This window comes from Micrasema longulum, unplaced genomic scaffold (genome assembly GCF_059751315.1).
Source record: "Micrasema longulum isolate JH-2025_06_02 unplaced genomic scaffold, ASM5975131v1 h1tg000571l, whole genome shotgun sequence".
Classification (NCBI taxonomy): domain Eukaryota; kingdom Metazoa; phylum Arthropoda; class Insecta; order Trichoptera; family Brachycentridae; genus Micrasema; species Micrasema longulum.
In genome coordinates, this window is record NW_028277767.1 from 396,929 (window position 1) to 509,304 (window position 112,376).

General features: G+C 34.1%; 1 protein-coding gene across 10 annotated transcripts; it reads right to left on the minus strand.

Moving 5' to 3' along the window:
• Window positions 1-5,744: 5,744 nt before the first annotated feature.
• Window positions 5,745-107,889, minus strand: Patronin (calmodulin-regulated spectrin-associated protein patronin). 10 transcript variants are annotated; one of them, XM_088228241.1, is made up of 23 exons: window positions 107,459-107,889; window positions 76,488-76,583; window positions 56,233-56,448; window positions 52,999-53,196; window positions 51,476-51,726; window positions 50,407-50,513; window positions 35,739-35,951; window positions 34,544-34,783; window positions 33,881-34,291; window positions 33,635-33,802; window positions 33,305-33,501; window positions 28,574-28,702; window positions 27,514-27,644; window positions 27,310-27,436; window positions 25,732-27,090; window positions 25,104-25,340; window positions 23,980-24,238; window positions 21,221-21,319; window positions 18,144-18,230; window positions 16,820-16,933; window positions 11,999-12,175; window positions 9,487-9,769; window positions 5,745-9,223 (listed from the first exon to the last, which is right to left on the minus strand). In XM_088228241.1, exons 1-23 carry the CDS (start codon window positions 107,519-107,521, stop codon window positions 9,079-9,081), a joined length of 5,307 nt encoding a protein of 1,768 aa, XP_088084367.1. In that variant the 5' UTR covers window positions 107,522-107,889; the 3' UTR covers window positions 5,745-9,078. The 10 variants fall into 10 exon arrangements, with proteins under 10 accessions (XP_088084367.1, XP_088084366.1, XP_088084372.1 ...); XM_088228240.1 differs by lacking the exon at window positions 107,459-107,889 and adding an exon at window positions 93,478-93,981; XM_088228246.1 differs by lacking the exon at window positions 28,574-28,702.
• Between the last annotated feature and the right edge of the window lie 4,487 nt (window positions 107,890-112,376).

A 112,376-nucleotide genomic window follows, 5' to 3' on the forward strand; every position in this document is an offset into this window, starting at 1 on the left:
AAAAGGTACTACATACGTAAACGAAAGTAAAATAATTTCCAAACATGTACGGTAAAGCGAGCAAAGAATACGCACTATCAAAGAGTAAGGGAACAGGGGGCACAGTGGTTAGTTTTGTTTTTGACATCTACATTTCGCTCCTACATTATTTGAGTTAGGATTAATATTTTTCAACATAGGACAAGTATAGCTACTTGGCTGTGTAAATTACCATAAAACACGATTCCACAAGCTACATTTTTGGACTTGTGAGTGCTTTAAAAAAAAAGGCAAAATTAACCACTGTGCCCCATATATGGGGCACTATGGATATTGGCTTGGGGCACTGTGGATGGATGTGGGGTACTCTGAACAATATGATCTAAAAATGTAATCACAATCCCATAAATTATGTAGTGTTTTTATTATTTTTAATGTAAGAAGGAACCTTTTGTTTAAAAAAAATAAATTTATGACTTAAATATTTAAATGCATATGCATTATCATAGCTATCAGTCTAAGATATCAGTATTTGACCTCATCACTCTTAACGTAAATATTTTTTTTGGAAATCAACATTAAATTTGTACAACCCCTGTTGCCTTTTTGTCCCCCCAGCAAAAACAGGCTTCGGTAAAATCATTTTAACATCTTCCATACCCACAGTCGCTATATCGGGTACGTTTGGTAGCTGGAAACAATTTTTTACTTTTGAGTATTTTCTGAGATAACTCACGTTCACATCTTCTGAATTACTTTACCTATATAAAATATCTTCTGATTACCCGTTACAAATTCAACCAGAATGAAATCACCTTCATTCGGCTGTCTCTCAAGAGGATGAAACTTTTCTTTCGTAACAACATATATTTCTTCTTCGCAATCATCTTCGTCACCATCTCCTTCATCTTCAGAATAAACGCTTATGTGCTCACTTTCCTCTTCGCTAGATTCCAACTGCAACATTTTTATTTTCTTCACACGGGCGTTTTTCTTTCTTTGCTTTCGTTTCTTTTCTTCATTTCGGTTCTTTATTTCTTGTTTGTTCGGTGTGTCAGTAGCAATTATAGATTTACCTTTACGCCTTGCTGCTCGTCCAGGTTTTCTAGGTCCAGATTTTGGAAGTCCACGAAACTCGAGGGGACTGACAAACTTTTTCGATGTTGAATGCCTTTCCAGGATTCGCGAGTTGACCGTGGAACTAAAAACAATGGGCGAAGCAGTTCTTGAGTTAGGATTTATAAAGATGGAAGGAGAGGGGCACTCCGATTGCCGTAATGGAAAATCTTCTAAAGGAAGAACCGTGGAGTCTCTTGCAAAAGAATCGCTGCGCTGCTGCTCTTGATTATCAGAGGTTGAGCTGCTTGCTGTTAGGTTGATATTAAGTGGTCCAATGTCCCTATCTGTTACTGCACTAGGTGCAAAATCAAGGTCTGTAAATATGTCTCGATTATGAGGAAATATTCCTGTGCTTTGGAAACCACTGCATATATTTATAGGCGTCATGGACTTCAAGTGGGCTTCTTGGACAGCTTGAGCTACTTCATAAATTGAGAATATTTTACCAGGATTTCTCGTGAGCCAACTGTCAACTGCCGAATTGTAAGCAACTTTAAAGGGTTTGAATAGAGCTACATCTAAGGGCTGAAGTTTACCTGTAGAGTGAGGTGGGACGGTCAAAATTGTGACTCCGTTTTCTTTTGCCAGGTTAAGTGCTTCGATGCAAATGTGGGCTTCATAGTTGTCCATAGTGAAAAGTAATGGGTTTTCTTTGTTACTTTGTGAACTTTTGATAAAATGTTCCATCGTTTTCACAAACAGTGCACTATTCATCCATCCAGATGGATTGGTAAGTCTCAAGGTCCCAATTGGAGCCCCAGCTGACATATGTTCTTTAAAATGTACTCGGGAGAATATCATTACCGGTGTAAGAGCGTGTCTCAAAGCACTGATGATGTAGCAGGTCGTCACGAGCGTTCCCTTTTCTGCACTGGTGACTTTGTTAACCTGCTTTTGCTCACGGACCGCCAACACTTTTGCGGATTTTTGTACAGTCATCGTGTTGGTTTCGTTCGGATTAAAAATTCTAGTGCCATTACCGAAAGTTGGTTCTCTTTGCATAACATTCCAGAGGTTATCATAAAAAATATTGACATTATGCCTGTTGAATGAAGTAGCTCTACTCAAGCTGCATCCTTCTGGGACCTTTATACCCGTATGCAGAGACAAAACTTAAGGTGAGGAAAGTACATTCTAATTTCAAATGCAGAGAATAACCTGAAAGTGAAGACAGTAGAATGTACTCTCCTCAGCTTAAGGTTTGTCTCTGCATACGGGTATTAAACTCAAAGTTTGATGGTGCTTTTTAAAATGAAACAACCAGTCGATTCCCGCAAGTTTTGTTACGTGCCACTTTTGGGGATTGATATATTATTCTGCACTCCCATTTCGTATGCGAGCCGACGAACTTCGATAGTTGTCAGTCCATAAAACATTTGGGAACATGATATAATATAATCTACCAAAGTTTTTTCTTGACTCTCTGTAAAAATCTTTCTGCTAGCATAATTCGGTGTGAACCTTTGGCTCTCTTCGTTTTGGGTTTTGTGATAATATCTATAGTGTGGTGTAGAGTATGTTTCGACCTTTTTCAACTTCGTATATTTTATCGCCTTGTCGTACCAACTCAATGGCCTCTTTAATTTTGTCTTCTCCATGTTGTCCGATATTTGTCTTCCGTTCTCGGTTGCGTATCATGTTCTGAGACAGGAATCTGAACAAAAGTGAGTGAGAAAAGTACCTGTGGGCACTATGGATAAATTAACCACTGTGCCCCCAATTCATTTTAACCACTCTACCCCACAGAGTCCTTTTGTAAATAAATATTTTAAAAGCAGAAATTTCATTCACAACATAAATAGCAGTTACTCAATTATCACAGCTTAACCAAACACCATTTAAGATAAAACAAGAGATCATTGAGTAAATTAGGTAAAAACCATTCAGAATCAAGTGTTAAAAAAAAAAGTCAACATACAATTCATCAAGTAGAGCACAACACGTCTTTTACTCGCGACAGCTTGCCGCTTAGAAGTTGGGGAATGACTAGAACTTTCGTCCGTACAAACGGAGTATGTGTGTGTGACCAATAGTTTGTGTGTTATTATTCATTATTCACTGTACCCCACTAACCACTGTGCCCTCTGTTCCCCTACGCATCGCGATTTATTTGAAACATATTTTCAAAGTGGACAAAACTGTGATATTAACTTAGAGTATATATGTATATACTCTAAGGATATTAATAGGTTCTATAAGGCCTAAAATGTCAATTTGTATGTCATTTACATTACCTACGTGTTTGATTAAATTTATTATAAAAACCGTTAAATGTTTTTTGTGGTTTTGATATTAAAATCGATAAAAACGTATCACATTCGGGGTGCTATTCTGAACCACTCTCGTGGGACGAGAAAACGGTTTTTCTCGTGTATTTTGCATGTAAATATTCGAGATAATACGGCCACGAGAGCGTTTGGAATATCAGCACTGGGCTTTGGTATTTTAAACGCTCTCGTGGCCGTTGGCCTCGTGGTATAATGGTCAGCGCGTTTGTCTACCATGCAAGAGTTCGATTCCCGGCATATTTGATATGAAATATTTATTTAAAAGGGTGTTTTCACACCAGAATATTTTATTCAGATATAGTCCCTGGGCTGGTACCTAAAGCGTAAGGCCGAGCATTTTACCTTCATGTAACCAAAATGATAAAGATACGCTACGATTGGTGTACCAATACAGTTCCCTATGCACCATTTGGTGCAGAAAGAGAATGATGATGATAAATATGTACCTACCTCAATTATTTTTAATTTTAAGTGTTTTATTTTTAAAACATTCATAAATAATGTAGGTCTAAAAATAAATAATCTGTAGGTAGTGTTATTTATTGTGAAAGTTAATATTTTTGCTAATTTTAAGATCTTTTATATTCATACAAAACTACAAACAAACAAATAAACCATCACACCGTTTCTCCGCAAGGTTAGGCAGAGAGAATAGAACGCCATAAAACTCTGTGTCTTTGCATACAGACCTCTACATTTATACGTCTTCTCATGCACGCGTGCCGATTATTCCAACTTTTTACATGTCTGTCTTCAAGTAGTTGTTGGATTTGGTCAAGCCATGTCTTTCTCAGTCTTCTTCGATGTCTGCATCTATCAACATTTGAATCGTAAATCGTTCTTTCGCTGTCCATTTGTACTACATGTCCAAACCATCGCAGAACTCCCTTCTAGATTTTGTCGAGAATGCTTATCTCAGCCTTACATAATGTACAGATCTCGACATTTGTGCACCTATCGTGCATAGTTTTACCACACATTCGCCTAAGAGATCACATTTTGACAGCATTCAGCCTACTTTCATCCTTATTTTTCAAATTTCATACTTTGCTACTGTACGTAAGGACCAGCACCGGGACTCAATTATGAACTGCCAATTTTACCTCCTGCGACAAACATTTATTTGTCAAGATTGATTTAAGTGCACCGTTCACACTGTTCTCGTCACTCACCCTCCTTTCAATATCTTTCTCAGTCATTCCATTCCTAGTAAACATACTTCCCAGAAACACAAATTCCTCTGCCTGTTTTAGTATAACCTCATTCACAGTGATCTCGAATTTGGTCAAATGTACTTTAATTTCTTTAAAAAACCATCACATCTGATTTATCGACATTCATCGGCAAACCGCTCCCCAGAATTCCTTTTGATACCAAGAATTGCAGGTTCTCTTTGTTGCTAGCAAGAAGCACGACATCATCAGCATACAAAAGACAATTGACAGTTAAATCACCCATTTTTGCTCCCATTCTTAAAAACCTTTCACTTCTTTCATACAGTTATCTAAATACACGTTTAACAGCATGGTGACACACTGACATCACATATCCCTGTCTGACTTCTTTAGGAATGTCAAACCATGATGCGTATGATCCATTTACCCTAACACATGCCGTGCTGTCCTTGTATAGAGAATCAGTAGCCTGTGTCGGATTGCCGTTCACTCCATACTTCGATAACACCTTCCATAATTTATCTCTGCCGACCCTATAAAATGCTTTTTGCAGATAGGCATATACGCAGAAAATCTTTTGGCTTTTACCAAGAGAGTTTTCGAAAGATAAAAAAAACATTAAGTATCTTTTGGGACCTTGTAAACCAATGTGAAAAATCATTTACCAATTTTTTATTATTTCATAGCATACTTAATTTTGACGCCTGTATTAAAAATCGTGTTTCAATAGACAATTTTACTCTGCGGTACCACATCTTCAACTCATCAATAAAAAAGAAAAACATTTTTGTATTGCAAAATGCATTAAGGTTTTTGTTACATTGCTTTTAATACAGACTGAACATCCACCAATCGCCTGGAGAGTAAAAATATTATATATAGTTATCTATATACCTACTATTTATTACCTTTTCGAAGAACTTTGACATTCTCGTGTTGGCATTTTATTTGTGTAATGGTGTTACAGCAGCCGGCATTGAATAAAGGACGTTGGACTTAAGAACGAGACTGCCGGCCTTATCGGCTTTGTAGAGCCTCGTCTTTGTCATTCATAAAGATACCGGACTCGTACGACAGAGACGACGCTCTACAAAGTAGGCAGTCTCTTAAGCCCGATGTACTTTATTTACTGTCGGGTTATGTATTTTGAGTTCCAGTATAAAGGAAAATAAAACACTGTCAATTAATTTATGAAATTTAATATTATTCTTGTTATATTTTTTAATAAATTCGATTAAAACAATACAATATGACCAATAATTCGAGTACTTTCAGACTGAAATTATTATTTTTAATAAATATTTGCATGTAGAAAAACACAATATTTACAAAGGTTATAAAACTGCCCTCGTTGAAAATAAATTATAAAACATTGTTGTATCTATTCACATACAGTGCAACCAGTAGTGGTATTCTGAATCTTCTCTACCCCCTAGAGAGTGGTTAATTTGAGGATTTTTATTTTTTGATATAACAACACTTTGCTTCATATAATGCTAACACAGATGATTAAACATCAAATGTTGTATAAAATTGTTTAAAAATGGAATAAAACAAATGCGGTTTGGTCAATTCAACCTCAGTACTCGTAAGTGTTTGATTTCACGTGTTAATATTTATTTGACGTTTAACCATCAGTGTGGCCAGATATGAATCAAAGTGTAAACGAATGTAAAAAAAAAATCCGTAAACTAATCACTCTCTAGGAGGTTCAGAAGAGAGAAGATTCAGAATACCACCCCAGGGCTCATCTTAATGTGACTAATTCCCAACTAATACCAACTTTCATTATGTGACCATTACAATAAATACCAACACTCCGGTTCATTGTGCAAATTTCATTTGGTATCATTTCCATAAATTAATAGTTCACATCACACAAGTCTTTGAAATTACACAGAAATAAATTGTTTAGATAGGAAAGTCATTGCTAATGCCACAGATGTTTGGATTCCATTCCTAGCAGCTGTATGATTGAAATATTTTTCTATTTACTTACATCACTTGAATTATATTTAGCTTAACTGATGGCATGTTTATCAAGTTGTGTAGATTTTAAGAATTACATACATATCTGGCTAAGGGAGAATATAATATTGTTTTCATGTGTTGTTATAAACAATCAGTTTGTAGTGTAGTGAATTATTATTAGTCGTTATGAAAACTCGGAAAATTTTCATAGATTTTACATATTTTTTATTACCAAGATACACTGTTACATACTTTAAGTAGTGGATTAACAAATTCAGAGTCATTTGCAATATAATTAGTACAAGTACAAATAACACATATTAATGATGGATTTATTTAATGCGTATTACGAATCAATTAGAAAATTATAATTTACTAAGTGTAACAATACATATTGTTTTATTAATCTGAGAATAAACATTACACACTAGAAGCGAGTGTTGCGTATAAACAGAGGAGTCTGCGATGTTCCATTCTCATCTGTATGAGACTCGGATAAACATCGCAACCTGTGTATGTAATGTTTGAACGGACTTCTACAGCCTTTCTACTCACTGCGGTGTAGCAATGGCGAAGCCGAATAGAAAATATAAAGGGCCATTATTCGCCATACAAATTTATAACAATATTATAGTAATTTAGTGGATATTAAACAATCAACTGCGGTATATATGTATTACTTAACTGAGTTATAAGCTGTTTTCTCTAGGAGAAGAATAAGCCATCACACATAATGCGCTCGTACACTCGCAAATCTTATAATCTCCATTAGATACTATTTTTCCTAAACATCATTTTCACCGCTGACTTATTCTAGAGAGGGATAAATCATTCGTGACATAAAATAAATATTCATACAATTAAAAAATCATACTCACAATAATCATAAGAAAAAGGTACAAGATTATTAACACACACATTCGCTATATCTGCATTAATAATATTTAGAACTGAGAAGCAAACAATTCACAACCAAAATATTAATCATTTTGTATCCAAACAAAACTTCAATATTGGTATTGATATACTACATATATTTAAAGAAACTTTTACACTAACTGTCATGGGTATTATAGAACTTAGAATTGGGCAGTAAAGTAATTCAGAATGTGTCTAGTTGCGTATAAACTGTTGTATATAATGTATTATACACTGTCGATTGAAATCCATCACCCGTAAGTCTTCATTGATTACATTTCAGAGGAAACTTTCGTAACTTTAGATATATACATACTACGAAGACTTTTTCATGTACGCCGGAAAACACTGGTTTTATTTTTGATGATTGAAAATACTTCATATCATGTAGGTCTTGCATATCGAGAAATGGAGTGATTTAAAAAACATTATAATTTTCATATTATAAAAAAATCTAGTGATGGATTCACAGCGACATCTAGATTCCTACATTTTTCAATTAAGTTATTCATGAATGATATGAATTTTATAACACATTTAGCCGATAACAATTTTTTCAACAAATGTTAACATGCAAAAGTGCTGATGGCAATATTTAAATATTATGTTGTATATCAAAATATTTTAACAAACAAAAACGTAAAATAATCCAAAAATGGCAATATTGAATTGACTAAACCAAAATAAAAAAAAGTAGACATTACAAATATATTAATAATTTACTGATTCTCAAAATATGTATCACATCTTGAATAATATATTATTTGTTATAGAAATAATGGTCCATACGAAATTGAAAATAAAATTTGGTAAATGTTTTAAGGTTGAATTATATATTTAAGTATGTATATTCAAATAAGAAGTTATATTCACATTATTATTTCTCGACTAACCATAAAACAGCCAAATCCTTTAGATAGAACATCTCCTTTTTATAATCCAAACATTATCTATACAAAAAATAACAATAGGTACATTATTACTAAAACATATGTAATGACAACAGTTAATAATAATACATACGATTATACATATAATATTATAAAAATTATCAAGGAGCATTGTATCATTCATGAAGATTTCAGGAGATGTCAAACATATTACTATAGGAAATAATACATGTATGACAAGGCATTTTTATATTTAATATAAAAAATACAAAACCAGTATTCTCGTTACAAAATCGTAATATATAATATGTATAGAGCTCTCTCAAAAATCTGTTAATCAAATTAAATAATGTTGATTTTAATATTTAACAAGGTCCTCTTAAGGAACCACACACAATATAATCAATTGTTGAAGTACATTTACATTTGGTTTTTAAGAGAAAAATATTTTAATAATTAGAGAAAAATTATCAAAGTAATAAAAACATTAGTGTTTTATTTTATCAAAGTCATATAAAAGTTGTCTGAAACCGGTACCAGTTATTTTTAGATACATGAAAAATTACAACACAAACATACTATCCAAGTTGTTAGTGAATTTCAGTTGTTAAACTATGAAACTGAAAAATCTTAAAAGAATGTCATTTGCATCTTATAAAAAATATAGACAAGATCATCTTGATCTGTCTATGTGAATATTAATGTGATGTTTTGACTCGTGGGTGGCGACTAGGTAACTTAAATAACTAGTGCCATATCCTTCTTACTGGGCAGCTGGACCTTCTTTCCCTGCCACAGGGAATTGTGGATTGTAAATGCGTCTATAGTAACCGTCAGGTGTTTGGTGTGTATTTGTGAGAAGCATTTACTTCCAGAATTGTACCTGAAAGCAATTGTATCATTTTATTTATTAGAATATTACACATCCAACTATGAAATAAAAATAATCAATTTAAGGACCGTCATTGTTGTCACTTAGGTACAGAATTGCAGCTACAGAGCGCACAGGCACAGCAGGAAATTAATATAGAACATTGCTTAAAATTACATTTCATTCAAAAAATATTTACATTTAGACGAGAAATATAACAGTCAAAACTGAAAGAAATCGGGTTATGAATCTACTATAGCTTTAAAAATACTCACTTGAAAAACTTATCAAACATTCTATCGTTAACTTGTCGGGGCCCTGTACCGTAGAGTTTATAAACCTCTTCACGATCGGGGCAGAAGGAGTAGAGAGCGCGGAACTGACAACCAGCATCACGGAACAGCACGAGAAAGTGTTTACTCTCCGAGCTGTTAATTTCTTCCAATACTCTTCGCTTAGCTTCTCTGTTGACAGCTCCAGGGAACACGCAGTATTCCACAGCATTCAGCATTATGCCGCGGTTGGACTTTGTTGCAGGCTGCTTGTACAAGCGAGGACCTGAATAAAAATAATAAAGGGATTTTACAAATTTACTACCATTTTACTACCTTTTTAGTTTGTCTACAATTACGTATAAGTATCGGCAGCTACAATAAATGTTCTTAGATTTTAACAGGCTTTTGGATACTGCCGTGTGTGGTTCGTCCTTCTTGATCTCATGTATCAGACTGCATCCAGCTGATGGACTCGGCGATGCTGTCGTAAGCATCGGCAAAAATAATAAATTACACAAGGCATAATAACCCAAAAAAACATTATCAGCTATTACTACTATTCCCTTCTGTCCAACTGCATAATTCAATTGCATTATTATTAATTTTATTCAAAAATTTATATATAAGACATCTATATTATTATAATACATTATAACTAAATTATATGTATGAGGTGTGTTCAGAAAATAACAGGAATTTTTTAATTTCGCGGGTTTGAAAAGTCCGATTATATTTATTTTTCTTATGTTGGTATACATGCTCCTGAAGTATGCTAAAATTTTCAGCTGTATTCATTGTTTACTTTGTCTGTGGCAGCCGCTGAGGTTAGACATGTTTTTATAAATATGTTTCTTTTTTGGGTGATACCTTGTGTTGGATTTGTTCCGACATTTCGGCTACCATTGCAGGAGCCATCTCGTCCGATTATGTTGGCATATATACCAACATAATCGGACTCTCCAAACCCGCGAAATTGAAAAATTCCCGTCATTTTCTGAAAACACCTCCTATGTTATAATTTGGTTATAATGTATTCTAAAATTATTCAAATTGTACAATGAAATACTCAATAAACAATAATTAATGTTTAATAAAAAAACTACACAGGTCGCGGTGACGTTAGGGGCTCATTTAGCACCGACCCCTGTCATTGAGAGTCGGTTAATTTTAATATTTATAAAAATCTAGAGTTAATTTCTTTAACCATTAAAAAAGAAACATGTACACTTCAAAAGTTTGCACCATAATGTCAATGATCTTTTCTGTTTATAATAATAATGAATTATCGAGATGTCTGCTGTAAAAAATTAGCCAAATTATGATGCAACAATGTTTGATTATGTCCAAATGCTTGCAGACTGGCTGGATTTCTGGCTGAATTACTACCTGGTAAAAGAAGAAGTATAAAAATTGGAAAATTGTTTCCAGGCGTTGCCTAGTAGGTGATTTGGTTCAGCCGGATGAATCTCACCCACGTGATAAAGGTTTCAGCTCTTTCACTTCACAAAAGTCAACAGATGGAAGAGTTGAGGAAATGTGGATGTTCAAACATGGGCAGAATGGTGAATGTTACACAGTGTGTAAAGTGGCCACTTAAACCAGCCAATGACAGGTCATAAGCCCTGTAAATGCCTAGACTTCTAAATTTCTTCTCGAAAACTTTTTCCCTCTCTGTTGAAATAAATTTAAATTATGATGCTATTATTTATTATAAATTGGTAGTTAATTAATGCAGTTTTGTTAAAGCAAGCCATTATTAGAACAGCCTTCGTTACATGAAACAAAAAATTCAAAGTCTAAAATCAATCCAAACTGAAATGAATTAGAAATGTAAGTTAGTAAGTGATAATTTAACATGCTGATACCAGATAGTACACAAGTATGTATTTAATTTTGCTCACTATTTCACGAAGACAGGATAAAACCATAGCTCGGGGCCCTAAATTCATAATATTTTTTTTCATATAAACAAAAATTTAGTGAAAATCATATTTTTTCCACAGATAATGCATACGCACAGAGCCTTCAACGTATAATACATTATACAGAAAACGGTCATTAAAGATGCATAGACATGTATGTAGACAAAAACTGCATATTCCTATTACAAATTTAAAAATACAATAGTTTGATATACACTTTTAATAACATTAAATATTTCAAAGAAAACAGAAACACTGTTTCAGAGGTCTTTTATTTTGACGCATATTAATTATTTATTTATTTACAGACCACGTGAAAATAACAGATCAAAAAATATTTACGCACTCCCGTTGATTAGATAAGCCTATTACTAGTCAAATAAACGGAGTCTTAATTTCGATATTACTATATAACATTAACAAATTATTTAAAATCACTTAACAATTTTGATTGTTATGAATAAAAACATATTCGTGCTTTCATAAAAAAAGAGGGAAAAAAACTTCACTACTTCAGTATTTTTCTATTGAATTAAGTATTGCACGTGTAAATTGGGAGCAAATAGTATTTCAAGATTGGCCATACGAACCAGAGTAGTCCATGATGGAGCTGGGAGTAGAGCTGATGTCGCTGGATCCGTCGTCAAATGTCCTCCGCTTCGTGACCAGCCCCGGAGGCAGGGAGCCGGGGCCCGAGGGGGAGGGAAGGGCACGCAGGCCGGGGGAAGGGGCGCGCCGGGGGGGCGTGGCCCGACCCAAACCAGAATCTGTACCACAATACGCTTACAGAGGGAGCTATACATACCCATAATCACAACTAACAACAGTGACAACAACTAACACTTAATAGATAGGTAACTCCAGAAACAAGCATCTTTTTATTTACACTCAAAGTTCTTTTTGTGCGATTTCAAAGTAATGTGTTTTTTTAGCAATTTAAAAAAAAAATGTAATTATGTAATTGACAATGCATTGTTCACATATTTTTTGTCCGAAATCCAGTGTTTCGCTGTTTATTGCAAGGTGACATTGGCACATGTGGCAGTGTTTTGAAGAAACAAGAAAATCCGAACAATCGATCATAATAATGTTAATAAAGATTTTAAAAGTAATTTTTAATGCGACATTATTTTCTTTTTTTTATGTGATTCTAGATATATTTTAACTTGCTGTTTCAAAGTTAAGCAGTTTTTAAAATTCATGGAATGTATCTTCACTTTTTCTATGTAAATCATTGCTTTTTGGTGTGATTTTCTACAGAACGCATCTACCGAACAAAAAAAGGTTTGAGTGTAATAGGATTCTGAAATCTAGATAGTTACAGGACCTATTTATTTATAAACGCCCAGAGGGCTCTTACAATATTTGGATAAGAAGTACATAAAGTGTTATAGTAATTGACACAAAATATAACCACAATTATTCCACTAATTTAAGTAATTTAAGTGGTTTAAATGATCACTTTACACATTAGATAAAATTCGCCACTCTGCATATCTTTCAATTTCTTGCAACAATGCAATAGTTTTTGAAATACCGTGAAATTTATGTTTGTATCATTAAGCAAGTAAAATTTCATATCTACTTAACAAAATCAATTTTATTGAATACTCTTTAAAATGTCATGCATATTAAGTCATGTATTGACTGTGTAGTGGATCATCTTGAATTTAACATTATTTCATCCATCTCTATAAATTAAAAATATTACAGTAATGAATTACTATGAAGTAAACCAATTTGCTTACTCTATAAACGTTACAAAATTTCATATTTAGCATGCAAGACATGAATTAAAAAAATAATCAACACCTAATAGAAAGTAATCTAATAATTCAATACCTGAATATACAATTCTATGAAAACTATATTTACTGTCAGAAACCCAATAGTATTATGTTTATATACAAATGTATGACTATTTGTTGACCGGGGACTAGACCACAGAACAACCAGAAAACAAAATGTTTCAAATCTTTACTTTAGCAATAATAATTTTTAATTAAAATTCTGTTGATTTAACAGATATAAACCATTAGACCAAATGGTTGAGAAATGTAAAATCTGGTATCGATTTTATCAAACCTCAAAAGGACAGCATGAATGCCTTTTTCCACCAGTCAAATATTTCCATTAAAAAGAGTTATATTTTCCCAATTTTTTTTTTATAGTCATGAATATATTGGCGGCCCCCGTGTGTAATAGCTAAGACGCTTGTCTTACACACGGAGGGTTCTGGGTTTGATTCCCAGTGAGATCACAAAAATTAAATGTGATTTTTTCCAAGCTTGAGTATTTTGTACTGTCAGTCACCACTGTAAATGGGCCTCCTGGCCTGTTGTGATGAAAAAAAAAACACTTTTTATTTACGAGTTTCAAAATCGGTCTTGTGTGATATCCGTTTATTCAATATGTCACAAATATTTACATATTGCATTGAAAAATAAGTTATAAGAGAGAAAAAGCAACACGAATTTCAAAAGCAATCTCAGGTAAACTACCTTTGACTGTATGGTACCTACCACAAAACATTTCAAATAAAAAAGCAAATATTTTTTTTTTGTTTTTAGCAGATTAACAGAATTGCTTTTTGTCATCAGGATTTATCTACAGAAGCAACAAAAAAACAAAAAATAATAGAGATCAACTTCTTGTAAAAAAAGTTGTTTTAATTTTAATTGGACTGGATATAGAAATGTATACATAAGAAATATAATGTAGAGGAAAAAACATAATTTTGCATTTTTTTGCAATTGGTCCGCAAGGAATTTCCCTAAACAGTTAAAATATTTTGTAAATAGTGAGTACACGAAGATGCCCCATATTATTTATAGTTAATTTTGATTTTACACTGCATATTTGATTGGGCCCTTTCCGCATCTAATATTTAATTCAGATTTTAATTCAAAGAAAACTCATAATATATTGTTGTGATTTCTGGTAATCTTGAAAATTGTGGTAAATTTTATGATTTTTTAATACAATCAATAAAATTTTACTTTAATATGTTCAGTTTGCATTTTTTTTCGCATTAATTGACAAACAAAGATTTAAAAAGGTAAAATAGTAGTGGACAGTGGAATCATTTTCCAGCATGAGACCATTTTTAGGTCGACATCACTTTAAGGGCTACAACACAAATATAATAAGAGTGTGCATGAAAATCGAGATAGAATTTTTAAAAATGTATTTACCAATGATTCAAATAAAACTGTCTTAGCCATATAATTTTTGTAAATTTAATAGATTAGACAAAAATTATTCTGATTTCATTGTTAACGATAGTAAAACCATAAATTTAAAATTCATGGTTAGTGATAGAATTTTGCTGTTAAGCATATATGTATTTTTATTTTTGACCTTATTAATATTACCTATCTCACAAATTTATATATTATTTTAAAGCATCTGTATAACCCATCACCTTAGAAATATAATATATGTAATATACTCAACTTAATAATATATATGTTTATCCTTAATGATTATAGATACATATTATATTTTAAAAATGACAATTCTGTTCAATTCAACAGAACAAATTCAATAACTAAAGATACATTATATGACAAAAGGGTAAATACTTTATTTAAAAAAAAGTATATTTGCATTCTTATAATTCACCCAAATAACTTACTATTAGAAAATGAGAATCAAGTTGGGGTAGAGTGAAGTGCGAACCTCGGACCTCTAATCCGTAAGTACATGACACTAGCCACGGTACCACAACCCGATTCAAATATGTATCCTTTATATTTATTCAAATGCACATATAAAGGTTTTGTTTAGCAGAAATAAATACATAATCCATAAAGACTGATTTACAACATGAAACACATGAAAATTGAAAATAAATGTGCAAATCAGAACAATTAAAAGGAATGAAGCCATGCAGAATAAGAAGAATTGATTTTTTAATATTAGACACATAATTCAATACAAAACATCTGGAATAAAGAATTTGGAGAGTATGCAGAACTTGAGGGTAAGAATAACTTAAGAGACAGTTAGTTCTTAGAAATAATATTACATCAAAATATATATAAATATGTAAAAAATATATATATATTACAAAACGCAAATATGTTTTCAATTAACACATTATGTAATTAAAATACATCACTATTAACAACAAACTTTACAGAAGACTGTTTTCGGTTGTTACAAATGATTCAAAGATGAGTAGTTATTCTAAAAGCAGTCAGTCAGCCACAGAAAACGTGTTTATTATAATATAAATATGTATGTATACTATAATATACTTAATTTAAAAAAAGAAGAGTGTTTTAAAAACCCGTTAGGGTTATATATTTTAAAAAATTATGAACAATGCACATATTACCTATAGATTAAAATACCTATTATTTCACGTAGCTAAGAAGTCAATTTTACGGATATGGTATAATTAGATTTCGATTTATACATTTTGTGAGTGTTATATGAAATATGCATTATTGCAAAAGGTGTTTCTGACTGAAAAGATGAAAGAATGAATGATGATTATTTTTATTGTTTATATTATTATTATATTATAATCACAAACTATTTTTTTATAAAAGCAGTCTGAATGTTTTTGGCTGATCTTAGAATTGACCTAAATATACGACCTTTTGTGAACTAGCTCCTTTCTGCATAACTACACTCATTGATAGTAAATATCTCTTGTTTATTATTTATAAAAACTCATAAAATAATTATATTTTACAGATAAAATAGAAACCAAATTATCTATGCTTCAGAAAAATATTTTCGTATTCAATTTCATTCAGAGTGGATTTTTACAAACTTTTTGGTTTATACAATTTAAATAAGTAATAAAAAACAAAAATAAATAAATAATAAGAATGCTACATACTGTACATGTGCAAAATGCACATATCCTGAATATTCTCAAATATTTTGTAAACATATAAACAATCAATTAATTTATAATATAAAATAGTATAATAAATATGTGTTTCTTCAAATAAATACAAAATAAAGTACACAGAACGAAACATTTATTTAATACAATATATCCTAACATAACAGTTCCATAGAAGTTAATTAGCCAAAATTTATGAATATTTACACATCTTATAAATAATATTAAATTAACATATATAAAAAGAAATGATAAATTAGATAAATATAGTACAAAAACGACCATCACCTAAGTACAGTTCCCACATTAACATGCCACTAATAAGTATAATAAAGAAATGTGTTTACGTAACATATAACTAGAGAAATAAAAATATGCATAATACAATGTACCCATAACCAACTGGAGAACCACAAAACCATCCACCAAAATAAAGTGAAACAATACAAAGTAAATACATCCACACCACGCACCACAATGCAGGAGCAAAACATGAAATGGTGATAGCGAGGGAAAGCTTTGGTTGACAATGGTGGAGTCATCTTACCGCACAGATTCATGAGAGAGCTAGACTTCCGTCCAGTCTTAAAGTTATTCTGGTAAGTGGAATACTTTGACCTTCCTCTGGTCTGACTTTGTGGCTCCAGCGCATTTACGTTTTCTGAAAGATTCACACATTCATACACATTTCCCTCATACATTTAGGAATACATTGTCATGTGTTTGTTCAGTAAAGGGCGGCCAAACAATGTATCGCTAATTCACCAGACCTGGCTGGGATGTTTACGCTAAATATCACTGGACATTATTAACAGTATGCAAACTTTTACATATTTTTTTAATTACAAAGAATCATCAAACTGTATCTTCTTACACAAAACCTACAAGAATTATTATTTTATTAAATTACATGTTTGTAGAAATCATATTTTTTTACAAAAGCAGTTGTGACAGAAAGTAAAAAATTTTATGCATTTCTAAATATTTTTTTATTGAATTTACTTAAGAAATTGATTTGAAAAATTATTTAAAATCAAGCAGCATTAAAACCTTCGATAATAAAGACGGAAACGTGCTTATTTTATCATTGAAACATACAATAAACTCCTTCAAATGAGATATTAAGCGAATTATTGAAATAATTATACATTTTTTGATGATACGTAATCATTCGAGTTTATGAATGAAGTATAAGGATTGGCATTGTGGAATTTATGTGTATTAAATTACTCCCCATAATGGGAAATGTGTGTGCAATAATAATATTTAAATTTAGGCTCAACTGATAACTCTAGGTCCAATATTTCCCAGCGCCGGAATTCTGTGGACTTCTAAAACCAATATAAAGCTTGTTGTGCACTTTGCAATTCAACAAAATATTTTAAAGTTATATTCTACATTACATATTTTCTAGTTCATGTTCTGTCATCTTGAGTCGTTTTTTATACAAATATTATTGAACAGTAACAATACCCAAAAAAATGTTTAAAAAGTGTTGACATCAATTATAACACTTAAGATGACATCACAAGAAAATAATGCAATCTTACACCAGTGTGCAGTAAAAAACTAAATTAAAATGTACCTATTCATGCCTGATATTCAATCAATCTACTATATTAGAACTGAAATAAATATTTTCATAAGTAAAACAATATTAATATAATGTTTTAAAATCAATTATAAATATGCAATGCTTAAAGCACACACCATGCCTTAAGATATCGGAAAAAAAAAAATCTATTCAAGCACACACCATGCAGTCATAATCTCCTGTAATGGATGAGATTCTTTAATAAAAAACAAAATAATTTCCTATGTTATAAGCGATTATAACAAATATAAGCAATATGGTATAGAATTAAAAGTACCTCGGGATGTTTTGTAAGAACCTCTTCTTCCTAATATACTGGGACCACTGCCTGGAGACATACCCCGGCTCTCATCTATGGGAGAATCTGAAACATATTGTATTTATAAAGAAAACAATGCGCAAGTGTACTTTTAAAATAAAACCCAAAATGCACATTCTATTATAATTCAAAGTTAGCATTTTACCCATCCTTAGATTAAGTACTCGTAACAAGTAAAATGACATGTAATATATATTATTTTTAACACAGCTTCTACATTGTTAATAAGTACACAATATTTTTATAATCTTTTGAAGAAAAATAAATATGTGCGTTCTTATGATTCATCAAAATATTTCCATTTTGAGGGCCATTTTCAACGAGTTGTACATGACTCGCTATTAAAAGATGGGAATCAAGTTGCGGTTGAGCAGGGTTCGAAATTCGGACCTCTGATTTGTGAGTCTGCGACACTAGCCGCGGGACCCCAACTCATTAGTTTCGATTATGTTATAGCTTGCCATCGAGTACCTGGCTAATGATGGTCTAAGTTGAGTTAATTTTTGCTAACAGTCTGTGACAGAATCAAACTATTTGATCATTTTAAAACTGTTGTTAGATTGAAAAATTATTTTATAAATCCACATATCATTTTTGTTGCACTATTGTCAAGGAGAGTGTTACATAAGTATATATAAATATCATATTAATTCACAGAAATAGTAAAAACACACTGGACTCCCTTTTTACACTGTTTTTTTTTATGAGGTTTTAAATAACACGGTCCTAAAATCATTTTTTCAATGTTTTTGAACATTAATTTAACAGTCTGTAATAAAAATATAATTATCATCGCACTTTTACTTACTTTCAGTGTAATATACATATATGATAGTAATAGGGAATAATCTTTGTTACGATATTTTAAAAGTATTATTTAAGTATACACATTTAAGAAAAAAATTATGGCACAATAAAAAGTAAACAATTTTTTTTTAAATCTCAAATTGATTTTTATACAGGAAACTTATCCAGCATTTTTATTTTTTTGGTATACTTTTTTTACATGGCACTGTGTGGAACGTATCCACAGTGTTGAAAAAAGAGTCCATTGTAATATTTATGTACATGTTAAATGAATAAATAATGAAATGTTATTGAGCATCAATCAAAAAAATGACTACAGGTTAATTATAATACTAAAGCTACCACATAAGAATAAGAAAATGTTACAGTTAGGCTATTTAAGGTATAATGTGATGAATATTACATAAAATGTGAAAAACAATTCAAAGAAGCAACTAGTGTGATATAAAAATGAATAGATATACGAGGGTTGCTACTTATGTTTTGAGATAGACAAGTAAAAACAAGTATTTATAAACAAAAATGGTTTTATTGTTTTTCAAAATATTCTCCTTTGAAGATCAATACACTTTTGCATGCGTTTGAACCAATTTTCAAGCACTTTTTCCGGTCCGATTGAGGTACCTCCGAAACATGTGATTTGAACGTATCAACCGCTTCTTCAGGCGTCAAAAAACGTTGACCTCGCAATTTATTTTTGATATGCGGGAATAAGAAAAAATCATCGGGTGCCAAATCAGGACTGTACGGCGGATGGATGGACGGTCGGATCAATTCGATGTTTTGAATGCTCAAAAAATCACTTGTTTGAGCTGATGTGTGACAGCTTGCATTGTCGTGGTGGAGAATGATTAGTCTTCTGCAATTGGTTTCCCTTATTTTTCCGAACACTTCTGGCAAACAAATGGTGGTGTACTATTCAGAATTGACCGTTCTACGTTGCTCTAATGCAACGGTGGCGACATGTCCAGTTGTTCCGAAAAAACAGGCGATTTGCTTCGAAGTGCTTGATGCGCGAACATTTTTTGTTGGATTTGGCTCATCTTGAAAGACCCATACAGTCGATTGTTGTTTAGTTTCGGGTTCATATGCATAGATCCATGATTCGTCGCCTGTCACGATCTTATAAACGTCTTTTGAAGCATCGCAATTGAATTTTTTAAACATTTGTTTGCACCAATCGACACAAGCTTTTTTTGATTGATTGTCAAATTATGCGGTATCCAACGCGAACAAATCTCTTTGACGACCAAATGTTCATGCAATATTGAATGTATGCGAGTGGAACGAATGCCCAAGCATGCCTCAATCTCACAGTATGTCACATGACGATCTTGCAATATCATTTCACGCAAAGCATCGATTTTTTCTGGCACAACGGCCGATTTTGGAAGACCTTTACAAAATTCGTCCTGTAACGAAGGGCAACCACGATTGAATTCGCAAAACCAGCTAAACACGGTGGCTCCAGATGGTGCTTCATCACCAAAAATCGCCGTGAGTCGATCGGCACACTGTTGTTGGTTTAATCCATGTCGAAAGTCATAGAAAATCATCGCACGAAAATGTTCACGATTTAGTGCCATTTTTTTAACAAGATTAATTTTTCAAGTATCTGTAAACAACACAAATATCACTCATACGACAAAACGTTCTGAGTACGTTTATCATTAAAAATGGCAAACTTTACGATGACAATGTCAGATTTGATATATTCACACTGGTGTTGCCATATCTCAAAACTTAAGTAGCAACCCTCGTATTATTTATATACATTAAGTGTGCTTGTTTGTCATTTTAATGTTTCAGATGTGCTTAAAAATGACATTTTTCTGGCGTTTTCAAACAGTATAATAAAAGAAAATCATGAAAATATAAACCGAAACATCTACAAACTGTAAAAAAAAATACAAAAAAAACATTCTGACCTGCGAAAACCACAAACAGTATATTATTACATTAAGAAACTGACGCCGTATTCTGAACAAAAGTACATAATATGCCAATGAAAAAAAAAACATGACTTTTAACATCATCACAACGTGGTAGTGAATTGCATACATTTGAGTGAAAATTGAATAGTGATGTGTTTTTATATTACTGTTTCAGGTATTATTAAAATTGTACATTTTAGAAATTAGAATTTCACGCTATATCTTGAGTAGATAGTGCAGTGGTAACAATATATTGTTAGACAAAGGCGAGCAGAGTACGGCATGATGTGTTACCTCTGTAGAGACCCGCCCTGTCGGCCAAACTGTCCTGTGACCCGCGATAATAGTCTCGTCTCATGGTGGACTGAGAAGATGCAGGTTGGCTGTACCCAGCTGTTACCAGAGCAAAGCCAATACAACACTCAATAAAATACATTTCATGCGATACAAACAACATTTAATGTAAATAGCTAATCACAATTAATCTAAGCGGCTCACATTAATAAAAAGATAAAAAAGCTAAGTATTTATCAACTAAACGGTAAAAATATCAATACATGCATATACCGATGACCCGATTTAATAAAATATTTTTTATTGATTCTTAATGTAGCGGATATTAAAAAATCTTTTAACTATGCATTATCATACCTTATATTTTTATTATTTGCACCACAAAGAGAAACCCCGTATCTACCATCCACATTTTGCTAACTTAATTTAATGATCTAAAATTAAATTTTTGTTTGATAAATGACATCAATTGGAAATAAATATTTCAATGTATCTGAGGGATTTTTTCTCATTTTTCCCTTAATTTGCTTGACCCCAATAAATGAAGACAACTATATACATAATGTGTATCTAATAAAATAATAAACATTCCATACATTGTTCAAAAGAAACAGGGCCAGTTGAAAAATAAATATTGAATATGTAATATTTTCAATTGCATATGACATTATTGGCTAAAAATAAAAACTAAAATGAAACAAACCATACTTAGAATGAATAATACTGAAACTGTGCATGTTTTTTTATACAATCCAATGACTAAATTACTAATTGGATTTCTACACATCTGGTGCAATCAACTTGTTACTACAACAGATTTATTAGGTTACAAAAAGCGTTTTTTTTTTAATAAGCTTGCTAATTTAAATAATAAATTATTAATATTCAGAAGAATTATTGTTACTTTCTTCTATTAGCAATGAGAATAATTGATCGATTTAAATAAACAACTATAAATTATTCAATGGTCGTCATTTTTATTTTCACGTGTCAAATGTGAGACTCGCAAACGAGTAGAGGCATATTATAAATAAAAAATGTTATGTGACAGCCCCTTTTTTGATGATATATAAAAAATATTTTTTGATAAATCAATCAGTTTTTACGCTTCAATTTAATATGTTTAAGAATGTTAAGTTGGTTCAGCATCAATTTAAGAATGCTGGCAAGAATAAAGCATGATTGTTATCATGTAGGTACCAATGTAGGGTGGTTAAAAAAAATATAAGTGAAGACGTGAAAACACTTTTTGTAAAAAAATTGTATATGAAATTTCTAACCAAACATAACCAACAAAATTTCAAAAGAGAATTCAAAATCTGACTGAAGAAAAATAGGATAAAAGAAATAAAATATAAATAAAAAAATTTGAACACTGTACAGTCCTACTCAAAACAGGTTTCCCTACTGAGGGGGACTCTTAAATTACCTTTGTATAAAAAACATTTTATAAAGTCAATAAACAACAACAAAAAAAGACAATTATAATAATGATCCATGTTTTTCCAAATAGCCCTGACGAAAAAAATGACAAACAAAAAATAAACAAAAACAATCAAAAAGCATTTTTATTTTACTCAAATATTTATAATAATTAGCTTTTGAAATGAAGTGCTTAGAAAAATTCAAGGCGCTGTTTCACAAGCCTCATTTTACTCGTACAAAGCATTGTAAAAATATAATTAAAGTTTTTTAATGGGGAAATTAAAAATGTTCCCATTTAGTTAGCGATTATGTTTATCAACATTTACTACAGAGCATTTCATATCAAGTTAAAAAAAAGCAAATTGATTGGGCATAAAAGATTCAACAACAACAATGCTAAAAAAACAAGAACAGAATTTTACGGCTGTCAAATTTCAAAACCTAGTAAGGGATAAGATTTTGAAAATTCATATTTTTGCTATTCCGTAGGAAAATCCATATATTGTTGTGAAAAATTTGTACAGAATCAGTTGGTATAATGGTAAATTTAACGGTACAAAATCTATCAAGGTACATTCCATTCCTCAATAACAACTTTAAAAGCTAGTATGTATGTCACAACAAAAAAATTAAAACCTAGTAACTAACATTCACTTACGGGGTTATGAAATTGCTACAGGCACAAACTAGGTTGTTTTTGTTTTCCCATTGCTTTCATCAATAATTCCTGTGAATTCTTGTAAATAATAATTATTCCTGACCTATCAAATCATAAACTGAACTTGAACGCTTGAACATGTTTTTTGGCTTTCCTGAACATTTCCCCTTATTGTGATAAATTACTATTATTTCTCTAACTACTGAGTGTAAAAAAAAAAAAAATGGAAAACGCTTTTCCGGGTGGTATTAGTTTTTATAAACCACCATGCCAGTAAGGGAGTAAACAACTCTTTAAATCAGTCAGAAACTAGTGACATATGTTAGCGAAAATGTAATGTCTATTTGTTTTGTTATTTATATATGATAAATCTATTGGTTATTCGAAAAAAAAAAAAAAATATATATTGTATTCTCAATGTGATAATTAATATATACCAAGGTTCTAGTATCAAAAAAATATATTGAATATATGGTACGTGTTTTTTACCATCATGTTCAAAGAGTTGAAACACTTAGTAGATTTTGATACTTGACAGTCGTTTTGTGTAAGACAAGTCATTGATAAATAACTAAAAAAAGTAGTGTGATGTAACTAATAATAAATTTAATAATAATAATAATAATAATAATAATAATAATAATGATAAATTTATGAAAAATGAAACCAATTTTACCCGTAAGATTAGATGATGAGCCCTGCTTCCCCCTGCTGGCTAGGAGCATCCCCTCAGCCATCTGCACAGCACCACTGTCCACGTGGATAGTCTTGGGTCGAGCCCTGGCACCTCCCCCGCCCCCTGGCCCACCGGCCCCGACCCCCTTGGCCCGCAGCCGGGGCCCCCCGCCCCCTGAGGGCCCGCCACCTCCCTTGGACCCCTGGGAACCTGTTGGCTTCATCAGCGACATCAATTCTGCTTTGTCAAATACCTTGCCCTAAAAACATAAAATATTAACTTGAGATTTTCATTTGGTAATTCAATTTCTTTCGAAACAAATCCTATGATAATATTTGTTATCTTTTGTTGACCACCTGTCGAATAGAATACAAACATTTATCTTTTAAGGATGCTTGGTTATAAAAATACAATAATAATAATAATCACTAGCAGGAAACAGCCAGCCATTGCCGACTCATACATGCTGGAAAATTCGCCCCTTCTGGCATCATTTAATCAGCCTCCCGGGCATCGTTTCATCAGGCATATGGGTCTCGGTTGATTAGGATCTCGGGCACCTAGAAATATTGCCTCTGGGCCTCACATTTTTTTTTTCTGTTCGGAGAAACCTAAATATAATAAAGAAATTTCTCACAAAAACAAAATCTCGCTAAATTGATAGGAATTAGACTTAAAACATTGGTTTATTGTAGAGAATATTAAATATTTCGTGTCTAGGGCGGATGAAGAATGCAGTGCCCTGGACGAGCGTTTTCGACTCGACGGCTACTCTCCGATTGAAAGACCTCTCAATTCCTGAAAAAGAAATTCGATTTGGAATAAGTCCACCTCGTAGTGTTGTGGTTGGCACATTCGCATACCATTCTTGAGGTTTGATTTCTGGCTGAGTCGCCGTGAAATACTTTTTTTAATGATGGTTTAATGTTGCCATATTTCACTGGTACCCGAAGCGTAAGACTGATTACATTACCTTGCACATAACAAAAATGATCAAGATACGCTGCAATCGGAGTGCCGATGCAGTTCCTTATGGGCCACTGTGAGCGGATAAGGAAATGATGATGGTGATGATGAACACAAAATTTTGTTAAAGTCGGTTAATAAGAATAATGAATTGGCACCTCTCTCTCCGCTTCCTCGATGGCCTTCTTAAGCTTGTACTGCTGCAGGATCTGGTCGCGCCGCTGCACCTGCTGCTCTTTACGTGCCGCCCGCTCCTCTGCAACTCCCGCCTCACGCTGGCGTCGCGCCTCCGCGGCAGCTTCGCTGCGCGCTCGCGCCTCTTCAGCCGCTTGGCGACGTTGCAGAGACAACATCATGATGCGCTCCTTCTTGCGTTCCATTTCTTCCGCAGTTTCCTTTAAAACGTCACCAGTTTTATACAAGTTACTTGAATAAATAAAAATTTTAAATCTGCTATTACGAGGGTGGATCACTAAGTTCGTGACTTTTTTAATTTCTTGCATTGTAATTTGAAACCAACGATAAGTTTAATAAATACTATTGGGACTCTTGAATTTCATTGCCGTCACACAAATACGAGTGACACAAAATACAAAAATTCAATAGTTTCTGCTTTGAATGATCACTTGGATATTGACCACAAACGTAAACTTATGACATAAAGTGCATAATGTAAATGAAGTTTAAACAAAATACTAATTGAAAGAATTTCTTCCGCAAAATTTAAGTAAATAACATTATGCGTGTTGACCAAAAACAGCAAGCAGTACAAAAATTTAAGCTTACGGGAGTAGGGTTGTTCCCAATGATAATAGCCGCGGGTCCATCTTTATCTTCCACATGAGCTCGAGGACTTTGGTTCTGAATATCTCTGTGGATGATCGGGGTCATGTTATTTACTTGATGGTGCCTTTGTACAATAGGAGCTTCGAATGACTGTTGCGGCGGAGGTTGCCTGACTCTTTCCTGCCATTGCTCGTCTCCAGAGTGATCTTGATCTCGTTCTGGACTGTGATTATTTGAGGGAGTTCTGTCTTTTTTCGGCGAGCCTCTTTTCATTCTTAAAGGAGGTTTCGGCCTCTTCGGTTGTTCACTATCGAAAGAAATGTAAAAACCTTTTTCGTTAGTTTGATCCGCTTGGTCTGAACTACTAGAAGCCGGTCCGACATTATTTGTTTCGTGTAAAGGTTGTTGGAACGAGTTTCTAGTTAGGGAAGGTCTTGTAGGGGATGGCAATCTATAGGTCCTGTTTCCGGATGTTATATTTAATCTTCCGATTCCCTGTTGTAGAGCTTCGTCCTCCGCATTTCCTATGAAAGAAATATTTTGAGGCTCCATATCGTCGACAGATGGAGCCTTCATAGGCACATGGTGCGTAGCGCTGGGCGCAGAGAGCTGCTGTAAACTGACAGCCCCCTGCTGGTGGGAGAGGTCTCCCAGAGACTGCTGTCTCTGCGGGGTTTTGGATCTGTGCTGAGGACTAACTGACGGAGGTGTATTTTGGGTGAATAATGACTGTACCGCTAAATGTGACGGTTGAGCTTGAGGACTAGATACTGTATAACTTAGATGATTATTTGTATTTTGATTATGTTCAGTGCCATTCTGATACCTAGGCTGAGTATTGGTATGTACCGGATAAGGCTGATTACTATTCTCATGAAGGAGAAACCCTTGCATATTGCTCCACGTTCTGGGATCTTGGGGGTGCGAGGGCGCTGGAGGTTGCGGCGCCCATCCTCTCTGAGGATTGGCGTCTTGGTACTGAGGCTGCTGTTGGAACTGCATACTCTGTGGAGACGGCCAAACTCTCTGCTCTCCACTATCCACATTATTTACTTGCGCTTGCTGCGCCCATGTTCTTCGTGGCGGTGGAGTCGGATGTTGCTGAGCAGGTTGATGCGGCGGTACCGGTTGATGCTGCAGTACCGGTTGATGTTGTTGCACTGGTTGCTGATGCTGCTGATGGATATTCTGATGTGGCCTATCATGCAAGTAGAACTGAGAAGGTTCCATTTGATGACTTCTCGGGCTAGAGGACATCTGTTGGTGATCATGGGGAATGTGCGGTGAAGAACCAAAATGACTATGTTGCAATCCGTATGTTGCGGAACTAACATTGTGCTGTGAACCATATTGGTTGTGCTGCAAGAGAAGTGTGAAAACATTAACAAAATTATTTACCACAAGTATATTCCATTGATGTTTGTAGTACTGAAACTTATTAACACAAAATATACAAACACACAAAAAGCACTATGACAGATGATATCACACCAAAATGTGGAAACACGCATCGAGTATTCTATTAAATTTGAACAAGTATTGAACAAATCATGAAAACAGATCGTGCGAAATACATACCATAGACTGCGGAATGTGGGGAGGTTGATAAACTTGTTGTTGTATTACATGATTGGCTTGAATCTGGTTTTGTTGGCTGGCTAATCGTGCAATGTCAGTTTGTATATCTTGCAAACTTGAATTCATCCTAGGAAAACAATATAATTTAGTACTTCGTACGTAGTTTTCTAGTTTTCTAGAAAACAAAGCTTTATGAATACATACTTGGCAATAGACTGATGGTAGTCTTCTATTCCCATACCGTCTAAATCCGGCGTACGCCGCGTCTCCACAAATGGTAATCCATCTTGATCCATCCATTTGTTCTCAACAGACTGAGCTTCGGATGAGATATCCTGCCACACAAATCAAGATTGCATTTTTAACAGATACTCTGACTAGCTTTATGACAAGAATGCTCAATATTTTCATGTTTACCGTACGGAGGTCTTTAAACATGGACTGTAGAAATCCACCACAAAAACACATTTTTGCTAATGTAGATAAATATATGGCACAAATACACATGTAGATTGAATTACTGCAGAATTATAGAAATTCAATAAAATTATAATGAAGACACACTGCAACTGAACAGTGAAGATATTTGAGTGTCTTACACTCACTTTACAGTCCGGTGTTTACTGTTAGGAGGTAATATTGTGCAAATTGAATTCCATAAATTACAACTGTTCATAACGCGGTTATGTAAGCACCGGTTCTACCTTTTAATTGGAGACTGCCTAATTACCCTGTTGATGAATAACAATATGGATTTTCTCTTCAGAATATATCCAGAAAACTTTGTGTAATTTTATTATACCTCTATAAATATATTATAGACACATACAATATCTAATATGTATACATATTACATATTTTACTTTCAGAGCAAATAAAACTACTGCGATATTTATGGGATTCTTTTTAAAACATTTTATTTGAAATGCCAACACATGTATGTGGGTATTTATTGTTAATTTATGTTAGGAGATTTAAAATTCTCGATGATAGACTGTATTTAAGCCTGGCATGTTCCGATTCAGTGAATGATCATGAAGCATAACCACAGAGAGTAAAGAAATTACTGCAAGTTTATTAGTTTAGTAACACACAGTGGGAAATTTATGTAAAATTATTGTAACATGAAATGGTATAGCTATACTTAATCCACATATACACATAATTGACAATGAACTGAAACTTTGATACATCACACAAGGAACAAGGTGCTTTTGTTAAAAAATGGGGAGGTTTTTCGACAATTACGTATTATATTTCAAACCTGTAAGGATACTGGTCTCTCCGGCTTGTGAGGGAGAGCTGGTGTGGAGCCATCTCCACCTGCACCATCCTCTCTAGCACCCCCTCCACCACCATCCCCGGCGGGGGACTTAACTACACTACCCTTATTCTGAAACCACAAACCCATGACATTCCAACCCATCACCGTGTATCGTAATAATGTCTTACAAAACTTATATCAAATGTTAAAGCAAGTGAACATGTACCAAACGAAAATAAACAGTGAAATTAGCACATAAAACTAAATAATAACAAGATGTTTAGAAAATAAAAACAAATCATTAATACGCGTGTCGAAAAAAATTCAATGATGGACCGAGTGATGTCAAAATTTCTAGGCATGTTCAGAAAGTAAGTGTACTTAATTTTAAACTTCATATTCCAACTGCTTTATTTAATTATAATCAATTTTTATCTTCAGAAAATCTTTTAAGACTGTGCTGTGATCCGCTTTCTACTCAGGGAAGGAATAACACCTACCGACTTTTTTTGCTAATCAAACGGTTTACGGCAAAGGTTTAATGAACAGAACTAATGTGTTCAAGTGGTATGGGGAGTTTAGTAGAGGCAGAACAAATGTTTATGACGAATAGAGGAGAGGAAGACCTTCCATTTTGACTGATGAGTTGGTCACAACTTATATGAGACACTAACAGAAAGTGCGTCAGATGGGTCCAAAAACCGCTGACAGAGCAGCGACAACGCCCATCCTCACACAACCTTAGCTACCAAGGCGTTCTTGGACTCATTTGGTTGGGATGTTTTGAACAACCCCCTGTACACCCTGACTTAGCGCCTTCAGATTATCATAATTTAACCTTCCTGAAGGCACACATGGGTGGAATTAAATTTTCAACCAACGAGCAGGTGCAGAAAGATGTTCTGCAGTGGGGAAAGGAGCTGGCGGGACAGTTCTTCGAGGAGGGCATAAAGAAGCTTGTACCATGGCTCACCACATGCTTTGAAAGGGATGGCGATCATGTGGAAAAATAATCAACAATATACTGAATTTTATTTTCAAATATACTTTTTCTAAAATAATATAAAAATCTAGTACACTTACATTCTAAACATGCCTCGTAATCTAACCATTTTTGAAAACACATTTTTTACTTCACCGAACAATTTACGAAGGAAATATGCCAATACAGAAAATAAGTTAATCATTTTCAGATGTTGATAAATTTTCTCAAAGTGACCGTGAAACCATACGGTATATAAACAATAAAGACACTAAACTTGGTAAGTAAGTGGCAAAATAATTCATTGAGAAAACGAAAAATAATTCCTTTCTCTGAATAATTATAACGGAAAGTAAAAATAAATGTTCTCGTCACTTCCACAAAATTCTTGACAATAAATCTTTACTTCGCATGCATAATTCACAAAAATATAAATAATAATAAGCTGAATAAATAAAATAATACGCTTATTTTTATTGAATAGAACCATTGTAATATGATTATGATATTTTCTTTATGTAAACTTATGGAGAAAATGAAAGAATCTGTGAACTTGTCCATATTAATAAATTGATTTAGAATGCAGGATCTGCTTAGTAAAAAACATGTTTAATTGGAATAAAAAATATATATCTTAAAACAAATATGTAAATGGCAATGAAAAAAACACATGGCTACCAGGAGAAAATATGGATAAAGTTTAAAGAAATCTGGCTAAATAAAATTGTATTTTAGTAGTCCATTATTTAATACACACAAACATGATTATATCGATGTATACATATTATTTACATTTAAAAAAAAAACATATATCATTCGATCTATTTCTTTGAAAATTAATTAAAGGAAACCAGAAAAAAATTATTTCTAAATAAAAAAAATTGAGGTTCTAAGAACATTTTGTTAATTACAAACAGCATCCAACCGCTTTTCCCTTTAAATACATATGCCGCTTGTATAAAATTTATAGTGAAAAAAATACTTTAAATTTTACCATTAAGAATTTCTTTGGGTAATAATATAGTTTTACAGTAAAATATTGTCTGAAATCTAAATTCTCTGACATTTTGTGAAAAATTAATTGATACCATTTTACACATATTATGTACGTAGATAGTATGTATGTATTGTAACGTTGTAAAAAACAAGTCCAATGTACCCCGTTTTGAAAGCATTTTAGTACTGGATTATAATTCTAAGTTGCCTGATTTAGCGCCATCTGACGGCCGCGGTAGTAACTCATCCATACGATATCCGTGCATTAGAAATAACTTCTTTTCCATTTGAAAACTCGGGACGAACAGTCCAACTGTCGCGCAAGGACTCAAAGAGAGGCGACCGCACATTTCAAAAATGTAGTCCTTCAAGAAAGGGAACGTTCAACGTAACGTAAGCCTATTTGTTTTTAATTTATCACCGAAATTCTTGTAGAGAGAGATATCATATTCTAATGAGATTGTATTTTATACAGGTTCCCTTTTTTCTACCTTTTCTCTACTTCTTTTACCTTTTTTTTACCTTTTTCTATTTTTATTTATTCCACCTTTTATCTACTTTGTCCGATGATAAAGATTTTACGATGTAGTATATTTACTCCATGATTTGAATGGATCACTAATTATTACGAAGTTTATTCGTAAATACCTGGAAAAGTCGGTGTCAGACTTTAAAGTTTTCTTCAAGATCATGAGACACAAATTTACAAATGCAAGGAAGCAGACGATCATTTACTGAATTAAAATGTCGACAAATAATCTTCTGGGAAATCATCAACGGAGCCAACCATGAGTAAAAATATATCAACCGAAGATGTCGCATATCGATTTCCATCTGCGGATTATATTTTGTAAAATCAACATTATTTCATATCATCTCGAGAAGAAAACAATCAAGAATCTATTTCACTTGTCATTATTATTGTTACGAATATTTATTTCTTAGATAAATTTATTGTCAACCACTTACTCATATTAGCTAGGCAGAATTCTGAATTTTTATATTAACTAATCTTGGTACATTTGTAGAGATTTGCTTCTTTTATTAAAATTTTGTATTTCACTAACGAGTTGTTTATTTCATAAAATCCAGATCTTTAAGTCATATTTGTTCCATTTTACAGTAAGGTATTTTATATTTAACGTTTTTGATTCCGTTCATAAAATTAAATTTATACAACATAATCTTTTGGAGAATTCTCATGTTTTTGCCGATTGAGCGAAACTGGTGAATGGTAAGTGTTTGTAGGTACTTTATTTGGTTATCTGCATTATTCTTCTTAATCTTAAAAATTTGCTTATTGATTTTTGATAACCTACCTCTATAATGTCGCCCAACTGGGACCAAATAATTTATTTCAACCTACACTGACCGTTACAGTATGTATTAAAATTTTTAATCATTCGATTAAAATTTTATGGATTTGAATTATCGATAAATAATATTAAATTTATACTGTTTATCAATATTAATTATTAATCTTAAAATTACTCCCATAATCATATTTACCAAATGTCAAATTGAGAAAATTCTAAGAAAACTCGAAGGGCTAATTCAGGGTAAGGATAAGATGCTGTTATTTTGTGCTCACGTATTTAAACTTAATTATAATTTTAAAAAATTAACAATGAAAAAAAAAATAAAAAAACAAACAGTCCCATGCAAGTTTAATGATGAATTAATAAAAAATTGAAAACATGCATTGGATTACACCTTATTTGTTACATAATCATGTCTTGAGAAAAAATGGTACTGTGATGGATTTTTATAGACTTACCAAACTAGCAATCTATGTAAAAGGAAATATTTATTTACATGAGCCTATAAGTTCATTTTAAAAATCAAACTAACCATTAATCTGACATATTTCAATATCTAAACGCTGCCTTATAATACAATAGTTTGAACTTTAAATAGTTTTATTTCCTTACTTTAACTGAATTTTTATGTTTAAAAGCATACAACCCTATATTTATGCCTGGTTGAGATTTTTTCTTATGAAAACAAAGTAAAATCTCACCTGGTGTAATTGCGGATTAAGATTGAAACAAACTTATGACAGTCATTTACTAGATAGGATAGTAATTGTGTTGTTTGCAAAAGTTACTTCTTTCACATGCACTGTTCATCTTGAGAACACTACTTATTACAAATAGGAAAAAAAATTGCTTTCTTATGATTTGATTTAACATTTCAATTTAAGAACCATTTTCAATTAATCGTAAAATAACTGTAGTAAAAATTTCTAATCAAGTTGAGGCAGAGTAGAGAGCAAATTTCGAAACTCTGAGCCAGAGTCCACGACGGAACCCGATTCTGATTTAATAATTTCTTTGTTTCTAAACTTCAAAATACTTCAAATGACTATGTAATTGTGACTTGGAATGGTTTTAAAGAATATTTTCTAACAGCGGGTGTAGATATGTAAATCATTACATCATAAATAAATCGAAGGATATATTTTAAAACCATTACAAAGCACAACACAGTTTTACAATGCTCACCAAATTATTTATATGACATCAATCCGGGCAAAATATTGGAGACTTGCAGCGTCATATACATTAATTTATATGTGAGAAACACAAACGCGGTAAAGGTTTATATAAAAACAACCAACTTAATCTACCCAACAAACATTCATAGCGCATTTTATTTAGAGACAACTGACAACAAATACGGTGAGATTACACTAGACAACATCGATGCACATACTAATCTTATGCAGAAGATAGAAATAGTAGTTTAATTACCTTGGAGACTGCTTGAAGAAACGCTTGCTGTCCTAATTGCTGTCTCTGTCTATTGTAAGCCATTTCCATTCTTTTCTTTTCGTGTTCAATTCGTCGCCTCTTTTCTTCTAATTTTAAACGGATATTATTTATTTGTGCAGTCATGGCGTTTCCATTATTCATCGGCAACATTTCTTGTGGAGGTTGACCATCGCCATCTAAAATTAAATTTTGTTAATATGACACGGTAAAAATGTACTTGGAATGTTCGAACAGACGCAGTATGTAAATATACAAGCAACCAATCTTAGATATTTGTATAACGGGTTACCCTTTTAATAATTTACTCACTGGATTGATGCTGCTCATTTTGCATGCATTGCTGCTGCCAGGTGGTTGTATTTGGCATCATACCGAAGGTCATTTTACCATCGCCACCAGCGGTTCCAAACCTATTCATTTTATTTCCCGGTGCTTGATTTTCCTCTCTTCCATGTTGCATATAAACCAATTGTATACCTATAAATAAAGTCACATTTTTATATCTAGAATATATTTTCTGATTTAGTGGAAACGCAGTGAATATTTTATACACACCGGAATGTTCTCCATTACTTCTGAACTTTGTCAAATCTGCAAAACTAGACATTTTCGATGCGGAAATATCGCCATCCACAGAATCCTTAGTATTATTATTATTTAAATAAAAACCCGTAACATCACCAGATCCTTTAGTTATTATATTTTGGTTGTGACTAATCGCATCATTGCTGAGTTGTCGTTTCATCTGATGCTGATTTTCTATGACTCTCTCGGCATCTTCTGGTTTAGAGTATTGCCTCTCTATGAATCTCTCACGAGGCTCTTCTGTTCTCTTATTAGGAAAATGTAAATTTTCTCCTTTAGTTGGGAAATGCATTACATTATCACCGTCATTGTAAAACATTTCTATTGAACCTCTCGCATCTTTTAATGTGGACCTCACCGCTACATTTTGTTCGATAGGCCCTAAAAACAAAAAACACAATATGTAATGGATAGCTCCCCAAAAGTAAGAGAGAGAAGTCTCACACAAATTAAATATGATATATTTATACTTCAAAGTTCTCTACTTGGCACGCATCAAGTCCTCCATATTCAAAGATAAAGTGCAAAATTAAAAACCGCAATAAGCTATTTAAATTGTGTAAATTAAGAATTTGCTGAAAATAAATCAAAAATATTTTATGGTTATGAAATACATTTTTAAATATAAATTACCAGTAGGAGCAGAAATTTTTCTTGGAGATGTATGATGTCCACTGTTGACTGTGGCAAGTTCTTTCTCCGGATTCCGACCGACAAAGTTTAGTCGGTCTTGGGATCCCCCAAAATTCTCCACAGTAAGCTGGGAATCATCTGCTGCAGTTATAGAACTCCGGCGTGATCTGCGACCGGCATAACTAGACCTACGTTGTTCCTCCCAGTTTGATGGTCGCCCCGCTGCCATACCTTCACCCACTACGATAATTAAAAATATAACACATATATGCATTGTATTTTTAAAAAAGCCCTGCTAAAGAAACTATGTAATGTAACGTATTTATTTTTAGATAGTTGCACAAATAAAATTTTAACACCTAGTTATAACTTAACGAATAAACAATATTTATACAAGAATAATTTCAAAAACCGAACATTCTTATAAAATCCAAAAATGTGTTATACAGACTATATAAAATTTATCTCACAATGCAAAACAATATTGATATCGATACGTTATATATAAAATCAGTTAATATTCTATCTGTAAAGGCCCTATTGTAGTTTAAGTGATGTAAAAAATATTTTTTTTGCCACAAAGATTAATTAAGAAAGATGCGAAGCTTCATATAGTAAAAAAATCTCACGGATAGGTAAAGTTTGATGTACATTGCTTTGGCATTTGATGTACTCTTGGAACATATTATAATCATAGATTACATTAATTTATTTCAAAGAAGATTAAATCAATGACGGGAGAGTTTAAAGGCAGAAGAAAGAAAAGAATAAATATTGATTTTTACCCCACTCATGCTACTACCCAACTGATATTTTGCAATATAAATAGTAACACAAATGATTCTAAGTTAGTATGAGTTAATATGTACCTCAAAACTAGTACCAACGTATAACCAAAAATTAAAGTGGTTTATTTTCAAAAAATGATGTGTCTTCATAAATGGCATGAAATAATCTTTATTTAAAAAGTAAATAAAAATATTTCATGTTTTATTACTACAAAAAATAATATTTTATAGTATTCAGCTTGTGGTGTTATTTGAAGTGCTATATCTCACAAGTAGTAAAATGTCATTACCAACTTGTGCCAGAAACCCGACAATTTGAAGTCCTAACAGAAAATGCCAAAATATTGCTTATGACTATTTGTGGATGTACAAGTTTTACAAGTTAGGGTGACATATTTCAAAATTACCTCTTTCATCACCCTGCCTAACTACGGAGCTGAGTGTGGGCACAGCCCTGCCTCGGTGGACGACGAAGCCCTCGTCCTGGGCGAAGGGACTCTGCTGGGGGGAGGAACTCCGTCTCTCCGGGGTGGAGCAAGCCGAGCGCTGAGGACCGGACCCGGGAGCTGTGCCCCCTGTGCGACCCCGGGTCATGTGGGAAGCAGAAGGAGAGCGGGTCACTGAAATCATTAAAACAAATATATCGTACTTCTTTGCTTGGGTACAAAAAATAAATTATTATCATTAATAATTGTTGAAAATATTTTTGTTGAATTGAGTATTATTACTGGCATTTCTTGGTGGATTTACATTTTAATTCAAAGAAATCAAATACATTTTTTCAAAACAATGCTTTAGAGTATATGCAAATGTTTGTAGATTGGATTGTGTGTTAAGTGGCCACTTAAACCAGCCAATGATAGTTCATAAGCCCTGTAAATGCCTAGATTTCCATAATACCTTCACAAAAATGTTTTTCCTCTGTTGCAACAAATTTGGTTTTTTTTTAGATTTACAGAGATTCAATTTCAGATTCTCACCGTAATAAATCTTGTCTTTTTCCAAATTATGATAATCTGAAATGATTTTAATTTTTCTTGTATCAAATTTGAAAGAATAGCAAAATTTCAATACTCGAAAGTGTATATATCAATTTAATAATGTATTAATAATCATTTCCGGTCAAATATATATTGTTGTGTCACTAAATCACAATGTTTTTTTTCAATGTATTAAATTAAAAAAGCCAACTTTAATTAAAAAATTCAGTATTCAAGTTGTATACACTGTGTAACAATAACCCTTCTGTCCATCCATATTTTTTTTTTTCAATAATTATGCTAATACTATACAAAATGTTTTCTGACAAGATTTCACAAGTGAGTTTCTACAAATTCCTTCATTTATTTATAATTTTTCAATTTGAAACTTTTACAGAATGTTCTAACACTAACATAATATCTAACTATACGCTCATAAAATGTCTTTAAGTATTATAAATATAATGTACATATTTATTTACATCACTGAGTTAGAAAAAATAGACGAGTATTTTAAATTCAAGCAAACTATTTAAAAAAAATAATAACTTTACTAATAATAGATAAAGTGATATGTAAACAAAAAAATAAATAAATACACTTCTGTTACTAATTCAGGAATACTATATGATTTAATAAAGTTTCATAAGGTGTTATAAATGTAACATAATTAGCGTTCAATAATTTTACTTGTTTAAAGTGCATAAGATGCAACAAAAAAACTAGTGCCCGACCGAAACAAGATTTTTTAGCTGAAACCGAATTTCAGCTTTTGTTCCAGTTTTAATCGAAACCAAAACTTATTTAAATAAATTCAGTCACTTCGAAATGCCCAAAATTAACGAACCTTATGAGTTCACTAAAATAAGCGTTAAATAAAATACTCAATGAAATAAAAGGCATAAATTTAATGAGTAAATTTGTTTACTTTTAGCGCTTTTTGGTTTGTTGTTATACATATAACTAATATGCAACAGTTCTTCAATGTATGCTATAGGTACATTGACTTATTAACTATAGAGGAATTGCATTAATACGAAAGATATTTTTCTTTTTCTTTTTCTTTTCTTGTCTAGTTTTTATTTTTTATGTTAGACAATGGCAATACACTAACCAATTTTGTATTCCAATTTTCCTTTCCAAAAAACTTTTAAAATTCTACCCCGTTAACATATTATTTAAAAACGATGTAAAAAATATACTTGTATTTTCATACATTTTCGTTATTCCCTATTTTTTTGGCGATTTTTATCAAAGACAAAAAATTGCAGTTAAAAAATGATAATGGCACTTACATAGAAAAAAATTTAAGTTCATAACGATATAGCAGATGTTCTGATTGGAGATTGAGAGTAATAATTTACTTAGGCATTCTGTATTGAATGCCGCAGCGAGACTTATTTTCAGAATCTCTAAGTTCAGTCATATCACTCCACTACTTCGGGAACTACACTGGCTACGTTTTCCACAGAGGGTCGAATACAAACTCTGTTGGCTTATGTATAAGTCACTGCATAACTCTGCTCTGGAATATCTAAGGGAACTATGCATTCCAGATGAACTAGCTGTCAGGCGTCTAACGCTTAGATCAGCTACGTCTACGGCGAGAGGAAAAGTTATTATACCTGTTACGGACGTCAAACGGAAAGCGGCCCTTGTAGGGACCGCCCCTGCGCTATATTAAAATGTTTAGACTTAGGGATCTCGGTATGTGTTAGAAATGAGCTGCCCCTCCAATAAAGACTAGTATTTGTCACTTTCGGGGGTGGCCTTTTCCATACCGAGACATTTAGAATAGGCATTTAGTTACAAATTAGTTTTAAGTATATTTTTGAATGTGCATCGTTTCGCGCTGCGTTGCCGCCGCAAGAATGCCGTGAGAACTGGAGGGGGTAGTGCCTATATACGTGGAGGGAGGGAGACGGATGGAGCGGGCGTGCGGCCTTCTCTATCGCTCTCTCTCTCTCCGCGCGGCATACGACGGCTAGACCCGCTCGGCGGGGTGAATGGTGGGGCACGTAGCGCGAACGGTATATAACGTGTACAAATGAAAATAAATGACACTTCTTCTCTGACGTTTGGCTTTTACTCATCTCTACTCGCTTCTCCCCGACCCGGCTTTCTACTCGATTCTTCTTCACTTCGCTTGACACCTTCGCTTCACCCTGGACTTGGATTTTGGACTTCTCTCCCTACGGATTCCTGACCACGGCGAACCGGCAACTTCAACCTGAAATAAGAGGCCCTTCTGAGGACATCTCCGGCCCTGACGAGTTAGACAAGATCGCCTAGCCTCCGCTGCCTTACAACCAGTGGAGGACGTGTGCGTTAGTGACTGCAGCGGAACCACAACACGACGCCGGTAGCGCGTTAGCTACATTGTTGGTCCTTCGAGAAATCCGGATCTGCTGTCGTCACACGAGTGATCATCTACCTGATGCCTGCTTCTCTTCGGTCTGGAAGAAACGCCGCCATGCAGGAAGGACGCGCCGAATCCGACTCCGGTTCATCGACTTCGGCCCAGACGACAACGGAATCTACCGCCCACTCAAGAGAGATGCGAGCCATGCAGCAGCGACTGATGCAGGACATGACGGCCGGGATGGTTGAGATGTTCAAGGAAATGAGATCTCAGCTCCCGCTCATGTTGGCCGCTACTACAACCCCAGAGAAGACCACGACGCCCGCCGGAGCGAGCGCCGCGGCGGCGGCGCCTACCTGTGCACACCTTGGGTCGTTGGAAACGACCCAACCCGGGCCTGCGTACTTGGAGGAAGCCGCTGAGCCACGACCGAACGTAGCAAGCCCTGCGGACCACGCTACATTGGACCCGACGACACTCGGCTCCATGGATTCGGAGACAAGACGACTCACCGGCGAGTGGGTTGACAACCAGAACAGTGCTTCATACCCCACAGTTGACAGGATGGCCGCAGCATTCGTGAGGGCACTGAAGGACGGTGATTCGACTGGAGTGACGTCGCAGCCACGAAGTGATGACCCAAGGATGACGTCATTCATCGCGAGGCAGACTGGTGCGAGAGACCTGCCGCAGTTCTCCGGGGATCCGCTAGAGTGGCGGATTTTTAAATCGCAGTTCAACCAGTCTACGGAGATGTGCGCATTATCCAATGCAGAAAACATCATACGGCTGCAGAGATCACTCACAGGACGGGCCAGACAGACTGTATCGGCCCTACTCGTGGACCCGGGCAGGGTTCCCGAGATCATGAAGATGTTGGAATCCGCGTTCGGACACCCTGAGCTCGTCGTGGAGACGGTCTTGGAACGGGTGCGGAGGATTCCGAAGCTGCCAGACAACGCGTCCGCGGAAGCCGTGACGGATTACGCCGTCGCAGTGAGGAACGTCGTCGCGACCGTCGAAGGATTCGACGGTGAACACCTTTCTTCGCCGAAGCTTCTCTGGGAAATGGTAGGGAAGCTTCCCTACACGCACCGATGGATGTGGATTACGTCGCGCATCGGGACGAAGAGAAAAGCGAAGTTAAGTGAATTAGCCGACTGGCTAAAGGACGTGACGGGCGTGATACCTAACGCCGGGTGCCTCGATATCAACACAGGCCCCGTCAGGGCTGAAAGGAATCGCGCCTCTAAAGGACACGTGCTGCTGAACGTACACAGTGAAAGTGAAAAATGCGCAAAGTGCAACGGAACACACAAGCTCGACGTGTGCCGCGAATATTCGGGGCTTGGCGTGAAAGACAAGTGGGCATTTGTGCGCGATTTAAGACTGTGTTTCCTGTGCTTGGGGAAACGCTGCCGAACGTCGAAATGTCGGGCAACAAGGTGCAACATAGACGAGTGCGGAGGAAGGCACCATCGCACACTACATACGCCGCGCGCCCAGTCGACGGATGAGAATGTGTTACACGTATCGCGGAAGGAGGGCTCGGTCGCCCTTAAAGTGTTACCTGTGACTCTCAGTGGACCGAAAGGTCGAGTAAATACATACGCGTTACTAGACGAAGGTTCAACTATCACACTCCTGGAAGAAGAGGTCGCCGACGCGATCGGAGCGCGCGGTCCACAGGCCGGTATACAAGTCACGGGTATAGCCGGAATCGCCGCTAGTGATGCGTCATCGCGACGCGTAAAAGTGATAATAAAAGGCGACGCCGGCGCTTATGAAGCGATCGCCTACACAGTTAAGACACTCAACTTGCCGACACAAAAAGTTAAAAGTTGCGACAACTCGGCGCGGGAAGTGACAGTGAGACCTAAGATGCTTATAGGCCTCGATAACGCCGAGTTAATAGTGCCGCACGGCCGGGCGGAGTTTCGAAGTGACGGCGTCATCATAAGTGATACGCCGCTTGGCCGCGTCGCGTTTGGCCGACACGTGAGTCATAACGATAATAACGCGAGTGCACCTACGGGTGAAAAATATAACGAAGATAAGTCAGTTTCTAATGGCATAGTGAAAACGGTCCTAGTGAGTGCTAAAGGACCGTCGCGTGATGACGCGCTAAGTGAATTAGTGAAATTTAACTTCAAAGTGGATTCGATCGGAATCACGACCGCGCCGCGGATATGTGCCGCAGAAAAAAGAGCGCTGGATATAATGCATAACTCCACAAAGCAGCTTCCCACAGGCCGGTGGGAAACGGGCCTGCTATGGAGTTCAGACAACGCATCGCTCCCCTACAACCGAGAAGCGGCAGAAAAACGCCTCTACTCGTTGGAAAGAAAATTAAAAAAGAACCCGGTACTTGAAGTTGCGTACCGGGCTAAAATCAGCGAGTATGAGGAAAAGGGATACGCCGTTGAGTTATCCAGGGAAGAAGAGGCACGAGAAAACCCAAGGAAATGGTTCCTGCCTCATTTTTCGGTATGCAATCCGAACAAGGTTGGGAAAATTCGGGTTGTGTTCGACGCGGCGAGCCCTCACAGAGGTGTGTGCCTCAACGACCACTTACTGACGGGACCGGACTTGCTCACGTCACTAGTGGGGAACATACAGAGGTTCCGAGAGGGTGGCGTAGCTATCGCCGCCGATATAAAGGAGATGTTTCTCCGCATAAAGATGACACCCGATGACACGATGTCACAATTGTTTTTGTGGCGTCGAAAACCGAACGAAGCAGTGAGGACCTTCGCCTTCACATCCATGATGTTCGGAGCCAGGTGTTCTCCGAGCAGCGCCCAGTACGTAAGAGACCGCGTGGCCGCGGCGAATGCTGAATCATTCCCGGAAGCAGCGCGGGCTGTACACGAGAAAATGTACATGGACGATTATTTGGACGCCGTGGATTCGACTGCGGAGGCTGCAAAATTGGTGAAAGACGTCACGGCCCTCCTGCTGACGGGGGGCTTTGAAATGACGGGATGGGCATCAAACAACGCCAAGGCATTGTGCTCGGTCCGCGACGAGGATCGAGCCAAGACGGCTATCATCATTGGCGAGGCCGCCACTACGGAAAGAGTACTAGGCGTGCGGTGGGACCCGCACGCAGACTATCTAGTATTCAAGTATAACCAAGAGGGCGGTGACGAACCTGAATGGCCTACAAAGAGGCAGATGTTGGGAGCCGCCATGAGGGTCTTCGATCCAATGGGATTTATTGGATGCATAACAGTGAGGGCTAAAATACTGTTACAAGCCGTGTGGCGATCGAACATACAATGGGACGAGGCTTTAAAACTAGAACACGTGCAGAGATGGCGCGAATGGCGGCAGTTACTAGCCGAAAGTAACTGCGCAATACCGAGGTGTTGTATCAACAGGAAGGCGGAGGAAATAACAATGCACGTCTTCAGCGATGCCTCGGAACAAGCCTGCTGTGCGGTGGCATATTTTGTGCACAGGGCGGGCACTAGCTTTATTATGAGCAAATGTAAAGTAGCGCCGCTAAAGCCTTTATCGATACCGCGTCTAGAACTTCAGGCGGCGCTACTCGCCGCGCGGTTAGCGGCGAGTATAAAGAGGGAAAGCCGCATGAAAATTAAAAGAACTATATTCTGGACGGACTCGAGCACGGTTCTATCCTGGATACGCACGGACCCGTTGAAGTATTCAACGTTCGTAGCGAACCGACTCGGGGAGATCGATGAAATCGCCGGAATAAACGGTTGGCGCTGGGTACCGACAAAACAAAACCCGGCGGACATCGGAACGCGAGATACACAGCCACTCGATCTGTCTTCGAACGGCATGTGGTTCCGGGGCCCAGATTTCCTCTCCCGGCCGGAGAGTGAATGGCCTCAGGAAAAAGGGACAATCTCGCCTCCTGAAGACGCGCTGGAGATAAGACCACCGCGTCACTTTGTGGGCCATTGCCACACGACGACAGGACTCCCGGACGTATCCCGCTTTTCATCGTGGGTACGACTTATACGGACGACGGCCTGGGTTATGAGGTTCGTCGGACGTTGCCGCCGTCCCAGACAACGTGACGAGCCCGAGAAGCCGGGAGGTGACTTCGAACTCCGGGCCGAAGAATTGAATAAAGCCGAAGAAATATGGGTGCGCCTGTCACAGAGGCGTGCCTTCGGCAAAGAAATAGAATGCCTACAACGGGGAGAGGCCCTACCGCCCGGAGGACGGCTACGCGCTGTCACGCCGTTTATTGATGGAAGCGGCATACTGCGTATGGGAACCAGACTACAAAGGATAGATGACCAGAACGTGAATGCCCCGCCAATACTGGACGGTGGGGATGAATATTGCAGACTGATGATAAGTTACCAGCACGCAGCATCAGGACATCCAGGGACGGAGCGCACGATAAGCGATATCAGGTCGGGCTACTTTGTCGTGCGCCTCCGTACGACGCTGCGAGGGATCATCAGGAGCTGCCGGGCGTGCCGCATGCTGAGATGCATTCCGAAGCCGCCACTGATGGGACAGCTGCCGGCGGCCAGGCTGGCTAGCGGGGAGCGGCCGTTCACTCACTGCGGCCTCGATTTCTTCGGACCGATGACCGTGACACTGGGACGGCGCACTGAGAAAAGGTACGGTGCGCTCTTCACGTGCAGGACAACGCGGGCGGTGCATATGGAGTTGGCATACTCCCTATCCGCGGACTCGGCTATAATGGCTCTAAGAAGGATGGCCGCTAGGCGTGGTCACCCCGCGGTATTGTACACAGACAACGGTACAAATTTCCACGGGGCCGATCGCGAGATGAACGCGGCCATAAAGGAGCTAAGCCGAGATGAGAAAATGCTCGGTGAACTAAGCGCCAGAAGGGTGGAGTGGAAGTTCATTCCCGCCTCCTCACCACACATGGGAGGCGCCTGGGAGCGCCTAGTAAGATCAGTGAAGGTAGCGCTAAGCGCTACTATAAAAGCGCGTTCCCCACGGGAAGAGACACTGATAACGGCGCTAGCTGAGGCGGAATACAGCGTCAACAGCCGCCCGCTAACACATGTGTCTGTGGACCCGAAAGATGAGGAGCCGTTGACTCCTAACCACTTCTTGCTGGGATCAGCTGGCGGTTTACAGCCTTTGGTCCATTATAGTAAGGCGGAGGAGGCCACTTGCCTTAGGAAACAGTGGCGAGTGGCCCAACAGATGGCGGACATCTTCTGGCGACGGTGGGTGCGAGAATATCTGCCCACGCTGGCGCAGAGACCGAAATGGAGGGACCCGGCAACGCCCATACAAGAGGGAGACCTGGTATTAATAGCGGACCCAAAGCTGCCACGCAACACATGGCCCCGAGGACGAGTCACGAGGGCCAGCCCGGCAGCCGATGGACAAGTCCGCGTGGTGCAGGTCAAGACGGCGACCGGGACCTACACGAGACCAGCAGTCAAGGTGGCGGTCTTCGCCGAAGGGGGCCACTAGCAGCCGAAGGACGTCCGGATGCTTCAGCGCAGCGGAGACTGCACCGGGGGAGTGTTACGGACGTCAAACGGAAAGCGGCCCTTGTAGGGACCGCCCCTGCGCTATATTAAAATGTTTAGACTTAGGGATCTCGGTATGTGTTAGAAATGAGCTGCCCCTCCAATAAAGACTAGTATTTGTCACTTTCGGGGGTGGCCTTTTCCATACCGAGACATTTAGAATAGGCATTTAGTTACAAATTAGTTTTAAGTATATTTTTGAATGTGCATCGTTTCGCGCTGCGTTGCCGCCGCAAGAATGCCGTGAGAACTGGAGGGGGTAGTGCCTATATACGTGGAGGGAGGGAGACGGATGGAGCGGGCGTGCGGCCTTCTCTATCGCTCTCTCTCTCTCCGCGCGGCATACGACGGCTAGACCCGCTCGGCGGGGTGAATGGTGGGGCACGTAGCGCGAACGGTATATAACGTGTACAAATGAAAATAAATGACACTTCTTCTCTGACGTTTGGCTTTTACTCATCTCTACTCGCTTCTCCCCGACCCGGCTTTCTACTCGATTCTTCTTCACTTCGCTTGACACCTTCGCTTCACCCTGGACTTGGATTTTGGACTTCTCTCCCTACGGATTCCTGACCACGGCGAACCGGCAACTTCAACCTGAAATAAGAGGCCCTTCTGAGGACATCTCCGGCCCTGACGAGTTAGACAAGATCGCCTAGCCTCCGCTGCCTTACAACCAGTGGATCGGGACGTGTGCGTTAGTGACTGCAGCGGAACCACAACACGACGCCGGTAGCGCGTTAGCTACAATACCTCTACGCAAACAGCGCTCTAAATTTAGTGAACGCGCATTTGCGGTCGCAGGCCCTATGGCATGGAATGCTCTCCCAGCAGAGGTGCAAGGCTGCGAAAGTGAAGTGATGTTTCGGAAAAAACTTAAAACCCACTTGTTCTCTAAATCATTTGAATAAATCCGTAACATGTGACAAGAAAATAAATTATTTTAATTAAATTACAAATTCAAAAGAATCACTATGTAAAGCGCCCTTGAGGTATTTTGTTACTAAAATGGCGCTATATAAGTTATCCATAATAATAATAACTAGGCAAATGAGAAAAAATCAAACAATACAAAAATAAATATAATACATAGAATAACAGACTAAAGAATTTTTACCGGCAAAATAATAGCGTGCGCATGCATTCATAATTAACACCAGTATGTAACAGATAATATTAGAAATTATAAATTATAGTACTACTTTGATATATGTAATATAAAGTGTGATTTTGAAGTGATGTGTATATAAAATATATATAAATACTTACTTCTAGGCCACCCTGATAATGTTAAAAGAACATAAATCTTGTATCAGTAAAATTAGATACAATAATATTACATTGTTAAAATTAAAAAAATAATGAAAATATAGTGTTTTTACTAATCTTAAATAATAATATGCTTAGAAATTCATTAAAATAGGTTCTAATATCCACCCAGGCCGCCATAGACAGAGTAAAGTAATAAGTTTGTATATGTAATATATATATAGAATATTATAATATTTCATGTTTTCTATTACAATGGGGATTTTTTATTTGTGAATTCCCATTACAAGTTATGTAAAAGCACAATAGTTAACATCTAATAATGGTAAACACAAACAGAAGGTACCAATAAGATAAATATCATGTTTCATAAAGAAGTAAGAATCCTAAGTAGACAGGCGCCGTGGCACAGTCGGTTAGACGGCTAACTGTGAAACTGGCATCTCGAATTCGATTCCTGCCAGTTGCAAGAAAAAAATTCAAGAAAGATTTTTTCTCAATTGGTCTGGGTATTGTGGCACATTTTTCAAAACTTTCTTCCATATCCCCTCTTTCCCACCTGCTGACAAGCCTCTAAATAGAGGCTTAGCGGATTAATCCTTATCTTTGTTTTCTTAAAAGTCTTGTAACTGACCATAGTCACATGCAGCTCAGAAATATCAGTATCAGATAAAAGGGGAGGCATGTGCCTGAACATCGCACGAAATGCAAGACCGGTCAACAGAAGGCGCTGTCAAAACGTTATAGAACAAGAACACAAGAGAGATTGCTCTCTTTTCTTTCCACACCGACAGCTTCTGTTGAATGTGTGACGGTTTAATATCTTAAGCTCTTGATTATAAACTCATTGAAAAATAAATCTCATGTAAGTAATCTTCATCGCGTACTATTTAATAAGAGACAACAATTTCATTTATCTAGGTTCTCTCATCAACGATGGTGGTGGGTGTGAAGGTGAAATACGGGTATGTTTTGGTATTGCCAAAAGTGCTATGAGTGGGCTGGTGAAGATTTGGAAGAATCACAGTATAACCATTAACACCAAAAAGAGACTGGTGAAGCCCTTGGTTTTCTCAGTGTTCATGTACGGTGTGGAGTGTTGTACACTGAAGGAATCTGAAAAGTAAAAAATCGAAACTTTCGAAATGTGGTGTTTGCGGCGGATTCCGTGGACAAATATATCTATCTCCAGGAACTAGACATAAGAGAATGACTTGCATCCGTGCGAGCAAAGAATCCTGCAGTTCATTGGACATATTTCCAGGGGGAGCTCTGATAGTTTGGAGAAAACTATCCTCCTGGAAAGTGTCGAAGGGACAAGGTTGCATGGACGTCAACCGACAAGATGGAGCGGCTTAGTTACTGAATTATCACTGACGAATGCCTACAGAAGAGCACAAAACTGTTCGAGATGGAGAGAAACTGTTCACAGATGAGCCATGCCTGGAGTCAGGCAAAACCACCATTCTCAGACATTAGGCACAGATTGAAGAGAGAGATTTAATAATCATGACATACATAATTGAAAATAACTGTAATTAAATCATACCAAATCGGGATAATCTTTAAATGGATTGTGACCCCACTATCTTTACGTGGAAAAAGACTACTAAAACAATTGTTTAGTGATGTGTATTTTTAAAACATTTACTACAATTTATTAGAAACATTGATACAGGCATTTTTACTAACAAATTATGGAAAAAAAAAAACTTTGGTGTTAGGACAGATAAAATGGAGTGGTTTTTTTTATATTTAAATAAAAACATGCAACATGGAGGACAAGAGACATAAAAAAATCTATAAGGCTTTATAGACTCTGCTAAACATGGCACCATTAAATCCGCAATTATAAATTAGTTATTTTGATTCACACATTTACAACGTAAAACAATATTTTTAAAACATTGCTCTTTCTCTTTAATAGGGCGATAGGTCATTAAGTTTACAATCCCTTCAAGAACTTTATACTTTTAAACAATAAAACAATATTCGCAGTGAAAGCAAGCAAGTTTTTTATATCACATAGCATACAATAGGCATAAAGCTATATATGATACAAAATTACCCACCCACCAGTTTTAAAATAAAAAGATAAAGAAAGTCATTTGCGGAATTAACAGTTTTTGTTTTAACTTTGGACTTATGAAAAAAATGAGAAAGTTCTGTGGCTTTAAAAAATATATATATTTGTTGATAGACTATCAAACTAGGCATAAATAAAAAAAATATGTATCATATTATCAACTGTATAATCTTAAATTTTTGTGATTTTAAAATCCTGTCCACTGATTGATTTCGGAGAAATTTTTAATCAAAATAATTTTTTTATATTTTCAAGAAACTTTGGCATACAATTAAATGCTCTAATTTTTATAACGCATGAGAAAACATTTTCTCTTGGTCTTGCGGGAGTCTGATGATGTCCATTATTTGGACATGACCGTACCAGTCCCTCCTTTGCTCTCTACTCCATCTTACGATGTCCTCAGCCTCACATATCTATTTTATTCTGATTTTCCTCACGCGATCTTGTTTAGTTCTGACTGTGTCTGCCATTGCTTCAACGCCACATGTCATTATTGATCTTACGCCTGCTTGGTAGTGTATTTGCAATGTATTTTATTGAAAGTAAATGGAATGCATAAGTTCGTAAATAAATCAATAAATATAGGTGGGTTGATTATATAGGTATTAATATTGATTATTTCCTTTTTTATTGAACCCTCACCACGCCACTATTTTTGGTGCTTTTCATTTAAAAGAAAAACAATTTTGACGATTTTATTGCTAAACAGGGGAATGATTATGATGATGAAAAAACGTAAACAAAAAAATTAACATTTATGATGAAGTATTTCTAGTTATTTTACATAAGACCTTTTGGTCCTGGTTTACAAACGGGAAATTTTATTAGTGTTAATTAGTATGCATTATATTACAGAAAACAATTAGCTAGACATGCTATCCGGATCCCCCCCAAAATTCAACATAACGGTGGAATGCGGGAGGGGAATTCACCTGTGAACGGCGGTTGGTGGTTGGTGGAGGGCGGAGGCGTGTGCAGGCTGCTGCGCAGGTCGGGGATGGGGGTGGGGGGTGCGGGCGGCAGGCACCGCTTGTGCGCCACGCCATGAGCGTTGCTCGCCGCTGCGCCTGCCCATAACACACCGCGCACATGCAACCAGCCCGGGTTAGTACTCTGCCCTGATATCCGACAAGCCATCTACCGTCACCAGCGTACGCAACTCAACTCATTCGGTTTTTCAATAAACCAAAACTACCCACTCCGCTGGCCCATTGGCAAGTTCCAGCATGTCAGATGTATCTATTTATTTTATATAAATTAACCCTTTCAGCCCGGGTGTATATTCAAATATACGGGAAAAGTAAGTTTTATTTACTCACTTGACTACTTAATTTTTTATTTAATTACAGACTGGTTTTGGAATAACACATGCTCCTTTATCATTGAAATTTGAATATGAATCCTATTTAGAAATTTTAACAGTTCCTTGTTGCTCTGAAACCGGTCGGTAATTTAATAAAAAAAATAAGTGGTTAAGAGGAAGTGTTTTTAATTTTAGTTTTTTTTCTAGTTACTGGTATCTGTAAGTTCGTTACAATTTTTTCTGCTTATTTTGGTAATCGGCATTACATGGAAAAGTTTGTTTTTTAGTTTGACACCTGGTTTCTGGTTGGTTCATTTGTTTTAGACCGAATTTCTATTATTCTTCTAAATAATATTTCAACTTTTTTCAAATATATTTTATTAGAATTATACTAATTTGTTTGAATAAATATATATTTCAAGATGATAACTAATGTTTCATTAAATTTGTTAATTTATTGTCAGTTGAGAGCCAGTGATCATTAAAAATGAACTTAAAATGATTTTTAAAGTATAAAAGATACAAAAATAAACATTTTTTTAATAAATTTTTTAGTATACATATCATGTACAATACTTTTTATGTCCAGAGAAATTAATTGGTCTGCAAGGGTTTAAGGATAAATACGCCACTGTATTTTTTTTTTAAATATAATAATTTGCAAATATACCTAGATCACATAATCCTCAGCCTCCTCTATCCATTATATAATTATTTTTAATTTATTTATCACTTTAAGCGCCCTTAAGGTGATTTTCACAAAAATAGCGCTATATAAATAAGTCAACTATAATAATAAACTAATTGAAAACTAAATGAAATTCATTTCAATTCTGTGGGGTAATTTTTACCAATATATATGTAAAATACTGAGTTTTAACCTTAGACTTATGATTTAAATTATTATTATTATGAATAAGGAACCCCACCCCACCTGAACAAGTTTGATTTGTGAAGAGACTTGGTAATATTCTATTGTATAGGTATACATTTGGTTACAGTAACTTTCGTGTAAATTTGAAGCATCATGCGTGTTAGTTTTAAGATAGCTTGAGGGATAAAAGAGCAAAAAGTTTCCAGAAAATCTTTGTCGAATGAAAATAAGAAAAGAGAAAATCTGTGGCGAGTGTCTCGAGTGAATTTATAATATTTTGGTATAATATTATGTACACTCAAAATTATTTTTCATATGAACAATTTGCTTAGTTTTTAAAAGAATCATGTATTGAAATACGCGATTTAATTTGAATATCTAAACTGCAGAAACCCGTGTAGGAAATCCAACTAAAACTGAACAAATTAAACATAGCGGTAAGCAAATTATCCATACCAAAAAATAATACAGTGAAACCATGCAAAACCATACGTAATAATAATAAATGGAAATCAAAGTAAGCAGATCCATAAAGTTGAGATAACCAACCACCAGAATTACGGTTTCATTTGAAGTCAAAATGTCATTGCATTTATTTTATTATGCCTGTAAAAAAATATTACTGCCCATATTTCCATTAATTGTATTAAAATCTATTTACAATATTAACATGTAGTATAAAATTACTAACCTGAATTTTCTCCCTGAGAACTTGGAAATCTGACACATTTTGCCGGATGAATCTCCAATACATTGAAGAGATCAGCCAACATAACTAACAGATTTTGTTGCATGGACCTAAAAATAACAAGATTTAGTTTAAAGCATTTTTAGCAATTATGTAAAAACCACAGGATATACTTTTTAAACAAATGTGATTTGTTAACATACATAGTATGTAATTGTTTGGAATTATTAATATTAATCAAAATTATTATTTTTGTACATTTTTAACTAACTAATGAAGAACTATTTGTTAATAGTAAAACTTAATTGAACATGTATGTTTTTGGCCCAAACACAACTGACAAACCATGCAATTTTTTTATTTCAGAGGTTCAATGGCAAAAAAGTGTTTTTTGGCAATTATCTCTACAATCCCATAAAAGGATAAATTACTTACTGAACATTTTTATAGGTAATTGAGCAATGTGGTGTTTGTCATTTTTGCTGACGTTTTAAACAGCATTGCAATCAGCCCAGATGATGGATGCTGCAATGCTGCAACTAGCCATGTAAAATAGCTAGAAAAAATTTATGGATGCAATTTTGTGGACCAAATACTAAAGAACCATTCAAATCTTTTGATGAAAATGAAATGGCTTAAAGACACTTATGGAACCTCTGTATTGTGGAAAATTAATCTGAAAGAAAATCTACTTTTGGGTCAGGCAGAGGAAAACTTGTCAAACTCCGGCGCTGCGTAATCGGCCTCTCTGCTTGGAACCGATTGCCTTCACACTTGAGAATCATCAAAAGTATCAATCAATTCAAATCTAAAACTAAAAACCCCCCGCCTTTAGTTTATGATGCTCTTAAATTTAAAATCAGAAAGTTAAATATGTAGTAGTAACTTAGTTAGAATGTAAGTTTAAGTATAGAATTTTAAAGTGAATAAATCAGCCAAATATTATTATTATTAACTGCTGCTTAGCATCCAGGAGTGGGTGCTATCCCAGAAATGGAATTATGATCACGCTTGATCTTGGGGAGAACACCAAAAAAAAACAATGTTCCAAAACGAAGATTCTCTCTCTTACCCTCTCATGTAGGTAATGTCCTCGGGCATCATGTGGAAGACGTTGAACGGCAGGTTCCTCTGGCAGAAGTGTTGAACCAGTGTCAGGTTGTGTACGGAGTCGTGCACAGAGGCGAGGCGAGGAGCTCTAATCTGAGAGGCGGGCACAGCGTCAGGGCAGTAAAGGCTGACCAGAGCAGCCAACGCCACGCCGTCACACAAGTCCCGTAGTGAGTCTATGGATGTCACATTTGGTAAGGGAGACTCACACTCCTGGGGAAAACACATGTACAATTAAATTTTGTATAAATATATTTTTCATAATGTAATTCACAGCTGCACTCCGCTCTGTTAACCTCTAGCGTCCCTGGGTACACAAATGTGGGTACGTAAATGATATTTTTACACTGACAATACTTTTAAACAACTCTAGCATATTTTTTTTTTACAATATTAAATTAATAAGGGTCTATGAAATACTGTCGAGTAAAAAAATAATATTTTGTGCTTATTAGAAGCATAAAAAATATTTTCAAATTCTCACGAAAACGGTCCATTGCATTGGCCATGCTCCTAATACGTCACGATTCAGTTAAATTTAGAATATTGTTTGCTACCATTTAAATTTAAAAAGAACTTCGTCGAAAATCTTGATATCATAGTTGTCAAGGTCAAACATGTCGCATTTGGTAGACCTATTTTAAAACAATTTGATTTAAAAAGTTATGTATGATAACATTACTCCACAATATCCATATTGATTTCGGAAATACAATTAATTTTTCAAAATCCTTTCCACATATTTTTATTGATATTCGTAGTATGTGATATTTCCTTATTATGTATTAATTAAAAAGATATTTTTAAAAATCATTTTGATTTATTTTTACCACCCTTATCATTCATAAAGAAAAAATAAGTTTTTCTTGTTGCCAGGTTTGTCTCAGGTCTCAAGAGGTTAAAAATATTATTACCAAATGAGAAGTATAAATAATTGTGAATGAGAAATATAAAAAAACTATTAACATATTATTTCAACAGAGATATATGTAGAACATTTTTGAGAAAGGAATATGAAAGTTTAGGCATCTACAGGGCTTACGATCTGTCATTTTTTTTATTTAAAAAAAGAAATATTTATTCATATAATACATATTACAAAAAAAATAATAATGTATCCCTAACTCTATGAGGCCAAGAGCCCTATGTTGAGTTGGGATACAACAAAATAGAATGTGGAAGCATGCATATTATTAAAAAATACTACATTGGTTGATTTACGTGACCACTTTAAACACTGTGTTACATTCACCATTTGGCCTATGTTCAATTTCTTTAATTCTATCACCTATTGATTTTGATGTTATATTAACACATTTTTTTTCATTTAAATGCATGAACAAGCATAGGCAGAATAGTAATTGCTACACAGAGTGTAAAGTGATCATCAAAACCAGTCGATAGCCCAATAAATGCATAGCCTTCCATATTCAATTTGCAATAAAAACTGTTTCTAATGAGATACAAATCTATATATTAGCTAACCTGTGTTTGATGTCGCAGTGCCTGACAGGCTGATGCCACCCAAGCCAACAGGGCTTCCTCGTGTGTTCCTGCTACTCCTGCACCGCCACTGGGAGCAGTACCACCCCAGCGACGTACAGCAGCCGTCACCCGTTCCTTGGTTCCAACCTCACGACCATACAACACCATCAGCCCCTCCATCACTGCCATATGCGCACTCTGAAATAAGGATGTTACTCAATCAGTTGAAAATTATGAAGCAGCATTACATATTTAAAGTCTTAAGAGGATATGCGGAGGAAGAACGGTTCGATGAATACTTATTTAAAAGTAGTTTTTCTGACACTATTTTGCAGATACCTCCCTGAATACTATGCTAATAAGACGCATAAACTGCATGTTGGACTCATTATTGTTGTACTTGTACTTCTGTTATCCAAACCCAAAAAAAGAACCTATTTTGATTTTTTTAAAGAATATCAGAAAGAGTTTTTTTGATGTCGTAAATCCTACAAAAAAAAATATTAACAAAAAAACAGTAGGCACACCCTAATAGTGGATTTCGAGATGTGGTGTTGGCGGCGAGTGCTGCGGATTCCGTGGACGGCCAGACGTACGAATGCATCTATTCTCCAGGAACTGGACATAGGAGAAAGATTTGATCCATGTGCGAGAAAAGAATCCTGCAGCTCTTTGGGCATATTTCCAGGGGAGATTCTGATAGTTTGGAGAAAACTATTCTCCTGGGAAGTGTCGAAGGGACAAGGTCGCGTGGACGTCAACCGACAAGATGGAGCGGTACAGTCACTGAGTTATCAGAATCATCACTAACGAATGCCTATAAAAGAGCACAAGACCGTTCCAGATGGAGGGAGACTGTCCACAGACGAGCCATGCCTGGAGTCAGGCGTAATCACCATCCTCAGACATGAGGCACGGATTAAAGAAAAAAAAAAAAGAATAGTGGATATCCATAATGTTTAGAAAAATCATAGCTCTAGTCCCATAATCCAGAGAGAAAACACAGGAATAAATTTATTTGAAAAAAAAAACAGAATGCGCGCGCAGAATTCCTTCCCCCGCCCCGGCTACAAGGACCAGATTTTGACTCAAATAATATAGTGCCGTGTAATACACAAATCAGTTGAAATATTAAAAATGAATGCTAAATTTTAGAACACATCCTAATTTTAATAAAATTCTTAACTCCGATTATGCAAGCGCACACTAAATACTGGAAAAGAGGCTGCTACCCTTTTTTTTCACATACATGAAACTACATGATTCATTTAATTTCTGACTCATTGATTCATATTTTAATTGAAAATCTGCATGCGTATGTGCCCAGCATTGCACACAACTCATATTTATTGTTTATTGTACATGTCTACAAAAAACAATCAAATCTTATTCATAGACGGGCACATTGTAAATATTTAAAATGCTTTAATACGATCTAAACATGAAAAAGTTTTTATGCTATTTCTGTATTTGCCATTGAAGCAATTGAAATATTATGACCTATTAAAAATTTATGTGTTGTATATAATATATTCAATAGACAAATGCAATGCAAAGGTTAATTGATTTACAGTAATTACTTATGTACATGAGATTTTTCACACATTTTTTAATTTTATAATCTGACTTTTAATATCTGGGCCAATGAAGAACTTAAAATCGGGTTGTGGTCCCGTGGCTAGTGTTGCGGACTCACGGGCCAGAGGCCTGAGATTCGAACCCCACTCTACTCCAACTTAATTTCCTTTTTCTAATAGTTAGTTATTTACAACTCGTTGAAAATGGCCACCAAAATTGAAATATTTGTGTAAATTATTAGAACGCTAATATTTCTTTTTTTAATTAAAAAAAAATATGTATGCACATCAAAATCATCATCGTTGCTCCCTTAACTGCACCCAATAGTGGTGTTTGTGTACCAATTGAAGCCGATTTTAATATTTTTTTGCATGGAGGTCATGTTTTAGATAGTCCACAAACTATGAAACTTTTCGCAACTATCCGTGGCTTTTTAACAGATTGGGATATATAGATCTAGTGGTTTTTAAAAAATATTTCAAAGCTATTAAGTCATTCACCGCGGCGCTCACATACGTCTGTGGGTGCCTATGACAGCAATATTATGCAGTTCTCACAGCATGTGAGTAATTTACTATCAAAAAGGTTAGTAGCTGAAGTATTCATCATGTATAGACTATATATTCATGTTCAATAACAAAATTATTGTTTAAACTAATATATAAAAATATGTAAATTATTGTTTAAACTAATATATAAAATATGTAAATTGAGTGTTCAAACGAATAAATAAAATATGTAAAACTTTAATGCGGGGAGAGGGTTAAAAGAAATTTATTTCGCGAACTGATCATATTATATACAACCAATTACATCCCAGTCAATGAAGAATTTATTTTCTTCTTTTTCTGAATGAAGTGTAAAACATCATGTACTTTTGGATTATCATCTTTCTACGCATAGATACCAAGTCTACCAGATTTCAGAGAGCTTTTTGGTGCAGCTTCGCTTGTTTGGTAACAAGCAATTTTTCTTTGACTGTGACATCACCAAGGAGACTCATGTCCTCAGATGTGGTGTGCAGTGTGTGATGGTACTGATAAAATAAAGTCACAATAAAAAAAACAGATTTTTAGTCAAGTTTACAGAATAAATTATAAAAGAGCTCTGATATGCCAAAAAAATCACATAATTCTAGCTTTACCATTTACCTGAATTTATGACAAACTTACATAAACACCTTTTAAAATCCGGTGTTCTCAAACAGTATCCTATTTTATTTTGACACATCGGCATTGCTTAAAAGGGTGAAAATATTTTTTTTTAAAACTATATTAAAAATACACAGTTTTAAGACGTGTTAACCCTTATCTTGACAAAATAAAAAAAATAATACATTTGATGGTTGAAAAGGCCTCAGAATCCCGAACTATTTTTATTTATGGTTTTAATTGAAGTTTATTCTGAATTGTGATAATGCAGTTACGAATAAAAAACATGGTAAAGCAGTATTAACAGAATGCTGTTTTACTTGTGTTTAAGTTAATGGTAAAAATTAGATCACATGTATCCTACAGGATACATTGCTAGAAACAGGTTAATTGAGTTTTTTGTCACTTTCTCAAAATTTAGCTTTTTTTAATTATGACTCCATTTTATCAGATGTGCGATACGTATAAACTATGAAATACTGAGGGGAAAAAATCTAGACATTACCATCTTCAAGGGGTTGGTTTGGATGAGCACCGTCTCTGTAAGGGCGCAGTCAGTGGGGTCAGGTACATGTATTCCCTTCCTGGCGAGGGTCTGCAGGATGTTCCAGTGGTTGAGGTTGTGATAGTTGGGGTCTGAGTACATGTTGGACAGCGCCAAGCAGTATAGCTCCGCATTGGCCAAGGTGCCAATTATTGGCGGTTTCAGGTGCTCCTGGTCCTGAAATTATTTATTATTTATGTTAATACACATAATACATTTTTTTTTATTCCAACAATAGTTACTTTACAAATTTAAAAAAATTTACATATTTATATTTCAAACTCTTTTTCTTATAAAATTTACACAAAAAAATTCTTAGAAATGTTTTACATGTAGAGTCAAATTTATATGGGTATTCATTTTTTTTGTGATAATATAAAATTATAATGTCAGCAGATGGTTTAACTGTCTCAACATATAATAAATTACAATTACAATTAAAATACTTAGATAATAAAAAATTCTACAAAATAAAGGGCATAAACAACATACATTTATAAATGCCTAAATTAAATCAATAAACAAAAAAAAAAACAAAACACAGTTCATAAATACTATTTCATTAAATTTTGCACCTTGTAATTAACCTAATTTTTTATTTATTTATTAAATCATACAATTTTTTTTTGTACTCCCAGGAGTTACAAGAAACTCATTTTGTATACAATGTATATGTATAATATGTTTATATTATATTTATTTATTTATTTATTTATTTATTTATTTATTTATTTATTTATTTATTTATTTATTTATTTATTTATTTATTTATTTATTTATTTATTTATTTATTTATTTATTTACTTATTTATTTAATCCAATATAAAATACAATACAAATACATAGTTAACAAAAAATATTTATACAATAGGTAGGTACATTCAATATATATTTATTTTTTATGGATATAGCCACTCCACTGGCCCACAGGCACGTTCCGGAGTGTCAGTGTATTATTTATTTATACATAATTGTACATAATTTCACATCAATTGTGTAAAAATTCAAAAGAAATAAAGAAATTAAAACATATTTACATCAATAAAACGAAAAAAGATTTTCAAGAAACTATAATTACATTCTTATATATGAAACATATTCCTCAGCCTCCTGTCTAGTCTTTTTAGCAATCCATTTACGTACTCTAGCTTTGAAAATATTGTTTTTCATTTTGTTCGCCAATATGTCCTTGCTTAAAAAGTTGTATAGCTTAGGGGCCAGAAAAGTATAATGCCTTTGTCCGTAATTTGTTTTTTTCTTTGGGAGCAGAAGTATTGTCTTTTGTCTTTGCCTAGTGTCGTAAATTTGTTGTCCGTCATTATGTCTGTCAGGATTTTGATGGAAATGTCTTAAAATTGTCTTTATGTATATTTGTCTTATGTCTAGTACTGGAAATTCTGTAAGAAGTCTGTCTGTAGAGTATTGGTAAGGCTTTTTGTTAGCTACTCTTAATTATTGAATGAATTTGATTTTTTAAGTATTTAATAATTAGGTACTTGTATTTAATTATCTACAAAAATGTAAAACTCTTTCAGAGGTTTAGACAGTTTTTATCACGCCAGAATACATATATGATAAACAACAAACAAAGCACATGTGGCGACACTTCGGTACATTTATATATCTCTCTAAAATAATATAATGTTTTTAATCACTTTATCAATCTCTGAGGAAGCTTATAACAATGAAAAAAATATTTGGAGACCCACTTTTGTTATTGTTATTTCGCTTTGTGTTTATTCATTAAAATCTCATTGTTAATGCTAAGCTTGTTAAAGTAAATAAAAAGAAATCAACTCTAACAATGAAATAAATGTTTCATATTTTTAAAACATAACTGCAGTTTGTGACTTGTGATTGACTAATGAAGGCGAAGGAAGAGTGAAAAATATATATCATAAAAACTGCAATAATAGATCTTAACATTGCGAAGAAGTTCTTAGTGAAAGATACGTGGAAGGTGACAACATTATGGGTATATACAAATCTTTTTAGACAAATTCTGGATTTTTTCCCCTGACGGAAATTATATCAATACTATTTTTTAAAACAGAGATGACTTTTGAGAATATGAGGCACTGAAAGCCAGAGGAACTTAAGTGACATTTAAAAAGTTTTGGCAAAATATCTTCCAAACATTTATGACTTTTGTTTTTTTATATGAATGTTACGATTTTTTCTTGACATAAAAGAAAATTAAATAAATTTTGTTACTGGTAGCTCATAAAACTTTGACGGTTATGTCATAATTATGGTATAATTTTTCGTGAAACTCAAATTTAGCCATACATCTATTTTGTTTATTTAGTTTTCAGCTTTAACATTGGCACTGGAGTTAGTGTGGTTAAAAACTTAGGTTTTTTTTCCATCTAACTAACTCAAATCGTCTCAGCTTAAATCGGTATCAAATTTCGCTTAAGCTCCTATGGCTCTCAGCGACTCATATTAACCCAATCAATGACAGATCATAAGCTCTGTAAATGCCTGCACTTCCATATTCTCAACAGCTTCATCTCTATATAAAAATATCTAAGTGGGGTACCTATATGGAAGTCTTGGCATTTCTATACTAGTCTATATACTACGTAATATTATTTTATGAGTTTTAAAAATTATTTTATGAGTTTAAAAAAATATTTTATTTAGAGAATTTCGAACGCATATGTATTGTATTCGTTTTTTTAAAATGAAATAAACGCGGTGATTTGTCACTATCTCCATTACTACTGCTCCAAGTAAGAAGACGATAAGATTTTGGTAATTTTGCGTAATTTTTTGGTCAATAATAGACAAAGAAAGTATACTCATTTTTGTACATGACTTAATTGAAGGATTGGGAGCATTGGTTATGGCTACAATCTCTAAAAGTGGAGAAAAAAGGGATTGGAAATATCTTTGTCATAGTATTTTTCAAAATCCATGTTGATTTTAACATTGACAAAATCAACCTATTTCTACTGGTTAGCTACGCTACCGATATTGAAAATCCCACTTTTACAACACCGATTCGCATATGTTATTTAGAACTTAGACCACGCTTTCCCGCTACATTTCTAGCTTTTCAATTGAGTCATGAATTTAAAAGCCCTGTGGTAATTTGGCTCATTTTTTGTAGCTAAAACCATAGCAACATTTGGATAGAGCGCAGAACTGCACATTCGTGGTGCTAAAAAACGCGATTTTATAATTTTGTGGCATAACCCACTACTGCTCACAAACCGTTAACTATACAACAACCTGCAAAATGATCGAATTTACGAAAAAACACATAATTTAACTTACAATGCAATTTTTGAACAATGTCTGGTCGAACTTTTTGAATAAAACCCTAAATTAATTCCGTCTTCGTAAAATCAATCAATTTGTTCACGCCGCGCCGAGCCTGAACGAAATACCACGTGTCATTTTTTTTTCAATGTAAATAAAACGCATTTTGCTATGAAAATTTAAGACTTAATTTACAAACATGTTATTATTATATCATACGAAAAGGGAAAGCAAATAATTCATTTAAGCACGTTTCCCTGTCGTCATAATAAACAAACTTAATAATATTTTCAGAGGTGTGATAATTCCCGAGATCAATGAACATAACGTCACCCTAACTTTGAAAACTCGTTGATTCACAAATGGTATTTTGGCGTTTTCTGTTAAGACGTATGTAAAACTTGTATATCCGAACAGTGTTGAATTATTTGAAAAATACATATTAAAAAAAAAACGGTACAATTCGTTACTAAAGTAAAAACTGTTTTTACTCTCTCCTGAAAAAAATGTTTTGGGATTTACGAGTTTTACGAGTTGGGCCGACGGTAAAACATGTATTTATGAAAATACGACGGAACAAGTACGAGTGATCAATAATGTAGAGAAATGTATCGGAACTTTAATTCTTTTGGAAAAAACCCTTTGTGGCAAATAAGAGAAATACTACTCTGATGTCACACTATTTAAACGGATTATTTTATAATCTAATTTCGTATTTAAACCGACCCAGTTTAATTAATCAATTCGGACGAACATGAATCAAATCAATGTTAAATAAATAACAGCATTTATCGATACTGTTCCTGGCCGTTCCCATCCTTCCTTTGACCCATCCTTATGGTACCTACCTAACATCAAGATAGGCGATATTCAAAATTAGAAGATTCGGATGTAGAACAAAAACAAAACAACATTTTTGACTTGACATAAAATCGGAAAAAGAAGTGGTTGGAATCGTCGCGCGTCGTGGAAAACATTGTTATATTTTATAGTTCATTTTGTGATCCAGTGCCAGAAATTGAAGAACATTTAGATTATAAAGGTAGGTATTCATTCCATATTCCTATCCTTTCTCAAATATTTCCCAATAACAAAATTGAATGAAATTCGATATTCATTTACAGTCCGCCTTTTCGTTAACATCAATGTAGTCTGATTAATTAATTAAAGCATGTGTTGTAGTTGTGGATATTATCATAACGCAAATATTATATGGATACATAAGAGGGATGAGGTCACTGTGGGAAAAATAAAGGCTCTACTGCACCCATACTTTTCGTACATAATATTATAATAATGTACTGCCGGCTATTATATTGTAGAGCGGATTATTTGTGTCTACAGCCGCCCGCGCCCGCGCCCGCGGTAAAAACTGGGCTTCACGAATTTACTGTTTGCTGGATGTTTTGTTACGGGCGAAGGCTTGCAGAGCGATGGAAATACGGGTACATCCGACAAAAGATGATCATAAATGAATACAGAAAACGAGAAATTTTTGTGGCATGCAAATTACTAAAAATAAACGTATGCAATAAAACAGATTGTTTTAACAATAATTACATTTAAGAAAACAGATTAGCGAAATTTGCACGAAATTCTTTACAATACGCGGGAGAGAAATTCAGTGTACAAGAGTAATATTCAAATTTATCACACTGAAGAATTCATCATCATCATTCCCCTCTCCGTACCCAGTGGTGCATAGGGCACTGCATTTGAAAACCAAATGCCGTGTATTTTAATCATGTTTCATGAAGGTGAGGTGATCGGTCTTACGCATCAGTTGCCAGTTTAAACAACATTGAAAATTGAAGTTTACATTCACCCTGCCAGGAATCGAACCCGGGACCTCAAGAATGGCAGGCGAAAACGCCAACCACTACGCAACGAGGCGGACCTATCTCCGCTCGATTGCCTTATTTGAGATTTTTACCCGAGCAGCCATCGAGTCGAAAACACTCGTTCGGAATTACAGTTCTATTTCACACGAAGAACTGTATTATCCATCCGCCTGGACACAGAGAAATAAATAAAAAGGAAAAGTCTTTATGTGATTTTTTTATAACTCGTTATATTTTTTAAGTGGATCTTTTTATTTCCTGCAAATTATTTTTATGACAAAAATTTGTGTCTGTGTTAATTTTCAAGTATCTCCTTATTAGTTTTTTTTAATGTTTTGCAATTCATATTTGTTTTTTTTATTATTATTATTATTAATGGTATATTTTGTAATTTATATTTAAGCTTCAATTCTTATTATTGGTATGTTTTCTAATATACATTTATTTTTCATCTTTTAATATTATTATTTTTGATTAGAATTGATTAAACATCATTTAATGAAAAAACAAATTTAACTAAAAAGGTCCAGCCTAAACACAGGAATTTTATAGCTAGTCGGGACCTGAAACAGAGAACCTCTGTACATGATAAATCAATATTATATCGATTATTACGTAACAGGGTAGACGTCTGATTATGTAGTGCTTCGGATTAAGAAGCAAATTTAATATGACTTATGGCTAGCGAGGAGTTGTCCCTCTTCACCAACGTTTCACCATTACTTTGCAGAGAACCGTTCGTATTATAATGTTTAATCGCTTAAGTTTTTTAGACCACACCCGTGTTTATTTTTAATATTTTACACAATTTTCGGACATAATTTGTTTAAATGGGTAAGTAAGGTAAATAATTTACCTGTTGTAATATCGTGGGGTAATTACTACAATTAGGTAACTTCGAAATCAGGATTTTTGAGTTTACCACTAAACAAATATTTGTTTCTTAGTCCATGAATGCTACAAATAAACAAGTCGATACATTTAAGTAATAATATTATGATGATTTGAATGCACGACTTTTTTATTTGAAGCATTCACGGAGAAGGATACAAAAATATGTTTTATTAGTCAACTCAAAAATGCTGATTTTGAAGTTACCTAGTTGTAGCAATTACTAAAAATTAAACGGATATCCCGTAACTATCGGGTATCCGGCCTAATTTTACAATCCGGACGGATACCGGATAGTAGCTCAATATCCGGCGGATACTATTCATTCATTTGCGAAAACTTCAAGAAATCAACGCTACTTAATTTTTTTTATTGATATCGATCGTGTTTGTAAAAAGAGAGTAACTCTCATTGTTTCAAAAATTGACTTTATTGGATAAAAACGTTCGTCGGTGTTCAGTATACACTCAAAAAAAATAATTTTAACCAGCAACTAAAAAATGTTTATCAAAATGATTTTATAATTAAAAAAATAAAGCGCAAGGGGTAAAACTACTCAAAACCACTGTAATTACCTAATTAATAAACTTAAAAAAACATATTATTAACCATTTATCTGTTCTTTTTATTAACTTGTAAATTATTATGTGATAAAATGTAATTGCCTAGCTTGGAAAAGGGAATGTACCCTTGTTAGCTGGGCAAAGTGAAAAAAAAATTGTATGTATGATAAAATATATAAATAAATATTGATATGCAACTCATTGATCGATAAGTGATAATTAAAAATATGAAAATATTTCAACCCTTTTATATTTTATGCCTATCAAAAGTTCTGTTTTTAATTAATTCGATATCCGACTATCCGGCTTAGGAGCTCTCCGAATATCCGTTATTCGGCCAAACGACTATCCATTTCATCACGAATAACTATCCCGCGATGTGTACTTGCGAGTATAATAGAACAAACCTGAACAACATTGATTATTGTTATTATTATTAACGATTGATTTGTAATTCACAATATAAGAATTTTATATTGCTTACATTATCAACATCATCATTCCCTTTCCGCACCTAATGGTGCTCAGGGCACTGCATTGACCAATACACCACGAGGCCGACAATCGACAAAACCGACGACCGACACGAGGCGGCATATTGCTAACAATCACATGTAATTTGGTATAATATCTTATCGATATAATGCGTTACAATAACTCGATATATCGGGCTGGTGGCATTAATGTATATTGATTTTTAAATCGATTCGAGAAAGTTAAAACTAACCGCAATGATAATCTATTATTATTTTTTCAATCCACGCATACGATACAAAAAAACAATGTAAAATTAATATCATATATGTGCGAAGAATTTTTCTGAAAAATTCTAAAGTCGACGAGAGTTCAAGTTGTGGAGTGAACGGCTAGGTCTAGGTACAGGTACTGGTTATTGGATAGAGGAAAAGGAGGCATTAACCTGCTGCTGTGAATCGATATTTCTGAGTTATGGCCAAAAACATTCCCAAAGCTATTTGTAGGTACTGTGAGTGTGTTGGACGCCGCGCCGGTCAGCAACACGGAACTGAGAACGTGTTCCAAAACGAAAACAATCATTCACACACATCGATATATATACACGATTTTTAGGGCCAGACGGCGAAACTTCAGAGGAACATTCCTCACAGTAAGCTTTTAAAAAAACATAATAAAATTTTTCAAAAAAGTCATTAAAAAAAAAAACTTTTCAAAATCTCAAAATGAAGTAAATCTTCAATTTCTCGGACTAGCATCCCTTCCGCAAACCTCTACCCCTCCCCAACAAAAAAAAATTGAGATAAAAACGTATTTGACCAACGAAGCGGTACGCACCAGACGCGGACAAGGGAAGCGGCTGGGTAGGAGAAGGGTAAGGATTTGTGGAGGGACTGCTTGTTAAAATTAAGGATTCACTACATTTTGAGATTATAAAAAAAAATACTTTTTGAACAAATTTCATAAGAATTTTTTTAAAGCTCACCATGAGGAATGTTCCTCGGAAGTTTCGCGGTCTGGCCCTGAAAATCCGTGTATGTACACTAGATGCGGCACTAAACACCCGTCTTTTGTGTCATTCAACTGAGGTTCCGAAACTTATCTTGTATTTGGTGGGAAATAGTTTTACGCGCAGCGGTCAGTAAATGTGAAGAAGCAGCGTAGAAGGGAGCGACATAAAGCTTTGAATTCACAGTAAACTGGCATAGAGAGTTAATCTTTTTTACTCATGCCGCAATTTCGATGCGGCATGACGCGACAACACTAATTTTAAAAAGAAAATTTGAACCTATAGTTCTATGAAGCATCATTTCTAATTATACCTCAGTATTGACACACGGAAATTGATTCAATCAAAGAAGAACCTATAATATATATATACTACTTAACTTCAAAGGGAGGTTCTGATCCGCTGAAAAAAAAATTTAATCACCTAAAGAATGCTTACCTGCTTACGTATCGTATCTGTACAATAACTTAACATATTACAACACATATGGAGAACATTTTGGAGAAGGGAATATGGAAGTCTAGGCATTTACAATGCTTATGATATGTCATTGGCTGGTTGAAGTGGCCGGCCAGGTTAAGCACTGTGAAACCAATTATTATATATTTACTGACTGAAATGAATTACATTAGAACTCCGTTTATCCGAACTCCAGTCATCCAGATTGACAAATATCAGTATAGTTATCAGGAAATAAAAAGTAAAAAAGGGTGCTGGCGGGCGGGGCGTTCCTTTGTCAAAGCAATGAGGAAGTTCAGTGCTTTTTTTAAAGTTTTTTTTTTATTTGTTAATAGACTAATAAACTAAGCCAAAAAAATCTCTTCCGTTTATTATCTGTCAGTTCTGCCGATTGGTCCGTTTACGGTAAGTAAACCGGATATAATTCACACCACTCTTATCATCGGTTGATTCATATGAACTAGTGACGTCGTTCAAAGTAGTTAGTTTTTATGAAAATATTTTTTATTATATTTTTCGTACATTTTCAAGAAAGACTGCCGTATAATTAAATGCTCTAATTTTGTATCCAATTTCCCGTAGGGCTGAAGTTCCCCATTATTTGCTGGACATGTCAGTTAGTTGTTACGTGAGAACGTCTGGCAATCATTAATCTGGATATTTTGAGTTTTACTGTATTAATCCACGAAGTAAACCATCCACCCACATTACAAATTATTACAACATTACATACTTGCATTTTTTAAGGAGAGCAGCTTTGGTCTATCAATTATTATTATTATTAATAATTACTCCCAGACGAATTAAAATTAAAAATGATTTCAATACTAAGCCTACGTTAACGGTAAGCCCTAGTATCCATTATCAAAAAGTTTTACGTTTTGTTTTCTTTCTTTTATCGAGATAATATCGGGTTAGTTTATCTCAAAGAGAACTGAACACCTGACATAAATGGCGGGTATTTTTATTCCTGATCCTTTTTGAATAGAAATGCTACGAAGAGAAAGCAGTTTTGTTTCTAACGACTATTATGCGCATACCGATCGGGATAAAAGCAGCTGCTGATACAGTGGGATTACAGTTCGAGACGTGTAAGAAAATATTTACTAAGTTGCAATTCGCACAGCATGGCGTGGTGCGGTGTAACACTAAGACCAAAACAGTGAGATAAAAAGTAATAATCAATTCGCACACAATAATACGTTATCTCGATCAGACCTCCGTGGAATTCTCGGATTATCGGGTACAATAAACTCTAGTGTACCCCGCCGCAATATTCAGACACAAATCAAAACAAAAGCGTATAGGTACCTACAAAGGTGCGTAAAATGAATGGAGCGGTTTCTCATAAATATACCAACGCACACGGCATCGTAACAATGGTCCAATCGATGGAAAGTACAATGTAGACGTACATACACGCGCGGCGACCAACAATATGCACATTCCGTTATCGAATGACACTTCACTGTGTGACCGAATTGCGTATAATAATATTATTCTATATTAATATGCCCATTAGCACACGTGAACGTTTGAGGAAGATCGTGGATGGCACCTACAACTCTGGTCGAATCGTTGAATGTACTTTCCAGTAAGTAGATGTAGATGAATGTAAATAGCACAATCATCGTTATTCGCCTTATATAGAACAAAGTATACACATAAAACAGTACAATAATAATTGTTATAGAGCTTGTATCAAGTTTGGTACATAATGAAATTTAAGCTATCGATAATAATCGTTAAAACTTTTATTGCACTACTATTATCTATTAAATTAAATTATTGTAAAGCGTTGCGTGTAAACTATGAGCAGTATTGCAAAGTTGTATCGAATTAACAGTCATTTACCTACTTCAATATCCATTTTTACACACAAATAGCAATGTATAAAAATAAACATTATTCGTACAGTAAAGTATACATTTATTACGCCTACATCTAATTAAATTCGAATAAAGTGAGTACTCGATGGACAATAAAGTCGACGGTTGAATCCAATATAATCTTTAAAAAATGTATCCCAGTGAGGAACAATTTTCAGCAAAAAGGTATCAACGGATTATGAAAATAATGCATAAATTGGATTTGAAAACATAATCTTCAGAAATTGCTTCTTGTTTTTGGTTTATATTTTTAAAACGGCATTATATTTATAGCTTTTTAAAATAAAAATTTTAAAACAAAAAATCTACCCGAATAGAAAAAAAATTATTGACGCACTTAAACGGTAAGCTTTATTAAAATACACTGATCAAAAAGTTCCGGGAATTTGCATTTTTTGAATGATGCGCGCTTTGCCGATTTGAAAAAATATTTTTTTCTCACATTAATAAACCTTTCCCCGACACTTCTGTAACGTGAGCGCAATATGTATCATAAAGTGGTGTTAGTAGTTGTTTGGCGTCTGTTTACATCAGTCCAGTTTTTGCACTTCGTCGCATTTGAAAATGAAAAAAAAATTGAACAAAGAGTTTATTTGAAACTTTGTGTTTCCAACGAAATTTCTTGTGTCGGTGCATTGAAAATGCTATAAAAATCCTACAGAGACTCCGCTCTCTCGAATACACGAGCATAGAGGTGGTATTTGCATTTAAAAAGGTCTCAAAGAAGTTGAAAATGCACCTCGTAGTGGACGCCTTCGACATCGACAACCGATGATAAAGTAAAAAAAGTTAAGGAAATCGTCATGCAAGAATCAGAGATAGCTGGCAAGCTCAACATCGCGTATGGGTCGGCACAGAACATTGTGGTGGATATTTTGGGCATGAAACACGTTGCAGCACGACTTGTGCCAAAAGACCTGAATTTCGTTAAAAAACAGTTCCGTAAGGCAGTGGCCCAGGAGATGATTTCTGGGGTAACAAACGATCCTACCATGATGAAACGCATAATTCCTGATGACGAAACATGGATTTACGAAAAAGATGTAGAAACTAGCCAACAATCAGCCGAGTGCCAAGTGCGCACTATGAGAATGAACCGAATAAGGCGCGTCAAAGTCGATCAAAAATCAAGGTTATGCTCACAGTTTTCTTTGATTATCGCGGCGTTGTTCATTGTGATTACGTGCCGACGGATCAAACAGTCAATAAGGAGTATTACCTGGTCGTAATGATGCATTTGAGAGATGCTGTGCGTAGAAAACTAATGGAAAAACAACTCTTGGATTTTGCACCATGATAACGCTGCCTCTCACAAAGCACGCATTGTGGCGGACTATTTGACCAAACACGCAGTAAATACCATCCAAAAAGCACCATATTCTCCGGATATGGCACCTTGTGACGTTTTCCTTTTCTCAAAACTTAACTTATGGCTTAGTGAAAAGAGATTTTCGAGCATTGATGAAATAAAAAAAAACAAAGTAATTGAGCCCAATCCTTCATCGGACTATGATAAGTGTATAGATGAATGGGTTAAGCGGTGGCATACGTGCATCACTTCAGATGGATGATATTTTGAAGGCGATAAAATAAATATACCCGAAAACTAACCAAAAAAAATATTTTATTAACCAATTTCCGGAACTTTTTGACCCATAGTGTAAGAGGTGGAAAAAATATATTCTTCAATCAAAATAAGGAATGAAGAAGTGTCTTTTTTTATTTGTTAATAGACTATTAAACCAAGCCAAAAAATGTTTTATTTCTATTTTTGTATAGAGTATTATCAGCGCTATGATTTTTTAAAGTTTTGTATTTCTGAAATAACTCCGCGTGTGACGTCAGAGGTTCTCTTCCGCTCTGTCAGTTCTTTCGATTGGTTCATTTACGGTAAGCAAACCGGAAATCCTTTACAGCTCTCATATCATTGCTTGGTTCATATAAACCAGTGACGTCGTTCAAAGTAGTGCGTTTTTATTGTTTTTTCGTACACTTTCAAGAAACTTTGCAACACCATTTAATGCTCTAATTTTTACCGCGCGCAAGAAAACATTGTTTGTATCCAATTTCCCGTAGGACTGAATCTCCTCATTATAGATTTCTCGATTACGTCTTAAATTTGTCTTTTTTTGTGTTAAGACGATTTAGGAAAATATTATTTGTTTACTTAGGTATTCAATAAAATTAAGTTACATTACGGTTTTCATTGCATTGCATATCTAAGTATCGCTTTTTTTTAATGCTGCTTCTCCAAAAAAGAGACAAACTCTTGGGCTTGGATGGGGTGGATGGGGACATACACGGAGTTAATAGTAGGTACGAATATTATGAGAATCATATATAATAAAAATAAAATACATTGATATTTTTCATAAGTCCTTCATAAATTAAGTTGTTTTTGCAAGGTGTTCCTTTAATTATTTTCTTAATTTCTTCAGGGAGGTAAAAGTTTTTTTTTTATATGATATAAACATATGTTTTAAATATTTAATTTAAAAAAATATATAAGTTAGTTCTTATTTGCCCTATAAACTCGAAACCGGTAGACATGACATAGAAAAATCGGTAAGTGGTTGTATACAAATATTGAATAACATTTAGTGAATATTTATTTATCGTTAACAATGCTCACAGTATTTTGTTTAAAAATGCAATTATCGCAAACGGAGGAAAATGTACGTAGTCAGCGTCTATTTTTTCATGATTATTAGGCCAACGTCTAATCAAATGTGTCTCACAAGGTACCACTTTTAGTCAAGTGTAGAAGTTATAGCGTACATACGTGACGAGAAAACTTAAAGAGGCAGTAGATACTTTAATGACGTCATTCGCATATGTAGCCCAGGCTTATTAGATATCAACCTAAAAGAAATATAGTTTTGATTTTTGGCACAAGTGCTCTTTAGGAATAAAAGTTTCCCCTCCAAAGTCCCCACCTCTCCTACCAAACGTGTCTCTGGCCGTATTTTTTTACTATTTTCCACAAAACAGTAAGAGCTAGAAGAAAACATCCATGGCAAAAATTATCATCGTAAAATCGTAATATACAAAGCTATATTTGTTTCATGATGATATAACTTATAGATTCTTCAATATAACAATCTTTTTTTTCTAAAAACATGTCCTTTGTACTTATTTTATGGGTTAACTACGGAAGCTGTGATAAAATATATGAAAATATGCATAACTCGCTTAGGTAATGGTACAGTCGGTATATTACTGTATTATGACATGGCGTTCGTCTAGATTAGCGGCCATGTTGGAAATCTGTACAAATAATTGTGCGATGCTTGGTCCGTGGGAGGATCATGGCGAAATGGTGAACCGAAGCAGGTTAGTAAAGCGATGGGCGTACAAAGGCATATCAACAAATCTACACGCGTGGGATATCCCATCTGACGTCCTTTTCGATTATTCGGAATATAGACGTTAGCATAATGACAATGTCCAACAATATTTGTAAAATCAAAGTTACCCAAACATCTATGCATGTAATCAGTATGCACTAAACCATAGGTAGAAATAAGAAAGCCGCCATTCGACGAAGCTCATGATTTTCAAAAGTCCGTTGAAACTTATGAACGAAACATAGCATGTATACAAAATCATCGTGATGTTAGAACGAAGAAGGATGTGCGAAAAATGCGACATTGACTATATTTTAATATTTGATACTGAAAAAATCATATGAAGCCTTTTTTTCGGGTTTGAAAAAAAATACATATATAAGTAACCCAAGTGTCAAATGGTTTACTTTTGTACTTGTCAAGTTGTGACATAAAGTGTGAAAAAAAATTAAAACGCTCTCACACAAAGTTGAAGAAAATCACATGCGTCGTTGCTCTAAGATCCCGACGAAATGTATCATTTAAAGCGAAATAAAACTGAAAATCTTTACCAGCGATTATAAAAATGACTATAGACAGATTTATAGATTTGATCAAATGAAATTTTCTATTAAAAAATAAAATTAGTAATATAATGATTACTAGTCATCTTCGTTGATGACATTAATTTTATTGAAAAATCATTAAAATATAAAAAAAATACGCAAATATTCGTTGTTTTTAGGGATTCTATAAATTTTAAGCTAATAATTAGGAAAAGTTTTTATATTTATTTACAATAAAATCAAACGAAAATGATTATGCACCTACATTTTTTACCATTTGTCTCTTTATTTAAGAAAAATAATTTAATTAATGAAACCAACAGTCACATGAAAAAAAAAAAACAATGCATAGACCATAACAACATAGAAAGACACAATAACCCAGAAAAACATCACAATTATTTTAGTTTTAAACCGTCAGCAAGAAAAAAAATAGATACAAAAATAGAACAAGCGATGCGTGAATTTATAAATAAATGAATATCGATACTAGTCTTCAATGGAAAAGGGGAACACAGAGAGAAAAGTGATAAAGGAAAAGAAAGGAGATTTTTTTTCAGGCGTAATTATATAATGATATAATGGGAGATGACTCCACAATCGAGCCCCACGGACAGTAAGTACAGCGTAAACCCTGTCACATCCGAAACCACGATGGTCGACATGGGCAGGAAGAAATATTGGCATATTAAAAAAACAATTTGAAAACAGTTTTTTTTTTCAAATTATAAAATGATTAAAATTAAAAATAATGCGACCTCACTTGGGTTACCCGTGCCGAGGACGCTTAACCATGTACTTTCTTTTTTTTACATGTAAGAATATGCAAAGAAAACTGGATATACAGAGAGATATAACAAAATGTTCAGACAGATTTAAATACTAAGTATTTATGTTTATATTTCATTTATCTTTACCTATATTTTTTATATTATAAAACGCTCGTTACTAATTGTGTTAACGGACAGTGGAAGTAGGTTATATATTTAAATTGCAAATACTCAAAATCCGTTTGTCCGAAGGTAGTATTAATTTGTATTTGTTTAAGTTATCTTTGTGTTGAGGATCTAGTGATTATATTATTTATATGTGTTATATTGTTGGGGTTATGTCTTTTGTTTGAGTAAGAATAGTTTTTGAATCTGTAAGCGGGTATTGTTTCACCGTATAATTGCTTCGGTGTGATTTGTGGAATATTTCTTCAGTAGATGTCCGTATCGAGACTCATATTATTTTAATTATGGATTTTTGCGCAAAAAATACACTTTTTAAAACTGTGTAGCTCGCACCACCCCATCCGATTATACCGTACTGCAAAATTGATTGGTACGAATCAAAATAAATCTTTAAAAGTTCTTTTACATTAATTTTATTTCGAATTGTTTTTAATACATACTTAAGTCTTTTAAGTATATTTGTAATATTTTCAATCTGCTGTTTCCACTTTAAATTTACGTCAATAATTACTCCTAAGTATTCGTCATTATCTGCCCTATCAAATATTGGGCAATTACAATGAGCACTATGTTGCTCACTTCTGAAAGGGAGAAAACAGGAGTACGGAGAGCGTAGCTAGCTTATCGCTCTGCAGAAGTAACTTTTTTTTTAAACGCTTTTATTTTTTTATTTATTCATATAAAGGTTTATATAACAAAAATAATAACGTATCCCTAACTCTACGAGGCCAAGAGCCCTGTGTTGAGTTGGGATACAACATAATAGAAAGTGGAAGCATGCATATTATTAAAGAATACTACAAATAAAAATTGTAACATAAACATACAATTTTATAAACATCTGGACAACACGCTTAATATTAAATAAATCTATGCAATGTCTCGCAGCAGTCTCCTGCAATGGTCTCTTCTTTTAGACAAAATCCAAACTTGTACACTTCTCCTGAAAATGGCCTTCGTTTTGGAGAACTTAATATGTTCGTCCGGGACATTGAACACTCTTGGGGTCACAAAAGAGAAAATTATCTAAGCAAAAGTCGTATGTGTTTTTGTTATTAAATAATTCAAATTACAGAAAAACCTCGTACGAGCATTTTGCTGAACTATTATGAGTCACAAACAATGCACGATGTGGATAATATGTGTTATAACTAAAACTCGGATTAACAACTACTTCTTAAATTTAATATTATTTCACTTATCTCAAAAAATTATAAGCAATTTGAAAAAATCACCATCGCACTAATCACTTGATTACTAAACATCGGAGAAGTTATCTAATATATAATATTCTACCGAGTAGTTTTAAATAATAATTATTGGTATAATGCATACATTTTGTTTAAAGATAAAATCTCTTTCCAGACAAATGACTGGTAATAGCAGACATCTAAAAGCTTGAACTCGTTAGAATATTCGGCAAGAGCTTTAAAGTACAATGCCGAACTATTTCGAGATTACGGTTGAATTACATTGTACAAATCGATAATCGAGGCAAGCGCTGCACAACCTATAATTGAGTTAAATCGAATAAAACTACGTGTTCGAAAAAAATAATTACGTTTTTAAATCATTAGGTACCGTTTCTATTACAATTGACAAAACACGGGAATATTCTTAAAAATTCATTTATTGAACTCTTAATTTTTAACAAGACTCATTTCTGAAGCGCGACAAAACGTTTAGTAATATTATTACTAATGCAAATTTTTGATGGTATTTTTTATTCGATGAAGATTGATAAAATTAATCAAATTGGTGGGTAAGTTATAGATAATTACTATTCTTCTTATCAATCTTCTTATAGCTTATCGATAATAAAATAGTGACATCCCGCGGGTATACCTAATAAATATAATCATCTACATATTTATTTACATGTTTTCAATGATAAAAAATATTACAAAATAAGTGGTGACCGGTGTTTAAGGAACTCTTGAATTTTACAGATTTTATAGAAAAGTTGGTAAGTTATACAGGGTGTTCATTAAACCCTGTCACATCCGAAACCACGATGATCAGTATGAGCAAGAAGACATATTGGCCCATTAAAAGTAATTTTCAGAACGAATAAAATTTAAAAAATAAAATGTCAAAAAAGCAAATGGTTGCTTACTTCTGCAGGGGAGAAACGAGATGGGGAGGGAGGAGTCTGATACACCGCCGACCGCACAACCACGCCTTCTTCGCTTATCCCCTTCAGAAAAAAACAACCATTTGTTTTTTTAAATTTTTTATATATTTTTTTAATCTTTGTTCTATTTTTTTTAATATGCTATTGTGTCTTCTTGCCCATACTAATCATCGTGGTTTCGGATGTGACAGGGTTTAAAGAACACCTGTACATTGTCAACGGAGCCCAATGTCTCTGGGTATGAACTGAACTAATATTTTTATACTGTCCTTTCCCATCACAGGGAAGTAGTGTTGCCTATATAATATGTTATAATATAATTGTCAAACGTAGTATGTTCTAACAATCCTTTCACTGTGACTGGATTAAATTAAAGCAGTTAATAACTTTGAAACAAGCGGTGTATTGCGTAATGCATGATTATGGAACTAATATTTTGGTGACTTTTATTAAGGGCGTCGGTAGAGTAAAGTAATCTTTGAAAACAATTATGATAATAATGTAAATTAATGTTGGTTAATTGATATTAAATACCATAACGATAGTGGATTTTTGTAACTAGATTATACAAGTGAATTAAACAATTGTTGTTACTGTTTGTTTAATTGCAATATGATCATGAGGAAGAATTATAATATTCGACAAAAGCCCTCTATATAATTTGCCAAACTCACAGTGAAAGGGGCAATGAAATTGAAATTTAAAAAAGATGAAGTTACTCGACTTGAACATTTAAAAAATGTTTTATTAATATGAGCAACACCGATAGGAAGACCCTTGGTCTTTAAAACGGTTTTCGGGCATGTGGAGGAAGTGCTTTTACTGCAAAAGGTGCCGATAAGGGAAATAACTGTGCCAATTTTCCAATACTAAGTAAACAGTGCATGTTACAATTTACAATCTAAAACCTGTGGTATACGTTTATATCAAAGTATTGTATAATTAAAGCACACTTATTTTAGTATGTACTTACACATACCTACATGCGTACACGAATAGAAAAGAATACGAACCGAAATAATAAAATTGCATTCGAAAAAAAAAATATTCATTAGTGTTACGTATCACGAAAAACAACGTTGTCGCTCAACAAAAGGCTACTTGGTGAAAAATTCGGAAAATAGCAATCGGAGCAACAAGTTCTTCGGTAATGGGAAGATAATTGATTTAAAAAGTATTTAGGTGCCCTTGTCACGTATACAAGGGTTGCGTAACGTGCAAGTACAAATGGCGCAGAAGGGGTGTAGTCTGTGAGTCAGCAGACCGCAACCCACTCCATTAGACGGATTGAACGCTCCCCTAAAATGCGGCCACGGCCTTAACCAATACTTCCTAACGCATCAATCTATCTCAGAGACCTTGATCCCTGTACACATATGTTAGCATAATAATGTTCCTCGCATGTAACCACTGAAAATAGATGTGAAGCAATAAAATACGCACACGGTCCACATCAATCTCAAATAAAGAGCCACTAAGTGACTCGAACAATACATAATATATTATCCGCATGTACACGCATATCTATTCCCAAATTAATTGCAACTATTTAAAAAATGATCAAATTTATTCACCTTTACTCAAGTGAGGAGGAATGGCCCAAGCTTGTTTTGTTGCGTGATAAGCAAAGGGGATGCGACTCGCTTTTTACAAATCCTATAAATAATGATACAAAATCGCGATTCGTGCCTTATCACAGACAAGAATATTTGAGAAGCGTGCTTCGATCGCTGTACTTCGCATAACGCCAAGACAAAGAAAGTAAAATAGGTGTGTAGCATACTCTCGGCTGAAACATTTCAGGGACCGAAAATAACGTTACCTAGAAGTTAAATAATACAAATATATCTGTATATTTTATAATATAAAAACGTTACGTTTTATTAAATATCTTGTACGAAACTATTAAACTAGCTCTCCGACCGAACACGGTTCAGAAATCTATTGGTTTATTTCTATAGTGCACACTTCTGCATACCTACTCTTTCCGAGCAAGTTATAAATGCTTCCCAAATCCAAACAACCAGTTAGTCAGCATTTTTACTAGTTTTTACTGCCAGCGAAAATGTATTTACTGTCGTGTTCATAACTTAAAGGTTCGGAATCCATCCGCGCAAGAAACATAAAGATATATGGCTCGATTGATTACGATACATTTTATAACTCATTTTTGCCATGCACCTCAAACGCTAGCTGTTTCGAATGCATAATAAAAAGGGCGAAGTATTGTATTCCTAATAGTATCGGCCGCAATAACTTATTGTGGAGAAAGTTTTTATTTCTTATGGAAGAATGAGAGATGAAGAGATGAATTAATCTTAATCGGAAAGTAAGAGCATTTTTTGCTTATGCTAGAGAGTCGCGATTATATTCTGCAGTCAGTGTCTACTCTAGTACGCGGTACGAGCATTGTTGACGTTCCCACAATGCGACCTACTTCTATTTGCCGACGTTTTAAAACGAGTGTACTTTTCAGATAGGCTCGTTCGATTGTGGTTTATAGACTAACTATCTTACATTAATTACGGGATAAATGGTCGTTCATCTCTGTTTATAGTATTTATTGAGACAATCACATAATAACGAAGAAATTCATAATCAAGTTTTGAATCGAAGTACTGGATGAAAACTTAACGTTAAGTTCTACCAAATAAAAACCAACTTAATAAATATGTTTTGTAACTATAAGTTGTGTGTTAACTACACACACAAATGGCACTAACATTTTCCCACGATTACGAATGCTGAAAGTTAATTTACGCTGATTATTTTTAGCGGATTCCGAAAAGAAAAATAATAAACAAAATATTATTTACACACAACAACGTATAAAACACTTACTTCATGATCCCTATAGAAAGGTTCTCGAAGATTCTCAGGAACCCGGTTGTTGAAAGCCTTTGACAAAAGCCATTTCACCGATGCTCGCTGTTTTGACTGAAAAAGAGAATTAAAAAACTTATTTACGAGTATATGGTATTAAAGAAACAAAGAAGTATATGTCTAGATCTTATTACATTAGGTGCTTATTCATAAATTATAATACATTGCATTGACTAAAACATATTTCTTTAACAAAATAAATATAAAACGTCATTAAGATATGGGTAATGGTGGGGGGATATGCACAGATTGATGAGTGGATCAGGCCAAATAGGTAGAAATATGTTTTCATTAATAGTGTTTTTATTGGTGAGTTTTCTGTGTTTGATATTATGATTTAATTGTGTTTGATAAGCATATTTTAAAATTATATAAATGTCTCCCTCGGCACGGGGCATCCCAGTGAGTAAACATTATCATTGATGTAAAAAAGTAATACATAAATTGTAAAAGAACAAATAAATAAAACAACTTTGTTTTTAGCCACTGATTTTTTAATTTTTTCTACCGACCGGTTTCAAATCTACACAAGATTCTTTATTGGTATACTTAACTAATGAATTCTATCCTATTTTAATTTTACAGTGATTACTAAATAATACATTATTAATACATATGGAGCTAATAGGTTAAGTGTTTTTGTCATGTTCTTTAATGACGGGAAGTGTGAAGTGAGATGGATACGATCTTTAAAACTAGACAGGAGTGGACTATGGGAAATATAGTTTATTTGTTTTTTTTTCTTAATTTAAATCGCTTTTTCAATTTCTAAGATTTTCAAGTTGTCTAATTTTAATATTTTACTTTCAACATGAAGTTCTTTTAATTAAGTCTTTATTAAAATTATAATTATTTTCCATCAGACGGTTTGCGAATTCAGAAAAAATATTATTTGGGCACCTTAAGTCTTAGTGTTCTTTTACTCTCAGCATTTCCAATGTAGATTGAATCGCAATTATTACAATTTAATTGGTTTATGCTAAAAAAATATACATAATTATTTTATTTAAAAAAACGACGATTCACAGCGGTTGAACATACTGAAGAAACAAATTTAATACGAGTGTTACTGAACACTTAAATTGATAATATGAATTTATGTTTACGAGGGATTTTCTTACTGCTGACTGTTATTTTATGTGAGAAATATTATTGGTTTCAAGTCTTATACTTGAAACTCATAATATTTTGACGATAACGATGATTTAGGGGGAAATGGTTGACTAATAAATAAATCCCAGTACCTGCGGAAGTAAAAAAATATATAAATTAATGATTTCAGAGAATTTATACCAATAAATCGAGTAAAAAGTTAAAACAAATATATACGAACATTCATCGTCCTGACGTCACTTTTACGATGGTTAAAATTAAAAAAAATATGAATCATTTCAATGGAAAATCTCGCATAAAAATAAACCGGAAACCATTATGTGGATTAAGTTATGGTAGTTGCGAATTGTAAATCTACATCAAAAGTATTTACAGACCATAACAGAAACAATGTTACATAGGTATAGTCGGGGTCCACGTTCTTGGCGCACGGAAGGAATGCGGTAGTGTGTTGCGACGCCGACGCTGTCCGGTTGAGTTAGGATAAAAATTAGCCAGTCGGCATTCTCGAATTTATTATATTCTTAAATATCGAGGCGCCAATTTTTATCGAAACTCAACCGGGCAGCGTCAAAATACATTATCGCATTCCTCCATGCGCCTTGAACGTAGACCCCGTCTATGGGTACTGCAGGGATTACAATACAGCGATTCAATAAGTAACTTGAATTTAAGCGTGAAATATCTTGAGTAAGATTCAATGTAAATCTATATTTTTCCAAAAATTTTCGCAAATTTACCGTTTAAATCTTTTTTTTATTCCAACAACATGGTTAAAAAATAATGCGAATTCATGACTTTTGAGTTCGGAGTGTGAAAAATACATAAATAATAAGATATGTGATTTTTCATACCTTTAATTAAAAATAGTATTATTAAACAATGTTTTGAGTATGTATAAATGTTTGTTGGCAGGCTGGATTTCCTCCCTTGGTGGTTAATTAGATTTAAATTTATTGCAACAAAGAGGAAAGACATTTTTGAGGAGGGAATATGAAGAATACTTCACAAAAGCCAACAGGTGGAAGAGTTAGGGAAATGTGGATGTAGGCAGAATGGTAAATGTTTCAGTGTGTAGTGGCCACTTAAACCAGCCAATGATAGGTCATAAGCCCTGTAAATGCCTAGACTTCCATATTCCCTTCTCAAAAATATTTTTCCTCTTAGTTGCAACAAATTTAGATATTAATATTAGTTTGACAAATAATTATTATATTTATCAAAATATGTAGTTCATGAAATTAATTTTACAATAGTTTTTTAACGTTCCGAAATATCAAAACAAAAAGCCTTTTAATATTTTTTTTTGTTTTATGTCACCAGTTCAATGTCTTTTTTAAATCTTACAAATAATAAGCGTAATATTAATTTATTTCGTAACCTATCATAGGCACGAGAAAAGAAAAAGCGAGGTGACGTTGTATTGGCTCTAATAATTTGGCGGTTAAAAAAATAATTTTAACGAGCTTCCACATTGCATATCAAACTTCAAGTTGTTTACCCATTTACAGAATAAACAATCTCAATGTTAGCTCTGAAGGTAATATAGTTTGTGTTGATTTAAAAATATATCCGGTGCTAAATCAAGTTCGCCGCATCCGACGGACATGAAAGCAACGATCGTGTGCAGCGTAAACGCAGTTCGCGTAGATATTATAAATTATAATATTGCAGGTTATCAAGAAACACTATCATCTCGTACGTGAAATGCGAATGCGGACATTGACCATGACATGACCTCCGCAAGGTATAAACTCAAACAGACCGAGAGGTCCTTCAACACGTGTGAAATCGTCAAATCACCCAATTATTTTTTTTCTTTATCCCCAAATTTGTATGAAACTACGAACGATTGCGTCGCAGTTTTATACAAATTAGAGACTTAAGGACAATCAGGCAATCCCCCCATGCTAAAGGTCCAAAAACCATAAAATGCACACATTCGGGAAGTCAGGCACCGAGGCGAGGTACACAAACCGACAAAATGATTCATTATACAGTCAAGAAAGCACCCAAATAAAAGTTAGCGTGATTTCCTATTAAAGTCTCTTCCGTGCGAGAGTATTCGAATTTCGAACGAATTGCTTTTGTACATGAGGCGCGAGGAAATATTAATTTATTAAATACATCGCAAAAGTCCATGATTTTTTTAATAAATAACGAGTTAAACTGGGTAATGATTTGCTATTGCTACATTTGAGTATATACTCGAATATAGATTAAATGAACACTATTGAAAGTTTGATTTCAATTATTTTATTTAGTTAACATTAAATTGATTACAACATTAATAATATCAATCTGGGAAGAGTTACACAAATAAAGGATTTGGGGATAGTTTTTGACGAAAAATTGACATTTATTCCTCACATTGATACCATCACTAATAAGGCAATGAAATGTCTTGGATATTTGCAGCGAACCGTAAAGGATTTTAATTCCATCACTACCCTAAAAGTGCTATTTACTGCCTTGGTTAGAAGTAATTTAGAATTCAATTCAACAATTTGGTCACCTTATTACAATGTTCATATTTTAAAGTTAGAAAGAGTACAACGCAAATTCCTTAGATTCATCAATTACAAACTTAATATACCCGCTGAAAATATTGATTATGATAATTTATTATGTACACTAAATATGTCAACTCTATGTAAAAGAAGAATTATAAACGACTTATTAAATTTATATAAAATAGCGAATGGCGTATTGGACGTCCCGGAATTAACTAGTGTTATCAGCTTGAAAGTACCTCTTCGAAATACTCGGCAGCTAACGTTATTCTTTGAATCTCCTGGCAGTCACAATTATTATTACAATTCACCAATACCTAGACTACACCGGCTAGGTAACGAGTATGGTGAAGTTGATATATTTTGTCTGTCTTTATATAAATATAGGTTAAGTATTCAAAAGGTTATAAATTAATTTATGTAAAATTTCTTAATATTTTTCTTTTTTTACTATTTCTTTTTCTCATGTATCTCTTTAATAATGTATAAACTTATATGTATGTATATGTATGCGTGTATGTTTTCATATGTAAATTTTTAAAATATTTTTCTATGTACCATATACCTATGTTGGTACATTTCCTTATTTTTACTTATTATTGTATCTTTTAGCTTTTCTTATGTTATCTTTTATTTTTACCAAATTTACATACTTATGTTTCACTGCTGCACTTAAATGTAATTTCTAAAATATGTAAAAGCCCATTGGGCGTGTAAATCAATAAATAAAAATAAAATAAAATTAAATAAATATGTACATTTACAATATTAGTTTTGTGTTTCGGATTACATAAATTGTGAGGATATGCGGTAATAGAGAATTTTGATAAATAGATATTTTTTTTATTTATTTATTTTATTTAGTTAGTCTAATATATATTTACAACACAATATTTACATCTATCCTTATTCTAACATTATTTATCACTATTATACACTTAATATCCTAATTTATAATATTCACTGTTTCATATGTACATTTTCATTAATTATATTCACTATTTACACTATATATTACCTAATATTTTTCGCATATATACTTTTTACATTTAATTTTAAATATATTTACATTTATTAAATTTTTTATGCTTTCTGGCATTTCCTCAAATAATTGTATTCCCTTGTACATAAGGCAGTTCTGGGACATTGCTTTTGATTTCTTTCCCAGTTTTATATTCTTTATTTGAATATTGTTTTTCTGTCACTGACTTGCAGATGCTTACTGATACTGTGTGAAAAAGAGAAATGCATGTCGGATTTTATTCCCAACTTAAATAGACAAAATCGACGATTGTCCTGTTTTCCGGCCATCAAAACTGGACCGATGTTGTTGTTATTTTTAGACAGAGAATCAGAATAAAAATTTCTGAGTCAATACGTTTTGCGTATTTCAAAAATAGTTAACATATTTGTATACCGTGCGCCCGAATACAGCAGATAAAAGTGGGCGTTTGTATGGGTTTTTGGATGGTTCTAGTTCCCATAATAAAAAAAATATCCAAAAAACAGTAAACAACACGGACACGCCAATGATAAATTAATATCTATAGTGTGTTAAAAAATCCCTGCTCTACGTGTATGAAGAAAAGTTAGACCACGTTTCCTCTTAAGATTTTTTAAAAATTAAAATCATTATACATACATTAGTTGATTACAGAGACACAGTTTTTAGTGACATAAACAGGAACGACCCATGCCTGTGAACCTGCCCCGACTCGTTATAAAATCCGTGTTGAGTCGGGACATTAAACATTATCAAGTATGTATGCAATACAGATGGGCATACTTTTATTAAATGCAAGTAAATACCTTTAAATTCACAAAATAACATTTAATTTATTCCTATTATTATGTTTTCATTCGGATTATGTGCGTATTTATATGTAGATTAATATTAATTTGACATTTATAATAAATTACCTACGCTAAATTATCAATATTGTATATACAAGATATTGTCAGCGCAAACATGTGAATATTGTATATACAAGATATTGTCAGCGCAAACATGTGAATATTGTATATACAAGATATTGTCAGCGCAAACATGTGAATATTGTATATACAAGATATTGTCAGCGCAAACATGTGAATATTGTATATACAAGATATTGTCAGCGCAAACATGTGAATATTGTATATACAAGATATTGTCAGCGCAAACATGTGAATATTGTATATACAAGATATTGTCAGCGCAAACATGTGAATATTGTATATACAAGATATTGTCAGCGCAAACATGTGAATATTGGGTAGGTAGGAAGAAATTGCCTGAAGGCAATATGCCCGCCCTTATATGTATATATATTGTATATGTATATAAAGTGTAAAAAATATTGTATAAATTGGGCGGATTTCAGTGTATAGATTAATATCATAATGAAGAAAAACAACGTCATCATGTTTCCGGGTTATTTGATTTTCAAAATGCAGGAATAGTGTAAGAGTATTCATAGAATGCTAAAAATGACAAACGAGAAGATAATAATAATAATAATAATAAGTGAGTGAAGCATAAACATTATTCAAAACAATCTTAAAATGGGTACAGAAGTACTCATCCGCGTATCGGATATACCAATTTAAATAAGGCACGAACCAAAGTATTGAAATGAAGGACGGTTATAATCGCGCCCAGCGCTTAGGATGTACGGCCACACGCCCAAAACGAACCAAAAACAAAGAGACAAAACAACACAAGAGTTATGAAAATGTTCTGAAAAAAGAATACGCACAGACGACAGAAGCGGAAATGGGAGAAGACATAAATAGAGAAAGAATGGAACAAGGTGCACCGGCTACCGATACCGCTCACTCTGGCGTTCTACCATCAGAGCGGTGCAAACTGCAAACTGCACCGAGCCGTGTAGTGAAATGTTGTAATGGCGACTGTGTAGCGACTTGGAGCTTGCACAAAGCCGCACAAATGGCCTTAACTACATTATATTATATTTACGGAGATGATGCGTTTAACGCGTATAATATGGTCAGGCGTAACCTTGTTATTCATTCATACAATTCAGATCAACACAACATATGTACAAGGTAAATCACATAACATACCATGTTGGGCACATCGGGGAAGGATGTAAATGAATTAATTACCTCCAACACTAGAGTTTTCTTTGTGTCGATCAGGTCTTTGTTTAAAAATGGATTTTTAAAAAATGAAGGGACATATTAATAGCACCGTTCGTGCCAATATAATGCGACGGACAAGTTTTGTACTTGAAATTAATCCATGTATGGAAAAGAAAGTAGCGAAGGAAAGGTTTGTCGGACATTGAAAACCCGTTTTGATAATAATTTCTTGGCTCGGAAGAAATTATACATCAACGACGCCGACGATAAACTCGACATTATGCATTATTTTTAAATCATGTAAATTTGCAGAAGATTTGGAAAATCCTCGACGTCTGGACATCTCTATTTAAGGCGATCATCGCACAGAAAATTAGGAGAACAAGCTGTTATATAATACAGACATCAGTAATCACAACAGAAACACAATGGCATTTGACAAGTAATTTGTTTAGTTTCCAAATAATGAAATATACTTGATCGTAAAAGTAAAGGTAGGCGTGAACAAAATATTACGCAAAACAATATTATTTCGCAGCTTTTTTTCTAAATCCATGAAGATTTATCTGTAAAGAAGGCATAGAACACTTTGATTTGTTTTAAAACAAAAGCCGCTTTTTTCACGGCAAAACAATATTTTTACGTCCTGGAAGACGAGACAATTTCTTAATAGGTGATGTTAATTTCTTTAAAATATTGTGTAATTTGTTTAATTGCATTTAAAGTATTTTAGAGATCACTTTCTATAAATCGTTACATTTGTATAACAATGCATGTTAAAAAATGATATTTTCCATTTTTCTATTAGCTAACGCAATTTCACTAACACGTTAGTAATGTAGGTACGTGCAAATTAATATGTAAATATATTTTAAAGAACATAATAAGAACATAAACCTTTTTTAAAATGTAATTTGTTTTTTCACATAATACATTCTTCTTGTTTCTACAATAGTTTCGATATATGAAATGTTTTTCAATGCAGAACAGTAAAAAATACTATACAGTGGACAAACACTAAGAACAATAACTTACCTGACTGCTTGTAAAATTATATCGGCGACAAATTAAAAATAAACACTAAACACAAAAAGCACATGATGAATATAATATTGACCACACAAGACAAAACATGACTTCACCTTATAACCCAAACGGGTTTTTAAGTTTTTTTTTTTTAAAGAAATATTTGCGTTCTTATGATTAACCCAAATATTTAATTTTGAGGGCCATTTTCAACGAGTTGTAAATAACTCACTATTAGAAAATGGGAATCAAGTTGGGGAAGAGTGGGATTCGAACCACAGACCTTTGGTCCGTGAGTCCGAGACACTAGCCACAGGACCACAACCCGACAAAATATATTAATAATAAGTAGTATTTCTAGAAGAATTCGACGACGACAATAGTATGAGAACAAATATTAAACCCGGTCACTGGTAAAAAATTATAAATTAAAGTGGAATAAAACTATACACGTATTTTTATTATTATAATTAAAATGCAGCGCCACCAAGAAATGTCAGTAGAAAAACTCAAGTAATTTCATATCTTTAGCATATCAGAAAAACAAAATTTTTAAAAAATAGCACAGAATATAGAATAGAACATATAAAAAAATGTGCTCTAAAAATACAAAGACAATTAATTTATTTTCTAACAAACTCTCACACCCAATGGGTAATTTGCAAATTTAAGTATTTGCATTAATATAAAAAAAATACGTAAGTGAAATGAATGTGCTAATCTATTTAATGCTATCCATTGATATTTAAAAGTCATCATCATTCATCATTCCATGTCCGCTCCCTAGTTCGAGCATATGGTGTCCACAAAGAGCCTCTATGCATCTATATCGGCTGTCAGTTCTTGTGCGTCCTCCCAAGTCAGATTCGCGTCCCGTAATTCTGACACAAACTGCCAAAGAACAGTGAGCAGCGGACGTCCAGGACGTCGAGAACCTAATGCCTTGTAAAGTAGGCAAGCGTGGTTAAGGCTCTCAAGAGGCATCCGCAGTATATGTCCAAGCCAACCGTATCGCCTCCGCTTGATGACAGGCGTCACCGGAGTTTGCTGCGTCCATTCTCTTATTACTGCATTCCTAACTAATTCAAGACACCGCACACTGTTTTGGACTCTAGTGAGGACCATATGCGGAGGATAATAGGTATTATGCAGGCGTTCAAAAGTAGAACAACTCAAATCAAACGAAAGAAAGAATTAAATAGTAAGAAACAGTTTATTTTTCAATTTAATATTGTGTAGTAAAATTATAAGTAGGGACATAGTAAAATTAAGAAACTAAAAATTTTAGCTTTAGAAATCCATGTAGAAAATTACAAATGAATATTGACTTGTACTTCTATTCACCATACAAATACCACAGGGCAATAATCACAAACAGACATAAAGTTGTCGCACACACAGACCTTGGCACGTCTATACATGAAGATAGCCAAGGAACCGATAGATGCAAATATTGCTTACAGAGCGTATGACTGGCAGACATCCATTGGAAAATCAATGATATACACGTCCACTAAGTACGCACAGTTCAAATTGTCTTCGTATTAAATTACTATATATTTAAGGGATCTTCGTAAATCAATCAAACTTAACATAATGTTTTTGAGACGTTTTTTTAGTGTATAACTAATTCTGAAATTTTAAATAAATCCACAAGAAAATCTAAGAGAAATTTCTAAAACAGAATTTTATAAGACAACTACACGAATTATTTCAACCAGATGTGGTGTGGTTATCAGCTTTTTTTAAAGTGCTTTGTATTTTAACGTTAGAAGCGTTCTATTACCGAACGTTTTTATCCAGCGCAGCTTTGAATTAAAAGCGGATATCTAAGCTAATTGTACATAATGCTTAGCTAATACCAGAATCTACTGATAAATGCTGTTGAATAAACAGAAAAGTTTTTTGTGTTTTGCGGCGTAAAATCAAGAATTTATAAAAACTGCTGTATAACTAGACATAAAGCATAGCGCTTCGGATGATGTCACCAAGCGGGAGACGCCCACGCCGGCTCACCTGGCTGAAAACAAACCGTACTTTATAGCCGAACTGTCAAAAGTCCAGACGAGAACGTCACAGCTTATAAACTAACATGTTTTTGCATTATAATCCACATATTGCATCAAAGGGTGTGTGTTTTAGAACAAAACTTCAGTCGAAGCATGTTCCTACAAACTTAAAGAATGTTGAGGCCAACGTGCTGCAGTATGTAGGACACGACTCCCACACTTTACATTTACTTGTTTTACTGGAAAAACAAAACACTACTTCACAATCGTCGCATCAAAGCAAGGTGAAATCTTTTAAAAGGCTTTATTATGCATGTGACATGGAAGCATCTAAACGCGTTAATTGTGTATTCAAAATCCTGAAATTCAATTAGATTATAATTATAAACTTCCAGTGAGCTTATACCTACCTGGCCGAATCGAAACATGTTCATAATTTATAAATACGAGTGAATATATTTCATTTTAATTTAATATCCGTGATAATGGGCGGTGTTTTTAGCATTCTCGATAGTAATTATTGGATCTAAAATAACGAAAGTGAAAATAAAGCAATCGGACTTTCGAATCATTCGCATCCGAGTGAACAGGTTTGGTGCTATTGTGCTATTGAACGTGTTGTCTTGTTGGGAACTTAAAAACCGGTTAAACTTATAAACAAATAACCTACAATTAACGGATTAAAATTTATGTAATTTTTTTGACAAAACAGCCGCGGGCTCAAAATATTGAAATCAACACAATTATAGAAGTCTTCGATAGTGTTTTTTGGTAAAATAAACAAAACAACCACTTCTACACCCAGATCATTTAAATATTTGTACACCAACTAATTACATTTTTCTTTTCTTATTTAAGTATGAAATCTTTATTTTATTTAGGAAGGACAACAAACAAGAGTTATGTTATTAGATATTATGAATGTATTGTTTTGTGTGACATATGTGTATTTATTTTGAGATAATAATAATTAATTTGACATAAAAAGCACACAAAATATACAAATAATTTTGACACAAGTTGTAAAATAAGTCTTCATGTATACATTAGGTATATACAATTCCCACGGGGAAATTATTAATGAATTACAATATAACATATACTTAATAATACAAAATACATACATTCAGAGCTTCTTCCACATTCATACATCTTGTCATACATGCCATTCGGTTCGACCTGCCTTTGATATGACCAGACTTAAGATTGTTTATATTGATCGTTTAATTAATATAAATATGTAAATACTACGTAGTACCTACAGAGTTTGGTTGGTCCAATTTTTCCTCTGCGGGTATCTTCAGACTGGCAAATACTTTACAATGTGAAATTTATTAAAAACAAAAATTATATGTAATTGACTGCTTTCCTTCCATACATTTATTTACATTATATATATTTTGATATAATATTTCACTTAGTACAAAGTGTTATTTTGTTACATAATTTATTATTTTAACAGATTTAATTAAAACCTTATAAACCATATTTCAATTATTGTTGCAAAATGCTTTAATATTATTTTCAATTAATTTCAATAGTTCTATTCTTTTGTATATTCCACTATGTTTGTAAATAAATGTGTATATGTATTTTATATTTTATTATTTACATTAGATTTTTTTAATGTTATTCCTTTTTCACAACGTAGTATTGGTGCCGACCCTGATGTATGAGAGCGAAGTATGGACTTGGAAAAACAGGGATGAAAGTAGGCTGAATGCTGTCGAAATACGATCTCTTTGGCGAATGTGTGGTAAAACTATGTACGATAGGTGCACAAATGCCTATATCCAAACATTGTAGGCTGAGATAAGCACTATCGACAAAATCAGGAAAGGTGCTCTGCGTTGGTTAGGACATATAGAGCGAATGAACAGCTAAGGAACAGCTTAAAAGATTTACGATGCGAATGTTGATGGATGCAGAAAGAGAGGAAGACCGAGAAAGATATGGTATGACCAAATCCAACAAATACCTGAATATGGACATATTAAAAGTCAGAATAATCGGCACGCATGCATAAATGTAAAGGAAGCAAGATCTGTATGCAAAGACAGAGTGTTATAACGTTCTATCTTCTCTGCCTACTCTTACAGGGAAACGGCTTGATGGTTTGTTGTTGGTACATCTCATATAACTATTATAAAATTTAGTTTAAGTAACTATACATTTTTTTTTATTAATTAGTATGGTTTTACACGGGCACAGCCCAAAAAGTCATAATAAGTTCGTAAATTAGTAAACAAATATAATTTTAAATAAATATGTTCAAAACAAAACATTTTTTATGCAGTTATTAAAATAATATCCAAAGGTTTATAATTATATAGAGGATGCTGAGTTATGGTGATGAACATTTCGTAGATATTTTTTATGTAAATTTTTGTAAATATGCACATTCTATTACCTACGCTATTTTTATTTAAGTGTACTGTACACTGTACACGATAATATCTTCATTTTCTTCCTTCTATTCATTATTTAGTATTAGCGAAGTGAACAACTGCTCACCGTAAGATGATTATTGATTTCGATCGTTAATAAATCAATTTATATAATTAAAATAAAAATACTTTGTTTCCAATCAATTAATATTTATTTTGTTACCGACTGGTTTCGAAGCTACGCAAGCTTCCTAATCAAGTTTTAATTTAGTAATTAATAGTATAAACAAAAATCGGATAATATTCATTACTAAATTAAATCTTGATAAGGAAGCTTGTGTAGCTCAGAAACCAGTCGGTAATAAAATGAATATTAAGTGGTTAGAAACAAATTGTTTTTATTTTAATAATATAAAGGAAGTGCTTCAAACATAAATTGTAAAAAAAAAACATTTATAGATAATTAAAAGTTGTGTTTTTATTATTTTTGTATACTGCGTTCGGACATTAATTTATTTATAAACAGCAGAAATAGAAACTGATTAAGGAAAGGTGATTTTCCCACAGAGTTTTTGTCGTTTATACAGTTTTCCATACATCTAAACCTATGATGTGAATAAACATTACAATACATTCTCACGTGATAATTAAAAACCTAATTTAAATCGCGTTATTAGCATGCGGGTGATTATAAAATGTGACCAAAACACGAAGTGGATACGTTTAGACATCGGACCGATGTGAGGTCACACCCACGAATGGCGATTCATAATAATTTAATAATACAGCCAACTCCTCCGCATCCCAAGGACAATATACACGACTGGACTGAATACAGGACGTCATGGTTTTATTACAAGATTTCACATTGATAGGTAATCCCATGATTAATACCAGAAGCGTAAGAGAGGTCCTAATAACAATTTCACTTTCAAGATGCTTCGATCGCCGTTACAAATGCGACGTGTCACAGAACTCAATAGATAATAAATTACGTAGGTAAAATTTTGGTTTAAGCTAAGAAAGCATTTTATTGCAGTTTTTAAAATATTGTTGTTTTTCGACTTTATGTTGATATTTGAATTTTATTGAGTTGTGTTCCGTGGAAGAGTAGCTCGCTCCGGATCAGGTAGTCCAAGAATCGAACCCTGCTCTACCACAACTTGTTTCTCATTTTCTAACAGGATTATTTACTTCTAAAAGAAAATAGCGCCAAAATAAAAATATTTGAGTAAATCATAAGAACTCAAACATGCATTTAAAAATATATATTAGGTGATTTCTCATACTCATAAATTAATTTGTTCTGTTCATTGAATCAAATTCAATGAACAGAACAAATTAATTTTCATATTCCTCGATCTCATTTAGTCCAGTGCAGCGTGAAGTACTCGCACACAGTCAATCTAATTATTAATTATTAAGGATGTACGTAAATATGTATATTTTGATTAAAATAATTAATTTAAAAGAAATTATGTAACATTACAGTAGTAAAAGATACTTTTCCACATAGCTTAATAAATATTTGAATATTAATATATGCGGAACATAACAAAAAGTGAAGGGAAAACTTTTTAAATGGAGATGTCATAAATATTTATCAGTTATTTCTCGAAATGTTACCTTAAGCAACAAATAGTATTGTGCAAAATTTCGAATCAGACTTATTGTTGTAGATTTATATTACTTTACAACATCTCACATTAAAACTATGTAACTGCTCACTACATTTTCAGGATTCCAGCTAAAATCTTATAATTTACATACTCTTTTTATGTACTTAGCAGAATTACTCGCATTTTTTTATAATGGAAATAATTGTTCAATTAATTTTATTTTTATATAATTGATGAAAAATTCAAAGGGGGAAGATTAGATACGTATAAACGTTATAATATTGTTGTATTTAAAAAATCAAATGTAAAAAATATTTTTAAATATTGATGTGAATTTTTTATAGAATTACGTCATTAACAAGTCTATTGGTGGGGGGAGCAATCACATAAGTCAAAATGCCTTACTTTTTAGGAGACAGTGTTGTGTCTCAAACATTGGGGGAATCAAATCTAACATTGAAAGAATGTCCTTTTTTCCCTCAATACTTATAGGAAATGGATAATTGCTATTAATCGGGAATACATAGTTAGGCGACAACTCTTCAATGTTACGTCGTTTAAGGCATAAATTTAGAAAAGGTTCTTCTTCGAGAAAACTTTTTTATAGCCGATAACTAGTAAATTTATTTTTGTGTAATAAACTACATTGATAATATTATCCCTTATAATGTTATTTGACTTATGTGGTTTGGAACACGTGTGGATATAGTGGCATACTACAAGATGAACAAATAAAATAAAAATATATAAAGTTGACTTATGTGATTACACCCGCCCATAGAAATTACGTATTTCATAAAATGTGTGAGTGGGTTTTCTCATAGCTGGTGAAACATATTTGTTACATTCCATGCGCTGGAATAATAATAAAGAATATCAATTCAAAACAATATATTCGTAACAAATATAACGGAAAAATTACTTGGCATAAAATGCAGGAATTCTAGGTAAGTCCCAAAAAGTATTATTCGATATGGTGCCTAAACTACAGAAATTTCTTCCAATCTAAAGTAAAAATATATATCGAAGGTTGCATACAAATTAAGATACTTAAACGGCCTGAATCAATAACCACCATCATTATGTAAATACATATGTAGAAATTTGAAACTATTAAATTTTCAAGGCAAATATGAACAACTTTTGCATTTTACGTACTAATTAAAACAGTTACGTTTCCGGAATAATTAAGATAATTAATGAGAAACCGTTTTCCGAGACTTTATCCAGCAACCCTCCGCTTTGTACAGGTGAAGTGTCAAAGACTATAAATGTATATATATATGTGCTAGTCAATTGCCTTGGAGTCTTAGGAGCTAGTTTTAATAAATGAGTGTTAATTAATATCGTAAGTATTGCATGAATATAACAACATGGTGAATCATATCACGAAACTTTTCTAGTACTACAATCGGGCCATTTCCCTGCAGTAGATCGAAGATGGAACCCCACAAACGTTTAACTAATGACCAGTGACCCTTTATAAAATAAATTAGGAGTAAATTAAAAAATAAAGTTCTAACTTTAAACCCATTATTTAGAAATATAATGGAAATGTTAAATAACTTTTAAGGAAAGTAAAAAAAATAACTAAAAAAGGATATTCAAATGATTTTTTTTTTTTGAGAGTTCAGAAATGTTTTTTTTAAATAATGCATTATATTTTCAGTATGTTTAAATCTACCTTATTAAAAAAGCTATCTTTCTTTAATGAAACATCTATCAATGTTATATGGTAAGGTGTAAACTAGTATATAATATGTCATTATTTATGAAAATCAAAGATAATTCAAGTTCTCATGATTTTTTTACTTCTCGTAATTTATAATACTTATGTGAAGTAACCAAATACAAAACACGTTAAAAATTATTAAATAAATCATTCGCTTTAAATTAAAGACCCCCACAGACTAAATTATATTTTAAAGGATGCTAGGATGGATCAAATAAGTAACTGTAACTAATTAACTGCAAATAGAATTCTTCTTAGTTCACATTTAAAAACAAAGTTCCGTTAATTAGCATCGTCTTTAAATGACTCGGAAGTAGAGACAAACGCGAGATGCGAGACGGGAGACGAGAGACAGCGACGCATACGGTGATGGGAGTCGGATAGACAATATCTCCGAGCCTCTACTTTGAAGTCGAATTGACATGGCGGTGTCCAATTATGAGGGTCGGCGCTATTTCCGTAGGCGTGCCTCTCAGAGTCGGTAATTATGCGGTTTTGGTCGGATGGTGAGGGCGGCGTGACACGCTGATGTAGTAATCAATTTCACATCTTCTGATCGACTGCCGCCAGCCTTAATGGTTATCCTCGGCAATTGCTAGCGCTACTCTGTACCACATTATCGGTACCTAATCCATTATAGAGGAACGAGATGAGAGACAACCGAAGCACTGCACGCGCTGGAGCGGCGCCGACCTTCAACTTGCCCGAGGCGAGCAGCTGACAGACAGCTGACAATTGCTCGCCGGTGGCGGTGGTGGCGGAGGTGAGTTTCTAACTTTTTCGTGGCCCGCTGTGGTCATCGCAGCTGGAATGTCTAATTACAGGCGTTCGTGTTTTCGACCGCGGCGTCGTTCTCAATGGATCATCAATTCTCCCCAATTTTTCATCTTTGCGGTTGACCAAAACGACGACAGAGCTCGCGCTTCTTTCTGATGGGTGACTAACCTAATGGCTTCTCGGTACTGTTCACACGCTATTTACCCGTAATGGCACATTGTACAATCTCGAGAGGCGACTTAATAAGTCTCTTCCTAAACGAGTACAACGTATCGCTATCATTCTAAAGCTTCTCATCATCGAACATATGAATCTCGTTACTTGCGCTTCCACACTCCGGGCTCTGGATGATACACTAGCCACCGGACCTTCGTGCGAACTGAGCAATTATATTTGCCTGCATTGTGCATACGGTTCGTTAAACCTTCAGCACTTCGAGTGTTGGAGATAGACTACCTACCATTAGTTAAGATAAAGCACGAATTCGTTTATAATGACTACGAATAGCGGGAAACTATACTCGCGCTCCGATAACTTTTCAACTATGGAGGACTAATTTACCGTATTTTCAAACAACGCGGGAGTAAATATAATAAACAAAAAATTAACGGCAATATTGTAATTAAAATAATACATATTTATAAACGATAACTTATAAACATAAAGCACTGTCATTAGCGTGGCTTACCGTATCCAAAGCAGGAGAACAACTCCTGGCTTCCTCATCAGCCGGTGGCCACTCGGGTAGAGTACCTAATCCAGGACTCACAGCAACCCGTAACACCATGGTACAATAATTGGGCCGGTGGACACTATTGAAACATTCCCTTCTACGGGATATAACAGAACACTATAACTGATAAGTTATGCTAACAAGGTTCGTTAAAATTGCCAACTTTATAGGATTACAGTTGTTCTGTGTATGAAGTAACTCATAGTAAAAAAAATAAAAAACAATAGTTCAATGCAATACTAAGAAGCACTTAGACACATGGAGATAGTTCATCCATCAGCACTCGCGGATATTTGTTTGTTTACAAAGTGAGAGCGGAACACAGAGTGGAAATCCAGCGTATACACCACACGCACGACCGCGACCGGCTCGACGACTGTCGTACTGTCGACAGCGGACAGCGTCGACTGGCATGGCGCTTGGCGCGACTGCTCCGAATCTCTGAATGGCAATGGCAGTGGCCAGGCCTATCGCCACAGAGGCTACTCCTACCTCCTCCCTTCTGCCTCCCGTTTGAGAGGCGAGTAGTTTAGATGGGAACTATCTCTCCGCACGCTGAGTAAAAGTGATTCTCGCGATAATACAATAGCGCATTTTTAGAAATGTACAAAAATAGCCTCTATTATTCTTGAGATTAGATATATTCGCCATGGCGAAAATACCGAAATAAAATTATTTCTCGCACTGAAGTTAATAATTTTATTACAACATCGACGATTAAATGGAATATATTTAATAAATATTTAATTGAATAATATTTGTTTTTAAATATATACAATATTTTGAGTCCTATCAATTATTTTTTTTAACTTATAACATAAAAAATAAATAATCTAATGTATATTACTTTACTACACCATTTATACAGTAGTCAGATAGAATTTTTTTAAAAACTTGACGACTCGCGCCGACGTTTAATTTTAATGCCCGAAGTTGATATAGCGTGGAAACCTACGTGATGTTACGCGTTCTTAACAGATTTCCTATGCAATTCTAAACGACAAAACCGAATTAGTGTAACGATACTCTGTTTTTAGATAGTACGGCTTTTCCAGACATTCGTTAAGATGTTTACGGTCGGCGAACTCGGCGGTTAAAAACTCGCATTATCGTGATTACTGAACGATCGAGAATAAGTAGGCGATCAGCGATCAGCGATCGTACTAAATTTCGTACCTGTTCATTATAAAATATTTCGCTTCAGTAATCAAGTACGGCACGGCAAGATCTTGGAAACAGAGTTAAATAAATCTGATTTTAGAAATGCGTAAATTTTCTTTTACGGAATGGATTACGCAATCATTGTTGATAAAGAGGGTTCTTATCTCGAAACAGCTTTCGTAAGATGGGAGTAGATTACGATTAACAGTGTGAACAAATTCTCCTCGTTATCACGCTTTCTACCATAAGACAGTGCGACACTTAATGGAGCTATAATAATTCCATAACACGGATCCTTCATAGAGCGTTCATTCTTCAGATGATGTCGGTACAGGAAACAGATTTATGTTTTTCTTTTTAACGGGAGTCAACTCGTCGCATCGATGTACGGCGGAAAACGAATAAATCTTCCACGAGTATAAGATTTAACGCTGATCGTAAAGCTCGGGCATTTGCATGCAATTTTGAGAGTCGGGGCGATACCAGTCGCGGTCCAAGTTTTGATCTGGGCGCCCACAGTCGCGGCCCGCGGCCCGCAGCGCAGCGGTCCCACGTCCCACGCGGCGGGAATGCGCGCCGCCCCCCTCCGCGCCGCGCGCCGCGCTCCGCACGCCGCACGAGGCACAGGTGCCGGGAAAAGCGGCCGTCGCCGCGCCGTACACGTAGTGGAGCCAAAATTACGAAACTTATTTCAACTTAGATTTCGAAATAAGAGGAAATGCATGTGATGACAAAGCTTATCTCTCGTATGCTTATAAATATATCTCTCTGCATTTGTTAGTTTTATCTTCTTTCATCTAAGAATAATCGAGACACAAGCTTTGTTGAAAAACAAATTTTACAAACGCTAGATAAAAATACGCGTAAATATTTGTTTTACAAATGTACTCGAGGTGTATTATGTGTACATATTCTAAAATTATACACGATGCACTATGATAAGTTTATTATGTAAACTGGCGACTATAAAATAAATAAATAAAAAATAAAAATAAGTATTGGATAAATAATAAGAATTCAAATATTTCTTTAAATATATCGTTCATCTTTTCCTATAATCATTTTTTTATTTTTATTTATTTCTTAAGTTAGCTTATATTAAAACTAATATAAACTATTATGTACATTTACATCATCTATATATATTTACATTTCCTTACAGTAACTTATACATTTATTTTTAAATTCTTTCAGACACTTTTCATTCTTCATTATAATAATGCTATAATTACTGTTTCTATTTCAGCTACGTTATGATAACGCATTATATAAAGCTCGTCTCATCATAATACAGGACAAAGGAACCCACAATACGCTTTGATTATTATAAAAGCGTGAGAAATTTATCGAATATTTGTAAATCTGACGAGAATTTTTCTTGCGAAAAATCAATATCTAAATGAAAAGGGTTCATAGCACATATTATTGTTTATTTTTTAAATAAATTAACAAAACAATTTTTTTTTTAGAAATTTTCATGAAAAATGTATGTATTATACAGACAACAATAACGTAAGTGACAAAAAATAATTATTTCCAACTATTACGTTTACAGCGGTGGATAAAATTTAAACTCCTAGCTGGTAAACACCTCATACTCGTATGTATTGTTATGCAAGATCCAAAGGTGATATTCTTAACAATGTTTTGAGTTTGTTCAAATATTTCTAGACAAGGACTGGATTCAATCCCCTAGGGAGCTGTTTAAATACAACAGAGATGAAGAACATCTTAGAGAAGGGAATATAAATGAATAGTGTAGTACCAAAACTGTACAATTTAATACCAGCTGAAAATCGTGAGGAAAAAAACCTAATTTCATTTAAAAAAATAGTCAAAAAATTATTAAAAACAGCAAGTGAAACTTAAGTGTGCATATAAATATATGTTATTCTTTATTTATTATTAAACTATGTTTTTACTTATATATTTTTTTTTAATGTAATGTAACCCGCAGACAAGCTTCGGGTTTGCGGGAACAAAAATACAATTATGTATGTTACTGATTTGTTAAAATGAATAAAAAAATATTTTTTTAATTAAAAAAAATATTTGGAAGCTATAAGTCAAATCTCCCCGCAACAATAAAGGTTTCAGCTCTTTAACTTTACAAACGTCAACAGGAAGAATAGAAGCAATATACATGTTTAAATATAGGCAGAATGGTAAATGTTTCACAGTGTGTAAGTGGCCACTTAAACCAGCCAATGACAGGTCATAAGCCCTGTGGATGGCTAGACTTCTATATTACACCTTCTCTAAAATGTTCTTCATCTCTGTTGTATTGTGTCAATAGCGATATTCTTACTTTGAAAATTAAAAAAATTGCTAATTAAAATCAATATGTGGCTAACATGATAACAATATTGCAAAAACGTGTTGACCCCGCAAAAGGCGCTTTTTGTAATTTGGGGATTCATTTTGGAAGTAAATCTGAAGGTATTTTTAACGTTTGGTTAAATATTAGAAGCTTTTATTTATTTTTTACTTAAAATTTTTCCATCACAATAAAATATATAATATTGATAAATTTACATTTAAAAAAATTAAAAAAGTTACAGATTAAAGTAAATATTTTTTTGGGAAGTAACATAACAAATGTAGTTTTTAAGATGTTCTGTAAAAATGTGCTATCCCAAATGTTAATTAAAAAAAATAATAAATAGAAAAATTTTATAACCTTTTTTGTTCTATTAAGTACTTTTTATCAATTATCTCAGTTTGAGGTTTGTGTGGCTTAACGCATTTTTACATTACACCATCCATATTTAAAATATTCTTGATTTAACTAACCGGAATAGGGAGTACAAAAATTTAAAAGTATTTTTAGGCGTTGCCTAGTAGGTGAAATAATTCCGGCGGATGAATCTCACCCACATCAATGAAGGTTTCAGCTCTAACTTCACAAAAATCAACAAATGGAAGAGTTGAGGAATGTGCATGTTTAAACATAGACAGAATGATGAATATTAGACAGTGTGTAAAATGGCAAATGACACGTCATTAGCCCTGAAAATGCCTCGAATTCCATATTACCTTCTCAAAAATGTTTTCCTTCTCTGTTGCAATAAATTTCAACCTATACAATGAGATTATTATGATATTTCGGCATGACGAGAAAAAAAATACATTTGTTGTCATCATCAGAGACAAAACGATAAATTCAAATAATATTACTAGCATCCTAATCTTGGATTACCATACTAAATTAATAAAAATAGCAAATAAGTACTCCCACTAGGCCACAAGATGACATCACACATACATACATACATATATGATTATAGGATTACGTTTCGACTATGGTAGCACATGTTTTTAGTTTACAAATTCTTCTGGAAAATGCTTCCTTTGTTTTCATAATTATTGTTGAAAAAACTTTCAAGTAAATTTTTAAAATAATTATTCAAAACTAATTCACGTGATAAAATAAAGCTGAATACAGTCGAACTTCGTTATTACGAGGAAGATTGGACCGACTTAATTTGCTCGTTGTAAGCATTACTCGTTATACCAGAGAAAGGTTTTGTTTTAATACAATCGCCATTGCATATTGTTGCCAAGTAAAGAAATTAATATACGTATAGTTCATACAGATAATTAAAAACTATTAAGGAAAATTATAATGAATGCTTACAAACATGCTACATACTTTCTGAATTTAAAATGCAGATAAATAAACATTCTTATTTTTCCACAATATTTACACTGTGGATAGGAAGATTTTTTACACACCTCAAGATTTTTGGCGCCACATTCTATTTCACAAATAATTGCCACTTTTTCACGAATTGGCAGACACTTCCTCTTGTTAATAGACGTGTTTTTAATTCAAATGTTAGTTTTTAACTGATCTGACATCACCCACTCTTATTGTTTACTATGCACTGACCACAGAACATTTAAAAAAACTGAAAAGCGTTGTAAAAAAAAAACCCCCGAAATAAGGATATCATTCATTAATTACAAAAGAAGTTGTAAATTGTAATGTGGTGCAGAGCCGGTACTTTCTGGGATCAGCTTGGATTTTTTGCACGAAATTTCAACCATGTGTGTGATTTTTTTCAATGTTGTCAGCGAAAACACCAATTAGGTACTTGGACACTTACATCGTGTCATAAACGTCATCCGATCCCGATGCCCAGTGGCATCGGTCTTATGTTACGCCCGTTTAGATTGTATTACTCAGGATCATAAAATTAAGAATAGTCCAGAAACCGCATACGGACATCAAACAGAAGGCGAATCACTACTCATAAATGAGTAGGTTTACGTTTTGACCCATTAGTTTCTTTGGAGACGTCGCTCAGTACGCAACTCCTGATTCGAATTTAACCATGCCGTGTTGTGTCCTTTTAAAGCGTAGAAATACTGCTAGGATCTTAAAGAAACAGGATGCAATCACATTTCATGTGTAATTATCAAATGAATGTGTTTGTCACAAATTCATTACTTAAAAATTGAATTATTTTTCCATCTGTCAGATGTCGAAGAAACAAAATGGAAATTTCGTTAGTGATGCCAGAGTAGTAAATTTTTTTACCCTACTTTGCTCATATAATAAGAGAAATAATAAAAAATTGAACCTCGGATTAAAAACAACGCCGTGGTGGACATTTGGCCGACATTATTTTTAAAACATAAAATATTATTTAACATGATATGAAAATATCCGTTTTATGTTAAATAAAATTTGTTTTATATTTTATGTTCAAAGTTCATAAATTCAATTACTCTTATTAAATAACCGTTTACTTATCTACTCTGTTGTGTCAATCAATGTTTCCGAGTGCACAATAAAATTTTAGAAAAATTAACAAATTGTTTTTTTTTACCTTACATTTGTGTTACGGTTATATTCTTCGCGATCTGGCAATATTACTCGGTGACTATAAGTATGCGCTCGGCGAAAGTGTGTCTAAGTGGGGGATTCTACGCTCCTTCTGGACTATTCTTAATTCTATGCTCGGGATCTTATTTTGAAAATTATGTTTTTAAACGATTGAAGAGTCTTTGCTCAACTGTTGACAATATTTTTGTTCGGTATGTTCGAGAAGTAGCTCGTTATAAAAGTGAATAAATGTTTGTAGAAAAGCATACACTAAAATGTCGATGAATGTTTCCTCGTTACATCCGAGATCTCGCTATGTCCGTGATCGTTATAACCAAGTTCGACTGCATACACCTATAACATTATAATAACATTACGTAACAAATTGAAATAATATTTTTCTAAAGAGGAGGAATAATTCCTCCATTTGAATTGGAAACTCCTGAACCTGTGATAACGCAGTTGATCATGAAAAATATGGTAAAGCAGTTTTAACCGAATGCTGTTTTACTCGTGTTTTAGCTCATGAGATCACATATGAGTCGTCATTTTAACACCCGCTATATCCCTATTATAGCCGCCATGGGGAGATAGCGGGTTTTGGAAATAGACGACTCGTGTATCTTTTAGGATACATTGCCAAGAAAAGGGTTAATAATATTTGACTAAAATGTTTTCACCGATTAAGTGTTTTCGACTCGATGGCTGCTCTCGGGTAAAAAGCATGAATAATGAAATCAAGTGGAGACAAGTTCGCCTCGTTGTAAAGTGATTGGCGCATTCGCCTACAATTCTTGAAGTCCCGGGTTCGATTCCTGGCAGGGTTGAATTGAAATATTTATTTTAAGAGGATATGTGGTGGTAGAGAATTTTGAAGAATAAATATTTGAACATTATTTTTCTGTCACTCTTGCAAATGCCTCCCCGATACTTTGCGAAAAAGAAAACTGCATTGATTTTGTGAATGAAGAATCGCGGATTTGGGAATACAATTTCGGGTCACTCTTTCAAACTTCAACCTAATTTTTATTTTCTATCGATCCTCCACGAACAAACCGTTGCAATCAGGAAGTTCAGTGATTTTTTTATTTGTTAATAGACCTAAGTCGATTTTGTTTTTTCAATTTTTATTTAAAGTATTATCAGCACTATGATTTTATAAAGTTTTGTATTTCTGAAATAACTCCGCGTGTGGCGTCAGAGGTTCTCTTCCGCTTATTCTCGTTCTGCCTGCATTGACGGCAAGCAAACCGGAAATCTTCCATAACTCTAATCATTGGTTGATTCATATGAACCAGTGACGTCGTTCGAAGTAGTTCATTTTTATTATTTTTTAGTACATTATCAGGAAACTACCGTATAATTTAATGCTCCAATTTTTACCGCGCGCAAGATAGCATCAATTTATGGTATCCAATTTCCCGTAGGGCTGATGTTCCTCATTTCCAATGGGCGCCGAAAGGGGAGTTATTATGATTATTTGTACTTAAATTTAATTATAATTTCTTAAGTAATAAATGTATCGCTCAGCGCGGGTTTTTACTGATAGAAATGAAATACACTCAACCCAACAAAACGTATTTTTATATTGAAATAAACGAATAATTTAAATTGGTTTTCAGTTATATTTATTTATCTTCAGTTAATGGTACGCATATTTACTGTTGACAAAATAGAAACTATGTATGATGATACGCTGTCAAAATACAGTTACTTCAATGATAACATTACGAACACACATTTCGGTCTTGAGTCTCGAGTCTTGAGAACTGTTAATAATTAAGACGCTTCAAGTAAGCATAATAATAACGGTCAAATAATAGGACACATTTACTTATATGTGGAAGTATTTCCAATATTCTTGATAAAATCAACGGCTGGAAGAATCGAAGAAAATGGATGTTTAAACATGAGCAGGATTATTTTTATGGATAACTTATATAGCGCCATTTTCGTAATATTATATATACCTCAAGGTAGCTTTACAAAGTGATCGTTTTTTTCGTTATCACACGCTACAGATTTATTCAAATAATTTAGAGAACAAGTGGGTTTTAGGTTTTTTCCGAAACATCACTTCACTCTCACAGCCTCGCACCTCTGCTGGGAGAGCATTCTATGCCATAAGGCCTGCAACCGCAAATGCGCGTTCACCGAATTCAGTGCGCTGTTTGCGTAGAGGTATAAAAACTTTTCCTCTCGCCGTAGACGTAGCTGATCTAAGCGTAAGACGCCTGTCAGCTAGTTCATATGGAATGCATAGTTCCAACAGAGTTTGTATTCCACCCTCTGTGAAAAACGTGGCCAGTGTAATTCCCGAAGTCTAAGTAGTAGAGTAATATGACTGGACTTCTTCGAAAATAAGTCTCGCTGGGGCATTCAATACAGACTGTAGGCGAGTCATTTTGTTAATTGGTAGACCTGCGTAGATACCATTACAATAATCGACTCTATACACTACAAAAGCATTATTTATTAATTGACGGGCGGCATCCACCGGTAATTTTTTGCATATGCATTAAATTTGTCTCAGCTGATAGAAGCATGAACTTATCGTTCCACTAATTTGAGCGTCAAGAGAAAGGTCAGAATTAAGTTTAACAGTGGGTAAAACGGTACTCCCTACATCGGGGAATGCCGAATCCTGAATCAAATTCTGTTGTTTGGCTAAAGCCATCCAAAGTGGTTCTGTGTTAGATGGATTTAATGTTTAGATGATTCTATTGTGTTTTTTTTAAAGATTATAAAAACCAGCCAATGACAGGTCGTAAGCTCTTAGACATCGATATATATTTTGTATTTTTTGCACCACAACAGAACGGGAGGCCCAATTACAATGGTGAATTACAGCACAGAAAACCAAGCTTGAATCAATTAAAATACTGATAAGTTCCTGATTGAGCCACTGTAGAATATTCCTCCTGGTTCCAACACTTAAAGATAAAATAGAAGCTTATTAAAAAGCAGAAAAATTCACTTTTAACTACATGTAAACCTTGTACATAATAAGCTGATAAATAATAATGCAACTCCCATCTAAAAAAAAGATAGGCTTGATCACATTTATTTTTTGTGATCTCATCGGTAATCGAACCCGGAACTCTCAGTATGCGTTTTACCTATTATACCACAAGAGCCGCTAATATCCTTCTCTAATAGATTATCTAGATATTTCAATTAAATGAGCCCATTGCACGCCCGTCTGATGGCAAAACGATGCATCTAAAGATCGTTTTGCCTTAATACTGTCTTAAATTTAAATGTAATGTGTTTTTTATAAGGCTTCCTAGACAATTGGCAACTTGGTGTATCTATAGAAAAGTTATTTCTTATCGATTATCTCAGTTTGAGCTTTTTGAAAGTGAACTAACCGAAAAAATTATTAAACTTTTGTATTCAAAGTTGTAACTCTATAAGCTGTTAAACTTTTTACTAAACTGTTCTGATATTTATATTTAACATGGATGTTTCGTACATAAAGAACGAAAAAAGGGTGTTTGGATTATACTGATTACAGAAATAAGCAATGAGTTTACTTCGCCTTTAAAATGTTAGTTGGTCCACTTCACCTGCAATGGACTCAAATAATAATATCAGTAAGTGTTGTACAGAACTGATGTGCAGTAAGTACTACGGCTCTTTAACATTCAGTTTTCATGTTTATATCTAGTGGATAATTTCAGGCTAAAAGACCAAAGTTAATACCTACTTGATCTTTTACAATGACTTTTTGTAAATAAAATATTTAAGATACTTTTATAATGAAGTAAAAACATACTTTTACTAAAATAATGTTTATAAATATTTTTTTACATAATTTGTAAAAAAAATAGTAGCATTAATAAGATTAATTCTAATGATTAAGAAAAATACATTATTTAATAAAAATTACAATTTTTAAAAATCAAAGTGTTCTGGATAACCTAATAATAAAAAAAGTTTAATGTTAAGTGTCCTCGGCAGGGGTAACCATAGTGAAATCACATTATTTTTTATTGTTTATGATGTGAAAAAAAATATATAAATCAAACGAAAATGAATAGACGGACCGTAAAATCTCAAACAAAGGATGGCAACTATAATGAGTAAGCAATTTGTTATTCGTATTATGAGGAATGAAAAGAGAGGTATTGAGCAAAATATCACAAGTAATAAGTATGAAGATAAGAAAAGGGAGTCAAAATAATTTCAACTTACGGTGTTAGTAATAACTGTGGTATGATTATAATGCATTAAGATTTGTAAGGATTCACCAAAATAGCGAAGTATGTACTAATGGGGGCATTAAACTATGATTTAATTATTTTTTATGCGCCTATCATAATCGTTAGAATATTTTTGCAAATGGCACTTAAACTTTAAAAGAAGAACAATGAGAAAAAATAAATAAGTGATATTTTTTATCAGCTGCATGCAATAAAACATGCTATTTAAATAAAAATAACATGTTAGCAAATGATGTATTTTAGTAAGATTTTGAATATTAAGTGTTCGTTTATTTTTAAGCCTTGACAAAGGTACAGTCATGTTTTGAAACCATCCCCATATTAAATAAAGGTCCAAGTACTTAATTATATCATTTACGATGGAAAATCATAAAGTTGGTGTTTAAAATATTAATTTAAAGGTAATTTTGATTCATTATCATCTTGGTGGTGAAAACAACTACGAAAAACGACTTTAAAATTGACCTGAACAATTTATTTTTGCTCTAAGGAAAAACCCGCTAAACCTCTATTCAGGCTTGTCAGCAGGTGAGAAAGAGAGTATATGGAACGAAATTATGAAAAATACAAAACAACACCCAGACCTATTCAGAAAAAATCTTTCTTAGTGGAAATTGAACCCGCGACGCCACTTTCACATCAAGTTGTAATAAAAAGCAATGCAGGCAATACTTTACTTGGAGAAAGAGAAATAATAATGCTGCCTCCGTGGTTCCCTAAAGGTAAAACATTGATTCTTGTTTAGATTCCTAGTACAAGGGCCCCGAGTTTAATTCCAGGTAATGTCAGAATGCAATGACAAGTGCCATAGCGCAGTCGGTTAGGCAACTAACTGTGAAACTAGCGTCGCGGGTTCAATTCCTACCAGTTGCAGAAAGGAAATCCAAGAAAAAAAAATCTCAATTGATCTGGGTGTTTTGGTGTATTTTTCATAACCTCCTTCATATGCTCTCTTTCCCATCTGCTGACAAGCCTCTGGACTTCTTATAAATCCAACAAAAACCCAAATCGTACTTGGTAGTATAAAAATGTATTCAAAAGTTGATTTTCCCACACTTCTTTTCAAAATATATGGCACAGAAATTCCATTCATGACTTCAGTCAAAAACTTGGGTATTATCATACATAAGCATTTAGGGCTGCACGATCAAGTTAACGAAGTTAGTCGTAAACTTTATAGCAGCTTGCACTAATTTAAAATATTGCAGAATTTCTTGCCAATTAATTCTTCTAATCTTTGATTATGCAGATGCATGTTATCCAGATGATAATTCTGAATTGCTTGATAAGTTGAAACGATTGCAGAATGTTTGTATGCGTTTTATCTTTAATCTTCGCAAATTCAACCACATAACCGAATATCGCACACAACTACACTGGCTCAGCATCAGGCATAGAAGAAACATTCACATTCTATCACTTCTTCACAATATTTTAAATAATCCCACTTTGCCTGTTTATCTGAGAGAACTCTTCCAACCTCTATCACAGCATGGGCTAACTCTTCGTTCGAGAGAGCCCTTTCAATACCCATTCACCGCTATAATTTTTTGCACTCCTCTTTCACAGTAGTAACTGCTCGATTATGGAATAATCTACTTACTAATGTCGGACACGCCCCTTCTTTATTTACATTCAAATCACGTATGAAATGTCACTTCCTAAATATTTAAGTTTTTCCTCCCTCTTTCGTTCCCTCATTCCCCCTTACTCTCTTCATAGTATAGTGTAGATATTTATTCAATTTTTACTTCTTGAAAAATATGCGTTTATCAATATTTTGTTCTGTAATGAAATTTATTATAAATCAACAATATGTTCATATGCCACTGATTTTCTCAAATTGAACGGTTTAGGTAGGTAGGAAGAAATTGCCTTAAGGCAATATGCCCGCCCTTATGCATATGTATGTAAAGTGTTTAAATAAATAAATGAAATAAAATAAGGGCTTAGTGGGTTATTCCATCTTTAAAAAAAAAAAAATAATCACATGCAATTTTTCATATGTTGCAACAATGTCGGCATTGGGGAAAAAATTAATTCATTAAGAACTTCGTATACCATTTTAGTACATAACAAACAAGATAAATATAAACACATCAATTAATTTAATTTAATTACAGCAGGGCCTCGATAGTCCGAACACCCAAAATTTATGCCCCATTTAGATGTATGAAGTGATCGGTTTATTGCACTTATACGAATATTTGGAAAGCCATTTTTCAAGATAAAAAAAAGTTTTTGTAACTAAATGTATGTTTTAATCACGCAAAATGTTATATTATTAAAGTATAATGCTATTAATCACCCTTTCAAAAGAATTTTAATATAGTGCTTTGACAATTGTAATTTAGCGACATAGAAAACGCTTTATCCCTTAATTATTTTTTTTTTTTTAAATTCTGGAATTGAGATATCAACTTTATCTGCCCGTTCCAAGCAAGTATTCAAGGCAGACACATCTTGAGTATGTGGAATCCTTACAACTGCTTCCAATGTCTCCAATTCTTTTTTGTTTTCGCTGTCATGCTCATTTCTTACTTTTCTTACTGTGTCTTCATCAGTTAAAGACTCCAGACAATCAATATCGGCATTGTTTATCAAGAAACGAACAACCTCTACTTCTAAAATCCTATTTCAAAAAAGACTTAATGGTAAGTCATCTTCAGGGCAAAAATCTTCCGCATCATGGCTAGAAATGTCATCTGATTCAAATAACAAGGGCCACAGAGGCAGGGGGGTAGTTAGGATTACAGAGGCCTTCGGATTAGCCGGGGTTTGGACTATTGAGGCCCTGCTGTATGCGGGTGTTAACAAACAAATGTGTTTTTACTACCCAACAAAGTTTGACGGGTTCTGATTTAAACGTAACTTGAAGAACAAAAGAAAAAAGTACTGATCATTTACAAAATGATTTGGTATGTAGGACTAAAATAACGTTTATACATTAGAATTTTGTAAATGTTAAGTGTAAAAAAATAATTGCTATCCTTCATTTAGCACAGTTAACAAATATCACGGGATTAATGCAGTAAGATTATTTATTTAAACTGAGATTAAATTTTGAATGCCCACATACACAGTATAGATGTCTAAAACAGTTCAAGAATGTGTTACTTGTAGATATTGACATTGTAGTGGGTGTACGTGTTTTAGGCATGATCAAATCTACAAACAATCACATATACTATATATTCACACAGGCATAGCATTGCTAAGCGATAATTAAATACAGATGAAAAATTAAACAATGTTTTAATTTTTTCAAACACTATGTAAACAAATCAAATCCTACAGTTGAAACATGAATTTACATTTCAGCATTTCTTTGATTATTTTCATACGCTCTGTTTTCATACGGTGATATTTAGTAATGATATTTCATCCATTTGATAAGCAATTTTAATGAAATATGGGTAATTTGGCGAATACCTCTTTAATCTTTAAGTATAAAGAACAAGAAAAATAATACGAAAAACAGGAAACATCACAGAGTAATTATTACCAGATATTAGGTAGTTCCACTTATGTATTACATCTCTTATTCAGGGTGACATTTGCTACTGTCACTAAATTTATGTTTACTAAGATAATACGAAACTTACAATAAAATAACGACAAAAATGTTACGAAAAATAAACAATCATTTTGAATATACTTGCATTTAAAATTATTAAAAATGGAATAAACTGGCTAAAGAGAAACTTCAAAACCTTACCTGTCTAGTGTCATATGAATCAGAAGGCTCCATGTTGGGTCGACCGTCTTCTCCTTTTTGCATACTTTAAAACACATCAGAATGTTTATAATCACAGTTCTTCCTCTTTTATAAAAACAATGAACAACCGTTGACAATATTTGTAAAATTACATGATACACTAGGATTTTAAGCTATAATGTCAAAACTCGACCCAGCCTACGCGAGGCTGACAGGCAAAACACGGCGGACACATCTTGTTTTTTTAAGATAATAGCGGCGTAAAACAAAAAGTCTAACTTTTCCAAGAATAAAAATTTGATAAATCACTGAATTCAATCACTTTAACCTTTTAAAACTAATTTAAGTGATATGAAATAACGTTCAAGCATGTTAAGAACGATAAAGAGCAATCTGAGCCCCGTCCTAATTCAAAGAACAGAGATACCTACGACATCTATCGTCAAGAATAAAATAATATTGGAACATGGAACAGTGATGTCATTCACGGCTAGAAAAAATATTTTCGATCCATTGAAAGTGTGTGACAAATAAAGATAATGATTTCATTCCAAAAAGTATTTTTTTTATTTTGCTATGTGAAAATTAAAAATTTGAAATAAATAAAAATTTCGCTGTGTAAAATATTTTTATATCTATATCCATGGCTTGCTCTAAAAAAACTTCATGTGTCGTCTTCATCATACCTTTATCCGATTCTGCCACTGACTGAAGATATTATACATGATTCTGCTGCACAGGGCACTGCAATGGTATTCGAATCACAGCGTATTGACGATAATTTGTGATATATTATATATGAAAGTAAGGTGATAAGTCTATTGCTTTATATGTCAGACTATAAGAAAATAAAAATTGCAATGAAAAAACTTTATAATTATTATATTTTTCACTATGGCTTTAAGCCTTGTAGGAAATCGAATCCAAGACTTCAGGAATGATAGGCAAACGCGCACAAAGGTAAACCAAAAGTAGACATCAATAAATTTCTTTTTTCTAAAATTTTATTTGAGAGCAGCTACCTATCTCTTGCACGACATTTTTGTTTGGTATATTTTTTATATAGAATTCATTGAATCACTTGCAAACGTCAACAAGTTATACCTCCATAATACAATTCAACATAACAAAGAATAAATTTAAATCAACAAAACTATTTGCATTATTTGCAACACTTATCTACTCAACAGTGTCAATCAATATTTCCGAGTGCAGAATAAAATTTTAGAGAAATTAACAGATTGCTTTTTTAACTTACATTTGTGTTGTGATTATATTTTTTCCCATCGTGCAACATTACGCGGCGATATCACGAATGCGCGTGGCGAAAGTAGGCCATAGTAGGGGAATTTTTAGACACAGTTCGATGTATTCAAATTTGATTCTACGCTCTTTCTAGACTTTTCTTATTTCTATGATTACACCGAAAAAAATCTGGAATAATAAGATAAAAACAATATTTACAAAATGCAAAAAATACCAAATCTCTATCGGTTATTCGATTGAGGAAATCATAACCAAACCATAGATCGCCAAAACTAAATCTGACCAAAGAAAAAAACAAAAACCACAGACTACAGACATATCACAAATCACATAAACGACAAAAACATGCCAAACCATATTAATTAGAGATGAAAATAATCGACTAAATTTACTAATCGAATGATTAGTAATCGAATGAAGGAAATAATCGAACTAATCATTCGAATTAATAATTTATTTCCGGTATACCATAGACAATAGACACAGAAATTTATTCAAAGACAAACTCCTTTTTTCGGGAGAAATATCCATGCTTTGGGAATGTTAGGTACCTTTTTTTCCTTTATAAGAAAAATAGCCTTCTACCAAATTGTGATAACATCGGCCAAAAACAAGTGACATAGATTTACAAATTAAAATTAAAAACAACACAAATATAAAGGAATAACAATATGAACACAAGCAAAAAACGATACCTACATTATATGAAAACTTAGAGTTGGTTACATTCTAGAATATTTTCAAATGTTTTGAATTTTTATTTTACTGAAAGTAATAATATTATAAGAAAAACAGAATTCACGTTCTAATACGCATTTTATTTCTAGAAAGCCAGGACGTGAATATAAAAAAAATCGTGTGTTTATTTTATGTAACCCTAATAAAAAAGTAGTTCAAAAAAACATATTTTTTTAAAACAAATTAATAATGATTTTCAAATAAACAAATGGGAAAATGGAGACATGTTTTGAAAATTAAAAAATACCCCCCGTAGAGCAACAAATTATAAACCTTCATAGGAGGTGATTTTCACAAAAATGGCGCCATATAAATTATCCAAACATTAGGTACGTCAGTTTGTTTTTTTTTTAACTATGGCAATAATAATAATGTAAACCATGGTCCTCACTTTATGATATTTAGAATATTTACATGGGTATAATTATAGTCTGTGGTTATCATTACTTGACATAACCTAATATTTATCTGCCAAAGAAAGGATGAAAATTAAAATATTTTTGTTTCATATTTATTGTTTAGGTCCTTAGAGTATATACTTTAGGTCACGCATGTAAAACTACAATCAGCTGTTATTGTGTTGATATTTCAGATAGAATGGATTCGATATAAATTTTATTATTATTAAGTACATAAATAGGCTATCAGCAGACCTATAAACAAACGTCACTGTATTTTAATGTTATTTTTATTGTTAAATGATGCACTTTATATATTAATTATATTAATATACATTTTTTATTTTATCTATGCTGACATAACTACACAAAACAAAAGCATTTTATTTCAACTATCACGTCCGCCAGATCCCAGCGCCCATTACGTAATAACAAATTAGTTGGCGATGAAAGTGGTCGATGAAAGTAGTTGGCGTAAAGCTCGCCCATTGGTCCATTTGTAGTCGAATGAATTTAACGCACGCCTATTGGTCTATTTGTAGTCGAGTGAATTCATTAGTTTGGAAATTACTAATTCATTCGATAGCCGGCGTGAGACTCGCCCATTGGTCTATTTGTAGTCGAATGAATTTAACGCACGCCTATTGGTCTATTTGTAGTCGAGTGAATTCTCTGGTCCGGTCTCCCTGAGACGGACAGAGCTTGCCGGGGTGTTGCTGCGTTTCTATCGCCAAGAACGATAGAGGGCATGAATGAATATGAATTTGTAAGTGAGAGACTCATGTTTGTCAGATTTAAGGTCGGACTGACAAGATTGCTTGTTATCATAGGATACGCTCCTGTCAACTCCGACTGTGAATCTGAGAAGGACGAGTTTTGGACGAGTCTAATGAATGTTATGAATGGGAAAAAAGATAGCGAAAGGATAGTTTTGGCTGGAGATCTTAATGGTTGGGTGGGAACAAGGAGAGATGGGCTGGAGTCAGCTCTAGGTATGTTTGGGGATGCAAGAGTGAATGACAATGGGAAAAGACTGCTAGAGGTATGCCTGGAATGGAACCTTTTTGTATCAAATACATTTTTCGAGCATAAAGGAATCCACCAATACACATGGGAGAGAGGAAATGAAAGGTCGATTATCGATTATGTCATCATTGACTCTAGATTGAAGCCTGTAACTGTCGACACACGTGTGTACAGAGGAGCCGAGATGGAATCAGACCATTTTTTAGTGGTCTCAAACAAACAAAGTGCAGGCTCCTTCTAGAGTCAAAGTTGAAAAACTGCAAAATGCTGACATAAAAGATAATTTTGAAAGATCTGTGAGTCACAGACTGAACGAAAAAGATGTAGAATGTATGGGTATAAACGATATGTGGGAGTGTTTGAAAATAAGTATGTGCGAGGCGGCGAAAGAAGTGTGCGGTGTGACAACGCTAGGGAGAAAGAAAGGTGATGCGTGGTGGGACGACGAAGTCAAAAAACTCGTTAAAGAAAAGAAGGATGCGTGGATAAATTTGCTTGCTGTAAAAAAGAATACAATTGAATATGAATCGGCTAAACGCGTGTATGGTGAAAGTAAGAAAAAGGTTAAGCAGGGTGTATGTGAACGGAAGAAAAAATTGAAGGATGAAGAAGGAATGAAAATGACACACAATTTCCATGAAAACATTAAAGTTTTCTGGAAAGCTGTGAAAAACTCCAGGAGTAGCAGTGAAAGCGGAGGCATGACAGTTGTTAAAGATAAGGATGGAAAAATGGTGACTAGTGAGAGTGGAATAAAAGAGAGATGGAAGGAATACTTTGAGGAAGTTTATGAATCGCACACTGGTAACTCGGGCGGTGCCGATGTATCGACATTATCCGAGGTGTGTCTGAACGCAAATGATGAGGTAAGTCAGATTAGTATGAAAGAAATTATCAGCGTTGTCAAATGTATGCGGAATGGTAAAACGCAAGGGTATGACTGTATTACAGCAGAGTTTATTAAGTCGGGTGGCAAATTAATTCTCACATGGCTACATAAACTTTTTAACTTGTGTCTCAAGGAGGAAAGGACTCCACCTGATTGGAGGAGGGCAGTTGTCATGCCGTTATACAAGGGAAAGGGTTCTAAGGTGGAGTGTGGGAATTACAGAGCTATCAGTCTTCTGAGCGCTGTCAGCAAAATGTATGGAAGAATACTGATAGAAAGAGTAAGAAACGTGACCAAGGAGAAAGTATGGGATGTACAGAGTGGATTTATGAATGGTAGAGGATGTATGGATCAAATATTTGCATTACGCAATATGACAGAAAAGTTTTTGGCGAAAAACCAGAAGCTTTTTTGCGCTTTTGTTGATTTGCAAAAAGCATTTGATCGAGTTGATAGGAAAAAATTATGGATGGTTCTATCGGAGTATGGAGTGAGTGACAACCTTGTCCGCGCTATTGCTTCCTTGTACAAAGATAGTGTAGCGTGTGTAAGGGTAAATGGGTCATTAACTTCCTGGTTTGACATCCCTAAAGGAGTCAAA

Excerpts from the sequence above, each read along its gene's own strand:
- Patronin (XM_088228240.1), bottom strand. The coding sequence starts at position 93,576 with ATGGTGTTACGGGTTGCTGTGAGTCCTGGATTAGGTACTCTACCCGAG. Across the intron at positions 56,449-76,487 it reads CTTTCTATAGGGATCATGAA|GACCAGGAGCACCTGAAACC; the intron begins GTAAGTGTTTTA and ends AAATAATTTCAG. Across the intron at positions 16,934-18,143 it reads TTCTTACAAAACATCCCGAG|AAAACGTAAATGCGCTGGAG; the intron begins GTACTTTTAATT and ends TGAATCTTTCAG.